Source organism: Nuphar pumila, chromosome 13, assembly GCF_984573655.1.
Source record: "Nuphar pumila chromosome 13, dmNupPumi1.hap1.1, whole genome shotgun sequence".
In the NCBI taxonomy this organism is placed as follows: domain Eukaryota; kingdom Viridiplantae; phylum Streptophyta; class Magnoliopsida; order Nymphaeales; family Nymphaeaceae; genus Nuphar; species Nuphar pumila.
Window position 1 is genome coordinate 4,588,929 of NC_143261.1, and position 144,179 is coordinate 4,733,107.

At 38.4% G+C, this 144,179-nt stretch overlaps 5 protein-coding genes across 7 annotated transcripts in view; 3 read left to right on the forward strand and 2 right to left on the reverse strand.

Moving 5' to 3' along the window:
* Positions 1-5, forward strand: part of LOC149817581 (protein transport protein SEC16B homolog) — a 9,458-nt gene extending 9,453 nt beyond the window's left edge. For both annotated transcript variants that reach the window (XM_089984563.1, XM_089984564.1), the window contains exon 13: positions 1-5. This exon is cut by the window's left edge and continues 981 nt beyond it. The gene's annotated coding sequence lies outside the window, so the exon portion shown is untranslated.
* Positions 6-18,860: 18,855 nt separating this feature from the next.
* LOC149817582 (CMP-sialic acid transporter 1-like) lies at positions 18,861-67,572 on the reverse strand. The gene is made up of 8 exons (XM_089984311.1): positions 67,268-67,572; positions 63,931-64,014; positions 51,710-51,924; positions 51,495-51,573; positions 23,980-24,149; positions 23,637-23,823; positions 19,377-19,454; positions 18,861-19,227 (listed from the first exon to the last, which is right to left on the reverse strand). Exons 1-8 carry the CDS (start codon positions 67,319-67,321, stop codon positions 19,087-19,089), a joined length of 1,008 nt encoding a protein of 335 aa, XP_089840437.1. The 5' UTR covers positions 67,322-67,572; the 3' UTR covers positions 18,861-19,086.
* A 13,900-nt stretch (positions 67,573-81,472) lies between these two features.
* Positions 81,473-86,640, forward strand: EMB2794 (Tetratricopeptide repeat (TPR)-like superfamily protein). Its single transcript, XM_089985249.1, has 3 exons — positions 81,473-84,179; positions 84,312-84,555; positions 85,724-86,640. Exon 1 carries the CDS (start codon positions 81,687-81,689, stop codon positions 83,964-83,966), a length of 2,280 nt encoding a protein of 759 aa, XP_089841375.1. The 5' UTR covers positions 81,473-81,686; the 3' UTR covers positions 83,967-84,179; positions 84,312-84,555; positions 85,724-86,640.
* Positions 86,641-93,475: 6,835 nt separating this feature from the next.
* Positions 93,476-104,404, forward strand: LOC149817584 (syntaxin-52-like). 2 transcript variants are annotated; one of them, XM_089984733.1, is made up of 7 exons: positions 93,476-93,607; positions 95,479-95,698; positions 102,932-103,033; positions 103,370-103,473; positions 103,555-103,655; positions 103,742-103,786; positions 104,237-104,404. In XM_089984733.1, the coding sequence occupies exons 2-7, from the start codon at positions 95,481-95,483 to the stop codon at positions 104,366-104,368; spliced, it is 702 nt and encodes a 233-aa protein (XP_089840859.1). In that variant the 5' UTR covers positions 93,476-93,607; positions 95,479-95,480; the 3' UTR covers positions 104,369-104,404. The 2 variants fall into 2 exon arrangements, with proteins under 2 accessions (XP_089840859.1, XP_089840858.1); XM_089984732.1 differs by lacking the exon at positions 93,476-93,607 and having other exon boundaries at positions 95,469-95,698.
* A 4,002-nt stretch (positions 104,405-108,406) lies between these two features.
* Positions 108,407-114,106, reverse strand: LOC149817585 (putative pectinesterase 68). Its single transcript, XM_089985454.1, has 5 exons — positions 113,844-114,106; positions 113,536-113,725; positions 111,825-112,031; positions 109,751-109,989; positions 108,407-108,572 (listed from the first exon to the last, which is right to left on the reverse strand). The coding sequence occupies exons 1-5, from the start codon at positions 114,104-114,106 to the stop codon at positions 108,416-108,418; spliced, it is 1,056 nt and encodes a 351-aa protein (XP_089841580.1). The 3' UTR covers positions 108,407-108,415.
* Positions 114,107-144,179: the final 30,073 nt, after the last annotated feature.

Here is a 144,179-nt window from a genome sequence, read left to right on the forward strand (position 1 = left end):
CCTCATCTCCCTCATGTTTCTTCCTTCCAGTCAAATCTGTAGAAATGATTGAATTAAGATCCCATGTTTTCTGACACAATGGATGGAATAATATGGTTTTAAAAAGAGTTGCTTATAGCAACTTTGCATAAATTAATTGAAAAGCAAGGAGGATAGTAACTGTATTGCTATTTACAAATTCCTGATGATCAACAAGAGTTGCCATCTGGTTATTGTGGGAAAGGCCCCCTTCAATGCTTCTACTGCTCTGGAATGTTATAGTTGTGCCCACAAACCATTCCTGCACCACCGTCTGCGCGAATGGTTGCAATTACATGCCTTTGCCCTAGATTTTGTTACACTGGCTGTTCTTCAACGGAGTGGAAACAGAACGCAGGTGGCTTCTACGTATCTTCTTTATTTATAATGTTAGGGTCTGTGGGTAGTTGAAAATAAGCTGCATTCCCGACTATCTTCCAAAGATGGGCTTCTATCTATGGTAATTCCTTGGGTCAACAAGTGCTATCCGCGTAATTGCTATGAGGAGACCTGCCACCGCTTATTCGTCTCTTGCTCTGCTACAGCTTCGATCTGGAGCTTTATTGCCAGAAAGTTCAACTGTCGTCGGGTTCCTAGTGGTTCTTTGCAGCAAGAACTTGAATGGTAGTTATCCAAGTCCTTTAAATTTGGCTGGTTACAGGTGTGCCGGAGTTGAGTTTTTCATATTATTCTTTGGAGGATTTGGTTTAATCGCAACCAAGCTTTCACCTTCTTGATCGAGAAAGGAAGATGCGGATTCTGCAGTTCTTTCTTCCAAAGTTCGGCATGCGAATGAAAATATAACCATTGGGCTCATGAAGGATCTCTGGAGCTTGTGTTGTGTTAATTTTCTCAAATTGAAGTGATCTGACATGGAGAGCGGCTTGTCCAGGTTTGGTCGCAATTTCGTATTATCTGTTCAAGCTGGCCCCCTCCTGGTGTTTGCCGTGTTGACATTCGATTAGCCTCAGCACGCTCTGATCTGGGTTGGAGGATATCATGTGCAGTTCATGAAGATGGCGATAGGTTTGTTGTCGCTGGAGCTCTGCAGAATGGATCTGACTCACTTTGTTCTGAATTTGAGGTCTTGGAAGAAGTCTTCGGTTTCATTCATTCTCAAGATCAATTGATATCTATTTCCAGTAACAAGTCTTGGATTTCATGGATGAAAGGAATTGTAGAAGGTCGTAGGAGGGTCGGTCCCCACCTGAGAAAGGTCCATATGGTGTTTCCTCCGTTTGTAATTCTGGACAGTTCTTGTCTTTGGATCTGTTCGTTGTTGAACAGTGTTCATCATGTAGGGGACCGCCTTCCCTGGCGTACCCGTCCCCCTAATTGGGTTGACTAGTATCTTTTCTCTGCAAGGAACGGGGGCCTTCTCCCCCAGCTCTGTTATGGAAAAAAAAATGAGCCATCTATACATAATTCCTAAAATTTGCTTAAAGTATGAATGGATAGACAGACAAAAATATTGGCATTAAATATCAGTTTAATATATGTGTGTAATTTTATAGGTGTGTAATTTTATAGAACTAGATTGGAAACTATAAGACTGGATTCTATTCGTACCTGAGATCCAGTAAAATTAGACCCATATGAAATCGTTTTCAAAGCACTTGCACCAATAAAATTATACCCATACGAGAAACCTTTTGAAAGTATTTTTAAGTATATTTTTGCACACTAATTTTTTCTGTCCAAAGAGCATATCTTTTTGCAAAAATACCTTAACAAATTCAGATCAGTAGTTAATAAGGATTTTGGTAGATTAGTGGCCATATATAGTTGTCAATTACCAAGCAGATTCTCATGACCTCATTTCTCTTCTTCCTCTCAATTCCATCACAGTTATTACAAGATCTCAATCTAAAACTGTCTTTTTATTTTCAATAAAAGTGTTTGTGCAAACCGTGCATCAAATAATAAAAACCGACTCGCACTAGTGGTGGAGTCCGGGTCGAACTCAGAGAACGAGAAAATACTTTGTATTTCACATAAAATTAAGCTACTTTTTATTGCCTTGAAAAAAAATTAATTAATTAACTAAATAAGAGTATCAAGAGGGCTTAAACAAATAAAGATAAAGTGCCTTATTACAAACCCCAAATTGAATTAATAAAATAAATCATAATCTAAAAGAAAGAGGAAAAGTCTTCAATGCTTCAAGTCTTTAGTCCCCTTGATCCTTGTGCTTCCCTCTTACTAGTATTGTATTCCTATTTAAATGTCTTGTATTCCTAAGGGCTCTTTGAGGGGCTTGAAGGGCCTTTTCAGGACCTCAGAGGGTACTTCGAGGGCTTAAAATGGGGCTCACCGCACGTCTGATCGCTTCCCTGCAAAAATCAAACACAAAACGCAATAAAGCGAAGAATACAAAAACTAAACTAAAAATAAGATTTAAACTAACTAAAAACAAACTACTAAAAGACGAAATAGCAAAACTAACTAATAATCAAGAAATTGACTTATGTAACAAACTATTAACAACTTAATTAAAAGAATAACTAATTAGCTAAAAAATAACTAGATAAAAGATAAAAGTGCATAACAAACTAAAGAAAACGACTAACAAATAACCCATGCTACTACTATACGGATTGTAAACTAACTTGTAACAAATCTGGGAATAAAGTAAGACTAGCTATAACTATTTACCCTAATCAATAATAAGGAATAAATATCAATAGCAAGACTCGGCTAGATTTAATTCTATACAAAAAAATATGATAATCAAATTCTAAACTAAACAAATAACATGCATCTAATAAACTAAACTGACGTGCATAAACTAAACTATTGGCTACTAATGAATTAAAAATTGAAAGTAATCTACAACTAATCACGTTTTACATAAAAAAAAAGAGTCTAAACTATAACTATTGAATCGGCTAAATCAATTTATTTAAGTAAAAAAAATGATAATATAAAACAAGTATATTCTGATCTAAGCATAAAAAAACTAGTTTCTGGAACTAAATAACGATTTAAACAACTGATAAAGACAGCAAATGAAGCTAGTTGTTCGATTGGAATAGTAACAATAAAAAATGACTAATCGACGATTTCCAATTTAAACTACAAAACTAAAGCAAATAAACTAACTAACTAAAACATCAAGAACATGAGTTAACAATAGCTAAACTAACTTGATATTGAAAATAAACAACAAAGGTTTAGATCTACTTGATGCCAAAATAAAATTTTAGAAAACTGATGCCAAAAGCTAAATCGGCTTAAAAAAATTTATTTACGTGATCTAAAAACAAAACACCGAATATAAAAACATGCTGCAGACTATTCTAAACTAGATCTAATCTAAAACTAATAAAAAATCAAGAAAGGATACGAAAACCCTACGATAAAATTAACGATCTACCTAGATTAGTGTTATTCTATGCACAAATCAAGAAATGGCCAAAAATCGAGAAACTACCGATTTTTCTTTTATACTTTCCCAAATTTTTGAAAAATCTCAAAATGACTAAGTGTGAAAATATGCGGTATTACATCTCTACCCCCTTAAAAGAATTTCATCCACGAAATTAAAATATACCGAATAAGTGTGGGTAGCGCCAAAATCAAACATTACACGTGCATAATGATCGGCGACTAAGAAGATACCTTCAATCAGATCAAGTTGATCGTCTTGCATAGCAGTCGTAGCAGCATAGATCCGCCTGTTGGTCCTACGCTGACCCTGCTACTGCTAAGGCCTCTGTTACTGCTGCTGCGGTAGCTGCTGCTGATGTTGTCCTCTCTCAGCCGCTGGCTTGTTTGAACAGTATGGAGCAATGTGCTCAGGCTGCTGGCACTGGTAGCAGACTCCCTTAAACATCGGACAAAAGCCCAGAGGATGACTTTTGTTGCACTTGCGACATACTGATTGTGCCTTACCCTGCTGGGTCCGCTGGCTTTTACCCCCCTGCACCTTGTCGCCCGCAGAGCTATCTTCACTACCGCCTCTCTTCTGCGACTCATTCCTAGACCGTTCCCACTTCTCGTTCAGGATGATCGCAGACTCTATTGCATCACTCAATGAAGTTAGTTGACTCATCATCACTCAGACTCGAAGTTTGTCCTTCAGTCCACGAACGTATTTGGTTGCCCTCGCCTTATCATCAGCGAATAGGTTCAGACAATACTGCTCTAGACTCCTGAATTTGGTGGTTTAGTCCACTAAACTCATACCTCTCTGAGTCAGCTCAAGGAACCTCTATTGCATCCTTTCTCGTGCGTAAGAGGGAAAGTGCGTGCCTAAAAACTCTGGCCTTAAAACCCTCGAGGGAATCATGTTCACCCCTTCGTACTTCACCCTTTGCAGGGTGCCCCACCACTTCTTGGCATTGCCCTTCAGGCGGTACGTGCCAAAAGCGGTCTTCTTATCCTCGGGGACAGGTAGGACGTCGAACGTCCGCTCAGTCTCATCGACCTCACTCTCAACTGCCTCTGGGTCGGCCTTCTCTGCAAAAGTTGACGGATCTAACTTCAGGAATCGCTCGTAAATGACATTACCGAGGTTCAGAGCAACCTCGACAAGATAGACACAAGTAGTTGTGTGCGCAATCGGCATCATCACAGTCTCGATCAGTCTGTGGAGGGCATTCATCATGAAATCCCTTTGCTCTTGCCAGTCCACGGGAGCACCAACAGAAGTCAAAGCGTTCTTGCGTCGATACAACTAAAACATAAATAAAAATTGCAAAGTTATGCCCTAATTGATCCTACCCTCTTAGGATTGATCCTGAATACATTTACAATAATTACAATTATACAAGCATGTCTCAATTTCTTAATTCGTCTCACAAAAATTATGAATTGAACCATGAACACATAAGAAATTCACATACTTTCATAAAAGTACCCCATAGCCTTACTAGTGAAGGAGATTATTCTGAAGCATGAGGCACGACTTGCTGACATTCTTGGATAGGGCTCAATAACCAACATAGACTTTTGGTACAAAAAGATGATAGAATATAAGATTTTGTGGTGTGCTCTGATACCAAACCTATAACGACCCCAACTCATACTCATAAAAAAGTGACATTTTTTTTCTTAAAACAAGTGCAGAAACATTCTCAGAGACCCATGGCCTTTACAGTTACAACACATACACAACCACAAGGGATCTTATACTCATCTTTCAAACCAAACCAAACTTTATTTACCAAAGTGCATATAGTTTGAGACATAAGCAAATAAAATATAAATAAAGCAAAAAAAAAGAGTCACACTCTCTAAAAGAATCTGTCAAAAAGTCATGTAGTCCCCTTGTAGCCCTCTTGAAAGCAAGTCACATCACTAGGCCTCTAAGACTGAAAAAAAATTAAAAGTAGGGGGGTCAGAATTCAAAGAATCTTGTGTATGAATCCCTCTAATAAAATAAATAAGTAAAAAGAACATAAATAAGATTTATACAATATTTTAGAGGAATGCAATTATGATAAATTCATAACTCAATTGATTATTCATGCAATATGAAATAATTATTAAGCATGAGAGGACAATTTAATAAACAACAGAGACCACAAATTAAGCAGTAAAATATTTAACATGCATTACAGAACAAACATCATGCATTCACCCATACATCACAAGGGAACAACTAAATATGCATTATATGCACATACATGAATAAATTATTATCTCTTATCAGAGTATTTTTTTCATATGCATGTCTCTATTAAATGCAAACAATTTAAGTTCCTCTTTTTATTATTGTTGTTCGTGGATACTCCAAACGGGTAACAATTTTCGAGGTCAAGTAGGGTCTCTAGGGTAACTTAGCACACAAGTTGTATTTTATTGTTAGGTTTCAAACTTAGCCCTCGATCGAAACAATCTTTGGAACACTAGTCCTCTACATCTAAATGTTGGGACACCAGGAAACTCCACATCCACAAGTGTCATTTTATTGGTACACCAAAACAACAATTGTGTCTATACACCACTCCTAGGTAAAGTGGTGGATTCTCCCTAAAATCGAGGCCAGAAGAAGAACCTCAATATTGGGTTCAGGTGTAACAACAACGCACACGAAGTTTTAGTATCCTCACAGTTCCTCAAAACTGCAACTCCAAGAGTCTCATTCTAACGGCAGGATATCTCAGAACGTATATTACATTGTTCTCTTTATTTATTTTTTTATTAATAGTCATTCTATTAATTTGCAATTCAGTATGTCAAATTAGTAACACAAGTTCACATATCCAAATGCGAGACTCATCACGGAACCACAGTCCGCGAGAAATATAGAACAGTGCAATATAGTGAAACAATATCAATGTCAATTTTGCGATGCATTAAAACAAGTAAAGCATGAACAATCCAAGCTCCAGACCTACATTGATCTATTTTGATCATCGATGCATCACATGCAAAAATCATAACATGTCATATGCAATGATGTCAACATGCTTTCCAATGCACATTTATATATGTCAATCTAAAAATGTGCGTGAATTACAACATTCATATGCATGTGTTCACACTATTCAACTGCATGTGTTTGTGTAATTATGCCACACATATGCTTTCATTCATGAATCATCTCAATTAAAATATGTGAATATTCATACATTTACGTACATACAAACACACATCAATTTCATGTATGCAAATGCACTTAAAACAACTTTGAAATAACATATTGCTCTAGCATGTCATATCAAGTCAAGGCATGTGAAAAACTCCATTCTTACACGTATTAAAGTCAAAATTCATGCACACAAAAATTTGGAAATTTACATACATATTCAAATTTAGTTTCAGATTTAAGCAACCACCATGTGTCAAAAGTTTATTTTTGCAATAAGACACTCGGGCCAAGCTGATCCTATCGGCTGGGGTTCAAGCCCCAATTCAGCTGAGCCCAATCAGCTGGGTGCAACAGGCCACCCGCCTGTCACCAAACAAAATCCTGTTTTTTAAAAAATTTATTTCAGATTTTTTTATTTTATTAATTCTGGCTCAGCTAGCCAGCCGAGCAGAGCTCAGCTGGTCTGCTGACCAGCAACCACCCTGCACAGGCTAAGCCTGTGCAGGTCTGGCAGACCATGACAGGCCAACCGAGTATGTCTCGGCTAGGCTGCCATCGAGCTTAGTAACGACAATAAAAAGTAAAAATAACGTGCCAAGAGGAGACTGCAGAAAAAATTTAAGCATGAATATATAATGCTCAGATTCATCAAAGTACAAACATCCTCATAAAGATTATTATGGAGATATGTATATTCAACTTGCATGTATATGCTTATTCACTAATTGTTAGCACATGCATATTTAGACTTTTAAACATGATATGCATGGTTAGATTACATATATATGCTTATTCCAGAATACATGCATTTTTTTATCTATCAAGGTGATATGCATGCATAAACAAAATTTTTTTCTCACAAAATAACATATGTCCAACGGCTCATTCAATGGAAATCAATTCTAGCATAGAACAAGCACTTCAGAGGCTATTTTATCATGAAATAAATTTTGTTTTAGCATGAGAATAGACATGTACAAAATTTTATTTGAGAAAAGGTGAAAAGAACCATCAACACATCCATGGAAGGAGATCCATTAATCCTCGTCCATTTATTTTAGGATAAACATCCATATTTACTCATTTTCTATGAATTTTCATTAAAATATTGCATAGAAATCCAATCTATATTCAATTTCTCACTTGATTCAAGAAAAGAAACCCGTACCATACATGTAGATCAAGAAAAAATATGGATTTGATGGTAGAAACGATGGATGATTGAAGAAGGAAGCATTCTTCTTCCTCTGCCTCTTTTTCCCTCTCCTTTTCTCTCTCCTCTTTTTCCCTTTTCCTTCTTTTTCTCTCTTTTTTTTTTTGATGTTTAAATAGAAAAAAGGAGGGTGACCACCCCCCCTCCGCCTTCTCCAGGCCCTTCTAGATGGGCGGGAGATGGAGGGTTTCTCTTTTTGGGACTCTCATACCCTTATTTCCAAAAATTTCAAAACTCTCTTAAAATTGACTTTTCAAAGTTTTATTTTAATAGACTTTCTAAAACCTTCTTAGATTCTTTTAGGTGTGTTTAAGGTCTCTATTAAGAGTCCTAAACAACTATAAAAATTAAATTTCAGAATTAATTAATTATTAAGTATTAAATAATTAATAATTATCCAAAAGCTTCCAAAAATTGCTAAATTAACTTGGGAGACTTCCTAAAATTAAATAACTCTAATTTAAAGTTATCTAATGAATTTAAAGCTAAAAAATTGTTGGGCATAGATTTGGATCAGGATTTGAATTCAAGATCCAAATCCAAATGGGTCTTGAGCTAAATCAATACCGGATTAATATGGGTCTTGAATAGAGTCCAGATCCATATTAATTTAGATCAAATCCATTAAATTTGGTTTGATCCAGATCTGAATCGACAAACTGCTCCTTTTTTGAAAAAATATAATTTTTGGGTCAATCGTAGCCCGAGTTCAGAAAAGTAAAATACCATTACGCTCAAAATTTTGAGATGCATCCAAACGATATATAACTTGAATTTTACTTTTGAAATTCGTTTGAAAATAACCTAAATTTTGCTTGAATTTAAAGGTTCAAAATAAAACTCTTTTAAGTGGCTCGTTTAGGCCTTGACAACGAGACCAGGGCCAAGCCCAAACTCAAAAGTATCAACCAAAAATCGAGAAACTACCAATTTTTCTTCTATACTTTATCAAAATTTTAAAAAATCTCAAAATGACTAAGTGTGAAAATACGCGGTATTACAAAATCAATCATGTTGAACACATGTATGGAATCAAAATTTGAAAAAAAACACTAGAAATCCATTAGCATGTTTTATTTAGCATAATGCCCATTTTGTAGGTTTCCATTTAACTATATATATATATATATATATATATATATATATATATATATATATAGAGAGAGAGAGAGAGAGAGAGAGAGAGAGAGAGTACATGGTGGTGGTTGCCTACTACTTTTCTAGACTACCGCCAGCCTCCCATGCTTTTGAAGCGTGTTCCATGTTTTCCTTAAATTTGACTAGACATATGTGTTCTACATGCTTGATTTTATAAGAATAGACTCTAAGATAATCTGATTCTGACATGCACGTAGGTTTATATAAGGTTTAAAAAATGACACTAAGATTTTCATAAACATTCAAGGCTTTAAAATCAGGTTTTTTATTGAAAACATATGATCTAAGTTGTTTCGTAGAAAATCGACCATGTTGAATACATATGCAGGACTGGATTTGTGAAAAACAATCTGAAAACACCCATAGGCAGCTACCACTTTTCTAGCCTAATGCCAACCTACTGGGATTTTGAAGGATTTTTTCAGTTTTTTCTTAAATATAACTATACAAATGTGTTCTACATGCTTGATTTTAAGGAATCAACTCTTGGATTGTTTGATTACGATAAGGAAGTAGGTTTTTATAAGGTTTAAAAATTGATGGTCTAAGATTTTTATTAATATTTAAGGCTTAAAAATTATATTTTTATCAAAAAAATATGATCCATGTGTTGTTTCCTAGCAAATCGACCATGTTGAATAAATCTGAAAGGTAAGATTTGAGAAAACCAATCTGAAAACACTCGTTTGCATGTGGTAGGTTGGCGGTAGGCTAAAAAAGTGGTAGGCAGCTACTACTTTTTTTGCCTCAAAGGGGTTTGGCATAGTGGGATGGGGCCTAGGCCGCTAGGCAAGCGGTCTAGGTTCAAATCTCATGGGTGTCACCCCTTGCGCAAGCCAAAGTGTGGCAACTCCGTGGCGGCAAAGGATAAGCCCACAGAGTTTTATGCTGCCAAGACAATGATCGTAAGTACGGCAGGCAGAGCCAGCATAGCTAGGTCTCTTATCCTGAGGGCAGTTTCTCTATGTAAATATAAAAAAAAACTATATTTTTTCCAATATATATATATATATATATATACCACCATGGGTCACTAAGAACCAAGCTATTATCAAATCAATTTAATAAACAATTTGTACTATCAATTTGTAAGATCTTGTATCAATTTGCAGATATTGATTCTTACACTCTGGCAAACTGCTCAGCATTTGGTCTTATACATGATGGATTTACAAAAAAACAAATATGGTGCTACAACTCATTGGACTTTCACACTGGTGTATAACGTGACATTTTGCATTTGGTAAGTTTTTATCTATAAGGGTATCGTATCATGTACGGTGGCTCAGAATTTACTTGCTACTGCATTAACCATAGGTGGGATTCGTCAAAGACGTTTTGGGTGTCGATATTGAGGAGTGGAGGTTTTGCTCAGCACACGATGCTCCTTTACAAAATAATGGCATCGATTGTGGCGTATTTGTAATGAAGTATATTGAAGCAATATATAATGAGCGAGAACCTGATTTCGACGTTGTATGCTCTATACTTAAACATGTTTTATTATCCTCTATTATTGGGGACTCAATTTATATATTGGTGTCACATTATCTTTTTGTTGCAGGATGATATACCTGGATTCCGCAGAGAACTATGCAAAAAATTGACGAAGTTTCTAATTGCGGAAGAGAAAAAAACTCAACCGACAAGAATAACTAGAAGGCAACGAACGATGCGACCCCCCCCCCCCTCAGGGGTAATATGATGTACATCGACTTCTAACAGATTTTGTAGACTGTATAACCAAATTTTGTAAGACTGTGTATATAAATTAATGTAAATCTCTCTGGGTTGAAATAAATAAAATTTCAATTTTACTAAACATGCCAATAAGTTGGATTGTTATTTGTAGCAAAGGCAAATCGGTGTTATGTTCGCCCTTCATAAATAAAAATCGAAAAAGCGATTAGCGTTGTGTATAGTGGTAACGCGCACTTTTCTATAACGTGACATTCTATAAGTGTATAAATCTATTCTAATAAGTGTAGCACACAAATGCCACTGAACAAATCATTGTAATAATCGGCCTTCGTAAATAAAAATTGAATAAGCATTTATATATGGCTGAAACGATTTGTACAAACATTGATAAACGGCTAAAACGATCAGTGTTGTGTACAATTAAAATCATAATTTGCTTTTACGGTCTTGCTATCATGATTTACACAATGATTGATAAAAGGTTGAAACAATTTGTATGTATGAAGGCTAAGGGCTATCGCAATTTGCATGATTGATAAACGACTTGCAACCAATTATAATTCAGTATGTAATGTAACATTCTATGATTATATAATTCTTTCTATAATAGATCGTGATTTGCTTTTACGGGCTTTGTCTATGTCAACGATATGTTCTATAGAGATTTATAAATCGATTTAAGTAACAGTTGCAAACCGATATGAGTAAATCGTGATTTGCTTTTATCATTAGATCTTTTTTTTTCTTGTTGAATGAATTTATAGAACTCTGATGCATGCATTACGCGGCTACTTGATGTATTTCTTATTTTGTTTTTACGTGTTTTGTTTCTGGATTCATAGAACCAAGTACGCAAGGATGATGAATCTAGATTGATGATTGCTAGACCTTTCTTACTAGTTGAGTATCAATACAACTCATTCACATGGGTTTGGTATGTTGAGTATGAAAATGGTGGTTGGAAACAATAATTCTCTTCCTCCTTTCCTTAGCAAGATGGTTGATGACGATTTATATACCAAATAAATCACCATAAAGGCGATTTACTAATGGTTTAAAAATTAAGCTACAACGATTTAACAACGATCATGCACAAGTAGTAAATGTAACAACTTTTTGCTTTTAAGATACTTTATTTACAAAACAACTTTTGCGCAATGATTCAACTACTGTATATGTATAATGATTTGTATATGTGAAAGTTAGATGAAATAACGATTTTCACTAATTGTATAAGCACTGAGCAACGGCGATTTACCTTCGGTATAAAAAATTGTAGCTCTGTAGGCTAGATGAGACAATGATTTATACATGTGAAGGATAGATATTACAACGATTTATACATGTGAAGGATAGATATTACAATGATTTATACATATGAAAGATACATTATTAAACAGAATTCACATGTGATTCCTATGTTCCATAGCTTTTTTTATGAAGCCATTTCAGTGTATAAGCATATTCACCTCCTGTTTTGTTAAACAACTCTTAACAAATCCGACAATGTGAAAATTGGGCCATGCAAAGAGGCATAACAACTAACTTTATGTTAAGACTTACTTTCTTTTGTATCAAGAAAATGATATATGGTAAGACTTAAACATAATTCACACGTGATTCCTGTGTTCCATAGCTCGCTTTCAAATTGATCTGAGTTTATCATAAAACAAAACAATATAAGACACTACATTAAGTTTCATAAGAAATGCAAACATCCTCCCAACATTGATTACATACCAAAAGACTTGTAAAAGTGAAGCTATCATTTCAAAAAAAATGGTCGAGAGGATTGAAGGTCCCAACATTGTAGTGCACGTCTATAGGGTATTGCTATATGTTAGAAATTATACAAGTTAGCTAATGATAAGCTGCACGTAATGCAATTTACATGGGAAGCAATATAATGTATTACATACTTGTTCATGTGAAGGGCTTGGTTGCTTTTGCTTAGATGTTAGTAGTTTATTTGATATTTTCTTGCCAACCAATTCTAGTGCAACTTTTATCCTCTGACGACTGCGATCAGAGGCAGGTTTTCTTTTGATACCCTTCGCTAGGTGAATATTTTTATCATAATCTACAACGTTGACTCCTGACTTGTTGAAGATGATGTTTACACTTTGGCGCAACTTCTCATGTGGGTTAAGGAAAGCATGATTTTCACCTCTGTTGTTCACTCCCATATTGTTGGATTGGTCTTCATGAGCTGCAACTGACTGATGGTGAATTGACTGCACGTTTTTAAGTAACTCCCTTGATAATTTTCTCATGCATACATAGGCTTCTTCACTTTTCGATGTCAAATATGCAACATGCATAAGTGACCTACACAGTTGTTGGTAACAGGAGGTTATGTGGCACTTCTCATCAACACCAGATTGACTAACATTATCTGTATCCAACAGTTCAATCTTTGCTTGTCACATCCATCTTCACATTAAATATGACTCAGGTATTTCTTGTATCTTCTCTTGATTAAGTGTCTTTAATATATGACGACATAAAATACCATTGAATTTATATATTTTGCACGTACATTCAACTGTTTTGTTGTCAACATTGTACGTGACATGTACTTCTTGTCTTTTCGGATGCTCTACACCCTCCCATACAATATGGTATTTGTGCATATTCACAGTTTGCACGCGTCCTTCTATGCTGCAATTCATGACATGCATAACCTCTGTCTTAATCCATTCAAATACAGTTAGTGTATACAGATTTGCAGGTCGCATCAATATTTTCATGCCCAAAGTTACAGGACATGTATTGAAGCATTTCAGATCTTGTTCAAGCTCATTCTATTTAAGACCATCTACAAATAATTCATATTGTTTTATAAAGTGAAACATTGTTAAACATGAATACAGGGTTTTCTTTAGTGTGGCATGCATAGATTCAACTCTTTGTATGCTTATCATACCTACACAAAAGTATTGTCTTTCATATGTCAATGCCCACTTCTCTTTTTCTGCATATAAATTTTGTAACCACATGCAGTCTTCAAGGTCATATATCTGAATCATTTCCTCCCAATCAGACATAAAGGTGACATCGTCTACACTCTCAAGTACACACCTTGTAAACTTTTTGTCAAACCTTGTCTTCTGATTAAATATGTGTCATATGTTCTTTGTTGCATTTTGAAAGATATGCCACCAACATAGGTGATGATGTGCATCTGGCCATACATGAGATACTGCAGCCACAATTGCGTGATCACCATCTGTAAGTATAGTTTCAAGTTGTTTCCCATTCATTGCCTATGTAAATGCTCTGAACAACCACTCAAAGCTTTTCTTGGTATGGTCATACAAAAAAACGTCGCCTAATATACAACTTTGTGAGTGATAGTTCACTCTAATAAACTGCGCAAATGGTCACTGTTCAATATTAATATTCAATGTCGTATAAAAAACAAGTACATCATTGAAGCATTCATAATCTACTCTTGACTTTGAATCTGCCCAAAACATATTCACAACATATCCATCTTCATCTAGTTGCATTGCACTAAAGAAACCAAGGTCAATGCTTGATTTCTTTTATAAGTAATCAACCAAAGAACATATTTCTTCATTCTTCATGTTATTTGTCATTTTCCTTCTCAAGTGGTTTCTTAGATCCATAGGTGTGAATGGCATATTCTCGTGACCACCATCTATGTGTGCGCACAAATTATATGTCTTCATTGGTGCAATGTCGGTGCTATCAGCTATTTTAGCAATTGCAGCATGCACTTCAGTTACTTTACGATGTGACCTTAACATAGGAGTCATAAATGAAGTTGCTAAATCATGGTTATGATCATTGATTAAAGTACGAACTACATATTTCATATTCGGAAGTCTTCTTAACACAATTCTCGTTGGACATCCACATCTTGAATCTGGCTTGCTCCTTGTTGGATTTCCACTTGACTTCTTCTAACCTTCCTTAGAACAAACATGTCTTTCTCACTACGACACCCTGTGCATTTTTGGACTAAGAATACCTTCTAACACTGAATCCAAGTTTTAAGGCATAATCATTGTAAAATTTATATGCAGCTTCCTCATTATTAAACTGCATTCCTTCTACGGGAACAAAGTCATGTGTACTATCATGTACATTCCCAGTGCATGCACCTTTATCAAGTGTATTGTCATGATTGTCTACCTCATTATCGAATTGCATTTCTTCTGCTAGAACATTCAAGTCAATAGTGAATTCAATGCATGCACCCTTCTTATCATGTGCATCATTAGTGCACATGTTCACTTCTTCAGGTGCATCATTAGTACAGATGTTCACTTCTCCATAACTTTTCAATGATTAAGATAGATCATCTTCACTGCAACCAGATGATAAGCTCACCACTATCATAAGAAAGATATCAATTTGCATTAGCCAACGCATACGTTTACTATGATTTATTCAAGATGCATATAACAATGGATATCGATAAGGTTAAGCAAGTCAAAGAAACGATTGAATGAATCACAGTATAAAAGCAATAACGATTTGTTATTTTCTTATACTATGCATCGAGTTGTTATTTACCATGCCAATAAAATAAACAATTTGTCATATATGTGTGTTAACGATAGCGATTCACGTGACAACGATTTAATTATATTTACAATGTTGTGAAGCAATTTCAATAGAAATCGTTAAATGAACAATTATTTGAATACGAAAATCACCACCGCAAGCACGCAACAATGTATTTCCGCACTCATACATTTTAAAATTCTTTCTACAAATATCTTACAAATCAATACTAGAAAACACATAATATCTTACAAATCGATATACATAGCGCATAATATATTACAAATCGATACGGCAATTCAGCATAATAGCTTACAAATTGATACTAAAAAAGACATAATATCTTACAAATCGATATACATATCACAAAATATATTATAAATCGATACAAAAATTCAACAAAATAGCTTACAAATCGACACTATAAAACACATAATATCTTACATATCGATATACATATCGAAAAATATGTTTCAAATCGATACGAAAAATCAGCATAATAGCTTACAAATCGATATTAACAAACAAAATAATATCTCATAAATCGGTAGTATGTTACTACAACCACGATTTGTAATATATTGCATATACTGAGTGAATTGATGATACCGGATGGGGTAGAAGCCTTTCCTCACATCTGTAAACAAGCATTCTTATCAACATGTCCCAGCATCTTACAAATATCTTTCATTTTCCAACCATCGAAAGGACAAGATCCACTTGCAATAACAAAATAACACCTTAATGGCACTCACGATGACATACGTTCTTCAACAATAGCATGATGACATGGAAAGGTACTCACGATGCCTTAATGGCACTTGTTGGAATGTTTGTGCGTCATTGCTTTCTTTCATACTACTTAACGACAATGAAAAAGAATACAAGACTGTAAAAAGAGATGGCCGACAAATGCCCCTATGACGCCCACCAATGATCGAATCAGTCGATCGATTTATAGTTATCTCCATGAGGTAAGAATGAACCCGGGAATATTTTGTAACACAAGGCAGGAACGAGAAGGTGGCAATGTGTTGTAACACAAGTTAAAAACCAAGGCGGTAACCTGGACTCAAGACGACGACAAAGGTTGCTTCGACGGCAACAGATGACGGTAAAGGGTGCGTCGTCAAAGGGAGCTACTGTTACAGCAGATGGTGCAAAAGCTTACTGCTTAGGGCGAAAATGAAATGTTTGGACTTTGAAGAGTTAACATCATCCTCGACTTTCTGGATGAAGGATATTTTTGTCCTTTTCTCGAACTGTCGTTTCCCTCTTTTGAATGGAAGACATTTTTGTCCTTTTCTCGAACCGTCGTTTCATGGCGAGAATAGCAGGAAAGGGTATTTAAGTCTTTGCAACCGCACTGGACTCTGATGCTAAGTGATGTTGACACACACGAGGATACGAGCCCCACGTGCTTATATATGTGGCACTCATTCGGACTCCCGATCGCGCACTGTAGCAAACAGTGCATCTTCGGGGGAGAACACGCAACACCCCCTCCTACTTGACAGAGGAAGACTCGCTTTTATTAGTTGCAGAGAGAGAGAGAGATGCATGTGGACGATCTTTGCGTGTTTATCTCTTTGGCAGCACACACGCATGCACCGAGTAGTATGTTACAAAGATACATAGACACGAGGATGCGACGCGGGTTTGACTTGTAACTTTCAAAATTGTTTGGAAAATAGAACACGAAGACACAAATTTTAAATTTTTTTAATCAATAAAAATCTAAATTTTGATATTGTAATGTTAAAATTACATTTTTATTAAAATAAAACTTTAATATAAAATAACTAAATAATATTAAAATATTATTCATGTGTGTCTGTGTCAGTCCACGTGTCTGAGTGTGTTCGGTTGTGTCACTACGGACACTCCACCAAAATGGTGTCACTGTGACAGACCTTGTGTTCTTGTGTAACTGAAGATTAGGGGTGTCAACGGGTCAGATTTGGTTTGGACTAAAGTGAAACCAGACTTTGAACATATTTTCAGGTATAGTATTGGGTCCGGACTCAAGTCTAATCGGGTTCACTATAAGAAAAATCATACCGGGATCCGATAAGAACAACATGAACCAAACCTGGACCATACCCGGTAAAACCATATTTTTTATCATTTTTACATTGAAATTTTATAGGTCTTAATTGGAACTCGGGTCTGGGTCTGGTATAAAATTTCACAAACTTATACCCGGGTTGATGCATTAATCGGACCTTCGAGTCCGGACACGGGTCTTAATCGGGTTTTCTTATTTGTCACCATACCCGGACCTTATAGGGTTTGGTTAGGAAACCAGGCCAGTTGACACCCCTAATGGAGATGTTGGTATCAATGGGTCAGGTATGACCCTATCTCAACCCATACCGGATCAGGTAAAAACTCTAAATTTGGTAATAAAGAAAGAAGACTATCAAATATTCGGATCAGACCCATAAGATTCATGAAACATACGAAGCGGTGTTCAGTTTATGAAATTTCTTACTAAACCCAGGCCCAAATGACTCCCGATCAAAACCCACAATTTTTTTAACACGTAGACATTTTACAAGTTTAGCCTAGGTATGGTTTATGTTATATAAGATCCAGATATGGTTTTTCCTTTTGTAGGTCAGATCTAACAAGGACCCAATAGCTGTACCTCAGAATCAAATCCGAGTCTGGATCCACCCGGGTCTGGTGAAGGACAAATTCATACAAACAGGTTAGACTTGGAGCAGTCAGATTTTAGGTTTCTCAATATCTTTCCTTAAAAATAATTGGGAAAACACAAGTCCATAGAGCCATTGATCCGATATAAGAACAAGCAAGAGCACGTTCGGATAAGGGAACTCATATGTTGCCTAAATCAAGGGGGCATTCAGCTAAGAAATTGAGCTCGCCCAGCCGAGCTACATGCCAGCTCATTTAGGTAAACAAGCCTAGCACGAAAATGGCAAGCTCGGCTCATATAGGCTCGTTCTATGTAACAGAGTAATGGGTAGGTGCTAAATGATACGAACTAAATGAGTTTTTCAAGGTTCTTTCGTTTTATTTCTGACCGTACAGATGTGATCTATGTACTTAATTTTATAAGCATCAGCTCTTTAAGTGTTCGATTCCAACACATAAGTGGGTTTTTATAAAGTTCAAAAAGTTAACGGTCCAAAATCTTTGTAAAATTTTTAGGCTCCACATCATTTTTTCATCGAAAACACATCCAGGTGCCGATTCCTCCTAAATCGACCATGCCCAACACATTTATAAATCAGAACTGCCAAAAAAACAAGGGCAAAAGAACCCATTTAACATGTATCAATTTGGCACCTATTTTTCTATATTTAGATATTGTGTATTTATATGGATATAAACATAATATGCTTATTATGTATGTTTTATACATGTATTATATACCAACGGGGCTCCGCTTGTTTGGTAGGAGCAGTTAATGCACGCCAAATTCAATTCCCAATGGTATGATTGTACAACTGGTCGGGGTCTGCCTAACACCAGCTGGTCTATCAAAAATACATATATGTATTAGACATATTTTACATATATTATATATTACCAAGTTTTAATTAAAAAAAAATTAAATGTGTCAGCTCATGATTGGCACATAACAAGCTCAGGCTCGGTGAGCTCACGAGCCAAGACCGAGCCAAGCTCAACCTCAGCCCTAACTTCAAGTGTAACCAACCTCACAAATCACCAAATGCTGTAAGATTTCACATTGCACAAAATGAACGCAATTTAACATCAGTGGCCTTAGCAGGAAGCTCGGCACAAAAATAATACAGCTAGCCATGCCCATTCACAATATGATCATGATCTGTTTTATTGAAAAGGCAAGCACAAGCTTGCTGTGGATGATTGAATGGGAGGTAGTAAAAAAAAATAGCCTGTTCAATCAAAACAAGATGTCCATCAGGAGTCAGTCAGTTCTTGCTTCAACTTTAACTTCATTCATGGGCTCTGGTACTGGTTTCGGTGTTGACGACAAATCTACCAGCGTATGAGCAGGGGCAAAGTACATATGGAGGGACATCATGCAAATAATAATTCCCAGAAAAAGCTGTGTAAAACCGATAAATAGGACATGAGAAAGTTAGCAACACATGAGCAAGAATAATAACCAAATGAAGTAAAAGATTTCAAGAATTAATTGTGTAAGTAAAACAAGCCGCACGGTCAAAACAAGATTGTTCTATTGAACAAATTTACCTGAACTGTAGGCCTGAAATCAAAGAGAGAGATGGACAGGACCATAGTCAGCAGCATTGCCACTGAGGTTGCATAAACCTGATGAAAAGCAAAGCCCATGATTGTTTGCTCTGCTTAAACAACAATTTGATCTCATAAACTCAAACAAGATCAATGATGCAGTTCATTCAAGGTTCACATAATGTTTCAGATGCATGCTTCAAGAGATTTACTAGGTGGGTAGGCTTAAGGAGTTCAAGTTGAAGGACGTTGGGGTTGATACTCAAGGTGTATCTCTTGCCACAAGGCCAAAGCCCATGGGAAATTGTAAGCAGGGGGAAGAAGTACTCATAGAGTTTTACACTGCAGAAAATGAAACAGAGCCACATCAACGTGGCACCTCTCGGCCCATAACAGGACATCCGTATCATAATGGTAGTTTCTCACTGTTATCCCCAAAAAAATAAAGCCCCTCTGATTCATGCTTCAAGAGATCTGATGACTGGGTAAACTTGCAGAGGTGCAAATCCTACCATCACCATGTACTTGAAATAAGAAAAAAATACGCAGATGCTTCTGTGATTTGTTCAAGGACAAATCCAAAACACGTGCATGACATCATTCCCAGAGTCCAGCACCATATACAAGGATGAACCAGTTAAGAAACATTATCCTCTAAAACAGAAATAATTGACTTCATCTCAGGAGAAAAGCTGTCTGCATGTTGAACATTTATTCGTACCCAAAACTAGTTGCATAATTAAATATGACCATGAAAAAAGAATGGGATCCTAATGTTTCCGAAGGACCACCTCACACATTTTGTTGTTGATTCGTCATCTACTTCTTACAATCTTTAAGATGCAAGCCAGATGGCTTCAAAATTTTGGGTTTGATACTCCTAGATGCACCAAGCCAATAATAAGAGGCAGAATTGTATATTGAAAGAGTAAATAGACAAGAAACTGACAACTGGATTTTTATGCTATAGTAGCTCAAAAGTTGTAACTCCGCCTGTGTATAACTGTTTAGTTATACACTGCCGGTCCCAAGCCCGGATAAAGGAGGAGGGTTGCGGTAGGCCAGTGACAACCAGCATAAAAACTTAGTCACACCCTATGAATATGAACCAATATGAGAATTTCGTTGGGGTGTTCCCTACTGAGTGATGCGTTGTACTCTATAGGCCCGAAGCCAATGATAAATGGGCAAGGGTTGCTAGGTCATCGCCCAGAAGCGACGCGTCACACCGGCGCCCGAGTGTGGTGTCAAATAGGCAAGGGTTCCTTTTATTTGTTGGACGGGTGGGGGTAAAGAAGATAGTTCAAGACCATAAAATTAGGCTAGCCACTTAGAACATAGGGTCTTTAACTGGTAAGTTGGTTGAGTTAGTAGATGTTATGTGTAGGAGAAAGATGGATATTTTATGTCTGCAAGAGACCAAATGAGTAGGTGAGAAAGCAAAAGTGATAGAACCTTGGGGATATAAGATTTGGTATACAGGAATAAATAGGAATAGGAATGGAGTAAGGATTGTTATTAGTCATGAGTTTATAGATAATGTAGTTGAGGCCCGTAGGAAGGGTGATAGGATTTTACTTATTAAATTAGTATTAGGTACGGATATTATTAATATTATTAGTGTTTATGCACTTCAAGTAGGTTTACATGATTCCATTAAGCATCAATTTTGGGAAGATTTAGATGGAGTAGTACAAGGGATATCTTATGAAGAAAAGTTTTTCATCAGCGGTAACCTTAATAGACATGTAGGCATTAGTAGGGATGGATTTAAGAGTATCCATGGAGGCTATGGTATAGAAGAAAGAAACGAAAGTGAAGAAAGGATTTTAGATTTTGGTTTGTCCTATGATATGATCTTAGCAAACACTTGGTTTAGGAAGAGGGAGTCTCACCTGGTAACATTTAAAAGTGGGGTTAATACGAGTCAGATAGATTTTTTCCTATTTAAAAAGAGAGATAGAGGTTGTTGCATTGATTGTAAGGTTATACCGGGAGAAAGTGTAGCTACACAACATAGAGTCTTAATTTTAAATCTTAGAATTAGAAAATACCGCAAAAGGGATAGTCATAGGATAGATCCTAGAATTAAGTGGTGGGCACTAAAAGGAGCTAAACAAGGAATGTTTGTAAAGCAGGTAGTTAAGGAAGCTGATTGATGTCTCGAGGAGGATTCAGAATCAATGTCGAATAAGATAGCGGGTGGCATGAGAAAGGTGGCTAAGGAGGTATTGGGTGAGTCTAAAGGCGGTGCACCGCTAGATAAGGATACATCATGGTGGAACGAGGATGTCAAATTAGCTATTAAGGTTAAAAGAGAGTGTTATAGAAATCTAAGTAAGAGTCGTGATAATGAGAATTTGGAAAAGTATATGATAGCAAAAAAGGAAGCTAAAAAGTATTTTGAAACGCGAGGGATAAGGTATATAAGGAGGTTTATGACAAGTTGGATACCAAAGAGGGCGAGAAGGATATTTATAGGCTTGCAAAGATGAGAGATAGGAAATCGAGGGATCTGGGTATGGTTAGATGTATCAAAGATGAAACACAAAGGGTTTTAGTCAAAGATGAGGAGATTAAGGAGAGATGAAAAGATTATTTTGATAAGCTATTTAATGAAATGCATGCTCAAGATCTTGGAGACTTGTCCATTCCTTTTCATGAGATGAATCGTGACTTCATGCGCAAGATTCAAAAGAAAGAAATTGCAGAGGCTTTGAAGAAAATGAAATCAAGAAGGGCAGTTGACCCAAATGGTATACCTATCAAGGCTTGAAAATGCTTGGGAGAGAAAGGTTTAGAATGGTTGACAAATCTTTTTAACAAGATTTGGCGGACAAATAAGATGCCTAATGAGTGGAGGAAGAGTACTTTGGTGCCTCTATATAAGAATAAAGGTGATATACAAGATTGCACAAACTATCGTGGTATAAAACTCATGAGTCATACTATGAAACTTTGGGACAGGGAGATTGAGTATAGGTTGAGGAAAGTTGTCATGATATCGAAGAATCAATTTGGTTTTATGCCTGGAAGATCAACTATGGAAGCTATACATCTTCTTAGACAACTTATTGAGAGATATAGATTGAGGAACAAAGATTTGCATATGGTTTTTATTGATTTGGAGAAGGCATACGATAGAGTACCTAGGGATGTTCTCTGGTGGACAATGATGAAGAAAGGTGTTTCTCTCAAGTACATTAGTATAATTAAAGATATGTACGAAGGAGTAGTAACCAATGTCTGCACTTGTGGAGGGGTGACAACCAATTTTTCTATAACGGTTGGGTTACATCAAGGATCTGCATTAAGCCCTTTCCTATTTGCTATAGTGATGGATGAGCTTACGAGATCAATTCAAGAAAATGTGGCGTGATGTATGTTGTTTGCTGATGATATTGTTTTGATTGATGAGTCTAGAGTTGGGGTTAATGCTAAGTTAGAATTATGGAGACAGACATAGGAAGCAAGAGGTTTTAAGTTGAGTAAGAGTAAGACAAAATACATGGAATGTCGGTTTAGTAAGCAACGAAGTAGTGATGGGAGTGTAGTGAAGCTTGGTGAGCAAGAAATATCGGTGGATGATTGTTTCAAATATTTGGGATCTATCATTCAAAAGTATGGAGAAATTGATGGAGATGTAAATCATAGGATAAAGGTTGGGTGGATGAAATGGAAAAGTGCAACTGGAGTGTTGTGCAATCGTAGAATGCCATTGCGGTTGAAGGAAAAGTTTTATAGGACGACAATCAGGCCCGCTTTACTATATAGTACGGAATGTTGGGCTGCCAAGAGACATCATATTCAAAAAATGAGTGTAGCTGAGATGCGTATGCTTAGATGGATGTATGGAAATACAATAAAAGATAAGATTCGAAACGAGGAGATACGTAAGAAGGTAGGTGTTGCACCCATTGAAAATAAGATGAGAGAGAATCGTTTACGGTGGTTTGGACATATTCGGCGAAGGCCTAATGATACTCCAGTTAAAAAGACGGAGAAATGAAAAAATATATTAGTTAAAAGAGGTCGGGGTAGGCCTAAGAAGACTTGGATAGAGATGATAGGAAAGGATATGAATGCTTTGAACCTCACCGAGGACATGGCATTGGATAGAAATGATTGGAGGAGAAGGATTCATGTGAAAGACCCTTCATATCACCGACCCCAATTGTTTTGGGATGAAGGCGTAGTTGTTGTTGTTGTTGTTGTTTGTTGTTGTAGTAGCTCAAAAGCTGTAAAACTTTGAGGGATTACCTTAACAATAATGTCAGCATATTTCATCAACCATGATACTAGCAACCCAGAGGACCCCAAATTCAGCACAACCAACCATGTTGTAATACTGTACCCATTGAAAAGACGCTGCCACCATGGGCCATTTTCAAATTTGTTGTTGATGTCATCTAAAAGAAGTCGTGCCATGTTGAAGATTGCACCAAATCTGCAGAATAATTTCCATCCAACATGTATATAATAAAACAAATAATGACCATCAGCAAATATAAGCCAAAAGCACAGCAACTAGTTGTAATGCAATATTTCATTCCAGACATTACAAGATTTATACAAGATTCTGGGGACAGATAGGAATACCTACGTATACAACTGAACATTCTGCCAGTAGAGACTATCATTGTTTTTCTTCAAAAGAAACTCTGTATAGACACCAGCTAGTGCTGAAAGACAAGCAGATAAGATTCCAAGCAAGTATCCCTGTATAGGTGCTGAAAAAAGTGAATCACAAGAGGCCTCCCCACAACCTTTTACCTGAAATGGCAAGTGTAAAATTTAAATTACAAGGTAAAAATGTGATGCAAATCGGTTGCCCAATTATCAGAACTACATTACATATTAAACTAGAAACTGGAAATTAAAATTAATTAAAGAGAAATAACAATAACAATAAAATAATAGGAATAAGGAAAAGGGAAAGAGAAGGCTGAGAAATCACATCAAGTCTGCCTATCAGAAGTCCCTACAACAAGCATTTATAGGGAATAACCAAAACCCTAATTCTAAATTGGATCTGAGATAGATCCATTACAAATTAAGAACTAGATTTAGATGAAAACTCAAATAATAACCTAAACTAAGAGCTGGATCCAAATGGATCCTTTAAACCCGGATTGCAAGCTGCTCCGCTCCTGCATCATTCTCCCTAAAAGACTCAACCTCGAGTCTGGTGTCACTTTAGTTTCTTCCAATTCTGCTCTACCTTTGAGGACCACAGAAATAATGCAATCTCTGGCAGATGTGGATCTTCTAGGCATTGATTCCGAGGAGCTGATGATGGCAGGATCCATTTTGCAGGCCATTTGAATAGGGAAAGCATTTAGCCCAATTGCTTCTAGGTGGATGGCGTAAAACAATACCAAATGGATCTGTCAGAAGTATATGGATCGCAGACGCACTTGGATCCGATTATAATTTTGCATGGGTATTTGTGGGTGCTGGGTGCTGGGTGCAGGGTTGGGGTTAGGTTAGGTTGAATCTGGGTCCGATTCAAGTTTGAGGCTCGTACAAGGTTTGGGTTTAGGTGGTTTAGATTTGAGGCTTGGTTTGGATCTGATTGGTTCATGATTGGATAGAGGTTTTGATGAGTCGTTGGACCTAGAGTAGGATAGGTTGGGCTATGGATCACGCTTTGGGGTAAAAATGTTTGGTTTGAACCTGATCCAGACCCAAAATATTGTTGGATCTGGTTTTGATCAGGCCCAAGAGGTATTTGGAGTTTCACCCAAGTCGGATTAAGTCTAGTCTGGGTTTGGATTGCATGAAATAGATAAAAAATGGTGTCTTGGGTCCAACCCAGTGGGTTTGAGACTGAAAACGGGTCGATCCGGGTTGGAATAACCTGAGATTGAGTTTGAACCGAGTCCAAAACCCCAGAAAATGGGTCTTGTGGGTCTGAACCAGGTTTTGGATACTCGGCTCAGGATGGTAAACCGGGTAGAACCGCTTCCCGTAGGACCCGGTTCCTCCACCACCTGAGTTAGGGTTCAGGGGTGGAACCCCCACCCTGGCATGGGAAGTGCCGCCCCGCCAACCTGCCTGGGCCAGCGGGCAGTCACTGGCCACGGCACAACCGATGGTGGCTCTGCCACTTAGGAAAGAATCTGAGAGAGAGGGAGGACCCAAAAGGGTGGGGAGAGGAGCGGTGGAGGCAGGGATGGCCACCCTACCGATTGGGACACCTCCCACCAACTTGTCTGAGCCGGCGAACAGTCGCAGCCTGCGGCACGGCCGGTGGTGTCCCTGCTATCCGGGAATGAACCTGAGAGGGGGGGGAGAGAGAAGCAGTGGGGACAGGGAGACAACGGGGATCCTGGTGATAGCCGGGAGGCTTTGACGGTGTCCTTTGTCACCTGGGAAGCCCCCACAGGTGTCAACTCCAGCAGAAACAGCGACAGCAAAGAGGTTGAGAACTGTTGTTGTTGGGAGGAAACTGCATCAGTTGAGAGGTGTCGGTTGATCCTCTCTGTCACCTAGGAAGCACTAATAGGAATCGATAAGTTGGTTCCCACATGCAGCTCTTATGATTGATTTTGTTGGTCATACATGACCGTGAATGGCCATGTTCACGCTTAGGTTCATGCGTTGTGGAGAGAGGTGGGCCCACTCTCTCCAATGCAACAACCGACCAGTAGTGGGGCATATCTAAATGAGGCACATTCAAATGTGCTTCATTTGGATAGACATGGTCAGTTACCGATTTTCTATCCTTAGAGAGAAAATCAGTAGATCTCCTTTTCTTGGGTAACGGCTACCCAAGGGTGCGATAGATACCAGCAACTCTCCTTTATTAAAGAAGAGGTTCTCACTCAAGCTAAGGCATTCCAAAAACACAAGTGAGATATCCCCCTTGAAGAAGGCCTAGGCCTGTTACGAATCATACCTTTCTACTCCTCAAGTCTTCATCTGCGCACAACAGGTTCATAGATCCCTTCAGTGGTATCAAAGTCAGGCTTAAGGTGCCCATCCTCAGTTAGCTGATCATCGCTCAGAGTTGCATAACACCGCTCGGATCTGCCTATCATCAATCGCTCGAACTCACAGGAAATCGAAACAAGAAAGCAACTTTAATTGGTCAGCATTTCTTTTCTGTTTCGAGGATATCGCCTGATAATAGGCCACCCTCTCGCCGGAACTTTTTTTTTTACAAGCAGAGAAAAAAAAACCTTTTTTTCACCTGATTGGTGGCTGCCGGCTTACAGTAGCAGAGGGAAACACCCCTCTCTCATCAGGTGCCCCCTATATATCAAAACAAAAAAAAACAAGAAGTAGGTTGCCGGATTCTGGAGAACTTTGTTTTTTTCTTCTTCAACAAAAAATAATAATAATATAAAGAGTTTGTTTTTTTCTGACTGTCCGGGTTGGGGGTGGCGTCAGGGGCATCGATCCTTGCCGGATTCCGACTGAGCTTGTCACCACTTGAAAAAAAAACAGTAAAAAAAACAAAAAGGGAGGAGGCAAAAAACCCTCTAAGAAGGAAAAAGAAGACCCTGAGTCGGGTCTGTCCGTAAAAAAAAGGGAATTTTTTTTTTAGAAACCCCATCTCTTCGTTTTTCGATTTGGGGTTCCATTTTTAAAAAAAAATACAGACCCCGAATCAAGGTCTGTGTCCAGCCACAAGGAGGTCGCTTGTTTCAAGTGACCTCTAAAACTAAAAAAAAAGATTTAATGAACATCTTTTCGATGTCGCCGAGAGAAACAAAAAAAAAAACTACTCCACCAATTTTTTTTTTGAAAATGCAGACCCAAATCGGGGTCTGCATCTATCTTCAAGAAGCCACCAGATTCTAGTGACCTTGGTCACTAGGATCATACGCTCGTCTCTTAAAAAAAATAAAAATAAAAAAAGGAAATCACAGTGGGTCTCGAGACACCAGCAACCCCTGTTCTCTGAGAGAAAAAAAAGGGGAGGAAGAAGATCACCTGTTTTTTTTTTCTTTGTCAGCGGCGCAGTCAGTGAGCATGCTCCACCACCTTCGACGACGACGCGACAGTGGACATCCTCCGCCTTATCGAAGGTGCTGAGAAGTTTCAACGACTCAGTCGGTGGCTAAAGTTGGTCCACCTGAGGAGGATGAACAGCCACAGAAGATAAACGAAAAAAAAATGAGAATAAGGTTTCTCGAACCTTTGGTCCCTTTCATACTCTTAGACAAGAAAATTTACTGATTTTCCCCTAGTCTTTTTACATAATGCCAGTCATATCATTTTTCAGTTTATTTACTAATTTGCTCATCCTTTTCTGTTAATTTTGTTGATATCTTGCTTCAATAAATTTACTTCTCCGCCCTTGTTAATTTTAAAATTGATGCATGTACCCTCTGCTTTATAAAAAAGGCCCCTCATTTTCTGGTAAATTCTAGAAAGAGACATGTACTCTGAAAAATATCCGAGACAGGCTCCTTTCTGAGAATTTTCAGAAAGCCCCTTGAATTTTTTTAATTTCGAACAGTGTTGTGAGAGGTGTACGCCTCACAGGCGAGGCGCACGTTCAAGGTACTGAGGCGCACACTCAGTACCTAAAGCGTCGGTGCCTCCTCTGATCTGTGGCTAAAACCGAAAACAATTACACAGTGAGCAGAGGAGGATATTCCGGCGAGATTTACGGTGGAATTTCTTCTCTTCGTGGCCTGAAATTGGATTTACTCGCCGGGAAAAAAGCAAAAGCTTCTGGTGAGTTTAACGGACTGAGTTCTTTTGACCGTTGCCGTAACTTGCACAGAGCCGTCGGGAAGCAGAGCGATACCCTCTGACGAGGTTTCCAGCAGGGGGAGGGGGGGGACTTCAGTCATGATCAAATTGCTCATAGCCATATGAACTCCCAATAGACAAAGATAGCAAGTTCAGGTGGTGTTTGATACACAGGACAAACACCGTGCGTTCTGAACATGCGGTGTTTGTCTGGTACTCACCAGTCGCGACCGTGGTGGTGCGACTGGTGCGTTCCACTCTAATGTGTTGTAATGCATTGTATGGGACGCAGTTTGTCCCGTCTGAACCGGCTGCACACAGTGTGTATCAACCCAGGATAGCGCGTGGGCATGGAGCGGTCTGTCCCCACTCATGTGCATCTCGTGATTCAAACGCGACCTCAATTTCAAGTTTTCAACCCAACCAGTCAACCACCCAACAAGAGAAATTGCTTATAGACTGCTGGTGACGTTAAACCAATCATAGTCCAGATAACCATTATCAAATAACATGATGCATTGATTTTCCAGGAAAATAGCACAACTACAAGTAGACTAAGATCAAGCATTTTTTCCCTGTTTATGTGACAACTTTGTTCACGAATAAAAGTACAAAAGATATTTCACAAAGACTCAAATTATAAGGGGTCACCACCAGACTCTTTGAATTGAGACCTACTCTCTTGATCATGAAGCTTACGCTTCAACGCCTCGCTTCATAACATGCTCAACGCCTCGCTTCGCCTCATCGCATTTAACAACATTGATTTCGAAAGTTCTGTTTTGGTGGTTCTACTTTTTGGAACAGACCTCTGACTTTTCAGAAATTACAGAAAAGTGCTTAGAATTTGCAGTTTACCTCGTAAAGCTTTGTTTTAATTGAAATAAGTTGGAAATTGAGTCTGTCGCATTTTATTTTTATTTGCATGACAAATATGTTTCATATCATGAATTTACAAATTGTGAAAATGATATTTTGTGAGTTCATGGTTAATGGTGTGATATTTATCTTCTTGTTGAATGTTGGACATATTTTTATCATATTTTGCCAACATAAAATACTTAAAACTAGAAAGATGTTTAGTAGGGTTTATGCTACTGAGTTGGCCAAAACTGATAAATTGAATGGAATCAATTTCTATATTTGGAAGAGGAGGATTCCTCTTATTTTGACCTTAGAGGGCATCAAGAATGCTCTAACTACTGAAATGAGAGACCCTTGTGACAAAGCTCCTAAAGCAGATATGTTTATCTTAAATATAAAAAGGATAACATGTAAGCCAGAATCATCATGCTCACCTACATGGATGACGATCTTATTAGGGTGTTCAAAGATTACCCTACTGCAAAGTAAATGTTTGAAGCTATTTCAAAAAAATATGATACTACATCAGAAACTCACATACAATTGCTCTTGGAGCAATATAATTCATATAGGATGCAAGAAAATGACAATGTAGATGATTACGTGAATAAATGTTAATAATGGCAAAAGACTTGGCAATCATTGGGAATGTGATTTCTAATCGTATGCAGATATCCATTATTCTGCATAGTCTCCCATCTTCATGAAAGATTGTTCAAACAGATTGAACTCTAAAAACCTGACACTAGAAGAGCTGCCTACTCAACTTAAAATTGAGCAGCAATATATGTAGCAAGACAAGAAGAGTGAATTACATTTCGCTAAAAATGCTCCAAACAATAGCCATAATCCTTTCAGGCACCCACATTTCAAAAGAGTTTTTTAAAGATAATGGCAAATTTGATAAAAGAAAAAAGGTCCAACATTCCGCAAGCAGCAGACAACTGCCTCTCAAGTGAAGTGTTTCAAAGTGTGGAAAACCTAGACACTTCAAGAAAGATGGATGGAGTCGGACGAACAACAATAATAGCAGAAACAACAAAAAACGACAAGCAAAAGGAGAGGTGATATAATCTACGTGATATCGAAATACTCATATGCGGACCAGGCACTTTCTAGATGGTGGGTGGACTCTGGGGCGACACGACATATAGCCAAGAGGAAGGAAAGAATGGTGAACATGGTCGAGTATAAACCCGAGGAACATCGGTTGCACATAGGGAACAACACCTATTCTGATATTATGCGCGTTGAGACTTATCGTGTTGAAACTTCAAAGAACAATGTTCTGTTATCAAATGTTCTGTTTGTACCGTCCATGAGACAAAACTTAGTGTCTATTCCAGCATTGGTTGCTAGGGGTTTTGAAGTTAGGTTTTTACCTGAAAAAGTTACTATGAAAAAACACGGTCGGGTTCTCTTTAATGGGTTTCATAAACAACATGGTCCGTTTAAAATTTCAAATTCTAAGATTAATAAAATTTTATCTATTTCGGTTTGTATTGATAATGTCTTTAATGTGGATGTGAATGTATGGCACCAAATACTCGGACATTATAATTTAAAGAAAATGAAGAAACTTGTTGAATTAAATCTAATACCGAACTTTGATGAATCGTCCTTTCACAAATGTGAACCTTGTATTTATGGTAAAATGACAAAAAAATCATTTTCACATAATGCAATAGAGCATCTAAATTATTAGAAATCATTTACACTAATATTTGTGGTCCTCAGGACTCAAACTCATAAAGGAATACAATATTTTATATATATATATATATATATATATAGTTGTGTATATCTTATAACATATAAGTATGAAGCATTAGAAAAATTTAAAGAATATTGTCAAGAAATTGAAATCCAACTTGGTAGAAAGATTAAAGTTTTACAGTCCGACCGAGGAGGAGAATATACCTCAAATGAATTTTCTGAATATTGTAAGGCTACAACAACAACAACAACTACGCCTTCATCCCAAAACAATTGGGGTTGGCGATATGAACCAAAAAAGAAAATCATTTTGGGTCTTCCACATGAATCCTTCTCCTTCAATCATTTATATCCAATGTCATGTCCTCGGTGAGGTTCAAAGCATTCATATCCTTTCCTATCACCTCCATCCATGTCTTCCTAGGCCTACCCCGACCACTTTTAACTAATATATTTTTCCATTTCTCCATCCTTGTAACTGGAGCATCATTAGGCCTTCGCCGAATATGTTCAAACCACCGTAAACGATTCTCTCTCATCTTATTTTCAATGGGTGCAACGCCTACCTTCTTACGTATCTCCTCGTTCTGAATCTTATCTTTTATTGTATTTCCACACATCCATCTCAGCATACGCATCTCAGCTACACTCATTTTTTGAATATGATGTCGCTTGGCAGCCCAACATTCCATACCATATAGTAAAGCGGGCCTAAAAGTCGTCCTATAAAACTTTCCCTTCAACCGCAATGGCATTCTACGATTGCACAACACTCCAGTTGCACTTTTCCATTTCATCCACCCAACCTTTATCCTATGATTTACATCTCCATCAATTTCTCCATACTTTTGAATGATAGATCCCAAATATTTGAAACAATCATCCACCGATATTTCTTGCTCACCAAGCTTCACTACACTCCCATCACTACTTCGTTGCTTACTAAACCGACATTCCATGTATTTTGTCTTACTCTTACTCAACTTAAAACCTCTTGCTTCCTATGTCTGTCTCCATAATTCTAACTTAGCATTAACCCCAACTCTAGACTCATCAATCAAAACAATATCATCAGCAAACAACATACATCACGCCACATTTTCTTGAATTGATCTCGTAAGCTCATCCATCACTATAGCAAATAGGAAAGGGCTTAATGCAGATCCTTGATGTAACCCAACCGTTATAGAAAAATTGGTTGTCACCCCTCCACAAGTGCAGACATTGGTTACTACTCCTTCGTACATATCTTTAATTATACTAATGTACTTGAGAGAAACACCTTTCTTCATCATTGTCCACCAGAGAACATCCCTAGGTACTCTATCGTATGCCTTCTCCAAATCAATAAAAACCATATGCAAATCTTTGTTCCTCAATCTATATCTCTCAATAAGTTGTCTAAGAAGATGTATAGCTTCCATAGTTGATCTTCCAGGCATAAAACCAAATTGATTCTTCGATATCATGACAACTTTCCTCAACCTATACTCAATCTCCCTGTCCCAAAGTTTCATAGTATGACTCATGAGTTTTATACCACGATAGTTTGTGCAATCTTGTATATCACCTTTATTCTTATATAGAGGCACCAAAGTACTCTTCCTCCACTCATTAGGCATCTTATTTGTCCGCCAAATCTTGTTAAAAAGATTTGTCAACCATTCTAAACCTTTCTCTCCCAAGCATTTTCAAGCCTTGATAGGTATACCATTTGGGTCAACTGCCCTTCTTGATTTCATTTTCTTCAAAGCCTCTGCAATTTCTTTCTTTTGAATCTTGCGCATGAAGTCACGATTCATCTCATGAAAAGGAATGGACAAGTCTCCAAGATCTTGAGCATGCATTTCATTAAATAGCTTATCAAAATAATCTTTTCATCTCTCCTTAATCTCCTCATCTTTGACTAAAACCCTTTGTGTTTCATCTTTGATACATCTAACCATACCCAGATCCCTCGATTTCCTATCTCTCATCTTTGCAAGCCTATAAATATCCTTCTCGCCCTCTTTGGTATCCAACTTATCATAAACCTCCTTATATACCTTATCCCTCGCGTTCCGAACTACTTTTTTAGCTTCATTCTTTGCTATCATATACTTCTCCAAATTCTCATTATCACGACTCTTACTTAGATTTTTATAACACTCTCTTTTAACCTTAATAGCTAATTTGACATCCTCGTTCCACCACGATGTATCCTTACCTAGCGGTGCACCGCCTTTAGACTCACCTAATACCCCCTTAGCCACCTTTCTCATGCCACCCGTTATCTTATTCCACATTGATTCTGAATCCTCCTCGAGACACCAATCAACTTCCTTAACTACCTGCTCTATAAGCATTCCCTGTTTAGCTCCTTTCAGTGCCCACCACTTAATTCTAGGATCTATCATATGTCTATCCCTTTTGCGGCATTGTCTAATTCTAAGATCTAAAACTAAGACTCTATGTTGTGTAGCTACACTTTCTCCCAGTATAACCTTACAATCGATGCAACAACCCCTATCTCTCTTTCTAAGTAGGAAAAAATCTATCTGGCTCGTATTAACCCCACTTTTAAATGTTACTAGGTGAGACTCCTTCTTCCTAAACCAAGTGTTTGCTAAGATCATATCATAGGACAAACCAAAATCTAAAATCCTTTCTCCACTTTAATTTCTTTCTCCTATACCATAACCTCCATGGATACTCTCAAATCCATCCCTACTAATGCCTACATGCCCATTAAGGTCACCGCCGATGAAAAGCCTTTCTCCATAAGATATCCCTTGTACTACTCCATCTAAATCTTCCCAAAATTGACGCTTAATGGAATCATCTAAACCTACTTGAGGTGCATAAACACTAATAATATTAATAATATCCGTACCTAATACTAATTTAATAAGTAAAATCCTATCACCCTTCCTACGGACCTCAACTACATTATCTATAAACTCACGACTCATAACAATCCTTACTCTATTCTTATTCCTATTTATTCCTGTATACCAAATCTTATATCCCCAAGGTTCTATCACTTTTACTTTCTCACCTACCCATTTGGTCTCTTGTAGACATAAAATATCAATCTTTCTCCTACACATAACATCTACTAACTCTACCAACTTACCAGTTAAAGACCCTATGTTCCAAGTGGCTAACCTAATGTTATGGTCTTGGACTAACTTCTTTACCCCCACCCGTCCAACAAAGTGAGGGAACTCTTGCCTATTTGACACCACACCCGGGCGCCGGTGTGACGCGTCGCTTCCGGGCAATGACCTAGCAACCCTTGCCCATTTATCACTGCCTCCGGGCCTATAGAGTACAGTGCGTCGCTCAGTAGGGAACGCCCCAACGAAATTCTCATATTGTTTGTTTGTTGTTGTTGTTGTAAGGCTAACAGGATCAGACATCAAACTACGACTCTAGGCACACCTCAACAAAATGGTGTGATTGAAAGATACAATAGGACCCCTCTTGACATGGTTAGATGCATGTTATCTAACGCTTCATTACCCAATGTATTTTAAAGAGAAGCGATACATACAGCAACATATGTTTTAAATAAGGTTCCTTGTAAGGCTATTGTCTTTATACCTTATGAATTATTGACCGGAAGAAAACCTAACATAAGGCACCTTCGTAGATGGGGTTCAGTAGCTTATATAAAGATTATAGAACGATCAAGAGATAAACTCGATACAAGATCTATAAGGTGTATTTTTATTGGATATCCCAAAGGATCAAAAGGTTATAGATTTTACCATCCAAATAAAGGTTTAATCGAAAGTAGAGATGTATTCTTGGAATATCAAAACATGGAACCAATTATTCTTGAAATAAATGGAGATGATCCTATTGATTTATATTATGACTCTGATGACTCACAAGAACGTTTAAGTAATGATAAACCAACTGTTAGTTCTTCGTCGTCTTCTCATCAGACTCAGATTGACCATAAGAGATCTAGAGCTCCCCTGTCATGCTTGGATGACTATTATGTCTACTTATCGGAGGAATTGTGTTATGCCTTTGACCTTGATGACATGGAAGATAACATGTCATATAATGAGGCAATAAAATCACATGAGTCAACAGACTGGGTAAAAGCCATGGATGAGGAAATTGAGTCCATTGAGAAAAACCAAGTCTGGGAATTGACTAATTTACCTGAGAAAAGAAAAGTCATTGGATGTAAATAGATTTTAAAGAAAAAATTCAAATTCGATGAAAGTATTCACATGTTGGTAGCTAAAGATTTTTCTCTGAAAGAAGGGTTAGACTATGTTGATACATATTTACCTGTTGCAAAATTTGTCTCAATAAAGATAATTCTCACTATTGTAGCTCATTACGATCTAGATCTAAAACCGTATTTCTAAATGGTGAGCTTAAGGAAACCATTTTCATGGAACAACTTGAAGGTTATATTATTAAAGGCCAAGAAGATAAAGCATATAGGTTGAAAAAATCTCTATACCATGCCAGTGGTACTTAAAGTTTCATAAGGCAATTACTTCATTGAAATTTGTGGCAAATAAATTTGACCAGTGTGTTTATGTCTTGAAAAGTGGGAGCAAATTTGCTATCCTCTCACTACATGTGGATGACATTCTTTTGACTGAAAACGATAATGATATGATTGTCAAAACCAAGTCATGGTCGAGATGAAAGACATGGGAGAGGCATCCTATGTTCTTGAAATTAAAATCACCCGAGATAGAAATTCTAAACTTTTAAGCTTGAGTCAAGAAAGGTATATAAACCATATACTCAAGAAATTCATAATGAGTGATTACAAGTTTGTTAGAACGTTTGTGGTAAAAGGTGTCAAATTGTGCAAGAATGATAGTCCTAGTGATGGACAAAAAACTATGAATATTCCTTATGCACAAGTTGTTGGAAGCTTGATGTATGTTATGCTATGCACAAGGCCTGATATCAACTTTGTTGTTGGCCTCGTTAGTCGCTATCAAAGTAATCCTAGTTGGCCTCACTAGCAAGCAGTGAAAAAAATATTTCGATATTTAAAAGAGACTATAAACTTGAAATTATGTTTTCAAGATGATTTAGAATTGACTGAATATTTTGATGTTGACTTTGCAGGCAGCAAAGATGATAGTAAATCCACTTCTGGATATGCTTTTCTCCTCAGAGGAGGAGCAATTTTCTAGTCATGTAAGAAACAAGGTTGCGTAGCTCAGCATAATCAGAAAGCAAAATATATTGCATATAATGCTGTTGCCACATTTATTGTTTGGAAAAGCCGCTTCATTAATGATTTGAAGCAGGATATAACCAACGGGCCTGTTCAAATTTATTATGATAACCAAGCTGCCATCTCTCTTATGAAGAGTGGAGCGGACAATTCTAAAAGTAAACATATAATGGTAAAATATCATTATATTCATAACATGATTGAAAGAAATGAAATCAAAGTCAGTTACTTACCTACATCTGATATGATTGTTAATCCCTTAACAAAGGGCATATCGGAGAAAATGTTATTGAAACATATATCCTATACGGGATTAAGATATGTCTAATAAGACATATGGCTGGATGAGTAACAAAAAATTAACTCATTCCAGGAACATTGATGAAAGTAAAACACTCCAATAGTAGGAGGCAAAATCCTGCATCATGATTATATTCACATGGCCAAGTGGGAGGTGTTGGTCATACATGACCGTGAATGGGCCATGTCCACGCATGGGTTCATGCGTTGAGGAGAGAGGTGGGCCCACTCTCCCTCCAACGCATGTACCGCCCAGTAGTGGGGCTTATCCAAATGAGGCACATTCAAATGTTCTTTATTTGGATAGACATGGTGAGAGTCGATTACCGATTTTCTCGCATTAGAGAGAAGATTGGTAGATCTCCTTTTCCTGGGTAATGACTACCCAGGGGTACGACAGATAACAACTCTCCTTTGTTAAAGGAGAGGTTCTCACTCCAGCTAAGGCATCCCACAAACACAAGTGAGATATCCCCCTTGAAGAAGGCCTCTTACGAATCATACCCTTTTTGCTCCTCAAGTCTTCATCTGCGCACAACAGGTTCGTAGATCCCTTCAGATTCGTCGTCGATTCGTCCTTTTGATCGTTCCCCACACTTTGGCGATAAGTTTGTTCCACATAACTCTTTTGAGACTTTGAATGTATGCAATCGATCCTAAGTTCCCTTGTATTTGTATTAAACATTCTTCAAATGGTTTTAGAATCTTTGTGAAGTTTTGCTCAAACGTCTTGAAGCCTTGACACGCTCTCTCTATTGTCTGGTGCATGAGATTCATATGCTCCTTTTCAAGGGCTTTGATGTCTGTCATCTTTCGAAATTTGTGCCATTATAGAGCTCGATCAATCTGACCTTGTTCTACTAGCAGTTGATGCAAATCGAATGCCCAATTCTCAAAACTACGCTAGTAATTAGACTACGAAACTAGAAATTCAATAAATCAAAGGGAAACGACAGTAACAATAAAGAGAGAATAGGAGGGAATAGGAAAAAGAGAAAGAGAGGTTTCTGAAAATCACATCAAAACTACCTACAAAAGAACCTACAATGAGCATTTATAGGGAAAACAAAACCCTAATTCTAAATTGGATCCAAGATGGATCCATTATATTAAAAAAATGTCCAAATCAAAATTAAAACTCAAATAGAAAGACTAAACTAAAAACAAGATCCAAATGGATCCCTTGGATGCTCCAAGGGGGGTTGGCGTAGTGGGGTGGGGCCTTGGCTGCTTGACGGGCAGTCAAGGTTCGATTCTCCTGGGTGTCGCCCCTTGCTCAAGCCAACGTGTAGCATAGGCCCCGGGGGCAGGGGTCCTAGCCTCAGAGTTTTACGTTGTCGGCCCGACAATCGTAAGTATGGCAGGTTAAGCCAACACGACCAGATCTTCGTGTCGGGTGCAGCTTCTTCGGGTTATAAATTCAAAAAAAAAAATGGATCCCTTGACCCATATTGCCTCATTGCTCCTCTCCTACATCAAAATGCCTCTGAAATGCAATACATTTGACCAACACTACATTTCAAATACTGATTTTCCAGTAAGCTTGATATGAGAATTGGAACATTTCCTAGAGCCAGAGCTTCCAAAGGAGGAGAAACGGTGAAGCGGAAGAAGAAGAACGGGTCAAGAACAAAAGTAATAGACCATGCCACATCATACAGAACAGAACATAAGAAGAGCAAGAGAAGAACAAAAAAAAGTAACAACTTACTCCATATCAATATAGAGTAAAATTCATTCAAAAAATTTATACATAATTTTCTTATAGTAAGTTTTAGGGTTTTTTCCATATCTATCCCTACCTAAACTGCAACCCATAACAAATCTCCCAAAACCTCCTCATCTAATGATCTTTATACGACCTCTTCAAATCTTGCATAAAGTTGTGTTCCTAATGTGTGCTTACATATTGTCTGGTTCTAACATGGAAAACACTAAGTTTATAGCATCAACAACTGGTTCTATATTCCATGGGTTCACTTTAACGCCTCCACTTAAAAGATGGAGAGCATCCAATGAATCTGAGACAATGATTATGATAAGGATAATGCTCATACGATTACATCTCCTAATGATAACGGTTTCTCATAAACCAAATGCACCAAACAGGTTTTGGATAACTTAAATAAAGTTCGAAAAGATAAATCAAATGAAGTTACAAGACGTCGGATTTGATCAGGAGTATCGTGAGCCAACCATGTATCCAATATTACCGTTTTTGATAGAATTATCAAAAACGATAATTGTTATCATTTGTTAGTTGTTTTGTTATCATATCTAACTGTGTAAGTCGATATTCTAGAACTGTGTATTCTAAACATTGTTATGTTTATAAATAGAATACTCGATCCTCTCGGTGGACAAGAGAGTGAAAATCGAGTTTATCATCTTGTTCCTTATTCTTTCATGGTATCAGAGCTATCAAGCTCAAACGAGTATTCAATGGCTTCCTCGTCATCTCTTCCCTCTCCTATGACCCAGTGGAATGCTATCGCCAACCTTGTCTCGATAAAATTAAATCGAGACAACTACTTGTTGTGGAGATTTCAGCTTGAATCGGTCATGATCAGCCAGGATCTCCTTAAGTTTGTCGACGGTACTTCTGTTAAAATGTAAACTGCAATATATATATATATATATATATTTAATATTATTATATTTTCTTTTATTATTTTCTTTTTCTATTTTTTTATTTTCTTTTTTTAGCATCTAGTTCAATAGAAACTAGATATTTTGATCCAGTCAAGTTCTTGGAACTTGACTGTGCAAGTAGCTGTTGGACTGTAGTCCAACAGCTATAATAAATGTTGTTGGACTATAGTCCAACAGCTATAATAATAAATGTTGTTGGACTGTAGTCCAACAGCTATATTAAGAGACGTTGGAATCCAACGTCTCTTTTTGGAGAGCTCAAAACGAGCTCTCCTCTCTCTCCCATTTTTTTGTATATATAGGGGTGAACCCCTTCAATGTAAATAACCATGCTTCTTAAGCATTTTGTTCATGAATAAAGTATTATTTATTTTTCAAGTGTTCTTCCCTTTATACCCTTTCAAGGGTCATGCTTGTAGTGTCTCCAATAGACACTTGTTTGTGAGTTATTTGTGCATTTGTTGAAGACCACCATTTTATTACATGGTATCAGAGCTACGAAATCCTTAGATCTTGAAGTGCTTCTGCCTCGATTTTCCTGCCACATTTACAAAAGGTGTTTCATCACCTTGTTCTTGGCTCAAGAAGATTTGTTTGAAGAAAGGCGAACTTGTGCTACAAAAAAAAATGGTTTTGTATCCTCTCTTATTCCTTTGTCTACTCTTTTTCTTTTCTTTTTATTTTTCTCTCTCTCCTCCTATTTATTCCTCTCTTACCCTTGTAAAAGATGGATGACAATGATAAGATCACTATCATTCCTATGAAGCTAAATGATACTAACTATGTAATGTGGGCTTCGATTATGAAGCACCACATTTGGGGAAAAGGTTTATGGGGTATAGTGGATGGTTCCGATTTGGAACCTAAACTATCTCTTACCAAGAAAGAGGGTGATAAAGAGGTTCCTCTAACGGAAGAAGAGAAGAGTAAGGCGTTAGCCACTTATGAAAAGAAATGGAAAGAATGGAGGATAGGGCATGCAAAAATTATGTCATGGCTCATCAATAGCATAGACATTAAAAAATGCTCTAGTCTAGCTAAGTTTGAACATGCCGATAAGGCTTGGGAATACCTCAAAAACATGTATTCCCTTAAAGATATTGCACATGTATGCAATTTACAAGATAAAGTTCGGACAATGACTCAAAAAGATAAAACTATTCGAGAATATTATAATGAGTTGTCCGAACTTTGGGAAGAGTTGGCTCTTCTTGAGCCCAAATGGCATTGTGCCGAAGACATCGAGCTTCGCCAAAAGCAACTCGATATGGAACATTTCTATCAATTTGTGAATGGTCTAAGGCCGGAGTTTGAATCCACCAAATCGGCCCTTTTACATCGTGGAAAAATTCCTTCTATTGTTGATACTATAGAAGAGCTCACTATGGAGGAAAATAGACTTAGAAAAAGTACTCCAAAAGTTGATGATGATTCCGTTTTAGCTGTATCTAGACCGGGGAATCATACTCGTACTTACAAGCCGCCTCATTTTGGAAGGCAAAACGATGACTTTGATAAAAGAAAAGTTATTTGTCATCATTGTCATGAACCGGGGCACTATAGGCCTCAATGTCCAAAGTTAAAAAGAAGAGAAGAAAAAAGAGTTGCATCTGTTGAATCTGAGTCAAAAGATCAAGATGCACCTGTGTTTATGGCTCAATTGATGGAAATCCTTCAACCTTTTCTCAAAGGGGTATCCTCCTCAATCGAAGCCTCAACTGGAGCGGCAGTTGCATCTTTCTCCGGTTCAGGTAACTTTCCTTGGCTTTTAGATTCTGGTGCTTCTTTTCATATGACCCCAAATGTTAATAGTCTATCCGAATGTCTTAAAAATAACTCAAGTGTGTCAAAGGTTTTTACAGCCGATGGCACATCTCTCGAAGTAAAAGGAATAGGATGTTTTGAAAATCTTCAAAAATCCAAAAGATTTTTTATCCCAGAAGTTAGATATATCCCTAAACTTAATTTGAATCTCTTATCTGTCTCGCAAATATCTGATTATGGATGTAATATCTCCTTCTCTTCTCATGGTTGTTGGGTACAGGATCGCTAGTCAGGGAAGCTGATTGGGGAAGGCCATAGAGAAGGAGGACTTTATTACATGGACTTTTTGGAATTACCCAAGAATGCATTTTGTTATAATATTCAGAAATTAGAATTGGATTTATGGCACAAAAGGCTTGGCCATCCTCATATGTCTAAAATTCAATATTTTCCAAGTTTGGAAAAATTTTGTAATTCTGAAAATTTTTCTTGTAAAGACTGCATTCTTGGCAAAATGAAAAGGTTACCATTTCTTAGTAGAACTTTTGTTTCCTCACGACCACTTGAGTTAATACATTCGGATGTTTGGGGCCCCGCACCAGTTATTTCCAAAGGTGGTTATACATATTATGTCATTTTTGTTGATGACTTTTCTAAACATACTTGGATTTATTTTCTTAAACATAAATCTGATGTCTTTGCTAACTTCCAAATATTTCATAAAATGGTTAAAAATAAGTTTCAAAATGATATTTCTGTTTTTCACACTGATTCAGGGGGAGAATTTATGTCCAACGAATTCAAAGACTATCTCAATTTACATGGTATTACACATCAAAGATCATGTCCACACACTCCACAACAGAATGGCCTAGCCGAACGCAAACATCGGCACATTATGGAAACTACTAGGACATTGCTAATTGCAAATCAAGTTCCAAAAAGTTTTTGGGCTGAAGCGGTCCTAACTGCCACCTACCTCATTAATAGGATGCCATCTTCCTCATTAAATAATACAACTCCAATAGAAAAGCTTGTTAATTTAACTCCAGATTATTCTAGATTAAGAGTCTTTGGATGCAAATGTTTTGTTTTCACCAACAGAAATGATAAACTCTCTCCTCGTGCAATCCCATGTGCCTTTTTAGGATATGCTGATAATCAAAAAGGCTACAGGTGTTTCGATTTTCAAAATGATAAATTATATGTGTCAAGAAATGTATCTTTTTTGGAAAAAGAAAGCTTCTTTGAATTTGAAAAATCCAAGGATGTCACTGAATACTCGTTTTTAATTGATCCAACTTCAAAATCCAATGAATGTGATGTTGGATGTGACCTTGACAATGATCAAAGTCCTATTGTTGTTGAAAATGATGATAATGAAGAGCAAATCCATAGGGATGTTAGTCTACAATATTCAAGACGTAGAGAGCAAAATCTTTCATGTGCATTACAAAAATACTCTGAAGTCTCACCTAGAAGAACGTCTAGAATCTCTAAACCTCCAGAAAAATTTGTGTCTTATGAATCTTTTTCACCCACGTATAGGGCCGCCATTACATTAATACAATCATATGTTGAACCAGCATCATATTCTCAAGCAAAAAATCATATAGAATGGATAGAAGCCATGAAAATAGAATTGAATGCACTAGAAAAGGCCAATACTTGGACGATACAAGATATTCCTCCGGGTAAGAAACCTATAGGTTGTAGGTGGGTATACAAAGTCAAAACCAAAAGTGATGGGACCCTGGAAAGATATAAGGCCCGTTTAGTAGCAAAAGGATATGCCCAAGGGTATGGCATCGATTATGAAGAAACATTTGCTCATGTGGCCCGTATGACCACTGTTAGAACTTTAATAGCCTTGGCCTCCATTAGAACATGGCCTATCTTTCAATTAGATGTCAAAAATGCTTTCCTGAATGGGAATCTCGTTGAAGAAGTATACATGGAAGCCCCACCTGGTATTAGAATCCCTAAGGGTAAAGCTCTTCGTCTAGAAAAAGCTCTTTATGGTGTTAAACAGGCTCCAAAAGCCTGGTATGACCGATTTAGTCATGTTATGCTTGATATTGGTTTTCAACCTTGTTTAACTGACACTGCTTTGTTTGTTAAGAAATCTGATGCAGGCATCATTATTCTTCTTCTCTATGTGGACGATATGATCATCACCGGAGGCGACAAACAGGGAGTTGCAAATATCAAATCTCTTCTTAAAACTCACTTTGAAATGACTGACTTAGGTTTATTAAGATATTTTTTAGGCATTGAAGTTGCTTATTCCCCTCGGGGGTATTTGATATCTCAATCTAAATTTGCTCTTGATATCGTTTTCAGGTCTGGAATTACAGATGATAAGAAAGTAGACACTCCAGAAGTTGTCAATGTTAAAATGAAAATTGATGATGGAGAACTTCTTGATGATCTTACTCCTTATAGACAACTTGTTGGAGCTCTTTCTTATCTTTCCATTACTAGGCCAGATATAACTCATGCGGTTCATACAGTCAGTCAGTTTCAGCATGCTCCCACCTCCGTGCACATGGGAGCGATTTTGCGTATTATTAGATACTTAAAATCCTCTCTTTCACGAGGACTCTTCTTGTCTGCTTCATCTTCATTAAATTTAATTGCATATACTGATGCTGACTGGGGAGGTGATCCCAATAATAGACACTCAACTACTGGTTTTTGTGTGTTCCTAGGTGAAACCTTAATTTCGTGGAGGTGCAAGAAGCAGCAGAAAGTCTCTCTTTCCTCCACCGAAGCTGAATACAGAGCCATGGCAACCACCACTATGGAGGTTGTTTGGCTCAGACGATTGCTAGCGGATATGGGAGCTAAAGCAACGCAAGCTTCAAAGATGTGCTGTGACAACAAAAGTGCGATCTACATTGCAAGCAACCGGACATTCCATGAGCGCACTAAACACATTGAGATGGACTGTCACTATGTCAGAGAGGAATACTTACATGGAACCATTGATCTGCCATATGTTACATCAGAATATCAATTAGCAGACTTCTTCACCAAGCCTCTCGCTGCTCCCAGATTTCACTTCCTCTTAGACAAACTTTCACTCATTGTACCGTAAGTTTGAAGGGGAGTGTTAAAATGTAAACTGCAATATATATATATATATATTATTTAATATTATTATATTTTCTTTTATTATTTTCTTTTTCTATTTTTTTATTTTCTTTTTTTAGCATCTAGTTCAATAGAAACTAGATATTTTGATCCAGTCAAGTTCCTGTTGGAACTTGACTGTGCAAGTAGCTGTTGGACTGTAGTCCAACAGCTATAATAAATGATGTTGGACTATAGTCCAACAGCTATAATAATAAATGTTGTTGGACTGTAGTCCAACAGCTATATTAAGAGACGTTGGAATCCAACGTCTCTTTTTGGAGAGCTCAAAATGAGCTCTCCTCTCTCTCTCATTTTTTTGTATATATAGGGGTGAACCCCTTCAATGTAAATAACCATGCTTCTTAAGCATTTTGTTCATGAATAAAGTATTATTTATTTTTCAAGTGTTCTTCCCTTTATACCCTTTCAAGGGTCATGCTTGTAGTGTCTCCAATAGACACTTGTTTGTGAGTTATTTGTGCATTTGTTGAAGACCACCATTTTATTACAACTTCACCTCAACCGAATCTCTTCATTGTCGTGACAGATGGAGGTAAAATAGAGAATCTGAATTATCCTATTTGGGTTCGTTTTGACCAGCCGGATCTCAGTTGGATCAAAGCTATTGTTTCTAAAATGGTCCTCGGTCAAATCATGAGAATAAAAACAGTCTGTGAAGCCTGGCTTGTCCTGGAAAAAGCATATGGATCTCAATCTCATTTGAGACTCATGATTCTGAAGAAAGTCTTAACTTTCATTAAGAAATAAAGTTTGGATATGTTGTCATATCTAGACTGCATAAAGTTTCTAGCCAATTTTCTTGTTGCCGCCAATCACCCTGTAGAAGATGAAGAACTAGTTCAAATAACCTTGAATGGTCTTCCTCTCGAGAATGAAAATTTTGTAACCACCACCAATCCAGCCCTGTATACCTTTACAGATCTATATGATCTGCTTCTTAATCAGGAAAAGTGTGTGCTTCTGATTCATGCCAAGCCTCTTGAAACGCCAGAACCCCAGCAAACTGCCTTCAGGAGTCGTAGCCGCGGTTTTTATCGAGGTTGTGGAAGGGGCCAAGGAAGAAATTTCTCTCCAAAATTGTCTAATAGCAACCCAGTTGCCCAAACTCAAGGTGGTCGTGGGACAGTCACCTGTCAATATTGTGGAAAACGCGGGCATATTGCCAAAACTTGTTGGGATATCCCTAAAGCCTTCTCTGTCATGTCTCTTCAGCAATCCACTGATGACTATTGGTACCGTGACATTGGTGCTACGAATCATCTAACTATGGATGACTAACAATTTTTCAATAAATCAAAGTATCATGGGGGTGAGCAAATCATGGTTGGCAATAGTAAGATGCTTCCTATCTCCCACACCGGTAATCTCATTCTGAAATCTCATGGATCTTCCTTTGATTTAAAAAATGTTCTTTACGTTCCTGATATCACAAATAACCTTTTATCTGTGAGTCAATTTACTGCAGATAATTATTGTATTTTTGAATTCACTCACTTTGAATTTCTTGTCAAGGACGGTCAAACAGGCAAGATTCGTCTCAAGGGACCGAAATCTAGTGCGGGACTCTATCCAATCAAATCTGATGATCATATTCAAGTGACGGCATATGCAGGCAAAGTGGCATCTTTTGATATTCGGCACCAACCTCTCGCACATGCAAATAAGAAGATTGTTTCTTACTTAAACTCTAGTCATGCTATCTTTGTTAATAAAAACAACAAAATAAAAGTGTGAGAGAGTTATCTTATTGGAAAAGCTCAAAAACTTTCTTTTGGTCACTCATTTTCTTCTAGGACATCACCACTTGAACTTCTCCATGCCAATGTCTGGGGACCTGTTCTAGTCTCTTCCCGCGAAGGATTTCATTTTTATCTCGTCATAGTGGATGAATTTTTTCATTTTTCATGGATTTTTCTCTTGCATGCTAAGTCTCAAGTGTTTGAGTGTTTTAAGTCTTTCAAGCATGTCACTGAAAAGCAACTTCAACTCCCCATCTGTACCTTTCAAACTGATAATGGAGGCGAACTTACCAGTCGTGATTTTGCAAATTTTCTATGAGACCATGGCATACTCTATCAGTTTTTGTGCACGCATACCCCGGAAAAGAACGGGCTCATTGAGCGCAAACATCAGCATGTCATTGAAACCAGACTCAACATGTTACATACTTTCTCTCTGTTCTATTCCTTTTGAGTTAATGCTTTTCGCACAGTCGTTTACACTATTAACTGTCTTTCAACCTTAGTGCTAAATCGTAAGACCCCGTAGAAGCTTCTTTTTCACAAATCGACCAACTATCACCATCTCCGTGTCTTTGGTGCTCGTTGCTATCCGTTTTTAACCCCTTATCATACTTCTAAATTTCAGCCCAAAATTACTCCCTGTATTTTTCTTGGCTATGCCTCTCGCTATAAGGGCTATCTTTGCTTTGATCCCTCTCAAAACCGCACCTATATCCCTCGTCATGTTTACTTTAATGAAGCTGTCTTTGGGGCCGCCTCTCCCTCTGCTCGTCCTTCCTCACCTAATCTTTCTAAATGGGGTCTTTCTCAGTTCGTCGTCCTACCTCCTCCTGATCCTCCTCAGTCGCTTCTTCCTGTTCTGATGGTCCCCCCTGACATCTCTGTCTCTACTGATTTGACTGCCCTTTCCTTCCCTGTGATTCAAATTTCTGTTGCTGACCCACCTGCCTCTTCTTCGACATTGCCCACTTCTTCTCCTCTTCTTGATTCTCTTATTAGTCGCCCGTCTGACCATACCCACCCCATGATCACTCGCTCTATGACCAACTCTCTTAAACCCCGTGCATTCGCCACTACCCGCTATCTACTCTCCCTTGCCTGTTTTAGCTCTGTCTTACTCACACCCAAACCTATTTTTCTTAAACAGGCTAATCTTGACCCCAAGTGGCGCACGACCATGCAGGATGAGTTTAATGCGCTCCAACTTAATCATACTTGGCACCTCATTCCTCCACGACCTCATTATAATGTCATTGGCTCCAAATGGGTTTTTCAGATTAAATGACATGTTGATGGCTCATTAGCTCGCTATAAGGCTCGTCTCGTTGCTAAAGGATTTCATCAAGAGAAAGGCATCAATTTTTTCAAGACTTTTAATCCAGTTGTGAAACCCACAACCATCCGCATTGTTCTTGCTCTTGCGGTTTCGTCAGATTGGTCGATTCATCAATTGGATTTTAATAATACTTTATTAAACGGTCTACTTTCTAAAGATCTTTATATGGCACAGCCTCCTGGTTTTGAAGACTCTTCTTACCCTCAGCATATATGTAAGTTGGACCGGGCCTTGTACGGCCTCAAGCAGGCTCCGCGTGCCTGGTACCAGCGTCTCAACTCTTATCTTCAATTATGCAGTTTTCGTATCTCGCTTTCTGATGCTTCGTTATTTATTTTTCAAGATCGATGTTTGGTTATTTATGTACTGGTTTATGTTGATGATACCATCATCACTGGCAGCTCCACCGCTGCCATTAGGCAGTTTATTCAGCGCCTCAGTCTTGCCTTTTCCATTAAAGATCTCGGACGCTTAAATTATTTTTTGGGTATTGAAGTTCATTATGCCATCTCAGGTCTTTTTCTGTCAATGCACATATGCTCTTACACTACTTCGTCGTGCCTCTATGGTCGATGCAAAGTCGATTTCTACGCCTTTGAGCTCCACAACCCGATTATATAAGGATGATGCCCCTATCTTTCATGACTACTTTATATCAAAGCATCATGGGCGGTCTACAATATCTCACCATCACACGACCCGACCTTGCCTTTGCAGTCAACAAGGTTTGTCAGTTCATGCATCAGCCCACGGTTACCCACTGGTTTGTTGTCAAATGCATCATCTGTTATCTTAAGGATATCATTCAACATGGTTTGTTCTTCGCACGGTCTTCCTCTCTTTAGCTCAACGCCCTATCTGATGTTGACCGGGCAGGCAGCCCTGATGATCGGAAGTCTACTAGTGGTTTTGTTGTTTTCTGGGCTCTAATTTGGTTTATTGATCTTCTCGAAAGCAACAGACCGTAGCTCGATCCAACGTTGAAGCCGAATACAAGTCTCTTGCATGTGCTGTGTCGGATCTTCTTTGGCTCAAGTCCCTTCTAACTGAATTTGGCTTCATTCCTCCTTCGCCACCTACTCTTTGGTGTGATGATATTCGGGATTCATATCTCGTTGTGAATCCGTTTTTTCATGCTCAGACCAAACATGTGGAAATCGATTTCCATTTTGTTCAGGATCATGTGCAAAAGGTCATCTCCAAGTTGAGTTTATCACCTCGTCTGACTAGCTGGCTGACGGTCTCACTAAGGCTCTTCCATTTTTCAGGTTTGTTTTCATTCGTGACAAGCTCAACGTGGTCGACCCCATGTTTAGCTCGCAGGAGCATGATAAGGATAATGCTCATACGGTTACATCTCCTAATGATAACGGTTTCTCATAAACGAAATGAGCCAAACAGGTTTTAGATAACTCAAATGAAGTTACAAGAAGTCAGATTCGATCAGGAGTATCGTGAGCCAACCGTGTATCCAATATTATCGTTTTTGATAGAATTATCAAAAACGATAATTGTTATCATTTGTTAGTTGTTTTGTTAGCATATCTAACTGCGCAAGTCGATATTCTAGAACTTTGTATTCTAAACATTGTAAACACTGTTATGCTTATAAATAGAATACTCGATCCCCTCGGTAGGCAAGAGAGTGAAAATTCAGTTTATCATCTTGTTCCTTATTCTTTCAGATTATGGCATTTTTGGGTGTTCCAAATGTTAAGATATATATATATATAGATGTTGTAAACCTAAATACCCAGCAAGGGTATTTCGGTCTTTTATTGTAATAGGCGTCAGCCCATTAGGGGCTGACAATCTTTTACTTTTATTTTTATTTTGTTTTTTTTTTTGTTTTTCGGTTTTTGTGTTTTGGGGGCAGCTCCAATATAGCTATGGAGCTGCTCCCAACGGTCATAAATATGACTGTTGGGAGCAGCCCAACAGCGGGGCTGCTCCCTAGTGATCCATTTGTATTATAAATAGGCCCTTTGTGGCCTTGTATTTTCAACTCATTTTTTAGTGACTCTATGCAATAACAAATTTGTTACTCTTATATGGGTGGTTTGAGGATTCAATCAAGTATTCTACTTGATTGAAAGTGTGTTCTTGCATGTTTATTGGATTCAATCCATTTCATTACACCAAATCCCACTCCCTACAGGCTGCACTCAAGATGGTGCCCATCTCTTATAGTTGTGACAACACATTTAGCAATCATGCAATAAGCAAATCATTCATATACAGGAACTGACCTATCAATTAGCATAATGTCTGTGTATTCTAAAGACTCAAATTCTTCATTAATTCATTTATAGCTGGACAAGATTTGAGTTTGCAACTCTTCTACATCTCTCCCTTCCCCTCTTGCAGGATTGACAATTTGAACCGAAACAATCTTGTTTCTCTATCTTGGGTGTTGTCTGAGGAGCTATTACAAGGCTGAAACCATTGTCACCAATCTCAGAGATATTTTGAAAATATTGCGAGAAATACCGATATTTTAAGCTAGCCGATATTAAAGGTAATATCTTGCGATATTTTTTAAAATATCATGATATTATCGCGATATCGTAATATTTTTTTAAAAGCTCTTTTTTTATTTTAAGTTTGTATTTCCTATTTTTTCATTTCCTTTATATTTTAAACCTTTAAAACATGTTTCTTTATATTTTTGGAAGAAAAATAATGCAAACCTTATTATTTTCTTAGCTTTCTTGTTATTTATATTTTTTTAATTCTTAAACTCACAAGATTTATCAACTTTTGAAAATCTCTCCGAGAAATTACCTTTAACGATAAAGGTGACTATGGGCCTATGGCTGAAACTTTGATATTTATCCCAAAGGAAAGGAGGTGATTTTATCATCTAGAGCACATAAAGAACCTGGCATTGAAAGGGTCCAAGAGAAGGCAAGATTAAGGTTAGGGGAGATGAAATTGCATGTACCTAGTTTTTAAATAAAATAAGTTTATTTTTATAATAGCATAACTATGGTAAGCTGCTAACCCTGGTTAAACTAACAGCACTTAACAGAAGAATGGATTTGTCTAGAGGGAGAAAAAGCTAGGGATGAACTTGGGATTCAATATCAGGGATGCTTTTGAGATTAGCCTATAAGGTAGGGATGATTTTGGGAAAAAAACCTAAATTTTATTTTCATTTTTTATAAGATAGGAAAACACAAATGTAAGCCAAAAGTTTGAAATTTGAAAATAAAATTAACTGAGGAAAGAGGATGAGTTCAGAAAATGAGAAAATACAAAGAGAAAAAGTAAAATGATGGACCTGTTATTAGAAAAAAAGAAATAAAATATTTATTCTTAGTTTTCCTTTATCTTCTCTGTTTGTTGAAATACTTTTCCCATTTTCCTAACTTTTTGTCATATATAAAGAAAAGGTTTAACATGGATATAATTCAATTCTTGAGAATCAGAATATTCCAATCTTTTGTGGGTCCTACTTGGATGATCGGCAAATAAAGCCAGCTTCACAATACACCAATTATGGAATCCATAATTCTGAAATTCAGCTTTGACTATTGGTTAGAAGCTCGCAGATAATAATGTTTGGACAAGGGCAGTTCGTCAGTTTTCATAGAATGTTTTAAATTTCCAATGTCAGTTGCTCACAATTCCCCAGTTTTGTGATTCTTTGGTCAAACAGTTTGCAGTGACCACTTGGGTACAGAACCATGTGAGATCAATCAGAAGAATATTTGTTTGTCTATATACATCACAAGGATCCAGATAAAATTTCAGATTCCAGATCTCCGTGGGAAGGCATTGCAAATCAGCAGAATCTCAATGCTTCCATTTGTATTACCGCATATCCAACCTCAACACTCACACAATTGGGTACAAACAGGTAACCATCCCCAAATCCAAATGTGATGTAAGACATGACATAATCCAAACCCTATAACTTCGACCACTAATTCAATGATCTATTATATTCAGCAATCATCTGGGGAAATAAAACAAAAATAAAAAATAAACAATAAACAATCTACACTGGAAAAGATCTGTTTGCTGTAACCTATGTCACCTGGGTAGGGGTGCGGGTGTGGGTACAGAGGGTAAGACACAACAATTCCAAAAAATGTGGGTACGGAGACACAACTATATATATATATATATATATATATATATATATATATATATATATATATATTAAATATCACATAAATACAAAAAAAGTCAAAATAAACTGAATATAACCTATATATATAGGTTATATCTAAAATATATATTATATATTGAAAATATAAAGTTATAAACTGAAAATATAATTATAAATTATAAATTGAATACAAACGTGTATGTACAGAGGGTAAAATGGTGTGTCCAGGTGTTGACACGGGTACAGAGGGCAAAATGGAGTGCCCATGTGACATTAGGCCGTAGCTATTTCCTCGTCAATAGAAAGTAAAGATCAATATTGGTTATTTCCTTTCCACATTGAACGCTACAATGTTCTATATAATGTACCAGGCACCAAACAGTGCATGACATACTGTAGAAAGAATGTGCAGCATATGAATGAAGAACCAATTCCATGTACACAATAAGATACAAAATTTTAAACAATTAAACCTAATGAAGGAATATTGGGGGGGGGGGGGGGGGACTAAAATGCCAACAAGAAAGTGGTTTTGCAATATTCTGCAACTTACCTGACTTGTTGTAGTGCCCACAGCTAGTAATGTAATGGCCATCCACTGCAGATTTGATAACTTCCTCCTCAAGAACATGCTGAAACAGTAGCAATTTAGTTCAATCATCTTTTACAACATAGAAGATGAAATTATACACCAAAATTTAACGTGTACATAGAATTACAATTGAACCCCAGAATCTAAATTCACTTCATACAAAACAAGTGTGGTACCTGAACAATATCCCAGTTGTGACAATCTTCAGGTTACCCATTATCTGATAAGTTGATGTATCCACATAAATCAGGGTAGCAAACTGTACATTATTGTGGATCAAGTATATGATAGAAGGAATGGGGAACAACCGCAAACTCCTCCAGTCGGTAGTCATCTTTGGAGGAGTCGATGATCGGCACTCTCTCCATAGCAGAAAACATGATGCCACAAGCTGTTTTAACATCATATCAATACAAAAATTTACTGGGATAAAGCGTCAATAAAATTCAGAAGAGTAGCAAAGCACTTAAATATTATGCACTGCAATGTGACCTAAACTTAACCAGTTGAATGTGCTGCTGTGTTGAGGACATAGTAGTCCAAAGAAATTGACCATACTTTTTTCGACTTTCGTAATGTGAGTTATACCAATACTATGAGGCCATTTTTGTCTTTCCTAATTTTGTACTTACTGCACATCTTTAATAAAAAGGAATCCATCTCTTACCTACTCCTCTCTACATTTCTCTCATCTTTATTTTGTATTGCTCTAACCAAGGTTGTTCGTATCATGTCGTATCATATGATACGTGTCGTTACTTTTGGGGTTTACGATACGATACACACTCGTATCGTGATACGAATTGTACCCGCATCAGGCATATCATACGATACAGCCCTGTATCGTACAATACGGGTGTGGCGCACTTAAAAAATACATGAAACTCAATTTTTTTTTTATTTTTTTTTTTGGGGGGGGGGGGGGTAGAAGGCCTCTCGAGGGCCGAGTTCTCTATACGCTTAGAGGTTGTTAGAAGAGAGCTCATGCACCTTAGGTTTCGTGAGATCGATTTGGGGGCCGATTCATGCGCAAGAGAGAGGGTTTTGCAATTTTCTAAAGTAAGAGTGCATTTCTATCATTTTTTCACTCAAGAAAGTGGGTTAAGGTAAAAAATCCATATTCTTTGTTTCTTATTGAGTGTTTTTTAGAGAAGATGATATTAGAGGATCCGACATGGCAATAAGGCACTCAAGTAATGAGTGAAAACCAATTAAAAATCAAATGCAACTATCGTCAAATTTTGTTTCGGGTGATATCTCTCGGTTGAAGCATCGTTTAGCCAGGACACATCATAATGTGCAAGCATGCATGTCAAGAAAATTGTCAGATGCCGTGAAATGACAATATCAGCAATTACTTGACGATCTGAGAAAAAAAAGACAAGAAAGAAAGATGAATAAGGCAAAAATAAGGTATGTGGAGCCCTGAGAGGATGCCTATTACAAAGATGAGCTTTCTACTTTTGATCGTACTGCTCATAACATAGGATCAAAAGTAGAAAGTTCTAAAGTAAAGGGAAAAGGTGTGGTTGGTGCCAGTAGTAGTGTGTCGGCTGCCACCGTAGGCACAAAAAGAAGAGAAGAAAGAAGAGGAGGGAGTTCTTCTAGAGGAGGGCCAAGAGGTAGAGCTAAAAGCTCGGTTAGATGTTTTTTTCCTCCTAGGACTGCCCAGAGTTACCAGAAGCTTCTTAGATAGGTGGGAAGCTCGCTTCCCGGAAATTCGCTTCGGAAACACGATACTCCTCGCTTCCGAAACTTGATGAGAACCTCAATTCCCCCACGCTTCTCCTATGCTTTCCACATGCTTCATTTATTCTTATTATATGTTCCCTTACTCAAATTTTCATGCTTTTTATGTGTTTTCTTTGACTCTTCTCACTCACTTTCATGTGCTTTTACTAAATTGGTAGTCATCATTTTTAGATTTTGTTAAAAATTTAATTCTTACACTAAAAAATCATGAAATTCAATATTAGTCACTTTTATTTTTGTTTTTATTTGTGTTTTATTTTGATTCTCATTCAATTCTTATATTTCTTTTTTTTATTCCTCGCTTCCCGCTTCCTATATATTTTAAAATGTATCGCTTCCGCTTCTCGTACCGTTTTCCGCTTTCGCTTCCTAGTTTGGCAACCTTGGGACTGCCCCTGTGACGTAACTCGACATTCGTACTGCGATGACTCCTTAGCATTTAGTCGAGCAGGCAGATGTCACAGTTGGGAGATGGTTTTATGATGCCTGCATTCCCTTCAATGCGGCAAATTTTTTTCATTTTTAAGTCATGGCAAATGCCACAAGTAGTATCAGGTCTGGATATAAAATGCCTTCATATCATGCTTTGAGAGAAAAAGTTTTAGATGTTAATGTGAAAGAAGTGAAGGCATATTATGATGAGATGAGGCAGTCATAGAAAGAAATTAGATGTAGCATCATGGCAGATGGGTGGACAGAAAGAAAGTCAATGACCTTGATAAAAAAAATTATCTATTGCCCCAAAGGAACCATGTTTTTGAAATCAATTGATTTGTTTGATACGCCCAAGACAACAGATGTATTGTTGAGGGTTTTTGTCCAGGTTGTGGAAAAAGTTCAACCTCAAAATATTATACAATTCATTACTGATCATGCAATAAATTATAGGGTAACAGGTAAAGAATTGGCAGAAAATTTTGGGTCATTCTTTTAGACCCCGTGTGTTGCCCATTGCATAGACCTCATGACTGAGGACATCGACAACATAGATGAGGTACATCAGACAGTTGAATGTTGCCAAGAAATTATTAAATTTATTTACAATCATGCATGGGTTTTGAGCCTAATGAGAAAATACACTAGTGATGCTGAGTTGATTCATAGTGCAAATACCAGATTTGCTATGAATTTTTTGACAATGCAAAGTCTAGTAAAGAATAGAGTTGCACTAAAAAAATATTTTGATCAGATGAGTGGAATACATATCCCTATGCAGAAAAAAGAAAGCTCATAAAAATTGTAGATATTGTATTCAAAAGTGAATTATGGGATTCATGTGTGAAGTTGTTGAAAATAACTACAACTTTGGTGATGGTGCTTTCATTGGTTGACAGTGAAGACAAATCATCAATGGGTTATCTTTATGAGCCCATTGATAAGGCAAAAGAGGTCGTTAGAGATAATTTGAAGGAGAAAAAAAAAATTTGTACATACCTATATAGAACATCATTGATCATAGTTGGACTGGGCAACTTCACCAATCTCCTCATGCTACAGCATATTATTTAAATCTTGCATTTTGATACTCCTTTACATTTAAAATGGACAAGAAAGTCAACAAGAGACTTTTGGATTGCATCTAAAAGTTGAACCCTGATTATAGGGTTCAATATCAAATTCATAAGTAAATGAAAACTTATGATAATGCATTGTATGATATGGGGAGACCTGCATCAGTGCGAAATCGTGTCACGATGTGTTCAGGTAATTTATTTTGTGTATTTAATTTTAATTTTAATTTTAAATTGTTATTTAGTTATGATGTTTTGTATGATTGTATATATGTTATTGTCTTATTGATTTCTCATTTTCTTGTTTGTTTTTCAGATATGTGGTGAGCTAGGTTTGAAAGTGATGCTCCAAATTTGAGAGTTTTTGCCATTCGTATTCTTAGTCAAACATGTAGTGCAAGTGGATGTGAGAGAAACTAGAGTATCTTAAGCAAATTCATACCAAAAGAAGAAATAGATTGAAGCACAAAAGGATCAATAACTTCATCTACGTTCGCTACAACTTACGACCAAGATAGAGGTATATAAAATTATAAAGTTTATTTGTCATTTTCATTTAAAACCCAACTAAATTTAATTTTTTCATGTCATCTTTTTAGCAAATTGAAAAGTTATTAACAAGCAAAGAGCAATTCAATCTAATTAGTTTGAAATATTTTGATGAATTGAATGCATGAGTTAAAGAAGAAGCAGAGACTCTTTTAAATAAAGAGGACATTCAATGGATTAACATAAAAGGAGCACAAGAGGTAGATAATGAAGACCCCACGTATCTTGGAGACGATGTGGATGTTGAAGGAGGAGAAGAAGAAGAAGATAATGATGATGAAGAAAATGATTATGATTATTGAGGTTTTATCATTAATATGTTTTTAAAAAAAAACTTAGTTATTTGACACTTAATTATTCATAAACTTGGTTATTTTGTCTTTGTTTATGTAATATAAAAGTATGAGTCATGTGGCATGTTCTTAATTGTATTTTGCATTGTTCTTGTGAGATATGTATGCAGTATTATCTATGATTCTATATTAGTTGATGTTTGATGATGTCTTATGCAACTCATAGAGATGTAAATGCTTCATATGTAATTGTATGGTTGTATTTTGTGCAATTCAGCATTATTTCATGTGATATGATTTTTTTTAGAATTTTTCTGATTTTTCTTGATTATTTTGGATCTTTTAGAAATTTTTTATTAAAATTTTCGAAACCCATTGTTTTCATTGCCGTTCAAAAAAAAATTAAATGAAAAATGCTTGGCTCGAGCCGAGCCGAGTCAAGCTCGAGTTCGACTCGAGCCGAGTTTGGACAAAAGTTGTTCAAGCTCAACTTGAGCTCAAGCCAAGCTTGAACATCAAGTTTTTTTATTCAAGTCGAGCCAAAACATCCTAAGCTCGGCTCGAACTTGGCTTGTGCGCATCCCTATATGGAGGCAATGAAGAGGATCCTACGATATATTGAGTACATTGTCAGATGGATTGGTATAAAAAAAGGGGTCAGTTGCTCCCATATTCACAACTCATGGTGGTAGATTCGGATGCGGACTGGGTAGATCCTAACACTAGAAGATTTATGACAGGTCATGGTGTAAGTATATTTGGGATCATATCTTACCTCTTGGTCCAACAAGGGACAAAGAACAATGGCAAGATCTAGCAAGGAGGCAGAGTACAAGACTATGGCAGCAGGAGGGACAGCCGAAGTGTTATGGATATGTCATCTTCTTGTAGCCCTTCATCAAAGAATAGGAAGATCAGTATTGTATTGCGACAACAGAAGTGCGATAGCCATCTCCGTTAATCTGGTTCGCCATTGTTCCTTGCACCTCACGAAACAGCAAAAAATGAACACTCAAAAAAAAACAAAAAAAAAAGTCATTTTGGGGGGGCATATGGACAAAACAGGTTTGTGTGTCATGTCCTATTTGCGGACGTGTGTAGACGTTCTGGAGCGTCCCATCCACACGTGTTCGCGATTCAAATGCACCTTTAAGTTACAAAGTTATACATATAATGATATAAAAGGATGTGACCCTACCATATGGGTTGTCTTTGTTTGGCTACCAATATCTCTTCTTCTAATCCTTCTTCTCCCAAGGCATGATCTCCCAAGCAGTATCTCAAGGTATTTAAAACTATGTGGTTGGTAATGCGAACTCTATTCACTAATTAGAGCTCTCCTAATCCAACTAGGAACTTAAAGTTTGTTGATGGATCTCCTTCCCCTGTTTTGGGAAAGGGAATTGTGTTTACTTTTTGCTTTCCTTAAAATTCAGTCCTGCACACTCCAAAGTTTCCTGTGAACCTTTTATATGTTAGCTCTACCGCTAAAGACCTCAATTGTTCTATAACCTTTTATCTTTCTTATTGTATATTTCAGGATCTAAAATCGAGGAAGATCTTTAGTTGTTTGCTTGAAGAAAAGGATTGTACCTATGTGACAGGGATTCGCCTAGACAGGTGCCGCACCCGCGTCGACGCGATGCAACGCGGGTGCGCGTGTGGGTGCGGCACCCGGTGCGGTCAACCCGACCCTGGGTGCGGTCAATGCACTCATAGTCATTTTGGTCCATTTTTTTGGATTAAAAAAAATCTGCTTTGGAAAAAAAAAAAAGAGACCCTTGCTTTAAATTCATTTAAAATGCATTGAACAACATTATTTTCAAGTGAATAAATTCTCATTAAAGTCTCTCTCTCTCTCATTTAATAGTAATAAAACTTCCTCTCATCCACCAAAAAACATAAAACGAGTTTCTCAACAAGGCAGCTTTAGAAAGTGTTGATAATAGAAAATGGTTTCCTAAAATCTATCTTGGAAATTAAAAGCTTTCATTGAGAATAGGAAAGGTCTCCTAAAGTCCAACGCGTAAATTAAACCCATATTTTGAAGTTTTAAATTATTTTATTTAGATTCTTGGAAATTAAAAGCTTTCATTGAGAATAGGAAAGGTCTCCTAAAGTCCAACGTGTAAATTAAACCCATATTTTGAAGTTTTAAATGATTTTATTTAGAAGTTTCAATTTTAGACCCCCCTTCTATATATATATATATATATTTTTTTTTCTGCACCCCCGCACCCAAGGTTTTTGAAAGTGCCGCACCCCCACACCCGCACCCGCACCCATGTGACATAGGATTGTACCATCTTGAAGCACCAAAGGAGTTGAAGTCAACAAGTCATCATGTGTCCTATAAGTCTGCGTCAGTTTTGTTATTGCACCTGAGATTAGGGCATGCTCCTCTGTTTAGGCTGCGAATTTTGTATCTTGGTTTAGTGGAAAATGAGGGTAACCAGGTCTTACATTGCGATACTTGTCAGAGAGCTAAACAATGTAGAGTCCCCTTTGCTTTGAGTCAGTCTAGTAGTAGTAGGCCTTTTGAGTTAGTTCACTCTGATCTGATGTTTGGAGTCCAGCCTCTGTTGTGTCGATTTTTGGGTATAGATACTTTGTATCATTTATAGATGACTACTCCAGGATGGCCACTATTTACAAGATGAAAACTAAAGATGAAGTTTGTAATCATTTTCTTGTGTTCCATAAAATGGTTGAGAATCAATATCATACCTTATTTAAAATTCTTATCTCTGTTAATGGTGGAGAGTATATCTCACAACAACTACAGAATTATCTTCAAGAGTATGGTATAGAACCTCAACATATTTGTTCCAACACTCAGCAAAATGGGGTTGATGAGAGAAAAAACAGACATCAGTTAGAAGTCACTAGAGCATTAATGTTAGAAATGAATGTCCCCAAGAGGTATTGGTCTGAGGGAGTTCCCACTGCATCATATTTAATTAACTGCATGCCCCACAGACATTCTAAAGGGAAAATCTCCAGTCAATATCTTAAAACCTCAAGAACCAATTTCCATGTAACTCCTAATGTGTTTGGGTGTGTCTGATACGTACATATTCCTAGTGTGTATAGAGATAAGCTTGACCCTAGAGATAGGAAGTGTATCTTTATAGGGTATCCAAAAAGGGTACAAATGTTATGAACTCATTGCTAAGAAAAGATTCATATTCATGGATGTAACCTTTTTCGAAGAGGTACCTTACTATGTCCAAGAAGAAGGCAAGTCTTTAGATTGGGAAAATATAGCCACTAAAGTTCCATGTCTGCCAAGAGTTCCTCTTGAGGTCCCTGCTAGTAGTCATGGTGCCCCTAGACCTGAGACACCAAAACCTATGTTAGAAGTGACAGGAATGTCGTTTTGCCTTCATTGCCTATGATGGAGGAAAACCCCAATTCAAAAGTCCCAAGTTGATAGACCGGAAGAAAGACCAGGTGCATCCAATCCCTCTGCTAATGGTGGAGTGCTCGTGTGCTCATGCTCTTCATTGAAATTGCTCTCTTGGTGTTGGAGTGCTCATGTGTTCATGTTTTTCATTGGAGGTACTCTCTTGGTGGCGGAGTGCTCGTGATCTTCTTAATTATCTCTTCTTTGTCTTTCTCCTCTCTATCATTTATTTTTCCTCTTAACCCTTGTAAACATGAATGACAATGATAATGTCACCCTAAAACCCATAAAGCTCAATGACACAAACTTTGTAACATGGGATTCAATCATGCAGCACTTTATACAAAGGAAAAAGTTGTGGGGATTAGTGGATGGGTCAGATTTAGAACCCAAACTAATTCTTACTAAGATAGAAGGAGAAAAAAAATACCTCTTACGGAGGTGAAAAAGACCAAGGCTATAACCACGTATGAGAAAAAATGAAAAGAATGAATAATTGGGCATGCCAAGATTATGTCTTGGCTCATTAGTAGTATTGATATCAAGAAGTGCTCGAGTCTAGCTAAGTTTGAACATGCAAATAAAACATGAGACTATTTCAAGAGAATGTATTTTCTTAAAGATATTGCCCACATTTGCAATTTACAAGACAAAGTACGCACTATGACTAAAATAGAAAAAAGTACTAGATAATACTTTAGTGAGTTGTCTGACATTTGGAATGAGTTGATTCTTCTTGAGCTACAATAGCATTGTCCCAAAGACAGAGAACTTCGTCAAAGACAAATTGATGTAGAGCATTTCTATCAATTCATCATTGGTCTAAGACCGGAGTTTGAGTCTACCAAATCGGCTCTTCTTCATAGATAAAAAGTTTTCTTTATTGAAGAGCTAAGTATGGAGGAAAATAGACTAAAAAAAGACATCTAAAAAAGATGATGATTCGATCATAGTCATGTCTACGCCAGAAAACAATGTCCATGCTTACAAACCACCACATTATGGGAGACCAAACAATGATAACTATGGAAAACAAGGCAATGAGTTTCAGAAGAAAATTTTTATTTGTTATTATTGTCGTGAACCGAGACATATCAAGACATATAATCCTAAATTAAAGAGGCCCTATGAGAAGAAGGTAGCATCGGTTACACAAAAGTCAAGTGAGCTAAAAGCTACACAAGAATCAAACATTAGGAGCATGTTTTTTACTCAACTTGTAGAAGCTCTGCAACCTCTACTCAAAGGAGCTTCATCAACCGAAGCCGCAATCTCTTTTGGTTGCATCTCTAACCCCAGTAAAACTCTTTTGCTTCTTGACTCAGGTGTCTCATTTCATATGACACAAAATGGTGATATCTTATCTAAATGTCATAACTCAAGCAGGACAAATGTTTTTAATGTTGATGGGACACCCTTGAGATAAAGCGAATATGAAATTTTAAAAAACTTTCAAAAGGTTTTTCTATTCTAAAAATTAGATATATTCCCAAGTTAAACCTAAATCTTTTGTTTGTGTCTCAATTATCTGACCATGGTACAATGTTTTCTTCTCTTCTATTGGTAGTCGAGTGCAGGATCGTCAGTCAGGAAAGCTGATGGGGAAGGCCATAGGGAAGGAGGATTATACTACATGGATTTTTTGGAAATACCCAAAAATACCTTTTGTTATAATGTTGAGAAACTGGATTGACTTATAGTATAAAAGACTTGGCCATCCTAATGTATCCAAAATCCAACACTTCCCAAATGTGGAAAATTTTTGTAATCTTGAAAACTTTTCATGTGAAGATTGTATTCTTGGCAAAATAAAAAGATTACCATTTAAAGAAAGAACTTTTGTCTCTACATGACCGCTTGAGTTGGTGCATTCAAACGTTTGGGGTCCAGCAACTTTTATATCTAACGGTGGGTTTGCATATTATATCATTTTTGTTGATGATTTTACTAGACATACGTGGATTTGTTTTCTCAAACATAAATATGAGGTTTTTTAATATTTTCAAACATTTCACAAATTGATCAAAAATAAATTTCAAAACGATGTCTCTATCTTTCGCATTGATTCAGGGAGAGATTTTTTATCAAAAGATTTTACATGGGATACAAGTGTTTTGATCATGTTGCCAATAAAGTTATTGTTTCCCGACATGCCATCTTTCGTGAGAATGTATGTGGAAGTATGTCTCCTGCTTCTAACTACAACTCCCTGGAGTCATTTTGGCCTTCATCACCGCCATTGAAAAGTGTTGTCAACAATACAACTAAGACTACATCACCATAGTAAAGATGTACCTCTAGTTGATAAGGTACAACATCGATTTCAGTTTTTTGATAATGTATACAGCAGAAGAACCAGCCAGCCGCATAAAGCATCAATGAATCAACCTGTGACGCCCACAGCTAATCATTCACTTGATCCGATTACGTGCAATTCTGGCAATACTACAGATCAGATCAGCCCCAATATTAATCGTGATGCGCCCTTACAACAGTCGGCTTTGCCCACATGTGTGTCTAGTCGAATCAGACACCCTCCTGACAGGTGGGTCAGCTATGAAGCTTTCTCCTTAGAATTTCAGGTATATGCAGTTGTTCTTGACCACATCCAAAAAGTTGAGATCCTTTGCTGAAGTCAGTCAACATACTCATTGGACTAATGCCATGAATGAAGAAATTAAAGCACTCCATGGATGTGGCACATGGATAGTAATGCCTAGACCTAAAAATAAAAATGTAGTTGGATGTCGTTGGGTGTACAAGGTTAAAAAAATATTTGATGCAACATTAAACAATTTAAAGCCAGGTTAGTCGTGAAAGGTTACACTCAAGGGCACGTGCTGGACTTTGATGAAACATTAAGTTCAGTGGTTCGGATGGGCACTATCCAAATTGTTTTATCTCTAGCTATATCAAATGGGTGGAGTTTATTTCAGTTAGATGTTAATAACGCCTTTCTTCATGGCGATCTCTATGAAGAGGTGTATATGGAGCACCCACCTGACTACCCTGAGGGAGACCCGCACTCCATTGTGCTTCAGATGAAAAAGGTTATATATGGTCTTAAACAAGCATCTCAAGCCGGATTTAACACATTTAGCACAGTGGTTCGATCTTTTGGCTTTCACCGGAGTCGTTATGACTACTCTCTTTTTGTTCATAATGATAAATCTAATCTTATTATTGTCTTAGTGTATGTGGATGACATCATTATTATAGGGAACAATAGAGCAAAAATTGAACATGTAAAGTATATCCTTCATCAGCAATTTCACATGAAGGATTTAGGACCACTTCGTTTTTTCTTGGGAATACAGGTAGACCAACAACTAGATCGTTTGGTGTTATCGCAGCATAAGTACGCTCGGGATATTCTACAATACAGCGGGATGTTAGAATGTAGGTCAGTGCACACTCCCATGGTTGTTCACTCTCAATTGAGCATTCCATCTTCTGATAATGCAAATTTTTCGAAGCCAAAAAAGTATCGTAGCATTGTTGGGGATCTGCATTACTTGACTTTTACGCACTCAGACCTAGTTTTTTCAGTGAATCAGGTTTCGCAGTTTAGGAATAAACCTCAAGTCAAGCATATGGAAGTTGTGAAATGAATCCTCTGATACATTAAAGGTACTATTTCAGATGGGCTTATATATTTTAGACCTGTGTCAGGTTCCACTCATGTATCCATTAAAATTGTTGCATACTCTGATGTGGATTGGGCTTATAATCCTACCACTTGTCGTTCTGTCACCGATTATGCAGTGTATTTGGGATCCCATCTTGTGTCTTGGGCTAGCCGCAAGCAGAAATTTGTTGCCCACTTTAGTACGGAAGTCGAATATCGCGCTATAGCAGCGGTGACCGCCAAAGTTGCATGAATCAAACATGTTCTATTCAGCCTTCATCAGCCGATCTCAAGTTCCTTATTATATTGTGACAATCATAGTATTGTCGTCATCTCCACTAATCTTGTTCAGCATGGTAAGATGAAACATGTGGAGATTGATCAACATTTTGTCAGAGAACAGGTAGAGGCCAAAGAAATCCAGCCACTTTTTATTCGAGGAGAGAACCATGTAGCTGATCTTTTTACTAAGGCTCTTACTATAAATCGACATTAGCACTTGAAGTCCAAATTGTTTATGGTTCTCCACCATGCTCAGTTTGAGGGGGCATAATAAAATTATACTGGATCACATAAGATCCAGATCTAGATCCACATAATAGAACACGTGTATTCAACAAAAGGGTTAATGTTGTAATATGTCACATACATATATATAATACAAAGAGATGTCACCCTAGAGTGTGGGTTGACTTTTTTGTTTCAAGCTTTCTCTCTTCTTCTTCTTCCTCTTGTTTGTTTTATGTTCAGAACACGATTTCCAACAGACATCTTTACATTTGTCACTTTATTCGAGGAAATATTGAAGATGGAACATTTAAAGCACTCTACAAGAACAATACTGAGCAACTAGCAGATATTGTCACCAAGGCAACAAGTAGAGGGAGACAGAAATGTCGAGCAAGTTGGGGAGTGTTAAGAAGGACATAGTAGTCCAAAGAAATTAACCATGCTTTTTTTTACTTTCTTAATGTGAGTTAAATCAATACTATGGGGGTATTGTTGTCTTTCCCCAAATTTGTACTTACTGCACATCTTTAATAAAAAGGAGAGGGTCAAAGGACCCAATGGTTCTCTCTCTTTCACTCTGTCTCTTCATTACTCCTCTACATTTATCTCATCTTTATTTCCTATTGCCCTAACCCTTTGTTGCAACCAGTTTCAGTATCAAAGGGCAGTCAAGCAACCTGTAAAGAAGCAGCTTATGATGCTGATCTAAATGTTAAGCACATACATATAGAAGAATTCCGTAATCTACCTTAAAAACTTCAGCAAGAAAAGGAACAGTTGCATAGTCATATTTATACCCGCCATTACTTTGCGAAAGTGTTGTCAAAATTCCCTGCCAAACAATGCAAAGTGTGCTAAATAACCAGCACCAGAAAGGTATTCCAACAATACTGATAAACATGCACAGGTAAAAACATTTCACATCTGTCTTCCAGGTTAATGCCATTACAGAAAGTTGGTGAATAAGGCTAAACTTGAAAACTAGAACCTTCAGCATCCACGGAATTTGGATAAATTAGGATGGTCAATATAATTTCATTTCCATTTTCATATCAATAGCAATAACAAGAGAGACACCACCAAAAGGAGGCTAATCTAGTAAGGAGCAATTTAAGAGCTAATAACAACAATGGTAGTATTCACAGGAACAGTTAGAAAAGCAACTGCAGCATTCAGAAGTAGACAAATTCGCTATCTCCATTTATTTCCTCAACAACCTATCTTAAAGCAAGGGAAAAGAAAATCTATGTGAGAATCAATCTCCAGAAATTCACCAAAGAGCCATTCTAAGAGAGGAAACAAAGATCGGGAACCAGAAAATCCTAAGGTTGAATTCAATGTTCCAAAGATCATCTGCTGAAAGGAGACAATCACATGTTTTAATGCTTGAGTGAACTGAATCTGTGGAGAATGCAAGGCTACAATGCATGATGATTTTGTTCGAAAATAGTCTGCTTGTTCCCATTGTCTTAGTGAAAAGCAATTAATATACGATGATCCATTCTTCAATCTGTTTCTATTTTTTCTGAAAGGCACTCAATCTTGAATATTGTAATAATGTCATGTCATGGTACATACAAGATACATCCCATACAGTATTGAGTATACATTTTGTATTGATAATTATCAGCCAATCCTACAAGTTCCCTTCATCTTGGTTTGAACTTTACAATAGCATTGCCTGATAATGTTTCCAACAGCACAAGTTTAAGAAACACGATACAGAGGGTTATCCATGTTATGCAGCATGTGTCAGACAACCTCCCGTACATTGCTGCTATTCACTCTGCCAATTAGTGGATTTCCATCATAAACCTTATCTTCTGCTGCGCTTTGCCAGTATTATTTCTCATACACGAGGTCTTTCAGAAAATTGTACTGCAAGTTGACTATGTGAAGCTACGATCTTCAATGTACATATGAGGAATATATTATGGAAATAAAAAAAAAAGTTATCCCAAATGCCTTTTATGCTTGTCTCAATAGTTGATACTGCTCACGTCCATGAAGTGTTGATGTCAATAGTCACTGTTCACAAGTGCCCATTTATTTTAGTGGGGACTTGATGTACCACAAGAACTACAACCCACGAAACCAGATCAGTAGTGCAGGTATTAGTGCCTCCTTCAAGATTGATAAATCCTTTGCCTCTATGGTTCATATCCACGTTTCTACATGACAGTTTGCAACCGTGTTGAGCAACTGTGAGTGACCAAGATGAGCCAAGACCAACCTTTTAACATGACTAGTAGCATGACACATTCACACTGAAAACACTCACAAAAAGAAGAAAATAATTGAAAACTTAAACAAAAGCAAGGAGTCCATGCAAAAGCAAAGCTTGCAAGAATACAGTGGGAATAATTTCATTTCATTACAATGGATATCTGACCAATATTGCAAGAAACTCGTAAGGAATGTCTTGCAGCAATCAAACTAACAGGCATGTACCATTGTGCTCAGGGGGTCAGATTGTTGCAAGGACACATGATATCTGGGCACTGCCATCATTGTTGGGAATGCACCATCGGAAGGAGGACATAGGAGGGAGGGACACCAGCATCTCCCATGGGGCTCTCTTCCACAGAACACTCCATTGAGCGGAGTTTTTCTCACCGGAAAACCCTTGCAATCAGAAAAAGGTGAATCGCCAATGATATGAAACAGAGAGGTGGACTTGGCAGGGCTTTCTGAACCGGACACAAAAATGTCCTATTTTAGGTGATTTTAGGTAACCATGTTATGCAGCATGTGTCAGCCAACATCCCATACATTACTGCTATTCACTCTACCAATTAGTGCTGATTTCCATAATAAACCTTATCTTCTGCTGCACTTTGCCAGTATTATTTCTCATACACGGGGCCTTTCAGAAATTTGTACTGCAAGTTGAATATGTGAAGCTATGATCTTCAATTGCTCATTGTGATTGCTTATAGTTGACTTTTTCAGTTGATACTTAAACACAGAAGCTCACATTGCAGAAGACATGATCCATGAACGGTTATCTCTTAGATCTTTCTGCCAAGTTTTCTCTTTATTTTAATGTGTGTTTCATGGATAAAACTATATGACAAGCGATACAGCTATTCTCCTGGAGCTTTTTGTTACTAATGACAACAAATATGGGAATAGACGCTTGGATAGAAGTTAGCATCCTCTGCAATATGAAAATTTGCTGCATGAATTTAGGCTCTGTTTGTGAGCCAGAGATAGGCACATGTCTGTCTTCCCACCAGGAAAAACGTCCAAAACCAAACAAGTCTACTTTTCGACCAAAACACTCGATCATCTCAAATCTATCACATGTATAGGAATACTGGAATACTAGCACACACACACACACCAACTTGTCCAGAAAAGTGGGATAAACTGGATAGTACAATGATGCACCCACTTATCCAGAAACGGGGTTTAGGTTGGAGAGCGTTATGATGCACCCACTTATCCAGAAACAGGGAGAGGGAGGATTCAAAATGTAGGAAGCCCGTCTTTAAACCAAAACGCTTGATTTTCTAAATTCCATTACATATATGGAAGAGTGCTATGAGGCACCCATTTATCCAGAAACGTGGGATAAGTTGGAGGATGTTATGATGCACCAGCAGAAATGTAGGATAAGTTGGAGAGCACTATGATGCACCCACTTATCCAGAAATATGGGATAAGTCGGGATATTGAGATGCGGGTCACAAGACGGCACTTCCCAAGCCTATCCCGGCCTTCTAGATAATTGGGTGCATCCAAAACCCCCAGAAAAAGGATGAAACTACGATCCCACACAGTCACAGAAACCACGTGATCACGAAAACAAAACTCGGAATTTGAATATCGAACACCAGCATTGCTAAGTCATCAATATCAGCACAGATCATAGTAAAGAAGTGCAGGGGAAGCGATAATTCAAGAAGAAAAAAAGTCCAAAAGATCAGGAAACACAAACATAAACGTAAATGCTTGTCTTGAACTAATGAATCAAAAAGGAAGGAAGAAACAAAAAATCCCGACGCAATTGCGAATGCAAGGCAAAGAGGAAACAGCCAAACAGGGGTAAACTTTTGATGGGTTAGGTGGGTGAAACTGACCTGAGCGCTGGTGAGAAGGGTGAGGATAGCAGCGACCAAATACCACGGAACCATATCTCGCCCTTCGCTTCCCCAATGCCTCCTCGCTCCCCTTCACCTACAGATCGGCCTTCTTTTTTCCTTTATTGCCTTTTTTGGTGCATCTTAGAGGCCCCCTTCCTTCGTTATCCCTCCACATGGTGTGGCGGAAGATGAACATCAAAAGTATATACCGTCGGATTTCTTCCGGGCAGAGAGATCGTTAGAGAGAGAGAGAGAGAGGTGTCGAATGTCCCTAATGTGTTTACTGGTGGACACTTCGGTCTTCAGGAGCCCACTAGAGCTCTACTTATCTGGTGTAGGCGATTTGTGAATCAGATCTTGAAGTTTGGGATCGGCTAGGGCAATTGACGAAGTGAATTTCATCTAAGGTTTCAACTTGTGCTTTATACTCGTAGGAAGTCTCTTTCCTTTGAAAGTGCCTCCCCATTAGAGGAGGCATGAACCCATTTTGACAGAAAAACTGTTGTCTTACGTTTATTATATAGGCATATATTTCTCATGCTAACGGAAAAAAGTAATGGTGCAACTCGTGTGAGACTTCTTTCACTGATGCATTAGAGAGCCTCTATCTTATATCATGTTGCGTTGTATCTTTGATCCTGACTTTTTGAGGATTTGAGGTATGTACTTTTTCTGGATTTATAACCGGAAGAAACTGCACCCGGCACAAAAATATGGTTGTGCTGGCTCAACCTGTCATACCCCTAAAACTCTTAGGCTAGGACCTCCCCCCCCCCCTCCATTGCCTTGGGTAGAAGGGCTATGCCCATGGGAATCACACCTTGACTGCCTGTCTTATGTCTATCAGCCAAGGCCTCACTTTACCCCACCAACCCTTTCTCAAATTGACTTGTGAGACCTTGATTTTTGTGCTTTTGATTTGACTAAAATAAGTGAACAAGTAGATTCTCCTTTGCAATACTAGTGTAACGCACCAAACGTCACTCAATTCTAAGTTTGAATTACAAAGTTATGCTTATTTTTACTAAAACGGATCTTGGGTATACATAAGAGTATTTTTATTATTTCAATAATTATTCTTAAAATTCAAAAATAACTTAAAACTTGATTTAGATCTATTTTTTATCTAGATCCAAAACTGATCCAATCATATATATAGGTTTGATTTAGATCCAAAAATGATCCGAACCAGATCCAGTTTTGTTCTGAATCCAGAATAGTCAATCCGAGTCCAGACCCAAATCTCTCTGAATCCTGTTCTATTTGGATTGGTTTAGGTTAACTAAATCCATAATAGGTCTGATCCAGATCAAACCAGATCTGAATTGAGAACTAAGACCCAGTCAGACTCGACTAAGTTTGGTTCAAACCAAGATCGGTTCAGTCTGACTGAGTCAATTAGAAATGGTTCGGTCTGACCCAGTTTGATCCAAACTAGTTCAGTTCAGACCAGTTTGAGTTGAACTGCTTTGACCTATACCCGATTTAGTTTGAATATGTTCGATCAGAACTGTTTTAATCGAAACCAATTCAAACCAATCCCTTTTTTTCACTCACCATGCTCGATCTGGCTGTACCGATCCGGTTTGACTTTTTTCTTAAAACCATTTGGTTCAATTTGGGTCGTGCCTAGACCAACTGGTCTATCCCTTTTAAAATAGAAACCCTAAAAGCGGAAGGGGTACGTTTTCTCAGATGAAGATGGGTTGACTCTCTCCCTCCTTTCTCCCTGTGATAGAGGGACCAGTGTCGCCCCCCCCCCCCCCCCCCCCCCCCCTCTCTCGTGTGCAATTTCCCCATTTTTTTCGTTGTTTCTACAGCTCACCAGCATTGGAAAAAGAAAGGAGGAAAAGATGAAGACTCTTATCGGATGTCGCCGGCACCAGAATCCAGTAAGCTCTGAATTTTTTTTTCTTGCATCTCCCTTCCTCTACCGCTCACTTGGTGAGTGGTGGAGGGGGTCTGCGTGAGAACTTTTATAGCCCTCACGCAAGGTGAGGGGGGTGAGGATAACCCTCACCCCCTACAGCGGATTGTGGGGGTGAGGTTTATCCTCACCACCTTCGGGTTACCGAGAAGGCGGTTCTCCCAAATGGGGAACCGTCTCTTTTTTTTTGTTTTATTTTAACGATCTCATCCCCTCCGTCATCGGAGGGGGTTTACATTGACCAAATTCCGGTTGCATAGTACTCTCTCACATCTTGAGGTGCTCGTATTTCTTTCTGGTGTTCATTTTGAACAGCCAATAGCCTGAAGGTGGTGCTTCTTACTAGAGAGATGGTGATGCCAGGCTAGTTGAGGGGAATCAAACATGGATCATTTGGTCGTTTTCTTGGATGCTTAGTCCAGCCAAGGCCACTGCTTCCAAGCCCACTGGTACTGGTCACTTAGGAGTAGGTATGTGAAAATGTTTCCCTCTTAAACACTCCTTGATAGGGCATCCTCCTCTGGGATCTTTTGTGCATCTGCATTTTGAAAAAAACCATCATCCACAACCTTGACCGTGCGATTATGAAGTTTTCAACTTGCTTTGAACAGTGGGAAGAGTTCAGTTTAATAAACTGTTAGGTACGTCATAGACATATAACACTATCCAACCACTTGCATCAGCCCTTGCAGTGTAGACCCTTATACAGTTGGTCTGAGCCATTAATCTAATTCCATAGGCCATACCCTAGACTACCAAAATAAGTTGAGCATTCACCAAGATGATAAGTCAGCCTTTTATTAATTGATCTCCCTGAATACTTTAAACTCATAAGATTACTTTACTGTATCTGTCAATTCTGATGAAATCCAACCCTTGTTTGTATGTGTACCTCAAAATTTAACGACTTAAGAAATCATAATTTTATTCGCTAAAAGCATGATCCAAGGTTTGATGCCTAATAAATATATAATGCTTAACATGTCCATAGTGTTGACTGATTTTGAAATCAGCTAGCCACCGGACTTAAACTACTTGATAAATTAAACCAGAAATTTCTTTTTTCACTTCACATGCGTGCACACACACACACACTCACATACATGCAGAACAAAAAAAAAGCTAAAAATGGATATAATTGAAATTAGGATAGCCATCTAAAATTATGGGACTATATCATACTGAAATTAAGCAAAGCATACAAGGGACGTCTTTTCCTCGCTTACAATAAAAAAAAAAGAAAACATCACCAAGTGGGGGCCACCTAGAATAGGGAATGTGGCCCCTCACCTTTATTCTTTGGTTCTTCAACTTCTCTATATATTCTCCATGTAAACTCTTCATCTGTGTGCATCTGCCAATGGCCTTAAACTTGTTTGCTGTGACCAAGCTCTGGCACTGCTATCAGCCACACAACTATATGATCATAGCACTCATGTGGCCCTTCACTACCAAGCTTCACATCTGCTATCAAGCATCCGGATCTTTTGGTGATTTTGTTTCTTCTTCAGCATTGCTTATTTTTCATTTGCGCCAAATCATTTTCCAAGACAATTTGATCCCCAAAGGCCGGAGATGGGAACGGGTTATTTGGTTGCTTCATGAGAGGATTTTTTATGCCAACCGGATCCGTGCGAGCCAGCCCGATGAAGCCAGCATGCATAGAATCTCCATGGTTGCACTCTAGGAGCCTTGCACATGAACCTGGTATAGTCATTGGATGGAGTTGTTTGATTACGATACCTATGTATTTGTGTGTCAGAAAACACTTCTTTATGGCAAAGTGTGTTGATCTTAAATGCATCTTTCACTTGATTTGTACTGTTGTGAGAAACCACAGTAATGGTTCTCCCTGCAGTCCATTTCTTCCTGGTTCTTCAAATATTGTCAACTTGTGATCAATACAATGTCACAAGGGAATTCAGGAAGAAAGTAATGCTTTTGAATGATTTTATGTTTCACAATGGATTTTTTTTTGTTGGTTGGACAAGCCAGGTAGATGCTAACCAAATATGGTCTAGTAGATTAGACATTGAGCTTGATCTAATTTCAAATTTCTTGGATTTGACTCATTTATTTGATCCTAAGGAGGAAAATCCATGATTGACCAGTATAGAGAGTTACTGAAAGCCTAGGATAAAGCACTCAAGCAAACCTATTCAAAAGAGATGAATAGCCAAAATCAACTCAGTTGATCAATGTTAACTATGATCGACGTTCTAATGCTCATATTTACTAGTGAACTCGAACTTATGAACGAACAACATGAAAGAAAACAAGTTGAAAGTGTGGGAATTGGCACATTTGCATGGATATGCATCTCGGCATCTTCTAAAACCAATACACCTGAAAGAATCCGGCACCTAACTCCGGTGGGAAGTGTCACCGAGATGTCCAATATCTTTCATGTCAACCTATGAATTGGCATCCATTATTTCCAATCAAAGAAAAGCATGTAACCTTGCAAGCTCTAAAAAAAATAGATTTTTTTTTATATTTTGGTAGTAAGTTTAATTTAAGCCCACCAGGACAGTGACTGTAAGTACGACAGACAGAGCCAGCGTGGCTAGGTCTATGCTCTTGGATAGGGGTGGCAAAATCTGACACGGACCCTCCAACCCGCTTCTTAGCCGGGTTCGGGTTTGACTTAAACGGGCCAGTTTGTGTTGTAAACGGGTCAACGGATCGGGTTTGTGTTAGGGGTATGCCAACCCGGCAACCCGGCTGACCCGTTTAATAAACGGGTTAGGCGGGCGAGTCAACCCATTTACTTGAACCCAACCCGCCAACCCGTTTACTCGAACCCGACCCGCCAACCTGCCCGCCAATCCGTTTACCCGAACCTGACCCGCCAACCTGCCCACTAACCTGCCAACCTGTTTACCTGACCCGACCCGTTTATTAAACAGGTTAACCGTGTCGTCGGCTTACACATTTAATAAATGGGTCGGGTACGTGTTTGCCACAGTCCTGTTGAGGTATGCTGACCCACCAACTGGACGACCCGCCAACCGGACAGGATTGCCACCCCTACTCTTGGGGGTGGTTTCTCCCTGTAAATATCAAAAAATTCAATAGCAAAAAACAAAATGAAATTGTTAAAAGATTCAAATGACCTCTACAACCGGAACTCCCGGTCATGGAAGCACGGGCTCTGAAAGACACCTTGGTTAACCCAGGACAATAGTACCTGTGGGTACCACCTCTCTCTCTCTCTCTCTCTCTCTCTCTCTCTCTCTCTCTCTCTCTCTCTTTGTGCGTGTGGAGAGTGTGTCTCTCCACGTTACACACGCAGAGATCGAACTTTGAACGCCACCAACTTATCCTGAACCGATCAAGGGTGGGTTACCCTGGGATATTACATTAATTGTGGCAGAATAACCCACTTTTCTGGATGTGCTTACAAAGATCCCATTTGAATCCCCTCTTGTAATGAATATCATTGGTTACTCCCTCATAGGGAATTTTTTTTTATTTGACTTATTGCATATTCTGAAATTTAAAATGCAACAGATCAATCTATGAGGTTATCAAAAGTTTCTTACTGAAATCTCCTCCTCCATCCCCTTCCTCACCCCCAAACCTCAAAAAAAAAAAAATCCAAATTTACCCATATTGTGTAAATCTGGCAGCATGATATGTTGGAAACTTGACCTTTTGGTTATATTGTGGCTCAATGTAATTATGAACGAAGAATTATGCTGAAAAACTTTGAAGTTTTCTGAAATGCCCTGACATATTATGTATTATTTTTCTGGAAGTGGATAGAATCTTTGTTCACAATTGGCCCTAGAAAATACCCTGCTCACCTAACGGTTTGACTAGAGGAAAATTTTAAACCAACTACCAAAATACCACAGTGGGTTTAATTTATCAAGTAGTTGGCTAGCTGATTTCAAAATCAATCAACACTATAGACATGTTAAACATTATATATTTATTAGGCATCAAACCTTGGATCATGCTTTTAGCGAATAAAATTATGATTTCTTAAGTCGTTAAATTTTGAGGTACACATACAAACAAGAGTTGGATTTCGTCAGAGTTGACAGATACAGTAAAGGAATCTTATGAGTTTAAAGTATTCAGGGAGATCAATTAATAAAAGGCCGACTTATCATCTTGGTGAATGCTCAACTTATTTTGGTAGTCTAGGGTATGGCCTATGGAATTAGATTAATGGCTCAGACCAACTGTATAAGGGTCTACACTGCAAGAGCTGATGCAAGTGGTTGGATAGTGTTATATGTCTATGACGTACCTGACAGTTTATTAAACTAAACTCTTCCCACTGTTCAAAGCAAGTTGAACTCTTCCCACTGTTTTTTTCAAAATGCAGATGCACAAAAGATCCCCGAGGAGGATGTCCTCATCAAGGAGTGTTTAAGAGGGAAACATTTTCACACACCTACTCCTAAGTGACCAGTACCAGTGAGCTTGGAAGCAGTGTCCTTGGCTGGACTAGTCATCCAAGAAAGCGACCAAACGATCCATGTTTGATTCCCCTCAACTAGCCTGGCATCACCATCTCTCTAGTAAGAAGCACCACCTTCATGCTATTGGCTGTTCAAAATGAACACCAGAAAGAAATACCAGGACCTCAAGATGTGAGAGAGTACTATGCAACCTGAATTTGATCATTCCAATCCCAAACCCAAATAAGATCTGATGATGTAAAGATTGAATCCGGATCCAAAATCTATATATGATGATACTAGATCCGATCAAAGAAGGCTGAAATAGTCTCCAAGATATTCACAAATCCTGTTATCAGGGTTTTCTCAGCAAAGTAAAATCTCATGATAACTTTTAAAAAATTGTTTTCTTGTGGGAATTATTGGTATATTTAAATTTTAAAAATACACAAGAAATATATAAAAATATAAGAAAAGTTATGAAAATTATAAAAATATATAAAATGCAAATATTGCATTTATAATGCAATAATATCATGATAAAAATACAATATTTTCATAGTATGTGATATTTTGTAAACATTGTGTGTTTCTTCAAGATTGTATCAGCTTTTGAAAATCCTGCTATAAAATCATGACAATGCTGTGATATTTCTGACTACAACAAAAGACAAGCCAGACACTGGAAGGGACAAAAGGGGAGTTGATGCCGCCATATTTTCTGCTATCATCACAATGCCTTTGAACAGTTTACTTGTAGATGCCACAATGACTCACAGTGCAGATGCATTTGATGCAATGGTACATCCCAACTCCATATGAATTAGGAGCCTTGCACCTCATGGATCCATTCCCAATCTACAGCTACTCAAATCTATAATAGCATTCATCTTGCTCTGAGTTGACAGATCTATTCACCATCTGCCAATTTTATGATCCACTGATCAAAACCCCAAGACCATATAAAGCAAGCAACTTCCAGATCATAGATTCCTTATCAATCACCAATGTTAACACAGAATTGTAGTAACACTATCTTGCTTTGACCTGATGGAGGAACATTAGCAGCTGCCAATTATATGACCAAGATGATCATTTTGCACTTGTCACACACTCACAGATAAACATGCTTCATGTAACATGCAATTATTTTTCTAAGAAATTAAAACTGTGGCTGTAGAAACATCATCAGGGAATGAATTCATGTAGACATAACACAGCATCAAAGAACAAGCCCAGTTTGCATCGAGGCATTTGAAAGAATATACAAACAAGTCTTTCTGAAACTAACTTGTACAGTGTTGAAGTAGCAAATTGTTGTGTTATTGTCCTCAAGCATGACCCAAGAGACAGCTTCTGTTAACAACAGATTACCTAAAGAAAAAATTGAACCACAAACAAGAAAATATAACCTACTGAAGCAATGTTGATAACTGGATGTGCTGCTTAAAAAAAATGTACTTTTACCGCTTGAAAAAGTTGACACCAGGTCCTTGTATGCCCCTTTCCAACTTGGATAAGATTTTGACTACTTGCCCTTCCATGAGGTTTTACTTGAGCCTTCTTAGATCAATATCACCTCCTAGCTTTCAAGTCACACGCAATTGCTTTTGAGGTTATATCCAGTGATTCATGAAACAGAAGTGACAACACTTAAGAATCTAAAGAACAATCTCTAAGATACCCTACTCCTGGGTGGTACAGGAATGAAGAGGGACTGAGAGGTCCTAATTTGAGGAACTAGAGCAGTTCCCACATCCAGTGAATTGCATCCCTCTGACACACAAACCAACAGTCACATTGTTGTCACTTGTTTTTTTATGCAGTAACACGTCGTAGATCCTTTCAAAACTCATTCTGATGCAATAAAGTGAACTCCACATGTGAGCTGCAGGTCATTTCCATAGATTATTTCCTGTTCATAACATGTTTCAGCCTTTCAGGAATGCAAACAAGCAAAATATCTTTTCCAAATTGGATAACAGAAATCACATTTTCTATGATCTGTTATCTGCAGGCAGTTCTCATTCAGGAACAGAATGCATGATATATTTCATCAAGCAGATTAATTGTCAGAGTATGGGTCCGCTATTGCAGGTCAGTTGGAAGCCAGCTTACATGGACGCGTGGCACCTTGTTCCACTCTTAGATACACCACTGAGGTCCTGAAACATTTTGAGACCAGGCGCACATGCAATGCAGAAAAAGATTAGTCAGACATCTTAGAGATCAGAAAGGGTTTATCATCCAAGTTGCACATGTCAGTGTACTAACAATTTACTGAGCACCACATAGCAATGTTGTCTACCAACTCACGGAAAGTTTCAGATGCATTTGCCATAGGCACCATTCTTTGCCTACATATTTTTGTTTGAAATTTGCACAAAAGCATCTGCACGAATATATGAAGAAAATATGAGGGTATAATTAGCAGCTTCAGTATCTTATGTGTGAAGATGTAGAAAATGAGAAAAAGATATAGTTGCATAGGAGCAAATTAGCTGGTAAGAACATACCTACTTTGTCCTGAAAGGACAATCAAAATTCACATTACCTCCAATAGAATCACTCTACAAATGATTTAACATTTAGATGAGTTAGCTCTTCACTAGTGGATTATGCATCAGAAAAGTCAAGCACAATGAAATAGGTCAAAGAGAGCTAAAGAACAGCATGCACATGCACATACATTGCCAGTACGATATTGCTTTGTTTTTTTCACTCGTCCGCTCTTCATCCAACAAGTCACCGAGATACTCCATGAACCCATTTTTGATAACATATTCAGTCATCGTCATCCACCATTATCCTATATATCCTTAATGGATCATACAATGTTAAACACACAAACTTTCTTTTCATGTATCTTAATCAAGAAGGTGAATATCTTTCACGCTTCCTTTATATACAAATTGATCGAAAATCGGCCTCATGACCCTCCTACCTTTTATATGTAGTTATTGTCACAATATCCACTGGGAATCCTATCTTCTTCAGTTCCAAACTTTGTTTATATCCTTGAAACACATTCCTTTTGATCAGTAGACTTTTGATCCTTCTCCGTCCACTCCCCGCCCCAGGTTCCTTCTTGCCAACTCCCACACACTTTACATCTAATGTTAGCTAGAGTTATCTTCTTTGATGATCACTGCATCTTCTTATGCTTCATTCAGAAATGTTCATGAAGATCTAATATCACCTACTTATTCCCCACTATCAAAGCAAGCTTGTTGGATCTAACCAACTCAATCAATTTTAAATTAGTTCACAGTTTCACAGGAACTGAACTTTCCTTCTTGGACCACTTTACATAAGGTCAAGGAGACCTACATCAGTAGCACCCATTGGATCCAGCAGAACACAACCAACACCAACATGAAGCAGCCATAGGATTGCGGATTTATCCTGTGGGGACAAAAGACTTGTGTATAAGCTACAGAATGAGGTTCTGCTTTACATGTCAAAATCGTGCTTCATAAGTCTAAATCGTGTATGATAGAGCCAGTGGCAGGTACAAATATAAACATAATGAATAAAGAACTACTTTTATGAAGCTTTAGCTTCAACCCTGATTCCACAAAATTCTACTTGGCATTGGTCATATAAACCGGGAGGGCCTGATTTACCATAAAACTACCCACTACGAATTATTTAAGCTACTTGCAAATAAATTAATAGAGAAGCAACTGAAAAATCAATAACATAAAGAGTTTAGGAAAAAGTACCAAGAGGTCTCATCAAATAGTTGAATTGTTCTCTCTCTCAAATCACCTAGTGATAAAAACTCTCTCTAGATCTGGATATTCATGCAGGCTTTCAGATCCGATCAGATTGGACCACTCTCTTGGAACCATGAATTATAGGCTAGGGCTATAGGTGAGCCTTGTCATTCTCTCGTGCTCCGTGCAAGCCTCTGAAGAGAACCCTCACCTCGGTTGGGTTCTCCGTCCATAACGGGGTCCACCCAAGAATTGGGCCTGCCACCCTCCATCGGAGTTGCATCAAGCGTACCTGGATCAGAGTCTCCTTGGCAATCTTGGACCTGCTCTGCACCTGCAGCATTCTCTCTTGGCTATAAAGAATTCGGCTCCAACGAATTTGTATGTTCATGATAAGAATATAGATAAGCAACATTGAAGATAAGCGAGATTTGCCAACCATCGGGCAGCTCAATGATGCAAGCATTGTTTATGAGACGCAAATGACTGAATTTTCATGGGCTCAATTTTCCATAAGTACCAACAGGAAAGCGCTTAGGACTCATATAGACCATGACCAAATCACCCTTTACAAAACCACCATCACGGCAACCCTTATAGATCCGATACTTATCGATGGCATAATTTTCTTCTAAGTTCTTTTTCACATGGGAATGGACTTCTTGCATATAATCAACAATATCATGAGCCATTGGCAAGGGCTCTCCAACACGAGGAAGCGATGTCAAATCAATCATATGACTAAGAGATCGACTGTAAACAATCTGGAATGGGAACCTTCCAGTGAACTGATTCATCATGATGTTATAAGCAAATTCAGCTTGGGGCAAAACCAAATCCCAAGTTTTAAGATTGTGGCCAACCAAACTCCATAACAAATTACTCAATGTGCGGTTGACCACCTCTGTTTAATCATCTGTCTGGGGGTGATACAAACAATCGACAACGAATAGAATAGAATAAAACTCATGCGTTATCCTAGGCAACCCTAACACAAAATCCATGGAGATGTGTTCCCAAGGACGGTCAGGAATAAGAAGGAGAGTATAGAGACCTATATTTTATTTGTACCCCTTTGAAACCTAACAAACTCGACATCCCGAACAAACCTATTTATATCACGTCTCATTCTAGGTCAGAAATAATGTTCACTCACAAGAGCATACGTCTTATCATGTTGTAGGTGACCTACAAGACCACCTTCATGCAAATCTGATATTAAGAATAATCTGAGGGAAGAATCTGAAATGCACACACGATTCCCTCTAAACAGGTATCCATCATGGATTTGAAAGGGAAAGTCCGACGAGCATGTGTTAGAGAGACACTTATCCCAGATGTTCTTAAAATTAGAGTTGAATGAATACAGGTCCCGACACACCTCAAATCCTACGACATGGACCGACATAGATGACAAAAGATTATTCTTTCAACTAAGTGCATCAACTACTTTATTAAAAGTACCAGATTGATGTCTGATAGTAAAAGTGTACTCCTGTAGATAACTAACCCACTTAGCATATCTAACACTTAACTTCTTTTGGTTGTACTCCTGAGGTACTTGAGTGCCTCATGATTGGTGTATAGTACAAACTCCTTATAGATAAGATAGTGATGCCAATATCAAAGGGCTTGTACTATCGCATAAAACTCAAGATCATATGTAGAGTATCGATGTTTCGCATCTGATAGATTTTTACTAAAGAAGGCTATTGGATAGTGATTTTGACTCAAGGCACTGACAATACCTACATTAGAAGCATCACACTCGACCTCAAAAACTAAAGAGAAATCAATGAGTGCTATCTTAGGAACGTGACTCATTTTATCCTTAATGAGGTTGAAAGCCTTCTCAGCCGCTGGGGTCCACTAAAATTTAACATATACCAAAAGACATCACTAGCCACTCATACATGCCTTCTCGAGTTTTAAAAGTTGTTTTTCACTCATCTCCTTCACGAATGCGAACTTGATGGTAGCCACTCTTTAAATCGATCTTCGAGAAGATCTTAGAGCCTATTAGTAAGTCAAGCATCATCTAATCAAGGAATCGGAAAATGATATTTGACTGTGATTTTGTTGATCGTAGAACTATCAACACACATACATAAACTCCCATCTTTCTTTGGGGTAAGTAAAATTGGCACTACACAGAGGCTAGCACTCGCACGAATAAAGCCCTTGCCTAGAAGTTCTCCAACTTGTCGTTGTAACTCAATACTCTCAGCGGGGTTCATGTGATACGCATGAAAGTTAGGTAGACTAGACCCCAGAATCAGGTTAATTGCATGTTGGGTCGATCTCAAAGGAGGCAACCCATGATGCAACTCATTTGACATGATGTCCTGATATTCAAGAATCCGAGGTTGCATGATAAGAAGGATATCAGGGACCACAATGCACACCTTCTTAGCCACAAGAATGAAACAATAAACATCCTCATGACAAGATTCTTAAAATTCCTTATAGGAAAGACCAATCAATCAAATTTCCTTAACTTGTTTATGAACACTAGGTTGGAAGGTCTCTCTAAGAGGTAGGAGTTTGATGTTCTTATCAGTAAGTCTAAATGAGTATGTGTTCTTGTCACCAAGAATTGACGGTCTTCTTATCAAACTGCCAAGGGCGGCCCAACAAGACATGACAAGTATCCATACGGGCGACATTACACCATACCTCACCTTAGTAATGTTGTCCTATATTGAATGTGATTAAGCAACGGGTAGTGATCGGGACTTCACCCCCTTTTTTGAACCATGACATCCGATAAGCGAGAAAATATTTTTCGGTCCTCAAATTGATCAAATAAGTGAAAACCATATTTTTGCATGCACCACTATCAATAATAACATTACATAAATAACCCTCACAAGTGCATCATGTGCGAAAAATATTGTTCCTCAACCACTTTTTAGGTCAGAGAGATTTAGGAGAAATCACAACGTGTCAAATAGACAAGCATGTTCCAACATCCTCAGGATTGATCTCAATTGTCTCTTTGTCATCGTGAACATGCTCGTCTCCCTCTGCTTTCCTGAACAGCTCAACATGCTCGACTCTTCAAACTCAGAATCGACATCGACAAAATTGACACTCTTGCTTGAGCACTGAGCTGCCAAATGCCCGAGTCCCAGACAACGAAAACAACTAGTTGCTTCTTTCACTGCACAGATCTTGGACTTGGTATGACTATGGGCCCATTAGTCACAGGACGAGTTGCAGCCTTTGAGTCCGTTTTAGCGGGCTTGCCGCTGCCCATACTGGAAGAGGTTACTCCCCTAGTTGGAGGAGCACCCCTAGGTTGCTCAGACGCTTTTCGCATGGGAAAACGCAACTCACTTTTTAGTTTCAATTTTTTTCTCAATATGCTTAAAGTAATCGGATGGTGCTTTGGTTATGCATATGCATCCGTGCTAATCTTTCTCTCCAGTGCATCCATTTGGTTCATTTAGTATAGATGGTTTATGGTATTGAAAAGATTAGCTTTCTTCCTTTGGTTAAGGAACCAACTAAATGGTTAGAAGTGATTTTATTTCCACAAATTTTCAAGTGGCTGTATATTTCTCCTTTTTCCTTTTTTTACTCTACCCTTTCGTGGTTGGCTGGTTCAAACTCTTCAATTTCTAGTTACTTTTTGTCTCTCTTCACACACACACATGCTGGTTAAATGCCTTGATTCTTTGAAGCGGAGGCAAGTACCTATCAAACCTTGCGATTTGTTAAATATAGTAAGTGAGTGGTGTTTCAATCTACCATTTTCGTTTATTCTTATATATGCATCTGTGTTTTTAGGGTTGAGAGAAGGATTACCAAAAAAATACATATAAAATCTATATTTCTTAATACCTAACAAGCTTCTAGGAGTTGAGATGAGCTGAGTACCTCTTGTTCATATTCAGCTTGCTGAGCCTATTTTACGAGTTTGGTCGAGCTTTTACAAGATGAGCCTGAGCCAAGTCATGAGCGGCTCGGCTTGTTTCCTAGCCCTACATGGTTTAGGACTTAAAGTGGGTCCAACTCCATTTTCAACGGGTCTGGATCTGTTCGGTTCAGGTAAACTTTCACATCCCTATATAAAGCTTCGAGGGGTTAATTTCCCCCCTTAAATTCCTCTGATCCTTCACTCCTTCCCTCCCAATCTGCCTCCGGTATTTCTTCCTCCTACCGGAGGCCAAAAACCCTAAAACCCCTCCATGAAAACTAAGGTTTTTGGAGAATTGACAGCAGCAACGATCGGGACGAAGATTGTCTGGTTGTTTCTTCTCTCTTCCCGTGTGGGGTTTCTCTTGGTATGAATCCGCGGAGCTCAGAAGAAATCATCAGAGAATGATGTCCTTCGGGCAATCAGGAGGAAGATGTTGTTCCTGTGGACCGCTGGGTTCCTCGTGCGCAGAAAATCATTCCTCGTCGTAAGTAGTTTCCCACGTTCGTTTCCGCTGTTCAGAAAATTTCACTCTGTAAATAGAAATCTGAAGCTCGTTAAATTGATCGAATTTCCATTTTTGAGATTGAAGCCTTTAATGGTTTGCTTTTCGACGGATATGAAACCCTCGAAGTCTATGGATAGCGTAGATAGGAGAACTCTGTGTGAATTTATACAAAAGGAAAGGTGGGAGGAAATTCGCGTTGTGGTTTTGCAGGGATCAAGCTTAGCTCGGGTTAGGGTTCACAGGGTTATCGTAGAATTGAGGGGGGAGCCGCATTTGGCATTGAAGTTTTTCACCTGGGCTAAAGGGCAGAAGGAGGTGCAGCTCACGAGTGAGAGTTACTGCATCGTTGTCCACATCCTTTTCGCTGGTAGGATGTATCATCAGGCTCAAGAGCACCTCAAAGATCTTGTTGCAATGAGCCAGGCCCTGCCCGACTCCAGTGATGTGTTCGACGCCCTGAGGGCCACACGGGCTATGTGCGGTTCAGGTGCCGGGGTTTTCGATTCACTTTTCAGTGTTTTGACGAAATTGGGGATGCTCGAAGCAGCAAGCGTGTGTTTTTACAAGATGAAAAAGTTTAGGGTATTTCCAAAGACACGCTCATGTAATATGCTCTTGGATCGCCTGTTCAAGTCGAGTCGGGGAGAGTTGTCTAAGAATATTTTCAAGGACATGGTTGCAGCTAGGATAACTCCAAACGTTTTCACGTTCAACATAATGATAGATTTTATGTGCAAGGAAGGAGATTTAGATTCTGCAATAGAGTTGTTTTCTCAGATGAAGGAAATGGGAGTCCCTCCAGATGTTGTCACATATAACTCCTTGATTGACGGGTTCGGGAAGTATGGTAAGTTGGAAGAAACACTTGGTTTGTTTCAAGAATTGAAAGGGGCAGGTTCTGACCCAGATGTCATAACATATAATGCTTTGATAAATGTACATTGTAGATTTGGAAATCTTCATAAGGCTCTTGTTTTTTTGAATGAGATGAAGACCAACGGTGTGAATCCTAATGTTGTAACTTACAGTACCTTAATCGATGCCTTTTGCAAGGAAGGAGTGATGCAATGGGCGATCAAGTTCTTTATTGACATGAGGAGGGTTGGACTTTCTCCTAATGAATTCACATATACTGCCTTAATAGATGGAAACTGTAAGAGAGACAACCTTCGTGAAGCTGTGATGCTGGTTAAAGAAATGGTGCAGGTGGGGATCCACCCAAATGTTGTAACCTATTCTGCTTTAGTCGATGGCCTATGTAAACAGGGGCAGGTGGTGGAAGCAGAATTGATATTGCGAGCCATGACAAAGACTGGTATGGCTCCTAACCAACTAGTGTATAGTTCTCTTATCCATGGGTATTTCAAACAGAAGATTTCCGGTAAGGCAATGAAGTTAGTGGATGAAATGAAAAAAGATGGTTTTAAAACCGATCTGTCATTTTATAGTACAGTTATCTGGGGTCTATGTAAGCAACGAATGTTATGTGAAGCAAAAGCTTTGATGTGCTCATTGTCAGCCAGTGGTCTAAGGCCCAATACCGTTATACTTACAACCCTTATGGATGCTTATTTCAAGGAAGGAAACGTGTCTGAAGCTCTCACTTTGCTAAATGAAATGGTTGATTCAGGAATAACTCCAACAGTTGTGACATATTGTTCATTGGTTGATGGGTTATGCAAGGCAGGTTCCATCTGTGAGGCAAGATGCCATTTTGATAAAATGAAAGAGCTTGGGCTATTGCCCAACACAACAGCTTACACTGCTCTTATTGATGGTCTATGTAAAAATGGTTGCTTAGAAGAGGCAACAAAGTTGTTTGATGAAATGCTAGCAAGGGGCTTGGCTCCCGATAAGGTCACTTATACATCACTTATTGATGGTAACATGGAGCATGGAAATCTTCAAGAAGCCTTCGTTCTTAGGGATAGGATGATTGAAAATGGTCTTGATCTTGACCTTCATGCATACACTTCATTGATCTGGGGCCTTTGTTCCAAACGCCTCATGCAGCAGGCAAGGGACCTTTTTGCAGAGTTGATTGACAAGGGTATTCAACCTGATGTGGATGTTTACGATTGTTTGATAACCAAGTATGAAGAACTAGGACAGCTTGATGATGTCTATGAATTGCAATGTGATATGATGAGAAGAGGTCTGATAAGTGCTGTGCCTTGTTCTGTTTCCAACAAGCGTACTGTTTGAAGCATTCATTTCCACAGTGTTCCCTTGAAAAACACATTGCAATGTTATGGAACCAGATCTTGATATGGCATTGATTAACCTATTTAAATTGTGTGTTGCAAAAACAAAGATGTTTAACATCAAAAGGGTGAACAATTGCATAACTCAGGCCTAAATCTCAGAAATCCCCTTCTTGAGGACATTGCTCAGTTGTAGCTTCTCAGGCTTTAAGAGGTATGCTATTGCATGTTTCTTTCTGATGAAATAGTTGCTTTTATTTGTTTTATAAATGTATTTGAAGCATGTTATTTTTCATGGAAGAAGGATATTGAAAGGCTTTGTTAACTGTAGTTTTTTTTTTTGCAGGGTTACAACAGGTGGAGGCACGTAAAATGGAAAACATTCTTGTTATTTGCTAATTTTATCCAGGTTTTGATATCAATGGATGAATGATCCATTTGTGCTTGTAATTCTATGTTTGCTTCTTCATCCTCCGAAAAACATCTCCTAAGAAGACATATTGTGCCAACGTCTTAGGATTTTAGAGTTGAAGGTTTTATATTGAATCCGGACTAGATCCACATCACGTTTAGGAAAAGAGGCGTTGTAGGTAAATTAAATTATTATGTATATCCTATATCCAATAATGTTCTGTCTCTTTTATATGGCATGTTTGAAGCTTGTGTTTTCTTCTTAATCATGCTTGTTATTGCATATGGTCCATGTTCAATGTCCATGTAGAACTTTTTGTCAGGTTTATATTTTTATGCAAACAATGATATTGTATACATGGCCAGTGTAAGTATATTGCTTCTTTAAGGGTCAGTTTCCTCCTTTTTACTGCAACCAATAATGTTTGATTCGTGCTGAATTGCTGGTACACCTCAATTATGTATTCAGAGATATCTGGAAGCTAGGTTTTTGGGTAGAATGTACTCTAGAAGCAACACATGGTTTATTTCTTTTCAGTTTATGCTCACTTGCATGAGTTATTTTTTTAAGTCTTAATTGCAGTGATAAAGTATTTGAGACTATTTTGAAGACTTCCATCTACTACAATGTATAGATTCAGAATGAAGAGTGTTTTGCTTTCTCTCTCTCTCATATAATAAGTTCCTCAATTTTCATCAAATTATATAGAAAAAGGGTATTGTGATGTGTATATTATATACCATTCCTTGTTAAGGACAAAATCTCGTATGTAACAATGTGAGGTGAATGCTGTGTCGCACATTCAAATATTGTCGAGTGTGGCTATTGGATGTCATGCCTACAAATCAATAGTGATGGTTAACCTGTTCAACTATGGAGAGTGTAATACTGATGTTTTGATGTTCTAAAATTTAATCCACTCCTGGAGTATTCTTTGTCAGTTATCTTCCATAAGGGTAGGGACTATACACAGACAGGGTGCTGTTAACCTTGAGAGCCTTTAGTTGACATGAATATGATCAGAAAATACTGCTGCTTCTAATTTTATACAGGTCTTAATTTCCGTTCCACAGGTTAATTATTATCATCAGTGGATGATTAAGTAATTTTAGAAAGTAAACAACACATTTCTTGGTTGTACTTTAAAATGCAAGCCATCTTCAATGTGTATTTGTTAAACTGCCCTTGGTAGTTTTGATTAATGCTTACAGCCAGCATGTAACCCCAAAATTTTTAAGTGCAAAAAGATTCCCTGCACTTGTTATTATCTGCCAGCATGTAACCCCAATATTTTGTTTGTGTTTCTTCTTGATTGTCATTAACCTCACCACGCCATTGTTTTGCAGATAATATTTTGTTACACATTCAATTGGTGAGAATTGGGGGATCTGCATATCCTTTTAGCACGTTGATGGCAGATGTATTAGTTGAGACAACACAGGAACTCCCAAAGAACGTCAAGCCGTACAATCACTTGTTTGATTGGTTAGCTTGATCCAATTTTCGTCATCTTTGATGCTGTTGCTGCATATGTACTTCCTAGGGCTGCCCATGTGAAATTATATGCATGGGTGGTTGCATCTTCCCTGCTGTGCAAGCTCCAGCTGCTAAAGAAGGAAAAGAAAGGAAGAAGTTTGTAAATGAATTTATGCATATATGTGCAAGTGATGAATTATGGTGGTTGATGTGATGCTAGCAAGAAGAAGAAAAAATTTATGTGAAAGAATAAAGCTTCAATGTGTAGATTAAGCAAAGGAGAAATTAATAAGTTGGTTCATCTAATTCTTCATCTTCAAGAACTCTTCAATTTGACTGGCCATTTTGTTGGTGACAAATGTTTTTCTTGCAGATCCTTGACAGCCCAGCCATTGATTGTTGCGGATTCAACACTGATTATCTTCTTATAATAGCATCAAGGCCAAGGTCTGCTCTTAATTGAGACTTAAACAAACAGAACAATATGGAAGAGATTGAAGGGGGGAGAAAAAAAAAACAATAACTTGAGCACGTGGAATAAACAAACCTTTAACTGAAGGCACTAGTCTTCCAGCTACCGGGTTTGATTGTGGTAGGCTTTGTCTCTTTTGCTGTATCTCACTTTTATGTACATTTTTTAAGTTTTGCATTGACGTGATTAGTGTTCTTTTCAAAGGATGTTTTATCCAAATATGTGAATGAATTTCCATCAGTGTTAATGAAGCTGTGATTGTCACACTGTGATGTAATGTTAAATCATCATGGTTAGTGGATCATGTTTTTGCTATTCTTGTTTCTTTTCTTCCTGTTGTGATTGGTGGTTAGGTGTCCAGGGTATGGGCTTGGGTTGGATATCCAACTGAATCAAGCCTCTTTTCTCAGGGGTTTGGTAAGGTCTTCTGGATTCCAATTAGTTGAATGGGTTGGACTCAATTATAGGTTGTGTTCGAATCCCGGCCTGACTTCAAAGTTGATTAACATCTGAACCAGTTTTACAGGTCAAATAAAAGTGTATCTAATCAAATTCAGGTTTGGTGAATTTTTTTCTTCCATTTTATCCTGGGAACTCTTTGTCTGCATCTGATTATGTGGGATTCAGTAATCCCTGCATCCTTTTGTTTCATAGGGTAACCATGGATGAGTTTGGACGTGGTATCTGCTGCTGGAGTGGCCAAGAATATTTGCCTCTAGTGGTTCAGGTTTCATATTCTGATCCTCTCCAACTCTTTGGAAAAGTGCAATTCTAGGGTTATGTATTCTCCAATACTGCCATCTGATTCCAAGGTTGATGTCGAATCACCTCTGTTCAGCCTGTGTAATAAAGTGAATGATGCTCACAGTTAGTGGTCCTGCCAATGATTTGGAGAGAGCTAGTTCAATATTTTTTTTGTTTCCCAGCATGATAAAGTTGTCATTTCTCTTTTCTTAAGAATTTGCTTCCATGGTGATTCTATTAGTTAATGAGTTTATATGTCGATCTTTATAGGGCTAGAAGATTTTTTTTTTATTTGTCGTAATTTGAATCTAGTCATGGGGCAATGATTTGAAACTGGGCTTTGGTTCTTTTTGTAATGAAATGGTGGTCTTCAACAAATGCACAAATAACTCACAAACAAGTGTCTATTGGAGACACTACAAGCATGACCCTTGAAAGGGTATAAAGGGAAGAACACTTGAAAAATAAATAATACTTTATTCATGAACAAAATGCTTAAGAAACATGTTTATATACATTGAAGGGGTTCACCCCTATATATACAAAACAATGGGAGAGAGGAGAGCTGATTTTGAGCTCTCCAAAAAGAGACGTTGGATTCCAACGTCTCTTAATATAGCTGTTGGACTACAGTCCAACAGCATTTATTATTATAGCTGTTGGACTATAGTCCAACAACATTTATTATAGCTGTTGGACTACAGTCCAACAGCTACTTGCACAGTTAAGTTCCAACAGGAACTTGACTGGATCAAAATATCTAGTTTCTATTGAACTAGATGCTAAAAAAGAAAATAAAAAAATAGAAAAAGAAAATAATAAAAGAAAATATAATAATATTAAATAATATATATATATATATATATATATATATATATATATATATATTGCAGTTTACATTTTAACACTCCCCTTCAAACTTACGGTACAATGAGCGAAAGTTTGTCTAAGAGGAAGTGAAATCTGGGAGCAGCGAGAGGCTTGGTGAAGAAGTCTGCTAATTGATATTCTGATGTAACATATGGCAGATCAATGGTTCCATGTAAGTATTCCTCTCTGACATAGTGACAGTCCATCTCAATGTGTTTAGTGCGCTCATGGAATGTCCGGTTGCTTGCAATGTAGATCACACTTTTGTTGTCACAGCACATCTTTGAAGCTTGCGTTGCTTTAGCTCCCATATCTGCTAGCAATCGTCTGAGCCAAACAACCTCCATAGTGGTGGTTGCCATGGCTCTGTATTCAGCTTCGGTGGAGGAAAGAGAGACTTTCTGCTGCTTCTTGCACCTCCACGAAATTAAGGTTTCACCTAGGAACACACAAAAACCAGTAGTTGAGTGTCTATTATTGGGATCACCTCCCCAGTCAGCATCAGTATATGCAATTAAATTTAATGAAGATGAAGCAGACAAGAAGAGTCCTCGTGAAAGAGAGGATTTTAAGTATCTAATAATACGCAAAATCGCTCCCATGTGCACGGAGGTGGGAGCATGCTGAAACTGACTAACTGTATGAACCGCATGAGTTATATCTGGCCTAGTAATGGAAAGATAAGAAAGAGCTCCAACAAGTTGTCTATAAGGAGTAGGATCATCAAGAAGTTCTCCATCATTAATTTTCATTTTAACATTGACAACTTCTGGAGTGTCTACTTTCTTATCATCTGTAATTCCAGACCTGAAAACGATATCAAGAGCAAATTTAGATTGAGATATCAAATACCCCCGAGGGGAATAAGCAACTTCAATGCCTAAAAAATATCTTAATAAACTTAAGTCAGTCATTTCAAAGTGAGTTTTAAGAAGAGACTTGATATTTGCAACTCCCTGTTTGTCGCCTCCGGTGATGATCATATCGTCTACATAGAGAAGAAGAATAATGATGCCTGCATCAGATTTCTTAACAAACAAAGCAGTGTCAGTTAAACAAGGTTGAAAACCAATATCAAGCATAACATGACTAAATCGGTCATACCAGGCTTTTGGAGCCTGTTTAAGACCATAAAGAGCTTTTTCTAGACGAAGAGCTTTACCCTTAGGGATACTAATACCAGGTGGGGCTTCCATGTATACTTCTTCAACGAGATTCACATTCAGGAAAGCATTTTTGACATCTAATTGAAAGATAGGTCATGTTCTAATGGAGGCCAAGGCTATTAAAGTTCTAACAGTGGTCATACGGGCAACAGGAGCAAATGTTTCTTCATAATCGATGTCATACTCTTGGGCATATCCTTTTGCTACTAAACGGGCCTTATATCTTTCCAGGGTCCCATCACTTTTGGTTTTGACTTTGTATACCCACCTACAACCTATAGGTTTCTTACCCGGAGGAATATCTTGTATCGTCCAAGTATTGGCCTTTTCTAGTGCATCCAATTCTATTTTCATGGCTTCTATCCATTCTATATGATTTTTTGCTTGAGAATAGGATGATGGTTCAACATATGATTGTATTAATGTAATGGCGGCCCTATACGTGGGTGAAAAAGATTCATAAGACACAAATTTTTCTGGAGGTTTAGAGATTCTAGACGTTCTTCTAGGTGGGACTTCAGAGTATTTTTGTAATGCACATGGAAGATTTTGCTCTCTACGTCTTGAATATTGTAGACTAACATCCCTATGGATTTGCTCTTCATTATCATCATTTTCAACAACAATAGGACTTTGATCATTGTCAAGGTCATATCCAACATCACATTCATTGATTTTGAAGTTAGATCAATTAAAAACGAGTATTCAGTGACATCCTTGGATTTTTCAAATTCAAAGAAGCTTTCTTTTTCCAAAAAAGATACATTTCTTGACACATATAATTTGTCATTTTGAAAATCGAAACACCTGTAGCCTTTTTGATTATCAGCATATCCTAAAAAGGCACATGAGATTGCACGAGGAGAGAGTTTATCATTTCTGTTGGTGAAAACAAAACATTTGCATCCAAAGACTCTTAATCTAGAATAATCTGGAGTTAAATTAACAAGCTTTTCTATTGGAGTTGTATTCTTTAATGAGGAAGATGGCATCCTATTAATGAGGTAGGTGGCAGTTAGGACCGCTTCAGCCCAAAAACTTTTTGGAACTTGATTTGCAATTAGCAATGTCCTAGTAGTTTCCATAATGTGCCGATGTTTGCGTTCGGCTAGGCCATTCTGTTGTGGAGTGTGTGGACATGATCTTTGATGTGTAATACCATGTAAATTGAGATAGTCTTTGAATTCGTTGGACATAAATTCTCCCCCTGAATCAGTGCGAAAAACAGAAATATCATTTTGAAACTTATTTTTAACCATTTTATGAAATATTTGGAAGTTAGCAAAGACATCAGATTTATGTTTAAGAAAATAAATCCAAGTATGTCTAGAAAAGTCATCAACAAAAATGACATAATATGTATAACCACCTTTGGAAATAACTGGTGCGGGGCCCCAAACATCCGAATGTATTAACTCAAGTGGTCGTGAGGAAACAAAAGTTCTACTAAGAAATGGTAACCTTTTCATTTTGCCAAGAATGCAGTCTTTACAAGAAAAAATTTCAGAATTACAAATTTTTTCCAAACTTGGAAAATATTGAATTTTAGACATATGAGGATGGCCAAGCCTTTTGTGCCATAAATCCAATTCTAATTTCTGAATATTATAACAAAATGCATTCTTGGGTAATTCCAAAAAGTCCATGTAATAAAGTCCTCCTTCTCTATGGCCTTCCCTAATCAGCTTCCCTGACTGGCGATCCTGTACCCAACAACCATGAGAAGAGAAGGAGATATTACATCCATAATAAGATATTTGCGAAGAACAAGGTGACGAAACACCTTTTGTAAATGTGGCACGGAAATCGAGGCGGAAGCACTTCAAGATCTAAGGATTTCGTAGCTCTGATACCATGTAATGAAATGGTGGTCTTCAACAAATGCACAAATAACTCACAAACAAGTGTCTATTGGAGACACTACAAGCATGACCCTTGAAAGGGTATAAAGGGAAGAACACTTGAAAAATAAATAATACTTTATTCATGAACAAAATGCTTAAGAAGCATGGTTATATACATTGAAGGGGTTCACCCCTATATATACAAAACAATGGGAGAGAGAGGAGAGCTGATTTTGAGCTCTCCAAAAAGAGACGTTGGATTCCAACGTCACTTAATATTGCTGTTGGACTACAGTCCAACAGCATTTATTATTATAGCTGTTGGATTATAGTCCAACAACATTTATTATAGCTGTTGGACTACAGTCCAGCATCTAGTTTCTATTGAACTAGATGCTAAAAAAGAAAATAAAAAAAGAAAATAATAAAAGAAAATATAATAATATTAAATAATATATATATATATATATTGCAGTTTACATTTTAACACTTTTGTCTCTTCTTTCCAAGCTTCTATGGGTTTTAGCAGCCACAAGTTGAAGAGTTGGTTACGTTTTTTTTATCCTGCAAGCTCAGTGGGGATGAAACACTGGCTTGGGAACCTGATTGGTTGATATCCATTTTCGAGGATGTGGATCCTTGTATCAGTAGAAAAGGTCACGCCGAGTGTGGTTCTGTAGTCCAGCGTGCTGACGAGGGGTATACTGAGGTTGGTCCTAACCTTCTGCTTTTGTTGCTATAGGTGGTTGCCCTCATGAACCAGCATCTCCATGCTGACAGATTGATCACTTAAGTTTTAATTGCGCCTAGCAATGGCCCCTCATCCTCTGGTCTCCATTTAAAAAGGGGATGGGTATAGCTGTGTCAGGCAGCACCTTATATATATATATATATTCACTAGAATATGAGAACTAATTGTGAACCGCTGTTTTCATGGATTTTTTGTCCTTTTGTCTTGAATCTAACCTTACGGATGTGATCTACATGCTTGGATTTATAAAAACCCACTCTTGAATCATCCCATTTTGATGCATAAATGTATTTTTTTAATGTTTTAAAATCACTGAATCATAATCTTCATAAATATTCAAGCATTCAAAAATCACATTTTCATCAAAAATACATTATTCAATGGTTGATTCCTAGCAAATTCACCATGCCGAGCACGTCACGGTTGGATTTGCAAAAGAAGTGTTGGAAATGCCCATATTTCTATTTCTCATTACTTTAGTTACTATGTATGAAACATTTGCCTGTGGGCACATTGAAGGTGGGGTCCCATGGGACAGGCTTTTTGGTGCCTTTTCTTATCAAAAAGACACTTTTTTCCCATGCCATTCAAACAGGGCCTGACAATAATTTTGTGGAAATGTTTGGTTTCGCATGTTTCAAGTTGTGGAACGTCTGTTAGTGAAGTGAGACATTCGGCTCGGGAGACAATTGGTTCTTGGAAGCTCATCCCATAACGGGATGGGCTTGAGCCCAGTGAACACATGGTTTTTGGGCCGAGTGCTTCATCCTTTTCCCTTTTTAGTAGGTCGGCAGGGCCCAGTTGCACATGGCACAGGATCCGGTTTGCCACTGAACCCGGGCCCAATCCCAACATGACCTAGGCCATGCTGAAGATGCAGCACTGCACATGGTTCCGACAGAACCCGGCTTCATCTGGCTGGACGCATATAAGGGTGTGAATGAACCATGTCTTGTCCGATATCCATCATACAGTTGACACGTTACACTTAATGCTTGCCCCGATTCAGTATCCAGACCCAAAACTTGGGTCCGATCTAGTTTCCTTTGTGTTTTAACTGGGGTTGCAAATGGATGAGATATGGTCAAATATCCAATTCGAGATCTACATGTTTCCATATTTGAATCCTTAGTAAAACTTCAATGTGCATTTGGATTGGATTTGAGTCAGATTTGAATCAGTATTTTAAGTCGGATCTGGAATTGATCGTAATCAAATTCAGATCCGACTACATTTTTTACATGTAAATAGCTTGTTTTCCTTCTATTTTTTCCGGATTCAGTATTATCACTTGTACTTCAGATTCGGATTCAACCTTGTATCATTGGATCTACCTTTGCATTTTGGATTCAGATTAGGATCTGATGGGATCCAGATTGAGTGTGACCCGTTTGCACCCCTGGTTTGAATCCACAAAGAAACCCAAATCTGGTTGTGTGCATCCCGCATAATCAGCTTTTTGGACGAAAGCTTGATTAGATTTGGATCCACCAAAATCTTTCACTAATTGATCAGTCCCATCCCGTGTCCATATCCGAACCATATTCTTTTGAATCTGATAACTTCCAATCCGATCCGGATCCGAATGCGAGGGCGCCTAGGGGGTCCCACGACACAAAAATGGAAGCGAGGCCTCCCGCCAAAAGAGAAAAACGAGGGAGAAATATCTTCTTCACCCTCTAAAGTTTTATTTATGGCACAATTTTCCCTGTGAGAGTTCAAAATTGCTAATTGCCTCCTCTTTCCTTCTAATAAAAACCAGAAGGGCAAGCCTTGCAGAGCAAACCCTTCTCGACGCGGAATTCTCGTCCCTCCGATCTCCTCCGCTTCTTTTATCGTCGCGATAACGTTGCTGGTTCTCGATCGTCGATCCTGTGAATCGTAAGAGCGATCTTGCGGCAAAGGAGGTGAGGAATTTTTCATCTGAATTTGATTTGCGTTGTTTTTCCAGTTTTCCTTAATTTTTTGCTGATTTTTCTTGCAAATTTGGAAATATAATCTCAATCAAATCCGTAGTTCGTATATCCAGGGAGATTTCCCCCCGAATTTCTCGTTTCCCCGTTTTTTCTAAACCCTAGGGCATCTCGAAACCCTAATCCAACCTCAATTTCCTTTTCTCACTGGCGCGATCTCTGAATTTTTTCGTTGTATTTCCTATTTTCGGGACATTAGTAAAGCAAGAAGAAGAGAAAAACAAATGGTTCCGTGATTTTTATCGAATTTTAGATGATTTGTTGGGTTTGGAACATAAAATATATCATAATATATTGATACCTATGTAATTGTTGAGGTCGTGTCGTGGATAATTGACTCTGTTCATCATTTGCAGAATGTGGCATTAGTTGATTTGTTTTTTCTTTTGGTGCCTTAACTTTCCTCCTTTCTCTTCGCTTCTTTTATATCGTTTTTCTTTTCTGGCGGTGTCTCGTGGTAATCTGGGATTTAGTACTACTATATATTCACAGAATAATAAAAAATTATGAGTTTTCTGTTGAAAATAGATATTCTTCTTGTCCAGGAGCGGTGCTAGAATTCGATCCCAAGTTTATATCAAAACCCTGGCTAGTATCTCTTGTTCATATGGATTGGGCTGCAAATTTCTGTTTCTTGCTTCCCTGTGAGATTTCGTCGGTTGTCATTACGTTGAAGGATGTTTGGATAGACTCGCTTAGGTGGATAAATAGGATATTGGAAAAAAAATCAAGAATTTTAGTTTTCAAGTTGTTTGGTTAGTAAAGATGAGATTAATAGAATTAGGATAACATTAAGAAAGCTTGAAAAGGGGAATTTCAGCTAATAGTTGATGCGTGGGGAGTTTTCTCATAGTTTTTTTTTTTCCAAGGGGGCGTTGGTTTCACCCCAACATGAGGAAAAGAAGCTCATTTTCCTATTAAATGGGCCTCTTTCTTATGCGAGGTTGATCCAATGCCCTCGTGGGATTCCACGTTGGAGCCCATAGCTTTTCATATAAAACAATGCATTTCGTATGAAAAGCACATCGCACCCTCCCTCCGTGGGAAGCAATTTCCCATGGGAGGGGCGTTTTCCTGCGACACTGCCTTCCCATCGCCAGTGGGGTGACAAAAGTAAAGTACCCTAAAAAATGGGTTCCCCTTTCTCACCTGAAGGTTTGCTCTTTCCCTCTCCTGCATGCTACCTTGGTTGTTTACTTTGTCTCCCTATCCTGCGATCATCTCTCTCTCTCTCTCTCTCTCTCCGTGTGTGTGTGTGTGTGTGTGTGTGCACGCTCTACATTTGTTAATTATAGTTGTTTAGTGAAGTGAGCATAGCTTTCATATACAACATGCATAAATTCTACTTAAATTGGTCCTGCATGCACTTAGATTTGATCTTTTTTTTTTGCATTAATTGATCTATCATGAATTCAAAATGAATGGTAAGGAGTAACAGTTGCCAAATCAGCTGCAGAAGATGAAAATGTTGCGAGATTTAAATGTGTTCTAGAGAAAAGCTGTAATACCTTGCGATTTCTCTTTAAACACTTATCATATTCTTACTGTGAAGGATCTTTATTCTATAACCCTTTTCTTATTTTGATCTTGAGGCTCATTCATTGGTGAATATATCCAGTATATGTATTGTACGACCATGTCCATGCATATTCAGGTCCGAATGCAAGCAAATTCTGTATATATTTGGAACTTTGATTCCATCATATGGTGCAAAAGCTTTATTGAATCTGACCATTACTTCTGTGATAGAACAAAGAAAGGTTTCTTACTTTCTCAACGTTTTGAACTTTTGTACATGCTAGCAGCAATGGCCTCTGCTTCAGAGTCTTGGATGAGGGAGTTTAATGAAGCTTCCAAGATTGCGGATGACATTAATGCTAGAATTTTGGAGAGAACGTCATTGCCTCCATCAGGCCCAGAGACACAACGCCATCTGTCTGCCATTCGGAGGAAAATTACAATCCTTGGAACTAGACTTGATACCTTGGAATCCCTTCTGTCCAAGCTTCCCACTAAACAGCCAATGTATGGCACTTATCTGAGAATGAATTGGTCTGGTTAATGGTAAATTTGCTAGTGTTTTGCATTTATGTGGAAACTCTTTTATGGTTGGATTGACTTCTTGACTTCCGATGATGCAAAATAGATGTTTGTTTGCAAGCCATTTTTTTCCCTAGTGTACATAGTGATTCTATTTCTCTGAATGGATCATATTAGGATGATGATAAAATGGAGATCAACAGAAATCATTGATTTTTTTTTACTCTTAACATAAATAAGTAACTGTGGAGATGCTAATTTTCATGCATGATCATTTGTTGGAATGCTTTTTATTGCTTTTGGTTTATTCTTCATGGTTTACTTGTTTACCTTAACGTGTTCAAATTTAGAGCACCTTTATCTTATGGAGGAGAAATAATTATCTTACTGATGTGCTACTTATCTATCCTTAAGCTAATTTGTGGACTTAATGTCAATCTTTGTGGTTATTTTTCTTATTATTTGTTTCATTTATTGCAAAAAAAGCAAATAAACAGGGATTGGACACTAGGATTTTATCATGTAACACTATCATTTAATGCAAGTTTCTTGGTGAAAATACATTGAAAAAGTTCTAGGTTTATAGTGATCTTGTAACTTATAGGTGTAAGGGCTTGTCTCTTGATAAAGCAGCTGTTAAAAAATGCATTCACTGTGAGAAGTTCCAAAACTATTAGCTACTGAAACTAATGTTGCAAAATAGGAATGGTTTAAGATAGAAATTTATTGTACTGTACCATATTATATAGTGTTGTAAGATATTAGAAAAATAAAATTAAATAAAAAATAAGAAAAATAAAAATTATTAGAAATTTAAAGAATATTTGATCACAAAGGAGAAAAAAACACGGTGATCAAAAACTGGTTACAAGACAAATTGAACATGACTATATATGTTTAAAAACAATCAATAATTCTGGATATTACACATAAAATAAACATAGTAAACATAGTTCATAAGCATGATCATATCAGAACCACCTGCTTATGGAAGAGTATAGATATGCAAGTGCTCAATCCAAAATGACAAACATGATGACATAAAATTGCAAATAAAGTGTCAATCACTAAGTTCAGTGGTATAATAAGTTTTTGTAAGCATAAACTATAACCAATAAAAAAAGAAGGAAAGAAATCTCAATCTATTGATCAGTTTCACCAATCGCAATGACTATGATAACATAATAGCAGATATTCTCACCCTTTCCTTTATGTCTGGTTCAACCTCATAAACTATCAGCACTTGTCACGCCCAATTTGGCTTTAGTTTAGTGGTGGTGGTGGCTAACTATGATCAGGGGAAGTTAGTGGGCATGGGCTTTCATGTTTTGTTCATGCCAGTGTTGTGAAAAGCGTTGAGGCTTAACGAGGCGCTCCACCAAAATCTGAAGCGAGGCTTACGCCTCGAGGCGTAAAACGTAAGCCTCAATTTTTTTTTGAAAACTTAAAAAAAGCTATAAAAAATATCTAAAATTATAAATAAATAAAAAATACTTTATTGATGAAACCACAACCAACAAGAAATAAAAAATCTCAAATAAATACTGAAAAAATATGAGATTAACATATAAAAGTAACATTAATGCAACAACTTGATCTACATAAGTATCTAAGAAACCAAAATTCTCTCACAGCATGAGATGTTCTTATTTATGTTGTTTTTCAAACATTAGAAACCAAAATTCTCTTCAATTAATAACCTACCACTATTGGTAAATTGAACCAAATGGATCTGATTTCTTTGCCTGGATCAGGATACCCAATCCCAAACTTCACCAATTATTCAATTGGATACAAAGGGGCCTAAAGAACCCTTGCCAACTGGGTTTTGTTAGTTTTAATTAGCATTAGCTAGGGATGCTAACAGTTTGGATTTGGGTTAGATATCCAACTGAATTTTTATCAATTTAATCGGATTCAATAGAAAAAAGGAAAAGCAAAAGTTTTACATCTGAATATGGAATTCAATCCCACTAACATCCAAATCTAGTTGTGTATGAGGGATATCCGAAATTGCCAATAGCTAATTGTATCTGGATTTGGTAGTAGCTTTTTCATCTGAATTGAGTCCAGATATGAGAGTGAGGATTTTCAGTGATGTGGATCCGAATCCTGCCTGTTAACGTCCCTACAATAGAATCTCTTTCTCATGAAAAACTCGGCAAGGAAAAAAAGTCCTATATACTAAAAGATAGGTGTTTCTCCATAAGAAAAATATCGCACAAATCAAAATATAAAGAATGCCAAAGATTTACATAATCATATAGAGGGAAGTATGAACAATATAAAAATATCGGAAAGGTGCTTTTATCACATTATAAAAGCGGTATTTTTTGAACTAGGGCTATTTTGAAAATATTATGCTTTTCGCTATATAACTTCCCCAAAAATATCGCCACGTGAATTTTTAACACTCAAGAAAATGAAGGTCGGATCCCCTCCCTTCGTTGAAGGCATTAGGGATGTAGAAGTCATATTATATATGTAAAAGGGTATTTTGGATGTTTTTTTCCGCAATCAGCGTCCAGACTGAGGCACCAAATCCCGGCAAGTCCATTTTTATTCAGGTGAAGCAAGAGAAGAAGAGCAACAACAAGTGGAGGTGCGTGATCTGCAACGGGAGGCAGTCTGTCCGGAAGGTCTTCGCTCGGTCGTTGCTCGTGAGGGACTTCCGAGGGTTCGTGCAGAAGGCCAACGTGGCCTCACCAAAACAAGGTGAGGCGTGTACACTTCACCTTGAGGCACGCCTCGCTCTGAGCTGTGCGCCTCAGGGCTTTTGCGCCTCAAGGCACAAAGCCCCTCACCTTGAGGCGAGGCATGCTTTCTGCGCCTTGAAGCACGCCTTTAATAACACTGGTTCATGTTGTCATTGAAATCTTCTTGACCATGAACACTAGGACATGTTAAAAATATGTGTACATATTTATATATATATATATATATATATATATATATATGTAATGTAACTAGATAGTAACTAGGATTAGGATTTTTCTTTTTTTCTTTTTGCTTTTGAACTAGTCAACATAAGTTGACTAGTCAACATAGGGAGTCGTTGGGCTCCCAATGGCTCTATTTAGAGCCGTTGGGGCCCCAATGACTCTCTATGAACCCCCTTCTCCTTTGTGTATAAATATGGGGCAAAGTCTCGCTTTAATGTACGCTTCTGGTCTTGGTTAATAAGATTTTTTTTTATTTCTTGTGTTTGCCCCTTTAGTGGGTGCTTGTGTGTGAGCTCATTTGTAGCTTGTGAATGTTCTTTTGGTGCTTTGGTGGAACTCTTTAAGTGTCCACTTTGTTGTTTTGGTGAATATCTTTTGGAGGACCTTGTTTCCTTTCATGCTATCAGAGTTTCGTGATCAAACTGATTTTTTGGTGCATTGAAAAGTGTGCCACTCAAGATTTTGAAGAGATAAAGTCTCTTTTGCAAAATTCACTTAAGTGCTTGCGAGATTGTTGTGCCCTCTTAGTGGTGGAGTGCTCGTGCTCTTTATTGAAGGTGCTTTCTTGGTGGTGGAGTGCTTATGTGTTCGTACTTTTCATTAGAGGTGCTCTCTTGATGGTGGAGTGCTTGTGATCTTCTTAATTATCTTTTCTTTGTCTTCCTCTTCTCTATCTTCTATTCTTCCTCTTAACTCTTGTAAACATGGATGACAATGATAATGTCACCCTAAAAGCCATCAAGCTCAATGACAAAAACTTTGTAACATGAGCTTAAATCATGAAACACTTTATATGGGGTAAAGGGTTGTGGGGATTAGTGGATGGGTCGGATTTGGAACCCAAACTAATTCTTACTAAGATAGAAGGAGAAAAAGAAGTGCCTTTTACAGCAGCTAAAAAGACCAAGGCTATGGCCACATATGAGAAAAAATTGAAGGAATAAAGAACGAAGCATGTCAAGATTATGTCTTGGCTTATTAGTAGTGTTGATATCAAGAAGTGCTCGAGTCTAGCTAAGTTTGAACATACAAATAAAGCATGAGACTATCTCAAGCGAATGTATTCTCTTAAAGATATTGCAAACATTTGCAACTTACAAGACAAAGTACACACTATGACTTAAGAAGGAAAAAATATTAGAGAATACTTTATTGTGTTGTCTGACCTTTGGAATGAGTTTGCTCTTCTTGAGCCACAATGGCATTATCCCGAAGACATAGAACTTCGTCAAAGACAAATTGATGCGGAGCATTTCTATCAATTCATCATTGGTCTAAAACCGGAGTTTGAATCTACCAAATTGACTCTTCTTCATAAAGGAAAAGTTCTTTTTATTTAAGATACCGTTGAAGAGCTAAGTATGGAGAAAAATAGACTAAAAAAGAAGACATCTTAAGAAGGTGATGATTCAGTCCTAGCCGTGTGTAGGTCGGGAAACCATGTCCATGCTTACAAACCACCACGTTATGGGAGACCAAACAATGATAACTATGGAAAACAAGGCAATGAGTTTGATAAGAAAAAAAATATTTGTTATTATTGTCGTAAACCGGGACATGTCAAAACATATTGTTCTAAATTAAAGAGGCCCTATAAGAAGGGTAACATCGGTTACACAAGAGTCAAGTGAGCTCAAAGTTATACAAGACGAGCATGACTTTGACTCAACTTGTAGAAGCTCTCTAACCTCTACTTAAATAAGCTTCATCAATCGGAGCCGCAGTCTCTTATGTTGGCATCTCTGACTCCGGTAAGATTCTTTGACTTCTTGACTCAGGTGCGATATTTTATTTGAATGTCGTAACTCAAGTAGGAAATTTCAAAACATTTCAAGGTTTTTTATTCGAAAAAATAGATATATTTTCAAGTTAAACTTAAATCTTTTGTCTGTATCAATTATATGACCATGGGTATAATGTTTCCTTCTCTTCTATTGGTTGTCGAGTGCAGGATCGTCAGTCAGTGAAGCTGATTGGGGAAGGCCATAGGGAAGAAGGATTATACATCATGAATTTTTTGAAAGTTTTCAAAAATACCTTTTGTTATAATGTTTATACACTAGATTTGAATTTATGGCATAAAAGACTTGGCCTTCCTAATGTATCCAAAATCCAATACTTTTATGGAAAAATTTTGTAATCTTAAAAATTTTACATGTGAAGATTGTATTCTTGGCAAGATGAAAAGATTGTCATTTCAAGAAAGAACTTTTGTCTTTACACAATCGTTTGAGTTGGTACATTCGGATGTTTGGGGCTCAACACTTGTTATATCTAAGGGTGGGTTTGCATATTATGTAATTTTTTTTTATGATTTTACTAGACACACGTGGATTTATTTTCTCAAACATAAATCTGAAGTTTTTTTATATTTTCAAATATTTAACAATTTGGTCAAAAATAAATTTTAAAGGATGTCTTTATCTTTCACACTGATTCACAAAAAAAAATATCAAATTTTTTTAAAGATTACCTGGAATCAAATGGTATTACACATCAAAGATCTTGTCCCTACACTCTACAACAAAATTGCTTGGCCAAAAGAAAACATAGGCACATCATAGAAACCACAAGAACTTTGTTTATCTCAAATCAAGTACCTAAAGAATTTTGGGTTGAAGTCACTTCGACCGCAATTTATCTTAACAACTGAATATCGTATGTTATCTTGAAAAATATATCACCAGTTTAAAAGCTTTTTAAACTTATTCATGATTATTTTAGACCAAGGGTTTTTGGATGCAAATGTTTTGTATACAGTGATAAAAATGATAAATTTTCTCTTTGTGCTATTCCATGTGTCTTTTTGAGATTTAAGCAACCGGATCTTCCACGAATGAACCAAACACATTGAGAATGCGAGAAAAATTCTTACACGGCACTATTGATCTTCCCTACGTTACTTCAAAATCAATTGTCCAATTTCTTCACCAAACCTCTCGCTGCTCCTAGATTCCACTCTCTTGGACAAACTTTCGGTTATCCAACCGTAAGTTTGATGGAGTGTTATATATATATAATGTAACTAAATAGTAACTAGGATTAAGATTTTTCTTTTTTGTTTTTTAGTTTTGAACTAGTCAACATAAGTTGACTAGTCAACATAGAGAGTCGTTGGGGGCCCCAACGACTCTCTATGAACCCTTTTCTTCTTTGTGTATAAATATAGGGCAAAGCCCCACTTCAATGTATGCTTATTGCATGGTCTTGATCAATAAAATATTATTTTTATTTTTTGTGTTTGCCCCTTAAGTGGGTGTTGTATACGAGCCCATTGTTTTTGATTTTGTGGCTTGTGAATGTTTCTTGGGTGCTTTGATGAAACTCTGTGAGTGGACCCGCTTTGTTGTTTTGGTGAATATCTTTTGGAGGACCTTGTTTCCTTTCACAGGTGATCCGGAAGAAAAGAAGTCTTCAAGGGAAGATATCTTGAAAATATCGTGCTCTTTTTTTGGGATTTTATCAGTTTTTGAAAATCTCATTGATAAAATTGCAATATTTTAAAAAATGGCCGATATTTGTGACCATGGTGTAGAATTCATTTGAAAGATGGAATTTGGAGAAACTCGTAAGCTGTTTCTGTTTTGTTCTCTTCTCATCCTACCCATATCGAGCCTACATGTGAACAATCTTATTGCACTCATCCACAGTTAGAAGTGTAACAGAAGCAACTATGAAGGTATTTCTGGAAACAATTTGTCCTGCTGAGTGACATGAAAATCTCTCTCTCTCTCTCTCCTGTTAAACTGATTACATCTTTTTCTTGGTTTATTATGGATAAGACAACTTGCTACTGGCATTGATACCCATGAGGAGCAGCCACTTTCATGTTAGGAATTTTGTAGCTATGACAGGAACCAATGGGAAATCAAGTGCACCGGTCTTTATCAGTCAACGAATGGTTAAAACTCGTTATTTCTTGTGTTATATATTTTTGAAAAAAATTGAAAACTTGACAATAAGAATTGCCAACTCATGATCTATTTCTGTGTTTCTAATTTTTTTGACTATTAATGGAGGTTTTCTTCAAAGACATGTGACTCATTTATCAGCCATCCCAGCAAGATGTCTTCAAGTACATGCTAGCCTTGCTAGGGCATTGATCATATTCTCCAGTAATTGATCCACTTCTGATGTAGTCCAACATTCAGCACTCCGCTGGATTTTCTTTGTAACTAAAGTTTTTTCGAAGTTGTTGGTTTAGCCTGAGGAACTGCTCATCTTTTTTTCTGATGAAGGCATTCTAACTTTTTTCGCCACTGATTATTGGTTACAGAACAGAGAAGGAACTTCATCGGCGCCAAGATATGCTCACAAATCTCAGATCAAAAGCGAAACAAATGGCATCTACACTAAACATGTCCAACTTTGTCAACAGGTTAGCATTACTGATGGATAATTTTCTGTTTGCATACTTAGATGCTGTGTTTCCTCCTGTACATGGACACTTATTCCTTCTTGTACACTAATCCTTATAATATTATTCTTTATCAAAATTTTCTCCAATGATTTACAGTTGTAGTTCTAATATATTCTGATTCTTTGAGTCAACTGGGTTAATCTAAGCCAGCGAAAATGGTTCTATGTTGAGCTTATACTTGGCATTTTTGAAAGATGATTTCCTTATATCTTTGCCTGGAGGCGTACTTCTTATGGCGGCAACTTGTTAATGTGTTATTTACACAAGTTGATGATGAATTGTTTACAACCTCAGGGACAACTTGCTTGGGCCAGAAAGTAAATCTGCCTCTGAGATCAATAGAACTGCTGGCTTGGATAACTATGGTCTTGTTGGTCTGCAGCGGCAGATTATGAGAGGCATGTCATGTTTGCCTTGCTCTTGCTTTTCTGTCATGGAGCGTGTGCACTTGATTAACTCTTGATTTACATCTATTGTAGAGCAAGATGAGGGTCTGGAGAAGCTGGAAGAGACAGTGCTAAGCACGAAACATATCGCATTGGCTGTCAATGAGGAGCTGGATTTGCACACACGGCTCATTGTATATTTCTTCAATATTCTGAATTTTATATCTTCTAATTTGGATGATCTACTAGATTCGTAAAATCATATTCTCTTCTCTTTCAGGATAACTTGGATCAGCATGTTGAATCAACCGACTCCCGTCTTCAGGTCTTACTTTATTTAGTTTTATACTCTCTTTTTTCTCAAGTGTTCATATATCATAGTTACAGATTGGTATTTGAACTCTTACATGGTCAACTTGGATTTTTATTTTATGTCTTGGGTTTGGCCAAATTCTGTTGGTGGTTGAGACCAGTTCTGTCAAGCCAAAGCATATGGTGCCAACAGAGTTCTCCTAGCAGCCAGGTTGCTAAGAGATGCAGTCCCATTTGTCCAGCTTGTATGCTTTGGCGTTGTCTTTCTAATGGAGTTAAAGGTGGTAGAATTCAGTTACAAGTTGATTCCATGTCTGTCAAGTTGATATACATTCGTGTGTGAGTTGTGCGTAACCAACTGGGTATATCACCTCCAGTAGTGACTAGGAGCCAAGCCATGTATACTTGTTTGTGTGTGTAACCCCTTGTTGAGTCTATGTTTTTTCTTTTTTTTGTCATGCAGCGTGTGCAAAAAAGATTGGCGATCCTCAACAAGCGCACAAAAGGAGGATGCTCTTGTGTGTGCCTCTTGTTATCTGTGGTTGTCATTATCATTCTTGCAGTTGTTGTATGGCTCCTAATTAAGTATCTCTGATGGCAAGATGAAACTGGTTAGCTGTTTCTTTGATAAGTTGCCTTTAGTTTGTATTTCCGTGTGTTTTTTATATTTGGTGCTGCAACATTCACGCTTGCAACATCCATCAATGCTGTGCCCCCCCTTGTTTGTGATCGCTGCGGAGTTGCATATCCTGCTGTGAATCTGAAGAAATGTGCCAAGATCTTTTTTTTTTGGTTGCTTTAGTGCGGTGTTGATGACTCTTCATAATTGTTACATTGCTTTCTAATGGCACTACAAGGGTCAAGGCAGAAACAAGGTTAAATAAAATTCCTGTTTTCCTCATGCATTAGTACAGTAAAGTCATGTATAAAAAATAATAACATATGAGTAAAATATGTATTGAAGAAATAGACCATGCGATCATGAGTTTGAGAACTGTGTGGCTGCTCTTTGTCAATTGAGTGGGATATTTTCTTGGCCGACAAGAACTGTAATAGGGGTCTAGAATCTGTCAATCTGGTCCCTAGGATACAGATACGATGCATTTCTGAGAGCAATTTTTTCCACCAATATCTGGATCATGTGGGTATGATGTTCTTAATGGGACTCTTGAACATCAGCATACCCTTCAATTGTCCGTTTCAAGAGTTGGACAATTGAAGCTTCTTTGCTTTGTGCCAGAAATCACGAGCTAAGAGAATAGATTGCGGTGAGCCAGGCGCTCCTCGCTGTTCCTTGGCAAGCCGCCTCCTGATTCCTTTAGTAAGGGTCCCTTGGCTTGGTTTGTTTCACTCATTTCACACATGGAAATGGGTAGTTTACGTATGAAACTCCCCGTATGCAGATCAAACGAACATGCCAACTTCATTTCCTGTGGGGCCCACAATCAACAAGGGTTTTCTTTTCACGTTGACCATGCATTTAATACTTAACCTCCCACCCCTCAACTTCCTCATGAACTTTTTCACATATAGGATGGCCTTCCCATGGTAGTCTTTTCTTATTGGTGGGAATGAAGCAAATGAAACCTTAAGGCTCTATTTGGGAGGTGTGCTCTGGTAAGGTTTTGAGAAGGTGTGAAAAAGTGGCTTTGATCAAAGTATCTTGAGGATCTCTGTCTTGAAAAAAGATATTGGGAGGCTTTTGGAGTTCTGAGATGTGCTTTGGAGGGTTTTGCATTTGAGAATCTCTCATTTGAAATGGCATATTTGTAGGTGTACTTAGATCCCTACTTCTTTCCAAGCCTCAACTCCCTCAAAAGCCACGAAGGGCCTTCTCCCAAACAGACCCTCGGAAAGGGTGGGAGGTAACCATGGTCTTGTATCTTTTTTTACCAACTTGGCACCGTTATTTCAAGAGCGGTCACTGCATGCAAAATGCAGAAGGTTAGAACTGTATCCAGTCAACCCCTTCCCTTCACCCTGAAATATGGGATCACAATAGTTATGGCCCTTTATTTTGGCATGATCGTTGGAGGGCATAAATCCAGTTTCCTGTACTAGTTTGTTCAGGTTCAAATCTCATGCTAGAGCCATTACCCCAGCTTGCTTTGCTAGAAAAAAATGAAAAAGAAACATGTAAATGGGCTGAACCCAGCGGACCCTTGATTAATTGCATGACTGAGTAAAGCCTTGATTGGGTCCCGGCCCAAACTTGGCTTTAACTTAGTGTGTGATAAGCCTCTTCGATCCAATGGTGACTCCGGTTTCAGCTTTTATGCAGATTCAGAATTAGTTCACGTCCACTTCCATCGAAGTTTAACATATACGGATACTGTTTGGTTATGGGCTGAGTTCCTTGTTCAATTGGACCAACAAATTTCCATGCTATTTATGTATTTCTCCTTTGTGTGCGTGTGATCTGTTTGGAGATTGCCATATATTATATCTCCCATAAGTAATCATAGTTAATTGCAGGTTATATCTTCATATTTTTATGGTGAGGTCAGGAAGCTATGTGGATTATACATACAGAGCATAAGCTATTTCATTCTCTTTTATATGGAGTTGAAGTTTCTTGTTTTTAGGATCGAGAGATTGGGATCAACTCGGGCAATCTGCATAATCTCCACTTCCTCAACTTGGCCGAGTCCACCAATGTTTTTTTTTTCATAACAGAGCTGGGGGGAATTGGGGCCTCCTCCCTTTTACAAACAGCCTTTAGCCAACCCAGACATGCCAGAGGCCTGTTCATACTACCATGAAGTTATTCAACCACCCATACACCAGTGCGATTTGAACTTACAACGTCTTATCACATGGTGACTTGCACAAACTGCTCCTACCAGATGGTCAGAGCCCTGTTGGTCCACCAATATCCATATGGAGTCTTATGGCTTGGCTGACTTCATTCGGCTATTCCTACCTGGTATGTTGAGACTCAACCAAGTTCTTTTACCTCACATTTTTTACGAAGAGAGGTGAATCATTTTATATAAGGATCAGAAGAAAATGAGTCTGGATTTTGGGAGATCCAAAATGTTTGATTGATTGGTTCAAGATTATCACACACAAAAAAAAACGATTTGTCCAAGTCACTTCATTTCTTCTTGCTTCCAGATACTTGTCCAGGAAAATCCCATTAGACCAAATTGACAGGTGAGCATTGTTGCTATCTTATCTAAAAATAATCAAGTTATTAATGACTTGGATGCAATTCTCGCGCGCTCATTCATTTGCATTTGCACCCTTGACCTGGATGCAATTCTTTTGACTTGGTAGTGTACAAGTTCTTGGCAGTCAGTTGTGACTCTATTGGCTCAGCATGTCTTACTGATTCGGACTCTCTATGTCAAGTAGGGGTGTCAACAGGTCGGGTTTAGTTCAGATTCAGGTGGAACCAGACCCAGACCTGATTTGAGATACCGGCACTGGATCCAGACCCGAGTCCAATCAGACCCACCATAAGAAAACCGTACCTGGATCCTGTAAGGATTACATGAACCAGATCCGGATCATACCCGGTAAAATAATATGTTTTATCCTTTTTACATTGAAAATTTGCAGAGCTTAGTTGGAACTCAGGTCGGGCCCGAGTCTGGTATGAAATTTCACAAAGCATACCCGGCTCCATATATTAATCGGACCCTTCAGGTCCACCCCGGATTATAATCAGACCTTATTTATCAACAAACCCTGACCCTATAGGGTTTGGATCGGGTGGGGTCTGGGTCAAACCCGACCCATTGACACCCCTAATGTCAGGAGTCCACAAGTATGGAACTCATCATCTTCATGATAGAGTGGGACATAACTGAGCTTATGATAGTTCCATGTCACAATGAGTCCTGGCTATTAGAATAGTTCCATGTTAGTTGTGTTTATCCTCATAATGACACTTCAAGGTATCAAGGTGGAAACAAATCATGACCGTTCATATCACAGCTTTAGAATGTTCTGTTAATCTGGAGCATAGGATCACTAGGTAGCAGAGTGAGCTCCATCAAATTGGCACTAAGGGGCCTTAGGCACATGGGCACGCACAAACAGAGAGAGAGAGAGAGAGAGAGAGAGAGAGAGAGAGAGAGAGAGAGAGAGAGAGAGAGGATGATTTTGTCAATAGGAAATGTTTGGGGATTTATTTTATGTGAGGGCTAAACAAATCTACCTGCATCAATCATGAAGCAACCAGATAGAACAAAAGAACAGAGAGAACAAACTTACATGGTTTGGAGAATAAAAATAGCTAAAATACAGGAATACCCCCTGTTCTGAATGTCAGACCAACAAAGCCTCCTTGAATCCTTGAGTGATGATAATGCTCTTTGGCTTTTAACAAACCAATGCACGATAGTTAAAGTCAAAGACCTTTCTTGTGACTGACTTAGATCAAGGGGAACATTACATACCATGGGGCATTTTGATTTACTTAGTGAAATGATAACATCAGGACCTTTTGTTGCTTTATCCCATGAAAATTACATGAACAGCCATTGTGGTAGTGACCAAGCAGGTGAAGATAAATGCCATAGGATGACCATAATGTTAATCTCAACAAGGCTACCACCATGTGTGTTTTGGATCATTCTTTTATTAGTTAAGATCTGCTCAGGACCTAGTGTTATCATTTCCCTTCTTGCTAATCTCAGGCATCCGATGGGGCAATCCAGTGCCGGCCATTGACAAAGCTCTTCGCAAGGAAAGGATGTGCAGTATCATAATCGAGCTCGCGGGCCCACGAGACTCCGCCGACCGCTGCAGCGCCTGGGCCAAAGCATTTGTATACACCAAAGAACACAGTCCTGAAAATACATGGTTGAGACCAGTCAATATCATCTCTTTTAGTATCAAAGACAGATATATCACTTGCCTTTGAAAAACCAACTTAATTACATGTTGAAAAAACATGATTCACTATGTGTTTTCTACTAAAGAAACTATATAAATCACATCTACAGGGTTAGATCTAAAAAAATAAAAATGTAAAAAAAAAGTGTTTTGGACTAAATTAAGTAGCATACTTACGTCCATAGTAAAAGACTGTTGACTTAAAAAGTAAGGGACCTGCCCACAAGGCCTCCCCTCATCCGGTAAGGGCGACTTGTGAATGTCACCAGGTTGACAGGATGTCACAAGTTTGAAACCCATGGGTGGCGTCCCTTGCTGCAAGTTTGAAACTAGGTGTACTTCCCGGTAGGCAGAGCAGATCTCAAGGGTTTTACCAATCAGAGGCCAGCCAATGTGCAGTTGGTGATTGGGAGAATTTCTCTTGGATTATCCAAAAAAAAAAAGTTACTTTTCAATTAGCTCATTCTTTTGTAAGGTAATGTCATGTGTGATGGCCCTGTGGGCCTTTCCCTTACTGGGGTCTGAACAGCAGAAAATAATGCATTTCACAATCAGGCCACATATCACATCAGATTACCATATTGGGCTAAATACAAGGACTACCTTGTCCCAACGTTGTTGGCATAAGGTGTTGCCCCCATTCACACTCCCATTCAACTGAGGACACTGGACAAGTACTACCATACCTTTGAAAAAGTATGTTTGGGACAAATCTGTAAGTCACTGAAAAACTATGTTTGGGACAAAATCTGTAAGTCACTGAAAAACAATGGGTCCCTTGTAAAGAAATGCTAGGACAAAGTATTGTTTCTGCTCCTAACTATTAGCATATATATATATATCCTGAAAAGTAGGATAAACTTCAGGATAAACTGAGAAATTATATCACGTGGAAAGCGGAAGCACACAATCCCAATTTATCTCACTGTCTTGGATAACGGGGTGTGGCCCAAACACCTCCTAAGAGCATAAATAAACATGATTGGACCAGCTTTTGGTGCACATGACAGACAAGAATTTTAGGGGACGTGCAAGTCTAACTGTCTAAGTAAGCAGGCCTTCATGCCCCACCTTCAACTTTTAAAATGCAAAAATGCCCTCAGAAAATATAAAGGGTGCATGCTTGACTTACTTATCCTTGCTGCTTTGGTGATCCCAGTCATCCCAGCCCTCTGCTGCAACCATATCTTCAAAATAGGTATACGCAAACACTATCCTTGAATACTGCCCCATGGCGCGCCCGACATACACCGGACCTGACCCTGTGACCCGGCAACTCACGAAAGAGAACCCGGTCTTCTCGTTTGGATCACGCCGGTCTTGTGCGGCTATCGACCCGAACTTGGTTGCAATGGAGTGCAGCTCACAGTCCTAATAAAATGAACACAGAAAACACTCAATAATTGGCTTGCATGCATGACACTACCTATGCAACAAATGCAAACAATATCTTGAAATTGTGATTTTATATAGATATATATTTTAAAGGTTGATATACTCCAAAAACACAGTACTTTCAAAATATTACCCATTTTGACAATATCATGTTTTTATCACGATATTAAAGAGATAGAAACATTTTTATTGCATTATATATTTTTTAGTTTTTATGTCATTATTTTTCCAAGAAAAACAAAAATTTTCAACACATGGTGACATTGATGCTATGCTACGAGTGAGCACCGTAGCATGCACCCACCCATGCGTGCATGCACGCAAGTAAACGCACTTAAAAGGCTATTAGTGAAAAGATAGGGCTAATCCTGTCATCAAACAAAAAGTCCAAGTCAGAAGCCACTATCGTCTCTTCCGTGGTTCGGGGCCCACTATGACGTGGCCTCTCACTTAAAGTTGGGAAGCCGATTCACGAGAAATTGCAAAACACCATTTTACGCACACTAAAAGCGTGAAATATTCACATTGCACTTGATCCTCCCTTGCGGCCTTCTTCTAGTGAAACCATTGATAGGGATCACGTGAAGAATCACCTAATACCTACCACCACCACCATTGATGAATGAAAGGCACTCGAGGACTAACCACCTCTCTGACAAATATCGTGAGATTTATAAAAAAAACTTGCATATATCCCAATAAATTGTCTGAAAGTTTAAAATGGCATTTTCAAATCGTGACAAAATATCATGATATTTATATTTTTAAAATATATATCATGGTATTTTAAAAAAAAAATTTGGGTTGTACGGATTTGTTCAGCTTTAAAGGGGTGCTCTCCGATATGGCCAAGAACACCCCTTAACTTTTTCGAAAAATGGCATAAAAAGGTTTCTCCCCCAAGTTTTTTTTTTTATTCCTAATTAATAAATCAACCAAAGTTATCTCATTTTTTTCAAATAACAGATCCGAACGTTAACTTAGTTGAATGACCCCATAAGTTGGTTCCCGTTAAACTCCTATGTACTTGAATGAGAATTTCCTCATACAGCAAAAAGAAAAAGGGGTTATTTTCTTTAAGTTGACAAAATTTTGGAGGTCTTTGAAAATTTGTGCCAATTATGGTGGGCATATTAATTAGGAAAAAAAAAAAGAGCTCAAGAAACATCCCATCCTATCTAGCACCAAGGAGTGTGGATGGCCATCACATGGCATAAATTTTTGTGCCATACTCACTTGATCACCCTCCATCTTGGGGACAGGGCCTATCAGTTGTGGAGCCCAAGACCGAATGGAGGGCAATCACGTGCGTCGGGCACAAAAATTTGTGCCATGTGATGTCACTTGATCGGGACTTGGCCCTAAGAAACATCCCATCCTATCTAGCCCCCAAAGAGTTTGGATCAGGTGCCATCACATGGCATAAATTTTTGTGCCATACTCACTTGATCACCCTTCATCAGATGCATAAAGCACAAAAATTTTTGTGCCACCTATGGTTTCTTCGAGTTATAAATTCAAAAAAATAAAATAAAAATCATATCCATTAAATAGCATCTCCAGCTTCCACCTTACAGCAAGGGACACACACCAGAGACATCTCTTCAGCCTAACAGGCCTTTCAGCAAGGGACTCACACCCTACAAGTATCGAATTCGAAGTGTGTCTCTTCAATTTAACAAGTCTCAGCCCAACCCCTACCTTGCCAGCCCTCTTGGGCTCTTCACTTACTAGACTTTGTATGATCATGAATAACCGAACTACCCTTTTATGTATGTATGTTATTGGGTCGGGGCTAGTATGATCAATACCTTGTACATGGATCTTCCATTCCCGAATATGAAGTCGATCGAGCCCTCGATGTAGCAGTCCTTGAAGTAGTGCCGCCCGACATCATCGCAGAGCGTATCCTGGGCACCGAAGAATCCGCAGCCGGAGAAGTACGCCTTGTCGCCGGAGATCCTAAATGCGGCAGCCTGCCACCCCTCCATACCCGGCATGGGGGCGGGTGCAGTGTTCTACAAAACGATGGTAAAACATTAAAATGAATTAATTGAATCGCCCTCTAATATCTTGAATAACTCCAATTACCCACAAGTTGCAAAAATTAATGGGAAAAAGGCTGAACTTGAACCTGTAGCCATGCTCATGCTCAGATAAAATGACCAACAAGCTCTCCAACCTATCAAAATGAGCACATTGCCTTTTACCCAACTTTTGAGACTTGGTTAAATGAGCAAACATATCTTTTTTATTATCGACCGTTTCTTGAAGCACCAGTTATATAGTTCCCCAAAAGTCATTTTCCAAACATAAAACTCGTATAGTATGTGGAACAGTAGTCCATCTAGAGATGGCAGTGGACCTTTGGGAAACGAGGATGGAGGTTAAAATCAAAACCCGTATCAGAATGGAGGCAGCTAATGCAAAAACTCTTTGTTTGAGGACACGACCACCCAGACTTATCTGTCCCAGGAACATCCAAATCCAGGGACGACCAAGATAAGATGGGATATAAATATGGAGATGTATGAACTCCTGCGACTTGACTTGGTAATTCCAACTCCTTTACCGTACAGAGCCACACATCCATCCAAGCATAGCACAAGGAGCCACGTGAGATCTAGCGTTGCCAATTAGTTCCTTCAAATGGGCTATCTTGTCTTCATCACCCTGATAGATAGATCGCGAGATTTATGCGATAATATCGCCAGAAATTACTTTAACGTTTTAAACGGTAATATATTCAAAATATCATGATTTGTTAGTCAAAACATAAATATCATGATTTAAACACAATATTTCCGTTTTTAATTGATATTTACCTTGAAAAAAAACGTGGTTTTTATTTTTAAATATTTTTTATGTATATTTTCTTATAAACATTATTTTTATATTTTAAATCTATTTTTATTGCTGAGATTTTGCCTAAAAAATGCAAGACTAAAAAAAAATCAAATTCACACGAGTTTTTTATAGCTGATATTTTGCCGTTTTTAACTTTTGTCACTATATACACTTATGATTTGAGAGAGAGAGAGAGAGCCGAAAGAGGATCAACATTATCACACATGAAGATCAACAAAATGTTGAACCCATGAACCCAACAAAATAGAAAACAAAACTAAAATATAGAAAAACAAAAGGAAAAGGAAAAGAAAAAAAAACTACAGTCAGCTAGCAACAAAACAACAAAGCCAAGCTCAACCAGGATCCTCTGGAAAAGAAGGAACCACCGATGAGTGAACGTTGTTCAGACGGAAGGAGAGGTCTCTAAGATGCATACGTAGAATCGCGTATACATCAACCAAGATTAACATTAATACTCATGAAGATCAACAAAATGTTGAACCCATGAACCGAACAAGTAGAAAACAAAGCTAAAATATAGAAAAAACAAAGCTAAAGAAAAAGAAACTACAGACAGCAAGCAACAAAACAACAAAGCCAAACTGTCTGTATGTTTTTAACCTGATAATCTCGGCAACATATACTTGTTTGAGAGAGAGAGAGAGAGAGGACCTTGAAGCTGATGTTCCTGGCAGAGAAGTGGTCGGCTAGCACTATGACGGAGGCAGAGTTGTAGGTATGAATGCGTCGGCCGGAGGGTCCGAGGTCACCGGCCCGGTCATGCCACTCGATCACCGTCACCTCCCTTCCTTCCCCCTGGAATGTTATGTATGGCTTCGTCACCGGCACCACCACCTTCTCGCTGCCACACCGTCAACCAATACAGCATCGCAATCAGGAACATATAGGTCGTTTTGGAAAATCTTAGGAGAAAGAAACGTCATTTCAAGACCTACCAAAGGGAAGAAGAGAAAACCTACACGTAGTTACAAGAAGAGATTTGAATGAGAACTTTCTGATTGTTGTTCGCCTTCACGGAGTCCACGGCAGACTGGACGGTCAGGAAGTCTCCATATCCATTGCAATCGACGGTGATGAAGCGGTGACCCACCGGCCCACCCCATCCCTCCTTCTTCTTTCTGCTTGTGAGGATGCTTGAATTGAACCGTCCAACCCCAACGGCTATCTCTATCTGCAATACCAACAACATGGTCACCAGAAGCCTGGCCATAGTTGCATCCATGCTTTCAGAGAGAGAGAGAGAGAGAGAGAGAGAGAGAGAGAGAGAGAGAGAGAGAGAGAGAGATGGGGAGTTATTGTTATTGTTTAATGGTGGAGTGTGGGGAATGGGAGGAGGACCGACGACATTCTTTGAAGGATTTAAGAAGAACACGAGAGAAGGTCACTCTTAATATACAACACTCAGAGGGAGAGAGGTGGGGACGGAATCCAAGGTTTTTTTTTTTTGTGGTGGGGGGGATAAAATATTTATTTTTTAGTGAGGGCATGGGAGGGGTGGGAATAATCCCTCTCTGTCTAACGGTTAGTTATTAAGATGAAAAAAGAATGGTCCCCCTTCTTGCCCTGACCGGATTCACAATTGACAGACACATCCCTCTCACCATCTTGTTTAATTATAAGAGAGAGAACCATTTCATGTAATTGTACTGAGCCCACTGTGCTGCAGTCATACCATGCATGGGACTCAACCCAGTTGCAGTTAGGTTCAAGCTGACTCCATGACTTGACTAAGGTTTGTGCTTGTTATGTTGGCTCATTGATTTAATAAAGACTAGGTCCAAGTTGAGCAGTTGACTTAACACTGGGTCTAGTTTCACTTTTTTCTAATTACTTGGGATGAGAGACCTTCTGCACTAGAAAGTCTTGCCGAGCTACAATCGCCACAGTCAACGGTGTAAAACACAGGCCGGACCCCTAGCCTTACTTCGGCCTCTTAGCAAGGGATGCATACTCCATGTATCAAACTCTTGATGTCCTTCAGCTTGAAAGTCTTAAGCCAACCCACCTAACCAGGTGTGCAGAGCCCTTGTGGGTGTGTCTAAGTTCAAGTTGACTCTATAACTCTGCAAAGTTTTAACATTGGGTTGGTTGCGATAAAACTCAGGCTCATAAGACCTTGTGCAAGTCAAACAAAGGATTGACCGGTTTCTCAAAGGTTCACTGTGTCTACGGCTTTCTGGAGGTCCGGACCTACACCAAGGTTGGTCAATATCCCCAAACTTATTCTGGCTCCTTTTTTTTAAGGTTGATATCCCTAATGAGGTAATGTTTGCTACCCTCGTGGGTAAGGAACTCTCTAATGAAAAAATGTAATATTTTATGTTTTCAGCTTTTTTGTACATCGGACCTTTCAGATGTAATCTCATAATACGTTTGATAGAAAAATGTCCTTTAGATCGTGCTTTTCTGACGTTTTTAAGGGTTGAAAAATCAATGTATCAAAATTTAAAACCTCAAAAAGGCATATTTTTATGTCAAAAAACTATGATTAAGGGATAGATTCTTAGTATTTTGACCATGCTGAACACATTCATGTGAGCGAATTTCTTCAAAACAACCTCTTTCTATGAGTTCCAACTGAAGGGTTCCTTGCCCACGAGGGAAGCAAATGCTATCCCATATATAATAGGGCAATGTGGATGATAAAATGGTAAGAAAAATGCTGTAGCTGGCCTAGTCCCTGAATTAGGGTGGTCCTCAAGTTTCTGACATTGTAATTCCAGAAACCCTTGGGATCTACTCCTTTTGCTGGGTAACTGAAATCTTCATTTAGTGCCCCCTCTAAGCTGACCGCTGAATCATTTGTTCTTCTCTCTCTCTTTTTTTTTAATAGAAAGTTGGGGTTACTTATAAAATTGTTTTTTGTCAAATTTGTAATTATTGCTATTAGTGTTATTTGACAGATTCAGTTCGGAGTTATATATTATTATGAGACAAGATTCCAAACTAATTCAATCAAATAATAACAATAGCAATACTGTACTTACCTAAAAAGAACCTAACAATTTTAAGATAAATAATACAATTAAACAGAGAAAGACCCCCCCCCCCTCTCAGCTTAAACAAATTTGGCAAACCAGAGTCCTGTCAAAGGATTTGGCTAACATAAGCATGTCACAACCTGAATTCCACCAATATAATGACAAACAACAGGTATTGGAGTCTACTAATCTAGCTGTCATTATTATTATTATTATTATTATTATCATCATCATCGTTATCACATACCACACATTAGCTGGCCTCCAGTTGGTAAAACCCTTGAGGTCGACCCCCCACCACGGCAGAGTATACCCAGCTTGGACATTGCGTCAAGGAATGCCACCTATGGGGTTTGAACTTGTGACACCCATCATTATTGTTACATTATGGCCTAAAGTTAATGTAAAACCAACAAGAGGGCATTTCAGGAATTTGAAGAAACAGAAGAGGTTTCTTTGTATAGCTACTGAAGTAACTTTTGTCAAGAGGAATTTACCTTGATGGTTGACATATGAAGAGAATTGGAGAATGAGGATAGGCTTGGTCTCATGCTTAGGATTCCAACGGTCATCTATGAGGAGTAGCAGCTAGCTAACTAGCAACCAAACAGCTTTGGTATTGGATGTGAGAGCATGGCGTTTAGTGTATTGTATTTGAGAGGTTGGAATTTTGGAATACCGTTTCCGACCGTTGCAAGGCCCAAAAAGTTGTAGGCAGCTGGTTCCATTCTTTTATAGTGTGAAGCACACTATAGCTGGGAAGAGCCAAGGCACTAGAGATAAACCAAATTCTATTTCTTTCACCATTTTGGGGCAGACCCATTGTGGTGGGGGCTTGGCCCCAATTACCTCAATGGTGGTGGCTTTTGGGAAGTTTAACATTTTTAGCGTTGGAAGGTTTATGGACCAAGGGATGCTATTGGATGGACCACAAAGCTAAAATACGGAAAAAAAGAAGCAAAAGAACAAAACTAGACAATGAAAAGATGGGGAACAATCTGTTTCGTAAGTTTTCACTTTTCAACGGCTAAGTAAATGTGATTCACTACCAGGGAGGTGGAATCCCATGTGGTAAGAGGGATCCTGTGACAAGCTGAAGGCCCAGGTTCGAATCCCTCTGCCACATTGGTATTAAGAGATACCTGGTAGGGCCCCAGCTTGCCTTTAAAACAAAATATGATTCACTGTGGCGTAATTTAATGGGAGTTGATAGAAATCATGGTGTGAATTGGTAAAAGTTGAAAGTTTGAGGATCTCTCATTCAGGTACTAATAATTGAATTAGGTTCTCTGCTATTTAAAAAGATTTAACATATTATGTTGGCACTGTTTAATATGATGTGATAGGGGTGCAAGCCTGTCACGACTTTTCTTTTTTGCATTTTCTGTGAGACGTGAAGAGGGAGTTTGGTGAGATGTTTAAACCATGCGGCACAGAGTTTGCCCATGTACACAAGCAAATTCTAAGCAGAAAATATTTCAGGCTTGTCGGAAGCAGCAGTACAAAACTAGTCAATAGGGGTCTGATGCTAAAAAATTTCGAGTATTCAAGCCAACAAAGAATGGATGTGTCACCTTTATATGATTAACACACAAGCAATTGAAGGTCGTCCGAATAAGCATCACAGACATTAGAGTGAGCATCGAGTTTTCGAGATGTATCGAATGAGGGGCATATTGATTTTAAGACTTATATGCCCTGTAAAACATAAAACACACTCTACAAAGAACCCCCTACTATGATAAAAACCTTTTGGCCTCCAATTGAAGTCAGTTGCTAGTATGACGTAGTAAAACTTTATAACAAAAAAAAATCATCATCGCTCGATATGTACTCGTCAAGCTTCTCGCAAAGGTACAAGGTTGGGCGGCAAGGCAGGTGACAGAACGAGTCCTGCGTATGCTTAAGATGCCCATGAAAAATTTGCATATTCGTAAGCATCCCATACGCTCCAATATGCTACTCACGAGATATAGGAGTTGCTCACTCTGAACTGCAAGGTGGTGCACCAATGCAAGTCAAAAGAAATGTCCTCTATATAAGTGTTATGGACGCTGACCTCTCTCCCCTCCGTCAGTAGGAGGAACTTTAATACCACTTGAAAATGCAACACTTTTGTCCTTAATAATATTCTCAAACCTAAATTTCGTATTTCGCCAAAACAATCATACGAAGGTCTTCCTCACATATGAATGCGTCAGTGATATTTTGATCTTGGCTTAGAGATATGCAGCCTTGAAGTTTGGGCAGACTCGCATACAAGCATGGCACCATTGAATGAAGTAGCTTATTTCTGTGTTCTGACTTCACAAACATATTTTTCATATATGATTGTGAAGAAAAATATTCGACTGTGACACATGAAATCTGCATATAAAGTCTTCTGTTGTGTACACAAAGTTGAGACAGACCGCGAGTAGCGTAGCATCCTTGAAGCATAGCACATGACTACGAGTGATCGGAGAGACCTCGTGGCACGAAGCATAGAGTTGAGTAGATGCACTTGAAAAGTAATATGCACACTAAGGCTTGATTGTTGAATTGCTAATGAGCAATGTTGTGTTATGCATGTCATAAGCTGGGCATGAGTTTTCCACTTAGCAACGCATGTCTCACCATGAGCCCCGGTGCAAGGCACACACAAAGGGGGGCATTGACCAATAAAGTTTGGCCACGATGGTTCTACTGTTGCACACTTATACAGTACATTTATTTATACTTATATAGACGCTTATTACAATCTAGTTTACTTTCTAGCCACCTCAGTTTGTAAATATTTTAGATAGTGCTTGCCTCTTCAAGAAATTGTTGATGCCCTCCCGACTTGTTTTCTATAGCCTAACTCTAGTTAACTCCTTAATTTGATACTTACAACCTTTACTTCTTTAAATTATCGAATACCACTTTTAATGCTCCTCATTTTTAGCTACAATTAAGGTCAAATAAGTAATTTCTGAGGTAAAACTAACGTTGAAGGACTGTCTTTCCTCACTGGGTCTTTCATGATGTGCTGGATTTCTGAATGGGCGTGCCTAAAACTTATAGGAATGAATGCTGAGAAGATAACTCGTGAGGAGATACGGGACTTGGTGAGAGTTAAGTTTCAAGTTGAACCAATGGCGGCTCCGTGTAGTTGGTAGGATCTGTCAGTGCACGTCTCCCTGTGGTGGGAAGTTGCAGGTTCAAAACCCCAATGGTACGTTGAATAATAATTGGTGGGAGTCTGCCTAACCGCAGCTTGCCTTGAAAAAAAAGGTTTCAAGTTGAAGGGTGGCCGTCTTTTATCTGGATTAAACAACATCTTCCACGGGCAGGGCCGTGTGGTCTCTAACGCTTGTATTTTACATGCTGAAGGCCTCCAATGAAACATGGCATATGCTGAGGGCATCCAATGGAAAAATATGGGCCTCCAATGAAATATGCTTAGGGCCTCAAGTTCTCTTGAGCCGCCCGTCCACGAGCTGCTTGGATTCTTTTTTTCAAGTTGTAAGTCCCGGCTTCTTACCTTTGACAAAATTCAGCACCTTGTGTTGGGTAGTTGCAAGTTTGAATCCCAATGGTATGGTTGGATAACCTGTAGGGGTCTGACTAACCCCAGCTTTCTCTGTCGAAAAAAAAAACTTTTGCTCCCTTTTGCGAAAATGATCAGGCGAGTAATCATCACCTCATGGTGGAATGTGCTTGTTGTGCATGAAGTTTAGAATTTTGTTGGTCCTTTTGATAAGCGTTACACTCTGCACCTGAACTTAATTCAGGAACTCCCAACGGCGGTTCAAAGTAAAATTTAAGCAACAATGGCTGCAAAGATGTTGACCGCAGATTCTTCACATTATAATATGGAAGATTTGGGGATGGAGAAATAGAATTGCTCATGATGGTGTTGCCCTTTCTATATCGAATTTTAAACATGGCGTTTAATTGAACTGCAAGTAAAATATTTTAAAGCTCAGATGGTCAGATAATGACAGAAGAGCTGTTCTCAGTTGGTGCAAGTTTGGCATCATCTCATCCCTCTGGGTTCAGCCAGCACAGTCTTAGTTGGTAGCAGTGAGCAGGGCCAAAGATTGCGTCATTGCTTATGCTTGCAGAGACTGTCAACGACAATTCATTCATGCTGGGCTTTTTTGGAAAAAGAAAGTGATGAGCTTCTTTCCTGAAAAATGAACCTCTCAACCAAATTTTGGAGTTTTGAGGACCTGAAGTACAAGGAAGTTAAGGTGTTTTATGCTAACAGGGGTTGTATAGGATGGATGGATAAGGCTGCTATAGACCGGAGGTGTAATGCTAAGTGGCCCTAAGGTGACTTTTGGGGGCCATTCTAACAGTCACAATACTCAAATGCAAGAGACGTGTCTCTTGGGAATGAGATTTCTCTCAGGGGTGCGTCTCAAAAACTTGAACTCTTCACAATTATAAATGCAGTGAAAAGAGTATGTTTCATAGATGATGAATCATACAAGCATTCACAGAAAATAATGGTTTCAGTTACTAAAGGCATTCAAACTTGTGAAAGGGTTGAGAGTGGACTCCCCTACAATTTTGAGTGTAACAACAACATTTCACCCCCGCTGCAATTCTACATTCGTGCATAGAGATCTCAACATTGGTATCAGAGCAAATTCAACACATCCCTAACGGTGCAGGAAGCAGTTTGTGTGTGCGAACGTGTTGATGCAAAAATCAAATGACAGTGATGGCAACACCTCATCACCAGAAAAAGGTGCATAAAGAAAATTCAAAATTCAAAACAAGAGGCCAATTTTTATTTTTCTGATTTAGACAAATCGGCGAACCAAGCATTCTCGATTTGTATAAAAAAAAAAAAAGAGAAGAGGAAGAGGGCTCGGTTCCCTCTTTCCTCTCTCTCTGTTGAGAGGTGTTACCGAACGAAAAACGCCTGCAGAGGTGTCAGTTGAAGCCATTGAAAGAAAAAGAAGAAGAAGAAGAAGAAAGGAGGCAAAGAATCACTCACCTTTTTTTTTTAATGGAGACTGGATTTGCCGCTAGATTTTTGCTTGCAATTGCAGACAGAGGCCACATAGGCCTTTTGAGGTCGTGCGGCGACCGTCGGTCACCTAGTCTGGTGCGGTGTGTTGTCGTCGGACTGATAGCTGGGTGCCATCGGGTGTAGTGAGCTACTGCCGAACCAACGCTGGATTTCTGCCTACAACGGCAAACAAACAATAAAACGAAAAAAAGAAAAAGAAAAAGGGAAGAAGGGGAATATGGTCTTCACCTGTTCGGGGCATCGTCGGACAGGCCGGAGGAGGTGGTCATTCATTGTCGGACTATCAGGTGTCAAAAAACCCAACGTCACTCTGGCGGGTTCCCCTCTTTCTCATAACAAAAGAAAAAGAAAACGAAAAGGGCGGGTTCCCCCTTCATTTTAACGCATAAGCCTTTTTTACATAAAAAAATAATAAAATGTTTAGTTTAAACCTAAAATTTCCTATAAATACAAAAAAGGGCTGGTTTTCCTTAAAAATAGAAAACATTATACTGACTTTTCTAAAATTACTGAAAAGTGGTTCATTTCTTTTCTGTTAAACTCAAGAAATTTCATATATATATATAGTTTGTTGAATAATTGAGAAAAGGCTACTAATCTTTTCTGAAATTACAAAAAGCGGGTTAAATCTTTTTGTTTAACTTATAAAAATTTTCTTTTTGAAGTTTTTGTTTTTGTTTTTGCTTAAAAAGGCTTCTGCCTTTCTGAAAATTGCAAAAAATTGGTTTATCTTTTTTGATAAACTAAAATTTTTTAGAAAGTGTTCTACTTTATTGAGTTTTTAAAGAAGAGGGCCTCTTTACTTTTCTGATATTACAAAAAGAGAGTCAGAACTTTATGTTTAACTCAGAGAGTTGAAAAAACAGGTTTCTATGATTTTTTTTACACAAAACCTCTCATATTACTTTCTGAAATTGCAGAAAAGTGGTTTTGAGTTTCTGAAAATCACCTGCTACTTACTATTGTCAAATAGTGCTTAAATTTAGTAATTTTTGCAAATTTCTTACATACTTAAAAACCATATTGCCTGCTAAAGTAGTTTAGAATGATCAAAACTAGTTATATTTACAAATATTAGTTGAAATAAGCTTTATTAATTCTAATATTTATTTATAATTAGGAATATTGAAAATCAAATAGTCATGGCCGAGTTATCAAAAATAAAAAAACTCAATGGAACGAATTTTGGAATGTGGAGAAGGAAGATGGAATATCTATTAATACATGGCCAGACCCTATACGTATTGAATAATGTAAAATCTTTACTAACTGATAAATCGAGTAAAGAAAAGAAGAAAGCTCATAATAAGTTTATCGAAGACAGTCAACTTGCTCGAGCAACTCTTTTAACATTTATGTAAGATGACCTCATCTGAGTATTTGAAGACTTTCACACTACAAAGAGAATGTTGGAAGAAGTCAGAAAGAAGTATGATATGACTTCAAAAACCCACGTTCAACTTCTTTTAAAGCAATACAACTCATGTAGGATGAAAGAGTCAGACAACGTAGTTGATCATATGAATCGAATGCTGATAATGGCTAAGGACTTAGTCATAGCTGGAAATGATGTTCTCGAGCGTATACAAATCTCCACTATACTAAACAACCTTCCTCCAACTTGGAAGATGGTGTCAATTGCCATGAGATTAAACGAGAAAAGCCTTACTCTAATTGAGCACCATCTATAATTAGCCCTTCAGCAAGAACACATGTCAAAAGACAAAAATGGAGAAGTTACGAATACCCAAGAATCCTTTTTGGCAACCTCTCACAAGTTCAAGCCTAAAGGCACATTCTTCAAGAAATTTAAGAATAATAAATTCAATAAGAAGCAGTCAGTGCAAACCAAAAACTTCAAGACTGCAACCAGGGGAGCATGTTTCTTTTGTAGAAAAGTTGGGCATTTCAAGAATAATTGCTTCAATAGAACCAAGAAAGAGAATCTAGGAAAGCAAGTAAATGGAGAACGAGAATTAGTATGCACTATGTCTGAATCATTGATCACAGATAGTGATCTCCCAAGGTGGTGTATTGATTTAAGGGCAATGCAATATGTGTCTAAGACAAAAGAATGACTCGTGAAGATGAAGAAATTGATGCCTAGAAATCATAAGGTGTATATAGAAAATAACACCTATAGTGATGTAGTCGGGGTAGAGACCTATGAGTTTCAGGTAGAAGAGACCAGTCTCTTACTAACAAATGTACTTTATGTACCTTCCATGAGAAGGAATCTTTTAGCCGTGAGAGATTTTGTTAAAAAGAGTTTCGAAATATACTTTCGGGGTGATAGGGTCACTATTGAAAAAGATAAAAAGTGAAGCTCAGTGGTCGCTATGATGTTGACCATGGTCTCTTTTGTCTTAATGTAACTCTTTCTATAAATAATACAATGAATATTTTTTGTTATAGTGGTGTAGTCCACCAGGATCATGTCCCTCTAGGTTAGGTCGAGGAACTTCTGTTGCACCTGCTCCTCGGCGTAAGACGAAAAATATGTGTCCAAGAACTCCTCCCGAAACACCTCCTAGAGAATCACATTCATATTGGCAAACTTCACCCTTCGCACGGTGTCCCACCACTTTTTGGCATCGCCTTTCAGATGGTACGTGCCAAAAGGTGTCTTTTTGTTCTCGGGGATAGGTAGAACATCAAACACTCTCTCAATCTCCTTGACCCAGCTCTCAGTTGCCTCCGGGTCGGCCTTGTCTGCAAAAGTTAGTGAGTCTAACTTCAAGAACCTTTCACAGAAAACGCCGCTCGCGTTCAAAACAACATCAACAGGAGGATCACAAGTAGTTGCTTGTGCCGCCTGTAGAGCCTGAGCCGTCTGTATCGCTTGTGCTGTCATGGTCTCGGTTAGGGTGTGGATGACTTCCATCATAAAGTCTATCTGCTCCTGCCAGTTTGCGGGAGCAGCAGTGGAAGATGAAGCACCTCTGCTTGAATACGATATCTACAATGCACATATTTTTTACAATTTAGACCCTTACCGGTCCTGCCCCTTTGGGGTTGATCCCGGTCAAAAAATCTTTCCTGCGATTACATCAAATTTTTTAATGCAAACCCTAAGAGAATTACTCATAAATACAAACAAGCATAAAAGATTCATTACTTAACTAAGAGTATTGAATTGCCTTACCAGTGAAGAAGACTGCTCTAGAGTATGAGGCACGACTTGCTGACGCTTCAGAACAGGGCCCACATACCAAAATTTAAAAACTTAATGCAAAAAAGATGATAAAAGTACAAGATTTTGTGGTGGCACTGATACCAAACCTGTAACGACCCCAACTCATACCCCTTGAAAATACAGATTTAAAAAAAAAAATTTAAAGACAAGTTACGAAAATATTTCCAAAGATCCGGAGCCTTTACAGTTCCACTCACAATTGGATAACCACACACCACAATAGAGTTTACACTTATCATCCATGCCAAACAAAATCATTATTCATTTATTTAAAAGAAAGAATGTTTAAGCAATAATTGTAAGAGACATATCAGAGTTATTTAAATGACATAAAAGTAAATAACCCAAAAAACTGAGCCACGAGGTCTCTCTGTGAACCATCTAGCAAGAATGTGACACTCGTAACTCTCTTAGGAGTCAGTCGCTTCACTGATCGTCTGTAGCTATGAAAAACCATAGAAGTAGGGTGTCAGAACCGAAATCCTGAGCATAGGTATCTCTAATGAAACAAGTGAGCTAAAGAATATAGATAAGATTTCATGCAATAATTTAGAAGAATGCAATTATGATAATTTCATAATTCAATTAAGCATTTATGCAATAAGAAGCATTTATTAAGCATGAGAAAAATTTAAGCAATAACAAGGATCGTAATTTAAGTGAGCAAGACATTTAACACACATTAGAGATTAAACATCATGCACCCACCAACATGTAACAATTAAGGGAACAAATGACATATGCATGTTTTAATGCATGACAAGAATATGCATGATTTACGTGCAATGCCTGAACACATCATTATCTTTCATTAAAGTTTCATTTTTCCATATGCATGCCCTATTAAATGCATACAATTTAAGTTCCTCCTTTTAATTACCATTGCTCGCGGATACACCAAACAGGTAAAATCTCCGAGGTCAAGTTAGGTTTTTAGGGTAGCTTAACACACAATTTGTATTTTATTACTGGGTTCTAAACTTAGCCCTCGACCGAAACAGCCTTCGAAACATTAGACCACCCATCTAATGTCGGAGACACCAGGGACACCTCACGCCCACAAGTGTCACTTTCTTGGTATACCAAAACAACAGTTGTGTCTACACCCCCCCAGGCAAAGTGGTGGATTCTCCATAAAATTGGAGTCAGGAAAGGAGACCTCAATATCGGGTTCATGGGACAAAAGTAAAGCCCACAGAGTTTTTGTATTCTTACAGTCTTCCCAAAACGCGATATCTAAGATCCTCATTCTCCATATGGGAGATCCAAGAACGTATATTACATTGTTCTTAATTATTATCTTTTTATTAAGAGCCAATTATTGAGTTTTGCAATTCAACATGCAAAAACAAAAGCAAAAGCTCGCATCTACCCCTGCGAGAACCATCACGGGACTCCCGCCCGCCGAAACACAGAGAACAATGCAATTCAGAGTAAAATACTTATGTGATTTTTGTGATGCATTCAAAATTAATAAAGGAGCAACCCACAGTCTGAGGCCACCCGACCCTCGATGATTCATTTCAATTATCGATGCACCATATGCAAAAACCATAAGAGTGTGCAATATACGCAATGATATTAACACGATTCCACATGCATAATCTTTCATACAAATTTAGTAATGTGCATGATCCACCATGCTCATATGCATGTGTTCACCATCCCAGGTGCAAGTACTTCCTTTCACACTTATATGACGGTTCTTTTAATATCAAAATTATCAATTATCAAGCTGAGCACATAGTTGGGTTGAACACATACTGTGGTATTCTTACATTGTAGAAACTGCACAAATTCATATATGCGTCAAGATACAGAAAATGCACAAATTCAGAGTCTTGACATGGACCTTAACAAACAAAAATGTAATTTTTATCATGGATCCTCACAGAAATTTAATTTCTATTAACAAACTTATCACCTATGATCATTCAACCATTGCATTTAACAATTTAGAAAGTATGCAACTTAATCGACACATATTAACATTGAATTAACCCCATGTATATCTTGTACATGTTTATACATTGTCATGTGAAAAGCCAAAATTTCTTTGTGTATGCTATGGTTTGAGTGTGAACATTTCAGAACATAGGGTAGTATAACCGTGGAATCATACTCCGAACATGGAATAGTTTGAGAATTCAAATATCAAAATCAATGATCTTTTAACAGAGAATAATTCAAAATATACTTAACGCCTTTTGTTCAGCCACTCTAAGGTAAAAATCAAGAAACTATTACTAGATAGTAAAAATGTGTGGTATAGTATGGATGTAGTATCCGGCATTGGATTGCCACCAACCCATGAACCATTCAACAGAGAACTAGATAGGTAGTAGATAATGTAACCCCGCTTCAGTCGATCCAATGGGTGTCCCAATGTATTTCGATGGAACCACACATGACTGCTTTCATGGCGGAGTTTGATATATTACCCACAATACACGCTACAAAAGTTGAACATTACAATGGCAATACAAATTAAGCAACATATGTTCAAAGATCAAAAGGTGCAGTCCCATTTGAAAAAGATGAATTTTATCAATGGATAACAGGAAACAAGGATTTCCCAAGTCTAAGATATGTAACTAAATTGTTTTATTTCCCTATACATGATCAACAAGCTCAAGTTTAGACAGCAAGCTGGAAATTTCAAAACCATGAGACCTTTAGTTGCCATCACGAACATCAAACACTATTATAACGAGAAAGTCATGTGAGGGTTCCTAAGCATGATGGATGGTGGAAAAGCAATAAATAAAGCATATTCAAAAGTATACATTAATGAAGTATTGTTGTTGCAGGTAGAAACACACTGGCTTTAAAATATAGAATCTTGTCAAGCTTCAATCTAAGAAAAACCATCAAACTTATACAAATTTGAAGTTTGTTGTATCATATAAATACAACAGTATAATTCTAGAACCATCTATGAGACTAAAAATACTAGATGAGGTTATATAGTCTAGTCTATATGTATATTAATACCCACAATTTAGGTTATATATAAAAAAAAAACACAGAGAAGGAAACTACCACCGTAGGGATAAGACCCCTTTTAAAACAAAATTCCATAACTACATCTAATTAAACCTCTTTTGGTGTCGTTTCACACACAAGAGCACGAATATGCATAAAAAAAGTTATAGTTTCAATACCGATCTCCCCAAAACCGATATGTTAATTGAGAAAACAAAAACTCTATACAGGGCACGCTTGTTGAACCTAGATTCTACCCTTTTATTTTAAACTCACTTGAATGTGTTGAGCAACTTCTTATATGATACTTGAGACAAGCACTCCACTGAACCATAAAAAAACCCATAAAATCAAAAATTTCAAACAGAAACTTTTCCAATAGCAACACAGTGCATGCTTGACATTGACACATGCAAAAACACATGAACCCTACATCAGTACTCACGCAAGACACAAAGAACCCTCTGTAATCCGAAAACAAAAACTTTCTCTTTTTTTTTTTCTGTAGCGTCAGCCATAAAGAAAAAAAAAACATGATCAAGAAACTCGATTTGGGTTTCCTTGGTAGTCTAAATCATGCAAGAAAACTCCACCCATAATCAATACCTTACTCAAATCACGAGAGGGAACCCGTACCTCAGAACTGGCGATCAGAGACTGCTATCGCGAAAGGAGGGTCGGCCGACGCTGGTGCTACTGCTGCCGCGCGCGAAAACGAGAGGAAGAAGGGGATACAGAGGGTAGAGAAGAGAACGAGAGGCGGAGGGTGTAAAGCAGAGAGGGAGATGAGAGCAGAGGTGGGGAGGAAGAGCACGGGAGGCCCTTTGTAGAAAGGGGGTCTCCCAAAAAGGAAGGAGTTTACCTTCCATCTTTTGGCGGTCGCGTATCACCCCTCCCCCCTTTTGCGATTTTGGGGTTTCTTCTGTGTTAGGGTTCATTCAAAACCCTAACTCTTTATTTTTATCGGGCAACCCGTATTGGGTTGCCTTTGAGTTTTTATCTTTTTTTTTCGTTTGTTTCACAAGGCACGGGCCGGGTCTGAGACCGAAATCCGAGTCCAGTCGGGGTTTTGGGCCCGCACCACCCAGGCGATATGGATCCAGGGGTTGGATCCAAATGGATCCAATCTTGGATCCCTTAATATACTTATATCCATATATATATATATATACATACATACACACACACACATATATATATATATATATATATATATATATATATTCCACTTCTTATTTTATTTTTCTTAAATATATATATATAAGATATTATACTTATATAAGTAAATATCTTGGATCCGGAATATGGATCCCAGGCTTATTTACGTATTTTATCCAAAAACAAATTCTAATTAATTCCCCCCAAAAAATGTGGTTATTACATCCCTACCCCTTTAAATAAATTTCGCCCTCGAAATTAGAACGTACCAATTAAGTGTGGATAATACCAAAATCAAATATCACACGCTAATGATCGGTAACTAAGATGATACCTTCAATCAGATCAGTTTGATCTCCCTGTGTGGTAGTCGTAACAACATAGACTCTCCCGTTGGTCATTCGCTGACCCTGCTGCTCCTGATGTCTCCGTTGTTGATGTTGTTGTAGTTGTTGTTGCTACTATCCTCCTTGAGTCGCTGGCTTGTTCGGACTAGAGTTGTTGTTGTCCTCCCTGAGTTCTCTGAAGATCATTGAACATCTTGGTGAAACCAGGATGAACAAAATATCTATACTTGTGAGTTCCACTCATCAGCTCTTCCTGCAACGCCTTTAGAACCCACAATCTGTCTCCGAACATGATCGTTTTGTCCTCTTCTCGGCGAAATTGCGCTTCTGGCTTCTCGGCACTTTCACATAACTTCTCAAAATCTGGATCAACTTACTAAAGCTCTTCGATCTGATCTATGATCTCTGGTCTTGCCTGCATCCCCACACAAAGGATGCATCCGGAGTCATCCGCAAACGGCTGTCATCTAACAAACTCCTTGACCAAATCCCGACTGCGCCCAATCAAGCTAGCTGTTGTGACCAACGTCTTTTTGCTTAATGCATCTACCACCACATTTGCCTTACCCGGATGGTAAGCGATGGAGAAGTCGTAGTCCTTTAAAAATTCCAACCACCTACGTTGCCTCAAGTTCAAGTCCCGCTGTGTGAAAATATACTTGAGGCTCTTGTGATCGGACATGACCTCAAATTGTTCTCCATAAAGGTAGTGGCACCAAATCTTTAGTGCGAAAACTACTGTCGCTAACTCCAAGTCATGTGTGGGATAATTCTTCTCATGCACCTTTAGCTGTCGGGAAGCATACACTATGACCTTTCTGTGTTGCATAAGAACACAACTCAGTCCAATCCCCAACGCATCATTGTACACTACAAAACCACCCGTCCCGGAAGGCAATGCCAAAACCGGTGTCGTGGTCAACATCTTTTTTAGCTCTTAAAAACTATCCTCGCATCGAGGTGACCACTCAAATTTTACTCCTTTCTAAAGTAACCGAGTCATTGGGACAGTTATACGAGAAAAGTCTTGAATGAATCGATGGTAATAGCCCATCAATCCCAAGAAACTCCTAATGTTCATCACTGTCTTCGATTGTTCCCCTGACAAAATGGTCTCCACCTTGACTGGATCAACCTCAACTCTTCTCTCAGATATCACGTGACCGAGAAACATCACCCTATCATTCCCAAACTCACACTTTGAGAACTTGGAGTAAATCTGATGTTCTCTTAGTGTCTACAACACAACTTGCAGATGCTTTCAGTGATCTTCCACACTCTCTGAGTATATCAAAATGTCATCTATGAACACAATGACAAAAAAATCCAGCCACAACTTGAAAACCTGATTCATCAGATCCATAAATGTCGCATGGGCATTAGTAAGTCCAAAGGACATTACCAAAAACTCATAATGCCCATATATGAACCTGAATGTTGTTTTAGAAATATCCTCTGTTTTAATCCTCAGCTGATGATGCCCTGAACGAAGGTCAATTTTTTAGAATACTTTTGCTTTTCTCAACTGATCGAACAGATCATCGATCCTAGGTATAAGGTACTTGTTCTTCACTGTCACATGATTTAACATGCGATAGTCAATACAAAGCCACATTGAATCATCTTTCTTCTTAATAAAGAGGACCGGTGCACCCCAAGGGGACACACTCGGTCTAATAAATCCTTTGTCAAGAAGCTCTTGCAATTGCTTCTTTAATTCTCCTAACTCTGCAGGTGTCATGCGATACGGAGCGTGAGACACTGGTATCGTACCCGACACAACTTGATTGAAAACTCAATTTTCTGATGCGGCGATAAACCTGACAAGTCCTCAAGAAAGACATTCAGGAATTCACATACGACGTCTAACTACTCTAAGGGTGTCGTCTGGCTATCCTGAGCAGACACACTGGACAGGAACACCACACAACTCTGATTATGGTACTTGGAGATCTTTAAAGCTGAGACGATTTTCACCCTGTTTGTCGGTCTTGGCGAATAAAAAAACAACGTTGACAACTCGGGATGCTCCAAGGTTACTTTCTTGCCCTGACACTGGAGGGTCGCATTATGCTTGGACAACTAGTTCATACCCAGAATGACATCATAAAATGTCATATCCAAAATGACCAAATCGATGGAGAACTCATGGCCTTCTATCACAATGCCTATTGTCGGGAAATACTTCCCGCATGAAGAGGATGCACTCATAGGTGACATCACATCAAGATCCCTTTCAAAGGTAGATGGAACTAAATCGAGCAACTTTGCAAACAAAGAAGAAATAAAGATGTGGGTTGCACCTGAGTCAAACATCACACGTGCAAAGTGTTCAACAACTAAGAAGATACCTTTGATCAGATCAGTCTGCTCGCTCTGAGAGGCTATCGTTGCCACGTAGAGTCGCCCATTGGTCTTGTGTTGACCCTGTTGCTACTGAGGCCTCTGTTGTTACTGCTGCTGTCCTCCCAGAGCCCCAGGCTTGTTCGGATAGAAGGGAGCAATGTGCCTTGATTGCTGGCACTGATATCAGACCCCCTTGAACGATGGGCAAAACCCAGTGGATGGTTCTTGCCACACCTGTGACAGTGGATGGGCCTTCCCCTATTGTCTCTGCGGCTGAGGTTGACCCTGCTGCACTCCCTGTTGTCGCCCATCATGGCTCCACTGCTTCTTCCCACTCTGCACCTTCCCTCCTGCCGGTGGGTTCTTCCTCATACCCCCCGAACAACCCCCTTCGTTGCCGCCTCCCTTTTGAAAACTTTCCTTGAATCTCTCCCAATCCTCGGTCAGAACGGTAGCTGACTCAATCACATCGGCCAAAGTTGTAGGCCAACTCGTTAGGACATGAGTCTGTAACCCGTCCTTCAATTCATGCATGAACTTGGCCGCCCTCGCCTTCTCATTGGCGAATAAGTTTGGACAGTACCTCTCTAGACTCCTGAACTTGGTGGCATAGTCCACCAGGCTCAGGCTTCCCTGAGCAAGATCCAAGAATCGATGCTGCATCTGCTCTTGGGAGTAAGAAGGGAAGTAGGTGTCTACGAACTCCTCCCTAAACACATCCCAAGGGATCATCTCCATATCCGCGTACTTCACCCTTCGCAAGGTGTCCCACCACTTTTTGGCATCGCCCTTCAGACGGTATGTGCTAAATGGTGTCTTTCTATCCTCGAGGGCAGGTAGGACGTCGAACGCCCATGCAATCTTCTTGACCCAACCCTCTCCAGCCTCTGGGTCGACCTTGTCTAAGAAGGTCGGTGTATCCAACTTTAAGAACCTCTCAAAAGTCACTCACCCATTGTTCAAAACCATCTCAACTAGAGGTTCTTGGGCTGCTGCCTATGCAACCTATGCCTCCTGCAAGACCTGAGCCGCGTGTATCGCATGCGCCGTCATAGCCTCAGTCAGGGTGTGGATAGCACCCATCATGAAGTCTCTTTGTTCTTGCCAATTCGCAGGAGCACTGGCGAAAGATGAAGCACCACGACGTTCGTACATCTACAATATACAAAATTTATTCAAAATTTAGACTTCTTTTGTTTTTCGATACTACCCCCTTGGGGTTGATCCCGTATAGATACTTTTAGAAGATCACATAAGATTACTAATGTATTCTATACTGAAGTTTACCCATGGATACAAGCAAGCATACAAAATGTTAATGCTTAAATAAAAATATCTAAATAACCTTACCAGTGAAGAAGAGTGCTATGGAGGACGAGGCACGACTTGTTGATGCTTCAGAACATGGCTCACATACCAAAAATAAAATTTAATACAAAAAGGATGATAAAGATGTAAGTTTTTAAGTGGTGGCGCTGATACCAAACCTATAACGACCTCAACTCATACCCCTTGAAAATACAATTTTTTTTTAGATAACAAATACGGAAAACTTCTCAGAGACTCGGGGTCCTCACAGTTCCAATTCCAATTAGATAACCAAACACCACAAAAGGACTTACATTTATCATTCACGAAAACTAAAGCAAACATCTTTATTTATAAATTAAAATCCAACTCCAGAGACAATGTTTTATTTAATGGAAAATAAAATAGTCACTGGCTAAAGGAAGAGAACTGAAAGAAACTGTAAACTAAAAGACAAAAAGAAAGAGTCACTTTGCCCGCTAGTGAAGTTGTCAAGAACCAAGTGTGACTCTCGTGCCTTCCCAGTAGCTGCCAACTTCACTGATCACCAGTTCCTGTGAAAAACCAATAAAGTAGGGTGTCAGAATCAAAATTCTGAGCACAACTACTTTTTAGTGAAACAGGTGCGACAAAGAGTTAAGATAAAATATCATGCAATAGTTTGAGGGAAATGTAATATGACAATTTATAGCTTTTAAGAAATCTCTATGCAAAAGGTTATAATTGTTAAGCATGCAGAAGCATTAAAGCGGTAGCAAGTAACACGAACTAAGTAACAAACCTTCAACATGCAATAGGAAGTAAATTGCATACACTCACTATCATATAATGATTGAGGGAACAATTAAAATATGCATGACCTAATGCACAACAGGAAAATGCATGATTTATGTGCAATGCATGAATCCCTTTATTATCTTTCATTTAAGTTTTCCTTTTCCATATGCATGCCCTATTAAATGCTACAACTTTAAGTTTCTCTTTTTAATTATCATTGCTCGCGGATACACCAAACTGGTACAATCTCCGCGGTCAAGTTAGGTTTCTAGAGTAGCTTAACACATAATTTGTATTTTATTACTGAGTCACAAACGTAACCCTCGACCGAATCACCTTCGAAACAGTAGACCTCTACATCTAATGTCGGGGACACCCCATGCCCATAAGTGTCACTTTCTTGGTACCAAAATAATAGTTGTATCAAAACACAACACTCCCAGGTCAAGTGATGGACTCTCCCTAAAACCGTGGCTAAGAGAAGGAACCTCAATATCAGGTCCATGGGACAAAAGTAAAGCTCACAAAGTTTTTGTATCCTCACAGTCTCCCAAAGATCGAATCTCTAAGATCCTCATTCTTTCGATGAGAAATCCCAGAACATAAATTATATTGTTCTTAATTATAATCTCTTTATTAAAAGTTAATTCTTAAAGTTTTGTAATACTATATGCGGAAGCAAAGTAAAAGCTCGCATCCACCCCTGCAAGGACCCCTTACGGGACTACAACCAGTGAGGACAACAAGAACAGTGCAGTAGTGTACAATACTGACATGTGTGGTTATAAGTGATGCAAATTAAATATATGTGACAAACAACCAAACCCAAAACTCTTCAGGCCGGTGATGGTCCATTTAAACCATCGATGCAACACACGCCAAAACCAAAGCAATAACAAAAAGTCTCATATTCCATATGCACATACACATATGCAATGCTTTATTGAATATGCAAATAGACTATTCATAAACATGTGATTTCTAAGGATATATGTATCTTTACTATGTGAAATCCAACCTTAACATGCAGGTCTCCATGCCAAAACATACTCCCTTGAGTGTGTGTGCACGTGAAAGAACCCATCAATTGTGCATATTCATATTAAATGAAACATGAGTCACATAGTATGCATGACAACATAATTTACATGATTTTTTGCGTAACCATAACACTGCTCATGTCAAATTAAATATTCCATATAGTAAATTTGCGTTCTGTTTGTCAAAACATGCAATTCATCGTGACATTGAGCTATTGGTAGGGTGTGTCAATCCTCGGACCGGAAAACCTGCTGGCTCAACCAGTCCCAACAAAAAATCCCATGAGCATACATGCTTATTCAATGCAACAAGAACAAAATGAAAATTTTCTTACATGTATAGCTCTGTGTACTGCCAATTTTTTTTTGAAGAGCATACACACAACCAGCCAGTCACTCAACTGGGTCTGACAGCCTATGCACAGGCCCAGTCTGGGCCTGTGTATGCTATAAAAAACCGAACATCATATCAATTGGTTCAGTCAAAAGGAAAACAGGTATGTATGTATATATATATATATATATCACCTGTACCACAGGCTACCACCCAACCGACTGGGTCGACTGGGCCTGCTATGGCCCTGTCATAGGCTCACCTAGCACCCAGCCAATTGGGTGCTGAGCTTGGCGCACCCGCCAGCATGCTGGCAGTTCGTCGAGTGCTACTCGGCTAGCTACCAGTCAGCCACCAACGTGAATAAAAAGATATTTTTTTTGAAATAAATGGATCATATCCAGCCGATCACTCGGCTGAGCCAACAATGAGGGTTTATGGCCTGACAGGCCAGCCGAACTGGGTTCGGCTGGTCTGTCAGCTGACTATATACCATTGATCGTGCCATGGATTTCTTTTTGAAAAAAAAATGAAAAACACGGAAAAATATCTATATAACATAGTGGATTCATAGATCCATTAATTCGCCATGGATTTCCATCAAAATGTGCATGGAAATCCTACCTCTACCCGATTTCTCAAACGTTTCACATAAGAAAATACTCATACCTTTAGAGAAAAATGCGAAAAGGGGTTATGGAAGGGAGCTTGGCTGAGCACAAAGCCTCCAACCTTCTTCTTCTATCTCCTTCTCTCTTTTGCTCTTTTTCTCTCCCTTTCCTTCTCTCTTTTCTTTCTCTCTTTTCCTTGTTTTTTTTTCTTTTTTTATAATGTGAGGGACAAGGGCTGCCCCCTCCCCCCTATTTCCAGAAAACTCTATAGAGAGAGTTCCCAAATATGGGACTCTCTCTCTTTATGGGAGTTTCCAATTTTTTTGAAACTCTCCTCTTGTTGACTTTTTGACTTTTTTTCCAATTGGAAACCTCTAGCCTCCCATTTGGTTAAGCAAGAGGCTTAACCCTAAATTGGTCTAACCTCTATCCTGAAATTAATAAAAATTAATAAATTAATAAATTTAATTTTTTTGAATTTATTAATTCTTAAATATTTAAAAGCTTTTAAAATTGGTCATATTGAGCGTAGAGACCTTTTTATATGAAAATAACCTCAAATTAAAGCCCCCTAACTGAATTTAAAGTTGTTAAACATGTTGGGCATGGAATTGGATCAGAATCCGACTCAAGATCCAAATTGCTCTCTATTTGCAAAAAAGTTGTGAATTTCGGGCTAATCGTAGCTTGAAATAAGGAAAATAAAGTACCGTTGCGCTCAAAATTCTGAGATGCATCCAACGGTATATAACATGCATATAAACATCCGAATTTCATCCGAAATTGTCCTGAATTTTACTCAAATTTCTCTTGTATTTAAAGGTCGGATTTAAAACACTTTACTATGTTTCGATTAGCTTGCCTCGACCTTGTCGATGAGACCTAGGTCAAACCCAGACTCTAAGACATTGGTCTAAAAATCGAGCCTCAAACGATTTTTCTACCAGACGGCCAAATTTTTGTCAAAATCATAAAATGATAGGTGCTAAACTATGAGGTATTACAGTGAGTCTTGTGACCAACATTCTCAAGTTTTCAAAGAAGGCAAGAGATCATACTTGAGTGAACCAAATTCACAAGTTGCACTTTCTCATGTTTAAACCCAAACCTGAACTTGAACCAAATCCGATCAGGTGCATGCATAATTTAAGTCCATTTAACAATTGATCAGACTGTACTCAACAAGATTTACACCCGAACCCATTAACTCATACAGATTTACAAATTCAGTCATTTTCAAACTCGGATGGACTTGTGTTGGATTGTGCCCAGATCCAACTTAAGACCTGATTTTTAGTCCAAGAAAAAAATCCTCTCATCACGACCATAACTGGCCTGTGGTTAGGGTAAAACCTTTGAGGTCCCCCCCCCCCCCCCCCCCCACCACCACCACCACCACCACCACCACCGAGTACACCCAGCTAACCTTGCAGAGTAAGGGACACCACCTTTGGGTTTTGAATTTATGATGTCCAGTCAACTTGGTGACATTCATCAGTCACTACTACCCAATGCTGTCTGTATCGGTATCAGCCCTGAATCATTTGGCCAACCATTCAGGTGAATCGGCCCATACAGATTCTCAAGTGAATCATTCTTAATTGACTAAAAAACTAATTAAAAAATATTTTGTGTCAATTAGAATGTGATACATGTTAAAACTATTAAAATAATATTAAAAAAATAATTTTAAGTATTTTTACATTTGGGAGATCTCCCTTATGTGAGAGTCCCATAACTCTTCTTTGATACAATCTTGAATTGATATGCCTTTTTTGGACTCCTTTGATTTGCCTTTCTTGAACTCCTTGATGAATGAATGAACTTATTGTTTATGTTGGACTTTTTGAGCCTTATTGGATTCAAATCCAGACCTGAAGATTGGCAACTAGTAACCAAGGCCAAACTTGCGCAATGCTGTTGGAGGTTTTTTTCTTCTTCTTTTTAGCTCTGAGCCCTTTACTACTTGGGCTTGTTTTCCCATTTGGATCTAAGGAGTTTCATCTTCTTCTTTTGGATCCACTCTTACTCGACCTTAATACAACCATAGGCCACTCATTGGGATGTCCCTCCATATATAGAACTATTCTGTAAATGCCATGTTCGTTTGACTGTCTCCTCGAACTCTGAAGATTGCCTTTATCCACTCACATTTGTTGATTCCCATAACGGGTCTGAGGCACTTCCACCTCCATCTCATTGATGCTCTCATCTTCATCATTAAACTCTATAATAATTTCCAACTTGTTCTTGTCATTATTTCAGCCACAACTCATTTCCTTTCTTACCAACGATGTTCACATCAGATTTGGATCTGAAACTGATTATGAAGCCAAAGCTAGATCTAGAACTGGACTTGGTTTACTAAAAACTAATATAGTGTCTAGTCAAGCTTGACACCCACATCCAACTTGTTTGCAGCCCTACTGACCTACTATCTACTATACAAACTACATATCATTGAAACACAAGTCACATTTGAAAGCTTAATCGTTCGTTAATCTGGCAATAATAAAAAGTTCATAAATTCTTACATAAGCAAGAAACTTTAAATGGGTACACAAGATCAGACACAAGACTAATGTGCAGTAGCTTTTTGAATTTATAACCCGAAGACACCACACCCGGCATGGAGACCTGGTCGCTTTGGCTCAGCCTGCCTATAGTGTAAAACTTTGAGGCTAGTGTTAGGAAAAACCACGAGCAAGAGAGAATCAAAAGGAAACAAAGAACAAGAACGATCAAACAAAACACAAGAAGAACACAGATTTACGTGGAAAAACCTCTCCTCAAATCCGAGAAAGAGTAAAAAACCACGGCCACTCAGAGAGAAATATTATTACTCTTAACAGACAGTTACAAGCTCGGGAAAGAAAAGCGAGAATATAAACAAGGCAAGGGCGACAACCCTAACCCTAACCAAATCGGGTCGGATCCACTAAAAACCGGGTCCCAAACATAAGCCTCAGAAAAAAATTCTTCTGGGGGGGGCTGCCTCCCTATAACCCCCCGCCAGGGGCGGCCCCCCTGGACCCCCCACCCGCTGACCGCGCAGCGGGACCCGCGCCGGGGGGAGCCCCCGGACCCCCTTCCTGCAAGGGCAAAAACAGTGAATCAGGCTCCACAACTCATCAGCTAGAACCCTTGCCCTAGGGACCTATGCTACACAAAATGTGCAGTAGCTTACATGGCACAATTCAAATTATATTAACGTAAAAACAAGAAAGTGTTATGCTATTCATGGAGATAATTAGACCACCTTTTATTTTCTTTTTGTAAAATATATCCTATATGTTAATGGATATGATGGTAAATGCATAAAAAGAGCATGTTTTCAAAGAATCAATTCACTAATATCTTTTGAGATATTACACAATTTCACTAAAAGCTTGGAAATGGCTATGGATTGAAATATGATATGATTCTAGAACGTAGCTCAATATCATCATAAGAGTAATTAGCAGGTACGTGGATTTAATTTTGTTGCATCCAGGCAAACAATTCTTGCTTCAGTTTTGGGTCCACTCACCCCCTTGTGTTGTCCCCCATATATTCATACCCCTCCTAAATCTTACCATGCAAGTTTGTTCTGACATATCCGACCCTATAGAGGGATTCAGCATGGTCGATTTAGTAAGAATCAACCCTTGCATCATATTTTTTTAAAGAAAAATATAATTTTTAAGTAGCAAAATTTTGTGTTGTCAAGCATTGATTTTTTAAACCCAAAAAAAACATTGCACATAGGTCAGATTTCAGTGATTTAAATGTAGATCTTTGCTAAATTTATAATGTAGATCACATGTATGGAGTCAGATTTGATCAAAACAACTTGCATCAATGAAATCCTGAGGGGTATGAAGCTAGGGATGAGTGGAACCAATTTAGTGCAAAATGTGTGAGAATTTGGTCCTCCTTATTAGGGGTGGCAATTGTGGCGGGTTGGCGGGTCAGCATACCTCAACCCGAACCCGACCCGTTTATTAAACGGGTCGGTTGTGGCAAACACGAACCCGACCCGTTTAATAAACGGGTAACCCGACACGACCCGCCAACCCATTTAATAAATGGGTTGGGTCGGGTAAACGGGTTCTCAGGTTCGCGGGTCAGGTTGGCGGGTTGACGGGTCGGGTTGGCGGGTTGACCCGCCCGCCTAACCCGTTTATTAAACGGGTCAGCCGGGTTGGCAGGTTGGCATACCCTCAACCCGAATCCGACCCGTTTAATAAACGGGTTAGGCGGGTCGACCCGTTTTTAAACGGGTTGGCTTAAGCCCAACCCGAACCCGCCTAAGAGGCGAGTTGGCGGGTCGGGTTGGCTGGTCGTGTCAGGTTTTGCCACCCCTACTCCTTATGGGTATGCCTGCTTGTACTTTACAAGATTCACACGAGAATTGGACTCTCGTGGGAATAGCTCTCATGAGAATAATTAGAATGGGGGTCATGGAATCACCCCCCATGACTTCCACTCACGAAATGTAGAGAATGAGTCACACTTGGTTCAGCTGATCAGCAAAAAAATAAAGGGGGAGGTTCAATGGAGGTAGTAGAGGAGAGTCGTCTTCCAGGGTGGGCACCTTGATAAGGCGATCCAGGTGGAGCCAAGCAGAAAGATGAAGGCTCTAGTTTATTTGACAGAACTATATATATGTCACAAGCATTCTCCCCAATCCTATGAGAAGAACTATATATATGTCACAAGCATACTCCCCGTGTCGTGTCCAACTGTGTGCTACTTTTGATGAAAAATAACATGAAAACAGTGTGACGTGTCCTTTTAGCTGTGTCCATGTGACGTATACTGCTACCGAACAATGCACACTGGTTGGTGGTCTATGTTGTGGGCAGCAGTTGACGAAAGAAGCATGCAAGAGTTGCTAACCTTTTAAATTATCGTTCTCAAGGTTTTGGTCATTATATATGCGCTTCTCAAGATAAACAAAGTTCATGCATATAAAACTTAATAATTAAATATTATTTTATAATAAAATTATGGTAGACTACGTACTCTACAAAATATAAACTTCTCATCTTACTTTGATAATTAAAATTGCATTGTACTTGCAAGTTGTGATGGTGATCAAAGGAGCTCAGAATGTCCACTAGAGGCAACGAATAGTTGATTATTAAAATGAACAATTAATTTTTCTAAATGTTAAAATAATAATAAAAAAATAAGCAGACAATTGCATTCTTTCCACACAAAAAAAAGGAAAAAATAAAACACCGTCTCCTTCCTCATCTTATTTTTATTAGTTGCAAATAGTAAAATATTTTAGCAGGGGACAGAACTCAGTGTTTCAGTGACCGTGCCAGGCAAGAACTTATCAGGGGTAGGCATTATAATACATGCAGGTGCTTTTGCTCCCAATTTAACTAATTACCCAGTTTTTTATTATGTACATGCAGGGCCGTACCTGTGTTTTATGGGGCCTGAGGCAGAGGGAAAAAATGTGCCCCATATTAATAGTAGGAGTTCGGGGGCAGGGCCTCGAAATTTTTTGAGCCCCTATTAAAAATGGGCTCCCTAAAAATAGGCCCCCTATTAATAGTAGGAGTTCGGAGGCAGCGCCTCGGATTTTTTTAAACCCCTTATTAATAGTAGGAGTTCGAGGGCAGCGACTCCAATTTTTTTGAGGTCCCTATTGAAAATGAAATCTCTATTAAAAATGGGCCCCTAAACTTTTTTTTGGCCCAGAGACCCTGAGGCCCAAGTCTCATTGGCCTCTTGACAGGTCCAGCTCTATGTACATGAGGCATCCACCTAGGCCTTTTCACAGAGCATGACAAATTGAACTAGTGCAACAATTTATTAACCCAGCTCATGTGCAGCTTCATTGAGGTAAGAGCAGTCCAAACCTTGGGATGTTCTATGCACACCAGCCCATGTAGCTAAGATCACACACTAGTGTGCCAAACCTTCTTGTAAATGGGAACTCTGAGTCTAAGACTAGACATTGATGTGTCAAACCTGCATGCAAGTCTGAAAACTCACCCTAAGGAGTACAAGACTAGACCTTGATTTGGAGGCTTTTTTAGCTTAAAATGGTGTCAGATCCACAGATTTGATAACCCTTGATCGAGAAGGGGGTCTGATCAAAGCATGGGCCCCACACTTTGATCCGTGTGTTCTTCAATTTCCTTAAAGATCAATGGCATTCAAACACCCCTAAATATTTTTATTATTATTTATAATTCGAAGAAACCCCACCCAGCACGATGACTTGGTCGCAGTGACTCAGCCTGCCATATACATACATAAAAAAAAACCCGAGTGTGGGACCTCGCCCTCAGGGCCTATGCTAGGCATCGGGTCATGTAGAAGGGTGACACTCATGAGAATCAAACCATGATCACCCATCTAGCAGCCAAGGTCCCACCCCAATACGCTAACCCCCTTGAGGCCAAACACCCCCAAAGTTATCAGCCATAAACCTTCCGCTAAAGAACATAAACTATGTTTATTAGCATAAATACTTTTTAATTGATGAAGTTTCTTTTTTTGTTTTTTAATAATTTTGGGGGGACAAAGAGAATTAATCAGTCTACAAATGCCTTTGATTGTAGGAGTATGTTGATAACTTCAAAAGGTCCATGTCAAGGTCATGATCCGGCCTTCGACAAGAATCTTGGCTCGTGGGGAGATGTGCAATGCGGGTCCTTGGTTGTATGGGTGGCAATCGTGTCGGGTTGGCGGGTCAGCATACCTCAACCCGAACTCGACCCGTTTATTAAACGGGTCGGCTGTGGCAAACACGAACCCGGCCCGTTTAATAAACGGGTAACCCGACACGACCCGCCAACTCATTTAATAAATGGGTTGGGTCGGGTAAACGGGTTCTCAGGTTGACGGGTTGACCCACCTGCCTAACCCGTTTATTAAATGGGTCTGGTGGGTTGGCATACCCCTAACACGAACCCGACCCGTTTAATAAACGGGTTAGGCGGGTCGACCCGTTTATTAAACGGGTTCATTTTTTCCAAACCCGAACCCGCCTAAGAGGCGGGTTGGCGGGTCGTGTCAGGTTTTGCCACCCCTACCTGGGTGCAGCATTGACTGTTTGCAGATGCTTGGCATTGGGAAGGAGGCTGCTACTTTTACAATACAAGGGCCAGATGGGCGCAAGCATAAACATAAAAATTAACACTCTATTGATTTTTTATTTTCACCCACCATTAATTTATTAGGGGCACGTTGAAGAGAGAAAGAAAAGTGATGTAAAACGGCGACTTTCTAATCAAGTTTTTCCTATGAGAGTTTTTGAGAGAGTTTTTCTGAAAAAATACATTTTTTATAGGAAATATTTCTCCATGAAAAATGGTGGAGGAATGTTTCCTGCCAAGAGAAAATTTATTTTTACACTCATCACCACCCATCTCACCACCACCACCGACCCACCATCTCACTATCACCACCACCACACCATCCATCTCACCACCCCTTCATTCTCTTTCTCAATTTTTCACATTTTCTCACTCTGTTGTTTCACAAAGTTAAGAACTTTTTTTTGGAGAACTCATATCAAAAACTCTCATAGGCAAAACTATGTTTTTTCTTCTGAGAATTTTTCTCTCTTCCAAAAGTGCCCTAGGTCTTGCTGCAAGGCTGAACCTGGAGGCTCCACCGAGCAGTAGGTCGATATTCATTGAATTTGATTCTGTTGAGTTGCATTTGGTAATCCAAAACCATATCCCATTATAATCGGATGAGGATTTGGTTTTGATTTTTTAAGACTGAATCCCATAAATATCCAAATTTGATGGATATCTAAATCTGCTTGCATATAAAATGATGATATATGGTATGAGGTTTTTATCATCGAAATTTGAATATGTTTTGGTCAACATCTGATTAGTTGAATATGGTAATGACTGCATCTGATCCCAATCCCAACCGTTACTTATGGAAGTTCCTCTCGACTTTGTTCCTATGCCAATGGTGGATGCAGGAATAAAGGCAGGAAGTCAACAGAAGGTAATCGATTATGCAATTTTTATAAATTCATTACTCATTCTTCTGATAAATGCAAATAGAGGAACCAGACGGACGAGATTACCACACTCCAAGAGCCTAAAGAGGTAGAGGGATGAAAGCAAGTGAGGGTAGCTCAAAGGTCAAAGAAGTCACCAACATTGAGGAAGGTACAAGTTGGAAACCACTTTCCCTTACTGCAGGGGAGCACAGTAAAGGGAAGGATTCAAAGGCAAGGGAGGCGATGAACACCTTGGTAGGGGGAGTCTTTTAAGGCTCAACAATTATCAATCACATCCCAACCAAGTCCTTGCAAGCCTAGTTGTCATTGTCAGAACTTGGAAGGGAAGGACTTGAAACAACCTTCGGGGTTTTCTTTTACCAGCTTCTTCATTCATGTATCTCACAAGCGTTCGGAATTGGAAATCCATCGAAAACTAAAGAATTGATATATATGTTCGTGGTAAATCGTTGAAAACAAAAACATAAACCAAATCATGATGCGGAAGCATACCTGAATCCATTGGCGCTCTGGTAGATCGTTGACGGGTATGATCTTACAGAACCTGTATACGTGGTCATTTTCCTTTCTCTAAACCATATGAGAATGACTGGTTGCTCTTTATGATAGTGAGGAGCCTCAAAGAAAAGATCACTATATAAGGTTTGGGGACCATAACGTAATTTGAATCCAACTGAGAGTCTCTCTCCAATTCAACTCATCATAAAGTTGAAAATAGATAAAACAGGTCTCTTCATGTAATAAGACCATACCATATGAGATATCATATTGCCCAACCTGATCAAATCATGTAAACTGGGCCTGAACCATAAACAACCTATAACGTGTGATTGTGTATATATATATATATATATATATATATATATATATATATATATATATATATATATATATATATATATATATATTCACACGATTTTTTTTAACAATTTCTCACTTGGGCCACATATGTTACCTTATAATCACACATTATATCCTTATGAGCTCAAAAACATTGTATTATCAATTGATATCTCTACCAATCCGGTTTATTGATCATGTCAATATAAAACCAAAGTGATCTTCATTATAAATAACATAATTGCACATATCAATGATCATGTATATTGACATAACCAAATGAGGGGCTTCAGTTGGACTGCTGACAGGAAGCCAAGGAGGCTCGCAGTCTAGGGGGCAGCCACTGTTGGGTGAGGTCCTTGTTGACTGGC

Coding starts and splice junctions, on each gene's coding strand:
- LOC149817585 (XM_089985454.1), bottom strand. CDS start 114,106: ATGGATGCAACTATGGCCAGGCTTCTGGTGACCATGTTGTTGGTATTG. Junction 113,726..113,843: donor ATCTCTTCTTGTAACTACGT/GTAGGTTTTCTC, acceptor ACGGTGTGGCAG/CGAGAAGGTGGTGGTGCCGG. Junction 112,032..113,535: donor CCAGGAACATCAGCTTCAAG/GTCCTCTCTCTC, acceptor ATCGTTTTGTAG/AACACTGCACCCGCCCCCAT.
- LOC149817584 (XM_089984732.1), top strand. CDS start 95,469: ATGCTAGCAGCAATGGCCTCTGCTTCAGAGTCTTGGATGAGGGAGTTT. Junction 103,034..103,369: donor ATGTCCAACTTTGTCAACAG/GTTAGCATTACT, acceptor TTACAACCTCAG/GGACAACTTGCTTGGGCCAG. Junction 103,787..104,236: donor CAACCGACTCCCGTCTTCAG/GTCTTACTTTAT, acceptor TTTGTCATGCAG/CGTGTGCAAAAAAGATTGGC.
- EMB2794 (XM_089985249.1), top strand. CDS start 81,687: ATGTTGTTCCTGTGGACCGCTGGGTTCCTCGTGCGCAGAAAATCATTC.
- LOC149817582 (XM_089984311.1), bottom strand. CDS start 67,321: ATGGTTCCGTGGTATTTGGTCGCTGCTATCCTCACCCTTCTCACCAGC. Junction 64,015..67,267: donor CCCTTCTCACCAGCGCTCAG/GTCAGTTTCACC, acceptor ATTGTTTGGCAG/GGAATTTTGACAACACTTTC. Junction 51,925..63,930: donor TTCTTGCTGAAGTTTTTAAG/GTAGATTACGGA, acceptor ATGTTAAAACAG/CTTGTGGCATCATGTTTTCT.